At 39.8% G+C, this 144,179-nt stretch overlaps 1 protein-coding gene across 4 annotated transcripts; it reads right to left on the bottom strand.

Moving 5' to 3' along the window:
• Window positions 1-36,022: 36,022 nt before the first annotated feature.
• On the bottom strand, window positions 36,023-116,021 carry LOC105493817 (insulin like growth factor 1). 4 transcript variants are annotated; one of them, XM_011761740.3, is made up of 5 exons: window positions 115,691-116,021; window positions 111,012-111,168; window positions 56,801-56,982; window positions 55,225-55,276; window positions 36,023-39,811 (listed from the first exon to the last, which is right to left on the bottom strand). In XM_011761740.3, the coding sequence occupies exons 1-5, from the start codon at window positions 115,751-115,753 to the stop codon at window positions 39,786-39,788; spliced, it is 480 nt and encodes a 159-aa protein (XP_011760042.1). In that variant the 5' UTR covers window positions 115,754-116,021; the 3' UTR covers window positions 36,023-39,785. The 4 variants fall into 4 exon arrangements, with proteins under 4 accessions (XP_011760042.1, XP_011760041.2, XP_011760043.1 ...); XM_011761739.3 differs by lacking the exon at window positions 115,691-116,021 and adding an exon at window positions 113,874-114,118; XM_011761741.3 differs by lacking the exon at window positions 55,225-55,276 and having other exon boundaries at window positions 115,691-116,013.
• Between the last annotated feature and the right edge of the window lie 28,158 nt (window positions 116,022-144,179).

Raw genomic sequence — 144,179 nt, 5'->3', positions numbered from 1 at the left:
TCTTAGGACCCACAAGTACAAAAAGATGACACAATTAAGTTCCTCCCTGACCTCCAATCTCATCAACCCTGAACCTAGTGTAGTCATAGTGGCATCAGTATTCATTGCTGCTTTAGTCACAGGTTATGAAATAATCACTAGATATCACACATGTGTGACTCTGTAATGATGACTTGTGTTCCAGCCATGAGACCTGAGAGAGCCAGAGTATGTCCAGCCTGATCACGGCAACCCCAGGCTTGCAGTATTCGTGCTGAAGGCTGTTCTGAATCAGATAGTTGAGTTCAATAGTGTTTATGGGCAACATAGAGAGACTCCTGTGCCTTCTGCTGGACCCCTTGGAGAGCTAATGCTATCTCTGTTGAAGGGAGCTACATTTCCCAGGTTCCATTACCAACTGGTTTTCAAGTAGGTTTGGCTAATGAGAGACACTGCAGAGCAGATGAACCAGAGTATTTCTCTTCCTTTTTGCTTTAAATGAGGCTTCCAGCAGTGGCCACTTTTGTTTGTTTGTAAAATTTTAGCTCCTGTTGGTCAAGCCCATTCTTTGTGTTTCCAGCTCCTGTGGAGTGATCCCTGCCATGGTTTTAACTCTCACCAAATGGTTTTAGTTTCTGGTTCTGGTAATGCTGTATTCTCTCTTTGTCCTTCCAGCCCTAGAGGTGGTCACCACTTTTGGCTGTTTAGCAGTTTCATCACTTATGTAACCAATTCCCTGTATTAAATTCTTTCTGCTTAAAATGCCTCAGTTGGTGTCTTTTTCTGACTAGACTCTCACTGCTACATATTTCTCAGTCATTGCTACTTGACCTTCATTTTGGACTGAAGTCTCCCATGCGAGTTTTGCAGTCTCCCAAGTCACAAACTAGGAAATCAGGTAATGATTCCTTCAGTCCTTAGGTTTCTCTGAACATATCCTAGATTTCTTTCACTGACCTCTTTGGATTTTTGACCCTATGAGGGAGACAGGGTGTTTTTTATTTTTAAGTGACCTACCTTATATAAACACCAGTCAAGATTCTTGAGATTGTTCTCCCATCCAATGGTTAATTTCTTTTAGAGTAGAAAAACTGCTCTTAGTTCATCATTCATTTTCTCCCTTCCTTTGGTTTATGTTATAAACTCTGTGTTATCCCTCTAGACTTTACTGTTGGAGAAAAAAGCCTTTCAATAAGACAAATACACACACAAAGACAAAATAGGGATGGATGCAGAACTTCAAGGACCACATAGATCTATTGAAGTGATGAGTGGCAGCAACAGTATTACATCAGATTTCAAGGGACAGCAATGGCTGCAGGGCAATTAGCAATTCCCAGTAATGGAAGTATGGATCATCACACTCCCTTAGTAGTGGTAACAGTGGTGTCTTTATCAGCTAGGGTTTTGTAGCATGATTTTGAACATGATCTCTTAATGTATAGCATCGAAGCCTGATTTGATGACTTTCCTAGAGATTTTTGAGCTACTCAATTTAATTTTTTGGTAAATCATTACAAATTTGTTTCTGTAATTAAAAATAGTTACAAAATTGACATTCTGAACAATGTTTTCTGATTTACAAAACCATACATTCCAATGTGTCCAGATGTACTTTAATCTGATGTGCCCTTATAATGAGTCTACAATATTTGAGTTCCATGTAATATTTATCAAAAGGTTTCCCACAACTATTAGGCAATTAATATAACCTACCCTTTGAAGGGCTTCGTCCTCAGCTTTGTCAATGGTGCTCAGTGGACTTGTTAGTCAAGTGGCCATGGTGGCAGAAACTGATATCCTAGCTTAATTATGTGGGCTTCCCTTCACCAAGGCTTTCTTGACATCATCAATTTGCCAACTCTAGTGACCAACACTGACACTCCCATCTGATACCATTCCAAGGATACTGGTCAGTCACATAGTGGCTGGTAAACCACATTTGACTCCTCCTTTTGGGGAAGAAGAAGCACTATACCATAACTAAAATAAGCACTATTTGGATTTGGATTGACTTTCCTTTCCTCCCCCACCTTGCTTCTGCCAAAGCTATCATCTGCAGATAATCTAGATGCCTTGTTCACTATCGCAGTATCCCACCCAATGTTGCTTCTCACCAAGAAACTTTTTTGGGAGAGGAAGCCAACAGGCTGACACACATGGAAATTCATGTTCTTATAAACTCTGTGTCCTAGAAGCACAGTGGAATGACTGAGGTAAGACTCAATTATGATGCCAGCTTGAAATCAAAATCTTGAAAGGTTGGGGTACCATTTTGGAGTGGAGACATGTTTTCCTGTGTTTGATACATGATGAAGGCTCTTGATGAAAAGATAAATCCAGGGACCAAGGTAAGGAAATTGGAGTGTCATTTCTCATGATCACGTTAATATTATACCTATGACTCTGGACAATAAACGTATAGGATTTTAGTAGTTGGAGGAGAAATGCTTTAACCACAGGAAACAACAGATACAGCCATCTTCCTATTTCAGGCTCCTTTTACCACTTGGCAAGGAAAATATGGGTCATAGTATTGGCTGGGGTGACTGATCCTGTTAGCAAAGATTTCTGATACATATTATGATATACAGTGGGATCAGAGAGGAATATAAATGAATGCAGAGGAACCTCTTAGGATTCCCCTGTCTGGTAGTAAGTTAAGGGAAGACTATAGCAATTCTCTACAGGCAGGAACCACTGAAAACTCACATCCCTCGGAAGTCTAGTTTTGGGTCACTTCACAATAGAAACACTGGCCATCTGAAGAGAAAATAAAAGGAACATAGGATAAGTAGTGGAGGGTGGAAATAATACATTTTCACTATGGTCTTTTTTACCAGGGAAGCCATGCTTTGAGAGCAGACATGAAAAGAGCAGGACATATTTGCATTTAACCAGTTCTATTACTGAGCACATAAAATCATAAAGCAAACCTTCCAAAAATTTTCTTTTGCAACCAGAATAAAATCCAACTTATTTGAATTTATTCAGACTTCCAAAAGACTATGTAAATTGGCACTTGCCTACCCCTCTCACTCTATTTCATACCACTTATCCAATTGCCTGCCATCTTTAAGCCTATGGGTAAAGCTCATTTCAGTCTCAAGGATTTGTACTAGCTGTTCCCTCCACCTGGAATGTTTTCCCCGAACATATCCAGATGGTTTAATCTCTCACTTCATTTGGCTCTCTGCTGAAATGCCCCGTGTTAGTGAAACCTTCCCTTCCTACCCTATATAAAGAGCACTACCCCATGTTCTCTCTCTTCCCCTGTCCATGCGTTAGTTCCCATGATAGAACTGGTAACTGTATTACATATTAGACATGTATGTGTTTCTTATCTGTCCCTCTCCAGTGGGATATAATCTCCATGAAGAGAGAGGCTTTTTGTTGGTTGTTGAATCCTCAGAGCCTAGAACAGTGGAGGTGCTCAAGTATTTGTTGAATAAATGATTTGATTCGTTTATGACAGAGAAAAGATTTATTAACAGATTCTAGAAAGCCTTGGAAATCAGACTAAGATGTTTGGAACCCTAACATTTCTAATAACTTAGTAAGTAGTAAAATAGAAGCTATTTCAGAGAATTTTTGAAATTGCTCAGGGACCTTTGCTGTCTTCCAAGTTCTTTGGTCATTCAGAATTGTGCCAATGGCTTGCTCTGTTCTGGGGATGCTTTTATGTTGATCCCTATTCTTCAGTAAGTGCCCCCAACCCTCCCTGCTGGTTACTCTTGTTTCCTTTTCCAGCTAGCAATAGACCTCTCTCCCTGTCTCCCTTTTTTTGTTTAACATTTTCTTCTCTAAGTGATATATTTTGATTATTCAGCAGCTGCTTCATACAGATGGTGGGAAGGGGCCTTGTATATTTGCTGTAGCCCAGCATCCTGATGAATATGCCATTTGCTTCTGTGTATCAGCTTTTGAAGGCTATTCTAAAGCTTCTGCTTGGTACTTTCATTATCAGAATGTACAGGCTGCTGCTCAGATGGCTGGTTCTAGTGAAATAGATATAGTATGGAGTTAACTCTTTACTGTCCAGCAGGGCAGTTGATGTGGCCTTCTTTTTCCACTTGTTCTGTCCAAATCATTCTGCTTCAAATCATTGCTGCTTCAAGGTTTGTCTGGAAACTCCTGCTGTTTTTTCAGGCCTTACTGGTCTTCTCCTTGAACTCCTTTCACATGTATAGCTTATATCTCACATCTAAGCCCTTAATTATATACTGTTACACATTACTTCTTCAGGGCTTCAGACACTCTTCTGCCTCCGTGTAGTTATAAGTTCACACATTCCCATCATCACCACATTTCTTCATCAGTAATCATCAGTATTAGAGAGCTTGACATGCCCCACTCCATTCTATTTGAAAACCTCTGTCTATTATTTCATTTGTCTGAATTATCTTCCTCAATTAGATTGTAATTTCTTGTATCCTTGATTGTATCTCATGTTTCTATAGGGTTCTTCTAGATGTGGTTTGATGTCTAGAACAGTACTGGGCACATATGGATGCTTTTTTCTATAAGAATTAATTGATTTTTTTAATTGAGTCCTAATTGATTTTTTTTTAATACTGAAATATAGTTACCATGTGTGTTTTTACCTCCATTCCAAACTTTCAGGACAGCTGTACTAGTTCTAATCTGTTCTTGGATTGATCCTATGACTATGCAATGTGACCACAAGGAAAAACCAGTTTTGGTTCTGTAAGAATTAACTCCATTCCTAAGACAGCAAAGACCAGGCATACCTTCCCTGCCGCCGCTCAGGCCTCTTCCAACCTGACCCCCAACGTCCAAGAAAGCAGGAGTGCAGCTGAAGACAGGGTACAACCATGCGAGCAATCAGTTGATTGATGATTAATGAATCAATCAATCATGCCTACGTAATAAAACCCCGACAAAAACTCTGGACACTGAGCTGAGTTCCCCAAGATGGTAATACTCTGTATTGTTACACATCAATGTTGGAAAGATAATTTGTACTGAGGACAATAGAAGCTCCCCATTTGGAATCCTAAACTCTATTCTCTGTGTGTTTTCTTTTCGTTGGTCCTAATCCTTTTTCTGTAATAAATCATAGCTGTGAGTATAATAGTTTTCAGTGAGTTCTGTGAATCTTTCTAAATAATTATCAAACCTGAGGTGGTTTAGGGACTTCCCCAAATTCGCAGTTAGTGTCAAAACTTAGGGCAGTCTGGGAGATTGTTCCCAGTTTGGCTAACTCCAGGTAATGAAACACCTACAACACCCCCTTTCCTGAATATTAAAATATGACTGGAATGACAACTTTACCCTGTTGTAGCTTGAGAGAGACAGGGCTGGATTTTCTTTGTGTTCTAATTTATTTTCTCACCCACTGTGTTAGTGCTGGCTTCATTTCTCAGCTTCCAGACCCTCTCTGCGTAATATGCCTCACCGTGTACTCATCCCTGCCTCAGCTCCAGGCTTCATGGAGGTAGGATAGATAGGAAGACCTGCAATGCAGCTGGTGCAGCTCACTATTAAGGCTCTCTAAAAGTCAGAAGTGGCTTTCTGGGAACCAGGAATGACCCTTGGCCACTGTCCCATAAACTTACAACTTCCCTCACTTCCGATCACACCTGGGACTTAGCACCACCGGGGCAAATCATTAGGTGCCTGAGGATGCTGGGTTTCCTCTGAATTAAAAACCTTTTCTACCCCTTCCCAGTACTTCCTGATGTTGGCTTAGCCCCATGTATTAGTCCGTTCTCATGCTGCTAATAAAGACATACCCAGGACTGGGTAATTTATAAAGGAAAAATGTTTAATTGACTCACAGTTCAGCATGTCTGGGAAGGCCTTAGGAAATGTACAATCATAGTGGAAGGGGAAGCAAACACATCCTTCTTCACATGGTGGCAGCAAGAAGAAATGCCCTACAAAAAGGGGGAAAATCCTCTTATAAAATTATCAGACCTCATGAGAATTCACTGTCACGAGAACAGCTTGAGGGTAACTGCCCCTATGATTTAATTATCTCCCACTGGATCCCTCCCATGACACATGGGGATTATGGGAGCTCAATTCAAGATGAGGATATTCAAGATGAGGACACAACCAAACCCTATCATTCTACCCTGGCCCCTACCAAATCTCATGACTTCACATTTCAAAACACAATCATGCCCTTCTAACAGTCCCCCAAAGTCTTAACTCATTCCAGCATTAACTCAAAAGTCCAAGTCCAAAGTCTCATCTGAGGCAGGGCAAGTTCCTTCCACCTGTGAGCCCATAAAATCAAAAACAAGTTGGTTACTTCCCAGATACAGTGGGGGTACAGGCATTGGGTAAATACACACATTCCAAATGGGAGGAATTGGCCAGAACAAAGGGGCTACAGGCTGCATGCAAGTCTGAAATCCAATAGGGCAGTCATTAAATCTTAAAGTTCCAAAACCATCTCCTTTGACTCCATGTCTCACATCCAGGGCATGCTGTTGCACAGGTGGGTTCCTGTGTTTCATTTGTCTGAATTATCCTCTTCAATTAGATTGTAATTTCTCATGGCTTCCATTTTCTTTGTGTTCTAATTTATTTTCACATTATTTCTTTGTGTTCTAATTTACTTCACAGCCTTGGGCAGCTCTACCTCTGTGGCTTTGCAGGGTATAGCCCCCCTCCCTGCTGCCTTTACAGCTGGCCTTGAGTGTCTGTGGCTTTTCTAGGTGCATGGTGCAAGCTGTTGGTGGATCTACAATTCTGGGGTCTGGAGGATGGTGGCTGTCTTTTCACAGCTCCACTAGACAGTGCTCCAGTGGGGACTCTTTGCTGGGGCTCTGACCCCACATTTCCCTTCTGCCTGCCCTAGCAGAGGTTCTCCATGAGGGCTCTGCTCCTGCAGCAAACTTCTGCATGGACATGCAGGTATTTCCATATATCCTCTGAAATCTGGGCAGAGATTTCCAAACCTCAGTTCTTGACTTCTGTGCACCTGCAGGCTCAACACCACATGGAAGCTGCAAAGACTTGGAGCTTGCACTTTATAAAAACATGGCCTGAGCTGTACCTTGGTCCCTTTTGCCATGGCCGGAGCTGAAGCTGCTGGGACACAGGACACCATGTCCTGAGGCTGCACAGAGCAGGGGGGCCCCGGGCCTGGCCCATGAAACTATTTTTCCCTCTAGCTAGGCCTCCAGGCCTGTGATGAGAGGGGACTTTATAAAGGTCTTGGACATACCCTGGAGATATTTTCCCCATTATCTTGGTGATTAACATTCTGTACCTTGTTACTTAGGCAAATTTCTGCAGCAGGCTTGAATTTCTCCCCAGAAAATGGATTTTTCTTTTCTATCGCGTTGTCAGCCTGCAAATTTTCCCAACTTTTATACTGTGTTTTCTCTTGAATGTTTTGCCACTTAGAAATTTCTTCTCCTAGATACCCTAAGCCCTCTCTCTCAAGTTCAAAGTTCCACAGATCTCTAGGGCAGGGGCAAAATGCTGTCAGTCTCTTTGCTAAAGCACAACAAGAGTTACCTTTGCTCCAGTTCCCAAGAATTTTCTCATCTCCATCTGAGATCACCCTGGACTCTGTGGTCCATATCACTATCAGCATTTTGGTCAAAGCCATTCAACAAGCCTACAGGAAGTTCCAGACTTTCCCACATCTTCCTGTTTTCTTAGTCCTCCAAGTTTCTAGGAAGTTCCAAACTTTCCTACATTTTTCTGTCTTTTTCTGAGCCTTCCAAATAGTTTCAACCTTTGCTTGTTACCCAGTTCTAAAATCACTTCCACATTTTCGGGTATCTTTACAGCAGCACTCCACTCTCTGTGGTACCAATTTACTGTATTAGTTTGTTCTCATGCTGCTATTAAAGACATACCCAGAACTGGGTAATTTATAAAGGAAAGAGATTTAATTTACTCCCAATTCAGCATGGCTGGGGAGGCCTCAAGAAACTTATAATCATGGTGGAAGAGAAAGCAAACACATCCTTCTTCACATGGTGGTGGCAAGGAGAAGTTCCTAGCAAAAAGGGGAAAAAGCCCCTAATAAAACCATCAGATCTTGTGAGAACTCACTTACTATCACGAGAACAGCATGAGGGTAACTGCTCCCATGATTCAATTACCTCCTACCAGAGTCCCTCCCGTGACATGTGGGGATTATGGGAGCTAACATTCAAGATGATATTTAGGTGGGAACCATGGGATGATATGGTTTGGCTGTGTCCCCACCCAAATCTCATCTTGAATTGTATCTCCCATAAACTCCATGTGTTATGGGAGGTACCCAGTGGGAGGTAATTGAATCATGGGGGCAGGTCTTTCCCGTACTATTCTTGTAATAATGAATAAGTCTCATGAGATCTGATGGTTTTATAAAGGGGAGTTCCCCTCCACACACTCTCTCTTGCCTGCTGCCACGTAAAACGTGACTTAGCTCCTCATTCATCTTCAGTCATGATTTGAGGCCTCCCTAGCCATGTGGAAAGGTAAATCAATTAACTTTCTTTGATAAATTACCCCGTCTCGGGTATGTCTTTATTAGCAGCATAAGAGCAGACAAATACACACTATGTTTTACAAACTGGACTGATAATAAGAATCACCTGGGGCTCTTGTTAAATATTCAGATTCTCAGCATGTCTAATGGAGATTTTGATTGTAGGTCTGAGTTTTGGCTTAGGAGTCTGTTTTATTTAGATTTAAATATTGAGTGCCCCAGTTATTCTTAAAATCATCTACTACATCCCTGTGCCTTAAGCTTTGCTTCATGTCCATTTCAAACTTTAAATTACCATCTTACATATTTGCCCTGTCCTTGTTGGTGTTAGAAAACAAACCTGGATTTGTTCTGCATACCCTCTGCGTTGGAGGAGTCATGCCCTAGTCCTCATCTTGCGGCTGGCAGTCCTCTTACCCTGCCTCATAATGGCCAACCCTCCTTTCTGGCACTAGGCTCTTTCCTGTGCCCCATTCCAGTGTCTGTAGTCTTGACACATGTAGATGGACATCTGATACCGTGATCAACTCCACAAACAACTTCATTTAATTCAATAAACATTTACTGACTTGAGTTATGTCCCAGGCACTGTGCTAGGTGCTGGCGAGATGAAAAAAGGAAAATACTCACAGTTTAAAGGGTGTGACAGACACATAAAGAAACAGCCATAATATTGTGTGATAAATGCTTTAGCAGAAGCATGTACAAAGTGCTATGGAAACTCAGACGAGAGCGTGATTAATTTCTCCTGGGAAGGGTCAGGAAAAGTCACAGAGAAGAGTTTACATTTGGAAGGTAATCAAAAGTTCTCTCAGAGGTCAGAGAGAGGGGAGGGCATTCCAGGCAGAGAGCAAAGCCGAAACAAATCCAAGGAGAGTGAGAGTGTTTGATTTACTCGGGCAACTTGGACTGAGTCACCCAGTGGGCCAAGAGCAGTGTTTTTTCCAAGTGTGGTCCTCATGCCATCTTCATCTGTAATTCCTTGGGGAGCCTATCGGAAATACATATTTCAGGATCTTAACCTCATACTTACTGATTTGTAATCTTAACAATGTTTTTTCATAACTACCCCCTCAGTGATTCTTTAAACCAAAAATACAGCAGTTGTTCTCTACCTTGGTACATTATAATCATCAGGGAGCTTTAGAAAATACTGAGGCCTGATCTCATCCTCCAAGGTTCCCATTTAAGAGGTTTGGGATATAGCCTGGGCGTCTCCATTTTTAAAGCTCCACCAGTGATTTTAATGCATGGAACCACTGCACCCAAGTTTGAGGACCACAGAACGAGAGCATCAAATTCAAGAAGGCAAAGCGGGCACTTAGAGACCTGTTACAAATTATAATGGAGGTGTAAAAAGTTCACACACAGTTTTCTATGCCATGTTGGGGAGTTTGGTTTCGATTTTGTAGACGGTGAAGAGACAATGCGGGAGGTGGCTCCTACAAGCTCATATTTCTGTATACGTCTCAATGAATGGTGGTGTTAGAAAACATGACTGAATCTGGTTTGTACATCCATGGTGTTGAGGGAAGGGATGCTTACTACCGCTCCTTGAAGTAGGCTCAGCTGTGCCCTCAGAGTAACTGTTCCTCTTTCAGATAGAGGCTCTGAATACTCCTGTTGCTTTCTTAAGAGACACAGTGGGCACCTATCCTGTGCTCACTGTTAAAAAATCCTCAACTGTATCCCAGGTAAATTCTGAGCCGTGCAAAGCTTCATGGAAGGAAGACCTAAGGGAGATTGGTGGTGGGCATTATATATCCACATGGTCTCCATTAGGCCCAGAAGTTACAGGTATTGACTTCAACCTTGAAGTTCAGGAATAGAAGAAAATGTGTTGCATGGACTATGGTGCCTGCAGAGCACAGAGAAGTTTTGGGATGGACCGCAATGGCATAGAAGAAGGAGAGGTGAGAAGTAAGGGGGGAAAGTGTAGTTATAAGCCAATCACCACTCCACAGTGAGGTGTTGGGACTTTTATGGACCAACTTGATTAAAGTAGAACCAGATATGTTGTGAGTACAGTTGTGAAGGAAAAGGAAAGGAGGTCAGAAGTCTAATGCCGGAGCCAGCTGAAGGCCCTAACTAGCAGCTAGTCACACAGAACTCAATGAAGTCTCTCCCTCTCATTGTCTCCTCGATTTTCTCCCCTTTCCCTCTTCTATCTTCTCAGTCTTTTCCCCTCTTCTTTAACCCTCTGCATTCTCACGACCCATAGCGCTCCCAGAAACAATAGCAAAGCCTACCAGACTCCAACATTTCTTAATGGGCCCACAAGTTACAGCCTTTGTTGAAACTTAGAGCTAAGAAGAATGTTGGTGATTCTTTGGTACAACCTCTTCAATTTGCGAATGGACAAATGGAGGTCCAGAAAGGAGACATGATTGTCCAGAGAAAAAAAGGTCACATAGCTAGTTAGTGGTAGAATTCAAACAGATCCGTATCTTCTGACTTTCTCTATGAGCCTGCATCTGCTGTGCTATGCTCTGGTCACAATGGGGAATTCTCATGCTTTGCATGCTTTGTGGGGTAAATTGTATACTCTTCATGTTTGGTTCCTACAACTACTTTGTAAGAAGGCTATAGCAATTAGTTCATCATGTGTGCTATGTTCACTAAAGAAAGAATGTGCTTTGCTTAAGAATGCAAGTTTCACCAGAAAGGAAGTAGAAATTTATAAAATAGGAAAGTTCAGGTTTACATAATTTTAGGCCATATGAGTAGAATTTTTGTATAGTAGGTTCTAAATCACTGTTTTTCATTATCATGATGTGGAGTCCCAGAACCGTTACCCTAGGATAAGGAAAGACTTTGTCTGATGGTTGTGTGTTTGAGTGCAGGAAAAGACAGGATGTGGTTACATAACTTGTACAAAACACCAAGATGTTTGGTCTTGCTTCATTTTGAAGGCTTCTAAACTTGTTTGCTGGTGCCATCACGAGTAGGTGGAAGATGAGATCATTGCTTCTCTCATAAAACGGTGCAATGAGAATGTTACCTGTGACATTATGGAGTCTGGGAATCCAGTGTAGCATCTGACTTGGTGCCTAGCCCAATAGCAGGCACTCATGGGTTATTTTTTGAGTTGAGTTGAGATGAGGCCTGCAGGTCTGCAGCAAATTACTATTGATGTCATCTTGAACAAGTCGTTTTCTTTCTCCAAGCTCACTCTTCTCTCTTACAAAATAACAGACAAGAACAAGACAACTTCTGACATTCCTTCCCACTCAGAGATTGGCATCCCTTTTTAAAAAAAATCCCAGAAATTTGGACTTAGGAGACCCTTTGAAGGTCAATTAGCCCAACCCACAACTTGTTCAAAGCAGAGCCAGATTATTCAAAGAAGTAGAGATTTGGCAACTTCATGGCTTGTGTAATAGTGAAAAATCAGCCAAAAAGAATAATTGAGGTTAAAAAATCATTTGAGAGCCAGAATTACTCTCTTTGGTCAATATCCATCACATTAATGAGGAATAGTTAAATCTCTATTTTGCTTTGGTTTTCTCCTTTGCTCTCTACTGATATATAACATATATACATCAGCAAAATGCACAAGTCTTAAGTGTACAGTGTGAGGAATTTTTACATATGTATCCACCCATGTAACTATCTCACAAATTAAGATACAGAACATTTTGACAACTGGAGAAAATTTCCTCATGCCTTCACTACCCTCTGTCAAGGGATAGATCTAATTTCTATCACTGTAGGTTTGTTTTGCCTACTTTTGAACTTCATATAAATAGAACCACAGCGTATATAACCCATTGTGTCTGACTTTTCACTCAACCTTGTGTCTAAGATTTATCCATATTGTTGCATATGTCAGGAGTCCTTTTGTTGTTGCAATGTGTGAATTGTAAGACTACCACAACTTAAGAATTCATCAGTGCAGAGTATTAGCTACAGACAAGCAGAAAAAGTCAGAAGATTTGTGTCCTAATCTTATTATTAAGTAGTTACATGAACCTCTCTCTGGGCCCATTTTCCTCAACTGTGAATGAAGAGGTCAGGCTAAAGAATCACTGGCAATTTTTCTAACTCTAAAGGCCAAAGATTGTATATGAATTGGAGACCAAACAAGCGTCTGGAAGATATGAAAAAAATCACACATCTGACAAAGAACTCATACTAAGAATATGTAAGTGACTCCTACAAATCAATAAGCAAAAAAGAAAAGTCAATTAAAAATGGGAAACATGAGTGTGTGTGTGTGTGTGTGTGTGTGTGTGTGTGTGTGTGTATTTGCTGCTGTTGTTAGAGAAAAAATTGTTCAGTGGGAAACCTTAGGGTCATCATAATGACCATGTAACAAATATTTTCAAATATGCAGAAATGGGCCATCCACATGATGCAGGAACTGATTTTTGAAAAAGGATCCCTTTGTATTATTTTCTGTAAGGGAGGCAACATGTTTAATTTTAGTGAATACATGAAATGCATGTAAAAGGGCTTCACCAACTGTAAAGCTCTCTGCAAATGAAAAGCATTATTATTATTCCAGATACAATATAAGTGCAGCTGACATCAACCACCATTTATCCCAGTTGCAGGTGTAACAACCAACAAGGGTATTTTCCTTTGTTCCTTTGCCATGGCTGTGAGAGAGCATCTGAACCCAATACATAAATAACAGCTGTGATTTTAATTGAGACTTTTGAGTGGATAAGCAAGGTGTACACTGAACGCATAGCAACAGATAAGTTTTCATTTGGGCAGCCACATTATTATTTCCTCAGACTTTGAAAAGGGAAAGTTTTAACAGGCCTCTTGGAAGTGACCCTTGTTTTTCCCCCCACCTGTTCGCAGTTACTGTCACAGAATGCGTCATCACTCTCCCACGCGCACAGTGGGAAAACAACTTTGCCATCCAGAGCAAAGGGAGTTTTTATGCTGTGTTAGGGATACAAGAGTCTGCGTTCATTGTCCATTTCCCAATTAGGCTCCCTCCCTAGGGGCTGGAGCTTCCTGCCCAGAGAGCCTGCCTGAAATCCTTATCATTTCAGCAGAAATATGTCAGCACGAGAAGTCACTGCAAATCAGATTTTTACCAGAATGCTTGTGGTCTCTGCCTTACCCTGTTTTTCCCCAAGATTTTGCAACTCTGGTCTTGTCTTAGGAGGGTGAGAAATTATCCCATCAACGTAATCAACCCAGATTGGTCAACCAAAGGGAATTTGCTTGTTGAATCACATTTGCTGCTAGTACCTTCTTGGACAAGGGTACCTCCATGACTCTGTCCCTCGACTAGGGTGTCTAACTATTGGGTATTTTCTTTCTTGTATTGGGTATAGATGTGTTTCAGACTTTGTATTTGCCCCTTAAAGCTTCCCTTATGATAGATTTAGCAGCTCTGTAGTAATACACACCGAAAACTAATCTAAACACTATATAGTTGTAGAGTGGAAAGAGTTTCAAAGCCCAGCAAATCTGAATTGGAATCAAAATTTATCACTATACCTGGGTGATAAGCCTCAGTTGCCTTATCTGTAAAATGGTGATAAAAATACCTCCCTAGCTCTGAAGATCATTGTAACATCAAGAGAGGCAATGCATATACACCTTCCCAGAGAGGGTCTGGCCCATAGTAATTGCCTCATAAATAGTGAGTGAGATGATTGTTCCATAAACTGTACAGCTGGGGAAGATCCCCCAATGCAGGCACACGACTAGCCCAAGTTTAACAATAGCTTAATGGCAGATCTAGGAGAAAAATTAAGATCTAGAGCTTCTTTCCACTCTGGAGCAAAGGGGGCTATATCTAAGAATTGTTTCCTCAGGTTTGGGGAGGAGACAGCAAAGCAAAACACGTCAAGGTAAATTAGGATGCTTTGATGATTTCTTAAACTGAGTGGTCTTCATTGGCATGGAAGGATGGTTTTTGTTTTAGAAATATCATCTCTGCTTATGTTTACAGCATATGTTTCCTGTTCAGCCAGAGGCATCCATATTGCTTTGAGGAGAGTTAGGGCTGTTAGATTAGGACAGCAAAAAGAAACTAATAAAATAGATTCTTGCATCCCACAATAAAACATGGATTCGAATGGTAAAGCTTTGACTTGCAAGAGCCAGGTTCTTTATGAGAGAGGAAAAAGCTTGAGAATCCAAAGGGAAAGTCTTTAAGGAAGCAAGTTGTCTGTGACATAAAGTTAGGTTACAAAGAGAATAGGGGAAGAGCCAGGTCACCCCACCCCTTCTCTGGGCTAGTGGGTAGTTGATACTCACCTGATTGGAGGAGGGAGAAAAGTGATAGGCTGAGGGTTGGAATGAAGATGCTAGAGGGGACTATGGGGAGGAGACCCGGCAAGTGTAAGGGGACAGTGTACCTTGCAGACCATGCTTTGCCATTTAGGGGAGGGCCATGTTAGCTGTCTCTCTCAGCCTTTGCTGCTGAGAACCTTTTGTAAACATGTGCTTACATATCAACCCATAGATTTTCAGCAGAAGTGATACCCCATAATGTTCCCAGATTTTGCTAAGGTCCATATGAGTTATCTATTTGGATATCTCTTTTTCAGTGACCAAGGTCACTAATAAATACCATGAAACATAGGCAAGATTTCCAGAAGATGCTTGGAGATGTGGAGCATAGGCCCTCAGCATTTGTACTGGATGCAGTAACCATCCTCATGTCCTAGGTTTAATTTTAGGAGTTGATACAGCGTGTCAATTAAGAGTGTGGTCTCTGGCATCAGACCAACTACCTTAGATCCTGGTTCTCTCCTCTTATTAGCTGGGAAATTTTAAGGAAGTTTATGAAATGCGTAGAGCCTTAGCTTCCTTTTCTCCCAGATCACAGTATCATAATTTCTGCAACATAGTTTGCAGTGACTAAATAAATAAATACACAGGAAGGACTTAGTTAGAACAATGCCTGCTACATAGTATAGTTTAATGATAGCTAGTTGTAGTTGTTCTTACTGCCCGTGCCAGTAAAATTTGTGTGTGTGTGTGTGTGTGTGTGTGTGTGTGTGTGTGTATGGTACAGATCTAACAATCTCTGACAGCTATTTTCTTTTTTTGCAATAACCAAAAGAGAAGTTATTTATTCACTATCTCACCTTTCTGGGGTTGTTAATTTGATTTTCTATTCATTGATTTGTATATGCTTTCAAGAAATATTTATGGAGTCCCTTCTACGTGTCTATCAGGCACTGAGCCAACTGCTGGGGATAAAATGGCATGTAAGATAGGCATATCCCTGCCCTCAAGTAGTTTACAACTACAACTAGTCTATTCCAATAACTCTTTTCCCTTTATCTGATTTTGGGGCCTGGGCCAATCTCCTGAGCACATTTCCTAGTACTGGCAATTGGGGTCCTGCAGCAGGCCATAAAATGCATGGTATATGGGTTTAATAATGTCAGGGGAAATTTTCAGTTAATCCCTTGGACTGTGGGTACACCCAGGATTCAAAGGCCAGACCAAAACGGCACGAAGAGAAACAGAGAACTGGTAATTATCTGGTGAATTTGGGTCATGTGGAAAGCCAAACCAAATTACTTTCACGAAGGAAAAAATGATTTTTTTTCTCTTGAAGTGAATTCGTTTTGGTGAGATTTTGCTAGGGTCTTCCCTTCCTTGCTTTGCATTATTAAACCAGGTATTTCCTAGAAACCAGTACAGTGTGGGTAAGACATAAAGACAAGGACTTCGAGGGAAATGAAAACTGCTGATCCACAGGGTATCTGGGGAGCCCTGGTCTTATTCCCAATATATAACATATAAGGAACGTTGTACTAAGTTGGCAGTGCTACCATAAATCCAGTCAGCTCATAGGTGCTCTAATCTGACAGCTTCTGTTTATTTGTGAAACAGATGTTTTAAGTTAAACGTTTTCTTGTGTCTTTTTGTTCAAAATTATATCGTATTATAATTTTGTATTTCTAAGGCAAAAACAAATGAAGGGAACATTCATAAAAATGAACCTTAATTTTTAGGTTATGAGTAATTTATTGTACTTTTAATAGAGGATTTCAATGTATTCCCCATCCAGGAAATGGTAATGGAAATTGCCTACTTCAACATGTAATCTATAAAATCTAGTTAAATACTGTAATGAGAATTTGTCACTTTGTCACCTAGCTGACCTTTTACAACCCTGAAACTCAAAGTGAAGCGACACCTCCCTCAATTCAGATGAAATGCCTGCATATTTTACTGTGTTTTCACCAAGAAATCCCTTCAGCCAAAATTTCAGCTAGTCCAAGTCAATTTTTAAGCAAAGTGCATAACCAGAAATTGGCACAAACATTTGTGTATCATCCTTTCCATATTCAAAAGCTGTCTGAGACTCATTTGATTAAGCATAAAAATAACTCTGTGAATGTCATTAGAAAGGCTGCTGAACATTCCACGTCTGGTCCCTTGAATTTGTATTCTGGGGATGCATTATTAAGTCACTGCTAAGTTGTTTCTCTTGTAAGAACCTGATCATGCTCTCTAGAGTCTGAAAAAATTATTTTCATATTGAGTTTAGAAGCCTTAGTTTTTCTATTTCCATTCAACAGAAAGGAAACAGCTGGTAAGTTAGGGAAGGCCAGTGTATTTGGCTACTGTAATCTCCACTGCCTTCCCTGGTTAACAGAATATCTTTATTCCAACCAGGGCTCCCTCCCTGCCAAATCTCCTTATTAAACTGAGTTGTGATTAGAAAAGAATAAATGACATTTTATTTCATATGTGGCTCCTTTCAAACTTCCATACTCCTCTTTAAGTTTTCCTCTTGCAAAACTTGTCCTTGGCCTTCAGCATTTCTTCTCTCTGGCAGACCTTCAACATTGCAAAGTTCCTGACAAGTCCACACTGAATGAAGCACCTCCTCATTCGTTCCTGTGGGATCAACTGTTATCCATGCACTTATTCATTCCACAAACATTAATTCTTACACACAAAATGGCCATGTGTATTCCAGACTCAAGTGGTCATCTCTGAGGATCATGTATTGGTTCAAAAATGGAATGCTCTTTTTCTGTCTCAGATTTGTTTTTCTGTTAGGTGCAGGTGCTTTATTTCAAAGTCAAGGAAGTCCAAAATACAGGTTGCATATGGTGGAATGGGTTCCAAATGTGGACAGATGTTGACAGAAGAAGTGTCAGTTGGGGAACTTATTACAAATGGATATTTAGGGTCCCAGTTTCTAGTTCTGAGCCAGTTGGGTATGGCTCAGAGGTTTCTTATGTGCAGCTATATGTTGTCCCACTGATGTGTAGGGCTAGAGTGATAGCAGCGGATGTGGAGAAAGAGGATGGACTGAAAAATGACCTAGGAGGCAGAGTGTGCAGGGCTTGATGGCCACAGATAGTTGTAGGAGTGAGAACAGAGGAGTTGAAGATAACCTGTGTATACATATTTGTTCTTAGTTCATTTGTAAAAGAAAAAAAAGATACTACTTATTTCAGCGATGGAAAATTACCCAGGATTGTTTCAGCAAGGCAACACTAAAAATATTCCCCAAACAATTTTTTGGTCTCAAAAAATAAATACCAGATGGAGTGTACACTATTTGATTGACTGCAAGGAATTTCTTGAAGGTTGAAAGAAACTAAAACTTAATGTTGCATTTAGCAAAGACTTTGACTTTTCTCCTTTGTACTTTCAACCTGGGGCGAAAGTGACAGTCATATTGGTGTCACTATCTATTTGTAATTCAGAACTTCAAAAGGACCTTCTCTGTTGATGTATTTTTCTTTTTTCTACTAAAGTTGTCTTGCCTGCCACAATGAGCATTTTTTTTTCTTTGTCTGAGACAGGGTCCCACTCCATTGGCCAGGTGCAGTGGTGTCATAATGGCTTACTGCAGCCTTGATTTCTCAGGCTCAATAGATCCTCCTACCTCAACCTCCCAAGTAGCTTGAACCACAGGTATGTGCCACCACACCCGGCTAATTTTTTTTTAAGAGACAGGGTATCACCATGTTGCCTGGGCTGGTCTGAAACTCCTGGGCTCAAGCAATCTACCTGCCTCCACCTCCCAAAGTGCTGGGATTCCGGGCATGAGCCATCATGCCTGCTCCATAATGAACATTTTATACCTTTTACGCTCACTTCAAACTTCCACCCTCCAGCATGCTTCTTCACCATTGCCCTCACTTTCAGTGATGGCCTTGAATTCTACCTCACGGAGAAGGTAGACACTATTATATAGGCACACCCTACTTTTTCTGCTAAGTCTATAAACCTACTTGCAGCTGCACTTGTTTTTTTTTCTTCTTCTTCCCTAGCTGTTATCATCAAGGAAGTAGCATTTCTCCTGCAAGATTCTGGATTTTATGCCTTCTCTTCTTCTCAAAGACTTCATTCTTTGAGTTTTCTCTTTTCTCTCTTTTTTCCCCTTAGCCTCTAACTTTATACTGGATCTTTTTTTTTTTTTTTTAAATTTCCATAGGTTTTTTTGGGGAACAAGTGGTATTTGGTTACATGAGTAAGTTCTTTAGTGGTGATTTGTGAGATTTTGGGGCACTCATCACCTGAGCAGTATACACTGAACCCAATTTATAGTCTTTTATCCCTCACCCCCTTCCCACCCTTTCCCCCTGAGTCCCCAAAGTCCACTGTGTCATTCTTATGCCTTTGCATCCTCATAGCTTAGCTCCCACTTATGACTGAGAACATACAATGTTTGGTTTTCCATTCCTGAGTTATTTCACTTAGAATAATAGTCCAGGTTGCTGTGAATGCCATTATTTCTTTCCTTATTTATGACTAAGTAGCATTTTATCATTTACATAAACATACACACACACACACATATATATACACATGTGTGTGTATATGTATATATATACAGACACACATATATATATCACAGTTTCTTTATCTACTCGATTGATGGGCATTTGGGTAGATTCCACGTTTGCAATTGCGAATTGTGCTGCTATAAACATGCATGTGCAAGTATCTTTTTTGCACAATGACTTCTTTCCCTCTGGATAGTTACCCAGTAGTGGGATAGCTGGATCAAATGTTAAGTTCTACTTTTCATTCTTCAAATAATCTCCACAGTGTTTTCCATAGTGGTTGTACTAGTTTACATTCCCACAAGCAGCTAAGAAGTGCTCACTTTCACTACATCCATGACAACATTTATTATTTTTTGATCTTTTGATTATGGCCATTCTTGAAGGAGTAAGGTGGTAACATATTGTGGTTTTGATTTGCATTTCCCTGATCATTAGTGATGTTGAGCATGTTTTCATGTTTGTTGGCCATTTCTATATCTTCTTTAGAAGATGTATAGATTGTGATTTTCTCCCACTGTGTGGGTTGTCTGTTTACTCTGCTGACTGTTCCTTTTGCCATGTGAAAGCTCTTTAGTTTAATTAAGTCCAAGCTATTTATCTTTGTTTTTATTGCATTTGCTTTTGGGTTCTTGGTCATTAAATCCTTACCTAAGCCAATATCTACAGGGGGCTTTCTGATGTTATTTAGTTTCAGGTCTTACATTTAAGTCCTTGATCCATCTTGAGTTGATTTTTGTTTAAGGTGACAGATGAGGATCCAGTTTCATTCTTCTACATGTGACTTGCCAATTATCCCAGCACCATTTGTTGAATAGGATGTCTTTTCCCCACTTTATGTTTTTGTTTTCTTTGTCTAAGATCAGTTGGCTGTAAGTATTTGGGTTTATTTCTGGGTTCTCTGTTCTGTTTCATTGGTCTAGGTGCCTATTTTTATACCAGTACCATGCTGTTTTGGTGACTATGGCCTTATAGTATAGTTTGAAATCAAATAATGTGATGCCTCCATATTTGTTCTTTTTGCTTAGTCTTGCTTTGGCTATGTGGGCTCTTTTTGTTTCCATATGAATTTTAGGATAGTTTTTTCTAGTTCTGTGAAGAATGATGACGGTATTTTGATGGGAATTGCATTGAATTTATAGATTCCTCTTGGCAATATGGTCATTTTCACAATATTGATACTACTTATCCATGAACATGGGGTTTGTTCAATTTGTTTGTGTCTTCTATGATTTCTTTCAGCAGTGTTTTATAGTTTTCCTTGTAGAGATCTTCTACCTCCTTGGTTAGGTATATTCCTAAGTATTTTTTTTTATTTTTGCAGCTATTGTAAAAGGGGCTGAATTCTTGATTTGGTTCTCAGCTTGGTCACTGTTGGTGTATAGAAGAGCAACTGATTTGTGCATATTAATTTCACATCCAGAAGCTTTGCTGAATTCTTTTATCAGTTCTGGGAGTTTTCTGGTGGAGTCTTTAGGTTTTCTAGGTAAACAATCATATCGTCAGCAAACAGCAACAGTTTGACTTCCTCTTTACTGATTTGGATGCCCTTTATTTCTTTATCTTGTCTGATTGCTCTGGCTAGGACTTCCAGTACTATGTTGAAGAAGAGTGGTGAGAGCGGGCATCCTTGTCTTCTTCCAGTTCTTAGAGGGAATGCTTTCAACTTTTCCCTATTCAGTATTATGTTGGTTGTGGGTTTGTCATTTCACTTTGTCATTTCTGTTAGCATCTTTTCTAGCATCTTCCATTAAAAATAAATCTCTTAATTCTGCAGCCCTGTTTATCTGATTCTTTCTGGTCAACATTCTTTTTAAAAGTCTTCTACACATTTTTTTTTTTCTTCATTTCCACACCTCTCACTCATTCTTTACTTCAGCCTCAATGTGATGTTCATTCTAATTCACCAAAACTACTCAGGAAAAGCACAAATAACCTTACTGAATATTTTATTTCCCTTCAATGCAGTAGAGCACTAACGGGCTCCTTGCAACACTTTGTCATCCTGATATTAATTTGGGGAAATTCCCAGCCATTATTATTTCAAATATTTCTTTTGCTTTTTTCTCTTCTCCTTCTGGTGTTCCTATTATACATATGTTACACCATTTGTAGTTGTCCTACAGTCCCTGGATATTTTGTACTGTTTTTGTCCCCAGTATTTGTTCTCTTTGCTTTTCAGTTTTTTAAGTGTCTATTGCTATATCCTCATGCTCAGAGGTTCTTTCCTCAACTGTGTCCAGTCTACTGAGAAGCCCATCAGTCATTTTTATTTCTGTTATGGTGTTTTTGATGTCTAACATTTCTATTTCATTATTTCTTAGGATTTCCGTCTGTTTGCTTACATTGTCCATGTGTTCTTGGATGCTGTCTACTTTATCCACTAGAGCCCTTGGCATATTAATCACAGTTGTTTTAAATTCCTGGTCTGATAATTCCAATATGGCTGCCATATTTGGTTCTGATGCTTGCTCTGTCTTTTCAAATGGTGTTTTTGTCTTTTGGTATGGTTTATAATTTTTTGGTAGTTGGATGTGATGTATCAGGTAAGTACGCCCCTTGTAATGTGGGGTAAGCTGTGGGGAGCAGGCAAGCAATCTATAGTCATATGCTTAGGTCTCAGTCCTTTAGTGAGTCTATGCCTTTGAACTGTGAACTTCACAAGTATTCCTCAGTTTTTTCTTCCCTTTTAGGTGGAACAGCATGGCTAGAGTGGGATACAGTTGGGTATTTCCTTTCCCCCAGGTCAGTTAGTTTCTGATGATATCCTAGGAGGTTAGAATCTGATTAATTGGTTTCTTCTGGGGAAGATCTTGTTAAGAACAGAATTCCCTGGCCTATTTCAAAGTGGTTTCCTTTACCCTTCCCCTGCTGGAAGCATGAGGGGATTTTTCCCTTAGGCTTACTGTGGGAACTTGGTTGAGCTCCTGAGACCCCTAAAGTTTTTAATTATCTGACTTGTCAGCACTGAGTCCCCAGTAATTAGTCAATTACAGTTCAGGTGTTCCTCCACAGCACCAGTTCCCATGGCAGTTTCTGCTCATGAGCCTGTCCTGGGAAGGCATGATTCCCTGTATTTGCCTGTCTGTCGCCAGTCTTGTGGATAGCAATTTGCCTTGTGTCTTCCCTTCTCTTAGGGATCCGAAAAGAGTTGTTGATTGTTCATTCTGTTCAGCTTTTTACTTGTTTTGAGAATGGAGTTTTGACTTCTAAGCTCCTTACCTGCAAGACCGGAAACCGGAAGTTCCTGTTAAGAACAGACTGTAGAAAATGAAAGGATGGCGTATTATTTTTCTAGGGATGCCACAACATATTACCACAAACAGAGTGGCTTAAGCCAATAGAAATGTATTCTCTCACAATTCTGGAGGCCAGAAGTAAGACATCAAGGTGTCAGCAGGGCCACACTCCCTCTCTGAAAGCTCTAGAGGAGCATCCTTCCTTATCTCTTCCAGCTCTGGTGGCTTCTGGCATTCCTTGGCTTGTGGCCTTTCCCCATGTATCAATGTCTCTGTCCAAATCACCCTCTCCTTGCTCTTAGAAGGACACCATTTAATGGATTTAGGATCCACCCTAGATCAAGGATGATTGAGTCATGGGATTCTTAACTAACCACATCTGCAAAGACTCTATTTCCAAACAAGGTCACATTCATAAGTGTGTGTGTGTGGGTGGTAGGGCTCGAACATATCTTTTTGAGGGATACATTTCAACCCACTATAGCATTAAGTAACCAAATTAAATTTTAAGTGAGCAGTGGCAGGGCTTATGATGATAGTGCATATATGAAGATTGTAGGAAGTTGGATTTGGTGTATGTTTTTAAGAGAGAGATTATGAGATTTGTTGATGGATTTCATTTGCAGTGTGACAGAAAGAACAGCATCAAAAATGGCTTCAACTTTTGACCTGACATAGGGTGAATAGTATTTACTGATCTAGAAAGATGCAAGTTTTGGGGGGAGAGGACTATGAAGGACTTTCCCCAATTACTTTAATAATATAGCATAGAATTAAAGAGCAACACTTCTGGCGGCAAATTGACCTGGGCTCACAAATAATGTTATGCCTTGGGGTATGTTACTTGATCTCCCTGGGTCTTGGGATTCCCATTTGCAAAATGGGTATTAAAAAAATAATACCTCTCTCATAATATTATTGGAATGATTTCATGTGATTATACACATGAGCTATTAATAGTCAGGGGCAAACAGGCAGTACTTCCTCTGTAAATCTTATCTATTCATCTGATTTTGAAAGAAGCCTACAGAGGGCTGGGTGCGGTGGCTCACGCCTGTAATCCCAGAACTCTGGGAGGCTGAGGCAGACAGATCACGAGGTCAGGAGATCAAGACCATCTTGGATAACACGGTGAAACTCTCTACTAAAAATACAAAAAATTAGCCGGGCATGGTAGCGGGTGCCTGTAGTCCCAGCTACTTGGGAGACTGAGGCAGAAGAATAGCGTGAACCTGGGAGGTGGAGCTGGCAGTGAGCCGAGATCTCGCCACTGCACTCTAGCCTGGGTGACAAAGTGAGACTCTGTCTCAAAAACAAAAAATAGAAAGGAGTCTACAGAAATTTGGAAGGCCCCTTCAAATGTACCACTCTTTTATTCTGACATCACTTTGGTGCATTAGGAAGATTGATGTGGCAGCAGCATATACGTTAGACTGGAGTGGGAAGAGCAGGAGGCAGGGAGCCTACTAAGTTGTCCATTGAGAGATGTCAAGAGCAGTGGCATGAGAATAGTGGGGAGAGAGAAAACAGAGGACATTATTGAGGGAACTGCACAGGACCTGGCAAATGATGCACTGTGAGAAAAGATAAAGATGTCTGACTTTCTAACTCTGGAAAGTTGGAACACAGTAACTGATGAAAGTGGCAAAGTGGAAGTGTAGAGTAACCTTGGGATGAGAAAGGGGAAGGAGCATATTCAGTTTAGACTCACCAAATTGAAGTACTGACAGTGTAAGAAGTTAGGCACCAAGTAGAATCATGGCATGCGTAAGTGCTCCATATCTGAATGGTTGGTAGATCTAGGTCAGTACTGTCCAATAGACATATGAGAGCCACAAATGTAAGCCATGTGTCATTTAAATTTTCCTAGTAGCCACATTTAGAAAAGTAGAGTGAAACAAATGAAACTAATTTTAATAATATATTTTATTTAACCAAATATAGCCAAAATACTTTCATTCCAATATGTAATTGCCATAAAATATTGATTATGTTATATTCCTTTTTTCAGGCTAAGTTTTCAAAATCCCATATGTATTTTATACCCACAGCACATCCCAATTTGTACTAGCCATATCTCGAGTGCTCACTAGCTACTCTGTTGGACAGTATAATTCTAGGTGGAGGTGATTGTCAGGCAGTAGATTGTGATAGCTGCATTTCAAAAGAGAGACATCAATCTAAAATTACCTGCATGGAAGAGGAAGCCAGGTAATAGGATGAACTTTGTAAGAGAGAGAATACTAAAAGAGAAGGGGAACTAAGACAGAATGGGGGAACGATTCATTTTGCAAAGGTTTGGTTTTTCCCTTAGACTGCCCAGCCCCTGAAAAGTGGTGAATTGGTAATAGTGATTCAATGCATGTTTTTAACATATTCACCTCTTGGTTTTTTTCATTCTACTATTTGCAAGCATCTTGCTTATGCATTTATTTACTGTCCATCTCCTCATTACCATAATGTAAATCTGTTTTGCTCACAATTATATTTCCAGAATAACATCTCTCACACATTAGTGCGCAGTAAATGGCTGTGAGTTAGAAGTCAAATCTCTACCTTCAGAGAATTTACAATATGATGGGTAAGGAACCATTACATAGAGGAAAAATATACTAATGATAGATTCATAGAGAATTAGATTCCTAATGAATGATATTACTAATGTGGGGTCCAGGAGTTCAACAGAGAGAAAGAGTCATTGATTTTGAAGGAGCCTAGAAATACAGAATTGAAGCATGGTCTATGCCTTAAATGATGGCTAGCCTTTGAATATTTGGGAAGCAAGGGGAAGCTTTCCAAGTAGGGTAAATGACTTATGCAAAGGTGTGGTGCATGTGAATATTTTAGTTGCAATAGCTGCTAAGAAGAAGAAAGATATCAAATTGAAAATGGTGGCCACTGAAGTTTTTCATAAAGTATGCCAAGCAAAACTTTTAAAATGCTATATCAAGTGGATTGAGAGAGGAGTACTGGTGAGCAGCCATTGCAATTGCCCAGAAGGCAATAAGGGTTGGATTAACAAGGGTGATGCCTTTGGGGGTAGGCAGGAGGAGAGATATAAAAGATGTTTGAATAATGGCCACAGCATATTTTGATCTCTATTTTTAAAAAGAGGCTGTTATTTGGCATAAATGACCTTGAAGGATGACCTAATGAGCACTGGATTTTGAATGTGTTGCTGAGGAAAACTCCAAGGTTCTGAACTTGGTTGACTGAATTATGGTGCCATAGACAGAAAATTCCAAATAGCAAATTGCTTTTAGAGGTGGAGACTGAGAGAGGAAAATGGGTTGAAGTCAAAGTGTTGGAAGATATCCACGTGGAAATTTCCAGTAAGCCTTCAGATGACTAAGGGATTCAGAGAATGTAGGCGCTTTCCAAATCTTCTGTTCTTTTTGCCTATATAGAAAGTGTTTACTTTATGTGTTTCCTTGTGGCTCTGTTGATTACATTTTTATGTGTGGTTTGGAGCTCCTCTGGCTTCAGACCTGTATTTGTTTTTGGCATAGTTGGAGTAGAGTGCTAACGAGCTCAAGGTCATGGGTTTGATCCCCAAAAGGGCCAGTTAGTTTCATGGAGAGGAAAATTGCATTCCATGGTTCACAGACTTCACCCCTAATCCTGTCTGCTTGTCTCAAAACTATCTAGCATTGGTCCCAAGGGGGCCCAGTGAGAAAGTGTGAGCGGTTGTGTGTGCAAATCTATTTAAACTGCTGGGAGAATAACTCCAGATGGGTGGTTTATCTAGGTTGCTTCTTCAGGAAGCTTTGTCTGCTCTTCTTCCTCAACTCTTGGGACAGAGATCACCTTTTCAGAGACAACACCATGAACAAATGACCGTGAAACTGTCATTCTCATGTCTGCCCGCATCTGCATTCCTAAGTTCATTTACTTCTCAAGCAAAGGGCAGTGTGAGCATCCAGGAGCCTGTGGTTCTTTGGTACAAGTGTCTACTTGTAAGTATTGGAGTATTATCAGTTTGACTTTGAGAACTAGCTTACTAGTGTTGTACAAAAAAGCCCTAGAGAGCATGAATGTGTCCAAAAGACTCTCTAAGCAAACCTTTCCCCAACAGATTTTCCTTATCAGGCTGCTTTTGCTAGTTGCATACTTTTACTGGGAAATACAAGTCAACACAGAATTCTTGTGAAGTGGTCATACAAGGATACAGCATAGAATGCTCAGTGTTCTTAAGAAGAATGCCGGTATCCATAAAACAGCTCCTAAACAAACCCACAGAAGGCATCTTCCACACAAGTACAGAGTTACCAGCACCTGCTGGGATGCATCTAAAATCTGTTTTTGTGGATACTGCATTTTCGAAAATCAGTCTTAGAGGTTCTCAAATTGCTTTTTTTTAGTTGACAGATATACCCTGGGTCCTACAAGAGTGACCCTGAAGAGGAGTTGGAATAATGTTATGCACACACTGAAAGATTCAAAATAAATCTTCATGGCTTAAAAAGGACTTGAAAATTCTTTTCAAGTTCACTTCTCTTTCAGGGAATTGGAGACTGCTACACCAGGGGTATTTCTCTTATTTGGCATTATGGAACATTTTGAAGGCTGAGAAGTAAGAGACCAGACCATCAAATCCTATTTAATTGATTTCTAAGAACAATAGTGATGTCTTAAAAGAATATGCCATGGAGTAAATATGACTAAAAGTAAAAGACAGAATAAAATTATATGCTAATGAATCCAGCAAAACTGGTTGAAAAATTCTTAGTGTTTGGTTTCTGCACAGTGACAAGCAACATACTTATTTGCATTGTTCCTTCAAATTGATTACATTGAGGAGAAATTATTTTAATATTATAAAGGGACAGCCTGAAAATATCAAGTAAGTAGTTAAAAATTATTATATGAAAACGTTGTGCGTCTGCTGGCTGGGATGGGCTGGAGTGAAGAAAGATAAAGAATTATGACACAGTAAGAAAGTGCTAGACTTGAAATTTTTACATCTGCATTGTGGTGCAAGGATCCGTACTAGCCCTTTTTACCTGATTTTTCTGGTCAGAATCAAATTCGGGGAAATGTGGTCAGTGTCAGAAATGTTGAGGCCATGAGTTAAGAGTATATATAGAAAATGGTGTGACACACACCGGGGCCTGTCAGAGGGTGGGAGCCTGGGGGAGGGATAACATTAGGAGGAATACCTGATGTAGATGATGGGTTGATGGGTGCAGCAAACCACCATGGCACATGTATACCTATGTAACAAACCTGCACGTTCTGCACATGTACCCCAGAACTTAAAGTATAATTAAAAATAAAAAAAGAAAGGAAGAAAGAAAGAAAAAAATGGTGTGACAAAGCCAATGGAGAAAATTCTACTTTGGCTATCTTAGATCCTTAATTAATACTCTCATTCTTAATAACAGCAGAAGTAATGATAATAAAAGTAATAGTAAAAATGCCAGAAACCACACAAAACAAGAGTTGATAAGCAGACTAGTGCTGGACTATGCCAGTGGTTTCATCTAGCCACAGGAAAATTTAAAAGATGAAAAAAATTAATAATGAATTTTCTATAAAGCTTAATTTACACAATTAAAGAGTCTGCCCTTTTTTCTTAGATTATATTCATGCCATGTTTTTAAAAAATTAATTCATTTTTAGTGATAAATGGTGATGATAGATGATTTTTTTATGTCCTTATTTTAGGCAAATAAAGATTTTGCCACCTTAGATTTTCTCAATTTCTACTTTTATTTTTGGAAATTTCACTATTTTGAGAAATCTAGAAGTTTAGGAACTATTGTATGATAATGTTTAATTCTTAAATACTAATTTGAGGCAGATATTGCTGTTTTTATCAAAATAAGAGGAAACTAAACCCCACAGAAGTCATTTTAATTTGTCCAAAGCACATATTAGAGCATGACACAAGCCCACATCTGCCTGATTTCAGCACTTGTTTCTTACCACTATGTAATTCCTGTTTGTACTAGTTAGGGCCTAGTAAGGACAGCAGAAACCCTTCTAGGCTAGGCATTTTAAACAGAGAGGATTCTTTCTTTTTTTTTTTTTTTTAAAGACGTCTCGCTCTGTTGCCTAGTCTGGGCTGGAATGCAGTGGCATGATCACGGCTCATTGCAGCCTTGACCTCCTGGGATCAAGTGATCCTCCCACCTCAGCCTCTTGAGTTGCTGGGACTAGAGGAGCGCACCACTACACCCAGCTTTTTTTCTTTTATTTTTTATTTTTGGGAGAGATAAGGTCTTACTCTGTTACCCATGCTGGTCTCCAACACCTGGAATCAAGCGATCCTCCTGCTTTGAGCCCCCAAAGTGCTGGGATTACGGGTTTGAGCCACTGTGCATGACCAACAGAGAGGATTTAATACAGGTGATGGAAGAGATGAGTCGCTAAGTAAGAGAGGGGAGTCAACCCAGAAAAAATAACATCCTAAAATCACTACCATCCCTATGGCTAGAGATACTCGGGGGGCGGGGTGGTGTTTGGGAAAAACCATCTCCATGGATCTAGGTCCCCTAGGGGAACAGAATGCTGCTTGCACTGGGAGGAAGAGATTATGGAGCCAAGAGCTGCAAGTACTGCTGAAGATGCTGTTGGAGGCCAAGAGAAAAGGAGGATAATACCTGGCTTCTCCATTCTTCTTGTCTTTTGTCTTTTGCTAATGCCTCCTATTGCCCAAACTTACCCAGAAACCAGAACTCGCAGGTGCAGAGAAATGTAGCTCCTTGTGAAAATGAGCAAATCAAGGGAATGTTGGGAAATGAATATGAGAGCAAACAAGTAATCAGCCAGCACATTCTAGCACATATCTGTATTCAGTTTTTCCACTGTACCTTTTACTATAGCAGTGAGGTCTAGACATACCAGAGGATGCTTTTCAATATTAACTATCTAAGAGAATCTACTTGGTGATAGTTGAGAGATGAGGATGTCTCTATTTCCAATTCATCTTTAAAGCAGAAGAAATAAAAAAGAAATTTGGCTCTGGGGTAACCTTATTTTTGAGTATTTTAGATCCTATAAGGGTGGCTGAATTAGAAGCTCTGAACTAAATAGGATGGAGAAGCACAATCCTGGGTCATGTTTCTTTCTTATTGTTGTCTCCTTCCCTCTCTCCAGGAACGATCACCTCCCACCTCTGTTTCCGTTTTAGAAATTTGGGGTTGGGAAAGGCAGTTCCATATTCATGGGGTGGAGTGATAGGTTCAGTCATAGCACGTGTATAGGGATATTTCTATGATCCCTGTTATCACCTATATGTCCATTTGAAGGGAGAGACCCTACTCAGGGTCCTTTCTGAAGGAAGTTTGGACGTAAGCAGGAACCATTGAATAAAATAAGTGAGGTGGAGTTAGAAAATTATAGCACAGTTCCTCAATTTTTAAATCTCCTCTTAAAAGAGAAACCTCCCTACCAGGCCACATTTCCTACCTTACTTGTAGTTCAAGGTCAAATTTTACTTCTGATGTACTGCTTCAATTGTCTCAAATCCAATGTACATCTGCTTCTGTTTTTAGTGATTGCTTTATTCTTTTATAAGCCATCTCATTCCATCACAGGGTGAAGAAAAGAACATTTAGAAACCAGAGGTTGTATTAACTATAACCATTATCCTTTATGGGATCCCAGAGGTTTAATCTCTATCCATAAACAGGTGAGGAAGATACCAGCTTTCAGCTGAGCTTTATGCTTAGGATGCTTCACTGAGAAGGAGGCGAAGGCTCTGCCATCCATCTGTCATTATGACTCGGGGAGGCTCATACTGGATGGGTATAGCCCAGTAGTTTCAACTCTATCAGACCCAAAGCTCTCCTTTTTATAACATATATTTTATGATCTACCCTTTAATGTCCTAAAGTGAAATTCACAGGTAATATCAACATATGCAATTTTAACAAAAAACAAAATGATACCTGAACTGTAACATAAAGGAGAAATAAAAGGAAAAGAGTTTGTAATAAAATAACATGCATTACAAGATAGAATGCTTAGGACAACTCTCCTAGAAAACTCACTGAAGTGGTCGGATGTTTATGCTCGTGGAGAATCATGCGTGGGACAGCTGCATGTGCAGACTGATGCAGATGTGGAGTGGAAAGATTCAAACAGCACAATTAGCATCGCCACTGATGATGTGATTTTCTAAAACAGTGAAAAAGACTTGGTAAAGTTCTACCTTTTCTTAATTTGTATGGTAATTGCATCCCTGAAGAACTAGGTTTATGTTAAAATTGTGCAAAAACACTCTGAGTTTATAAATAAATTGGAGTTATAATCTGGACTTAGGTGATTATAAACAGGATTATCTCCTACTTGCAATGTCTGGAGACCTGGTCCATACTCAATAACTGTCAGAAATACTCTCCCCAGTCATTGCAACAGTGCCAAATGTCTCCCAAATTATCTAGAACCAGCACCACTCCGCCCATTGTGAATGCTTGTATGGGCTGTCTAAGGCCACTTTGGAGGGCAGGGATATGGGAATGTGCGTCTCACGGAACTCTAGGCTCTAAGTCCACAGTGTTTCTCCAGAAGCCCTGATTCAACCATAGCACTTGAGACTACACTAACTTTGATAAGCTGTCAAGAGAAAAATAGGTGGATTGTTGCCAGAGGTCTTGGTAAGATTCTTAATAATCAGCTTCCAGTTTCACTTAAGTGGGAATGGTTTATTCCTGGACTGTATAAGAGCCAACACATAACCTTCCTCATGGAGGTATCCCAATATTGGCTCTATATCCCTGGGTGTTACCTACATAGTGTGAAGCACTATCCAGAACTGACGCACACACGTAGAAGAATGGCAGTGGGGAATGACACATTATTAGATACATTGGTTACCATGCAGAAATGCTTCTTTATCCTGATAATGTCATACTCAATAATAGGTCATCACTCGAAGGTGCCATTAGTCATGTGTCTGTCTGTAGTGTGTAAAGCCAGTTTTGAACAAGAAAGTATCAGTGAGTATTCTGAGCTGTCCTCATGTCTGGATTGGGTGTAAGTGGTGGAGTAGTAAAAGCAAATGTCTTCAGACTCAGGTTTAATGTCCTCAGACCCAGATTCAAGCCTTCTTTGCTGGTCTGTGACCTTCAGTAAACTAAGTAATGTCTTTGAGCCTCCATTTCCTTATCAGGCAGTGTTTACAATAGTGCCTGATGCATAAGCTTGTTGGAAGGTTGAATGAGATAATATAGGTAAATCACTTGGCATAATGACTGACTCACAGTAAGTGCTTAGTAACTATTAACCACCGTTATTGTTAGAGTGGTGGTAATTATCTCCAATAAAGATCTTACAGAAGAAAAAGAGGTTCTTTAAAAAAAAAAAGAGGCTGTTATTTGATGTAGATGACCTGGAAGGAAGATAGAATTCCTCTTAGGGATGGAATTGGTTTTTCCTTTAGGAAAGAACACCACTTGTACATATTCAGTAATAAAAGGTGAGCCAGCCCTGCCCCCACCCCTACCACCGGCAAAGCTGTGATGGTAGAAGATTGTCCTGCATAAGAATACAATCTAATTTTCTTATAAGTTCTTTCCAAAGGAGGGGATAAAGGGTTTGATAGAAAGTGGTTCCTGGGAGAGTTTGCAGAAGAGTGGGAAAGATCTTGCTAAGATCACAGGAGGCACATGAGCAGCCAGAAATTCCTTGGATTCATAGTAACAGTGATGTTTGCCGTTGAAATGGAAGGCGTTTTCTGTCCTGTGCTTAACTCACCCCCTTTGAATTGTCTACAAAATCTGTAGTGAAAGGCTGTGGCTAAATCACCCTAGTGTGAACGAAAGGAGAGAGGGATTGTCTGGAGTGGAGCGGGGAGAGAAGTGATACAGAACACCATGACTACAGGAGGCAAAATGCTAAGAGCATGAAGAAGACATTTGGAGGAAGAAGGGGCCCACACAATGACAGTCCCAGAGAGATTCTTGGATATCTTGAGGGAGGAAAGGTGGGAATGAATGTGAGATGGGACACCAATGGCACGTGAGAAAATATTAGAGAAAACTTTACTATGATTTCCTTAAAACTAAGTACAAAACTTACGAGACTTTTTTTATGTTTAGGTAACTTTCCAAATAGTTAATGAATTTTTAAAAAATGAAATGAGATGCTTTTAAACAAGAGGGAGATTACCAATCTTTATACCTTGTACTTCTATATCTACTGTTGTGAGTTTGATATTCACAGTATCTATTCAGTAAAAAATTGGAATGATTTATTGAAATGAAAACTCAATGCTGAGAGATCACATTCTTATAAATCTCTTGGTATGGGAATGTATTAGATGCCATTTATATATTATGTGCCTTATTTGATATGTTTGAATCTTCTGGCAGGAGAATATTTTCCCAACCACTTTGTGTCAGGGATTATAAGTCACTGTTGGGTGACAGTGAGGGGATTTTATGTACAACTGCTTTATTGTTAATGCATATATTATACAATTCATACATCTCTTACATAGCTTTTGCAAGTCCTTTGAAACATATTTACTTTTAAATAGAATCTGTAAATTCTATAAGATATCTTCGTTTTTGTGTATGATTAGTTTTATTTTTCTGGGTATGTTTTCATGTTTAATTGTTGCAATGACCTTAATAAAAATGCTATATAACAGTAGAATTCTTAAGGAATGACACATTACACCAACATTATCCAAAAGAACTAATTAATCAAACATGACTAATTTTAATGTAATTACTAAAGAAAGATATACCATTTTATTATGACACTCTAGCCATACATTTTCAAAATATGCTTATTAAACAGTAAATGTAAGATAATGATTCAATTAGTTACATTTTTAGAAGTCATTAGGATTGATATTCCTCTGCCATAAGTGAATTGAGTAATAATTTCAAATACAATCAGAATTAATTTAATAAAAAATATGCTTTTCAACTAAGACAGATATAATGAATGGCCAGTCATTATTTTCTGGTTTCAAAGTAGCAGGGGAAATTAATTCAGTGTCTGTAAGTTTATTTATCACACTTGGCCTATAAGTGTGATAAAAATACATGAGGCAAAATACATGATGTAATCCCAATTCTCATAGTTCATTAACTCTTTTACCAAAAAGAGATCTGACATGGTATTTGGGGCCTTTATGTAAACTGAATATAAGCTGCATGATATTTGAAAGGTTTTGATATTTCGAAGAGACATTTTCATGATACACAGACACAGATAAAAGATGTAAGTAGACAGCTTGAGGTTTCAGAGTCCCTCCTGTGGTGTGTTTAGCAGCGGGTACAAGATAAATATCCAAACAAAATCAGATTAAGGGATTAACGGAAGTGACTTTGCTATGAGTTGGTGAGTGGGGTCAATGGGTGGCTTGAAAGGGATTTTAGAGCTCTGTTTTTATTTTTCCTACTTTACATCAGTGCATTTTGGGCAAAATAAAATGAGTAATGCTTACTTTTAGGCCTTAGTAATATTTAAAAAAAGGCAGATTCTAAGGATTGTGGAAGGTCATGTTTTTGAAAGTGACAGCTAATTCAGCTCAGGTAATTCAACTCAGAGTTTCTCAGGAGAAACTCTATCTCCATCTTAACTCATATTTCAGTTGGGCAGTAACATTTGGTTTTGTGTCCTCTCTTTTTTTTTTTTAATTTTAAAAAAGCTTGGATTTTTTTCCCCTTGAAAGACCCCTATCAAAGATAGTTGAAGAATGAGGAGAGAAGGACCATGTTTACGATCAATGTAATCATACGTTAAGAGGGAACACATGGGCAGGGCGTGGTGGCTCACGCCTGTAATCCCAGCACTTTGGGAGGCTGAGGTGGGCAAATCACAAGGTCAGGAGTTCAAGACCAACCTGGCCAACATGGTGAAACCCCGTCTCTACTAAAAATACAAAAAATTAGCTGGACATGGTGGTGGGTGCCTGTAATCCCAGCTACTCGAGAGGCTAAAGCAGGAGAATCGCTTGAACTCAGGAGACAGAGGTTGCAGTGACCCGAGATCGTGCCACTGCACTCCAGCCTGGGGGACAGTATGAGACTCCATCTCAAAAAAAAAAAAAAAAAAAAAAAAAAAAAGAGGGAACACGTGAAATATATGTTTTCAATGAGGTTCCTTTAATTCTAGAGTTTCAGCTTGGTCAGCCCTCTATAAAATTCTGAGGAAGATACTAAAATAATGACTGGGTTGGGATGGGGGCAGAATAAAGACAGCTTCAAAAATCCCCTGGGCCTCTGTCTTATCTGTGAGAGGTTTCTTTAAAAAACAAAAGCATTGTTCCAGATAGGGATTGATTATTTAAATTGATATCTTTATCCTGTACCATATGCACTTAAAGCTTCTGACAGTCTTCTTTCTTTCTTAAATAGAAATTACACAAAGAAAAGATATCTATGTATCACTTTCTAATACCTAACAGGAAGGTCTTATAAAATATTAAAATAGCAATAAGCAAATATGTACTACAGGATTAAACACTAGCATTGAAAACAAAACAAAATCCAAAACCAAGAATCAACAACATTTTCCTTTTGTTGCTGCCCCCCTACCAGATCTGGACTTTATGATCTTTGCAAGGGAGGGGCATAAAGTTTCACAATTCTTCTAATTTAAAATAAATGATGCCATTGCATAAATCAGATTTATCTATTGAAAATATTGGTGGAAAGCCCATGTGATCTGAATGGAAAGATTCTTTCTTATGAGGAGAGTCAAACAGGTTCTGCTCTAATAAATTAGCACAATCTTTTAAGATTAAAAATAGCAAAACATTTTAAATAGTCTGATTACAGCTTCAACAAGTCAAACATACATTTCTATCTAGCCTATAGTTTTAAAGAGTCTATGTGGGTTTAACTTATTATTCCTCATTCCAATATAAAAAAAGAAGAAAAGAACCAAGTCATTTTGAGTATTAAGAAATTCATAAAGACTGTATAAAGTAAAAAAAACAAAAACAAAAACAAGAAACAAAAAATTCTTCACAGATTGTTAGCCATCTCTTTCAACGATTTCTCATAAATTCTTTCTTTATCAGTAGATAACCCCCATCTCATAAGGAAATACTTTCCAACATTTCCCAAATGAGATCAGTGACTGCTTTTCATGAGAGCTACTGCTCTTTGAGATGTCTGGGTGAAGGGAGAATATCTTCTATAAACCAGTAAATGCCAAAAAATACCGAAGGGGGATTTGGCAGAAGCTATTTTTTTTTTTTTTTACAGGTAAATCTATGTATTTTTTTCTCTTTGTTCTTATTTTCTCCACTTGCTGAGTATCTGTTTTAGAGCAGAGAGCACAAAAATCAATAAGGAACTTACTTATCTTTTAAGTTCTTCTATTTGGCCGTAAGATCTTTTTTCCCACATTTATTCTCCATGCTCTTGATCAACTTCAGAAGATTGGATAATATATTGCTAATTTTGCTAAGTTTGAGAGCCAACAAAACAATGGAGCCTTCTAACTTTAAAAAATTTCCATCTCCTGCCCCTGCACCCCCAAATTCACAATTTGGTGAACAGTACACTACTTGTGAGTGATAAAAAGTTGAAAGGTGGTGGTGGCTAGATAGACCTAATGCTATTTTATTAAGCCATCTATCTATAGAATTGTTGTTTTTATACTTTAAAAAAATATGTCTATGCTTTCTTTTTTTTCTTTTTTTCTTTTTTTTTTTTTTAGTCAAGTACTTTCTTAAAGAAACAATAGCACCACATTGGCATAGCTGGCCAAACAATAAATGGGAAAGCAAAATGTGCTACATCTTTTATTCTAAGCCTTCTCCCAAGTGCATAAAATAGTAACAGAAACCCTGGAGCCATAGAGCATGAGATGGTTTCATCTACACAAAGATTGATGTTCCAAGGACAGGAAGGATTCTCAAGGGAAGACAGGCTTTTGTTTGTTTGTTTTTTAATAAAATTTCCAAGGAAGTGATTTCTTTTCAGTATCCCATTGGATCCTTAGGGTGAGCGTGTGTGTGTGTCTGTGTGTGTGTGTCTGTATCTGCGTCTGTGTCTGTGTATGTAGGGTGGGTGTTGAGAGATTTTCATATCCCTAGAAGAGTGGATTCTGATGCGGCGCTGCATTAACTTTTCAGGGGAACCACCTCATCTTAAAAAGTTCAAATAATACTTTGATACTATTTGGGGAAGAGAGAACAGAAATTTGACCTAAGTATCGAGGATGGTCAATTAAATTGGAAATAAGCCTATGAGTTGAAAGCTCATTCCTACCAATGTTTACCATTCTTTTACAAATATCTTGAAATGGCCTCATTCAAGAATTATAAAGCAATCTAATTCTGAAGCAAAGCTTGTAAAATGTTGGGTTGTGATATTTTGTTTGCTCCTTTCTATGAAATCCGAGTCATTCTGCTGGAGTATATAGTAATCGACTGACTTCCAGGGTTTGCATCAATTTGTCTTCTAGTGTTAATTCATTAAAAAATAAAATAGTGAATTGGTATAATGAGTTATTTTCAATTTATTTATGATCCAGTTGGGGAGGATTATGTGTTGGAAAAAGTTAAGAAAGATAATATGGCAATGCATCTTTCAGCTTTTCTCCTTGGGGGATTTTTGACTGTGGATAGAATTAAGTGAAGGAAATAAGTCATAGACAGTCTCAGAATTATCACATCTAACTATGACAGAAAACACGTAAGTCTGCAGAAGTCTGCCTATAAAGTTTTGTTGAGAGGGAATAATTTTAAAAGGTACACACTGGGGACAAGAAATAAAAAGAAGTGCCATCTTGGGAAGAGGAGTCCAGTATCTTATTCCATAGAACCTGTATGTCTGGAAAACAGGTAGAGGGTAAAAATGATGTATAGTTTCTTTTACATCTGTCCATAGTGATTGGAATATTGCTAAGCATGCTTGAGGTGCTCAATTCAAATAATGTTAGACTGAGAGTTAAAATACTTGTTGACTGAACAGGAGTGCTGGCTCCACTAAATGCGGCCTTCTTTTTGCAGATATTCAGAGATCCAGGGAGTCTTTTTCTTCCTGGCCTCTGATCCTTGAGGTGACCCAGTGGGAGAAAAACTGAAGATGTTCTTTTTGTTTTTCATATAGACTTTCCAAGAATGTAAAATATACAATTTGCATGAAATAATTAAGCCTGGGTACTTTTAACCAAAAAGTCCTAAGGTGAATAAAAAGATCTGAATGTTGGATAACTCATTGTTCTAATGAGAAAATCTTGATCTACATATGGGGATCATTTTCTAGGCTATGATGGACTAGTACACTAACCAGTGGACTTTCTTGATACCAATTTTCAGCTGAATGGATAAAACACATTCACAGAGAGCTAGGGGCTACCCTTCTAAACAGGCATGGGAAATTTCTTGTTTTGATGGAAGTTTTTGCCTTTCAATTGGCAACTCTAGTCAAGCAAGTTTTAACACAATTTTTAAAAAATGTATATACAGCTAAGAATAAGTAAAGTTTTTTAAAGAAGATAACTTTGTGACTTTTTATTAGATATTATTTTAATATTTCAAATTTGGGGTCATTTTCCTTATATTGCCTAGAAAAGAAGGAAGTATCATGTTTTTCAAAATGAATAGAATATTATTTATAGTATTAAACAAGGTTTTACTAGATATATAGTAACTGCATAGAAGAGTCAGTGAGTGCTAACAAATAGAGTAATTAACTCCCCTTTCACTGGTAGAAATCTCTTTGTTTTTCTCCTTTTTTCTTTTCCTTTCTCTCTTTTCACTTATCTTTGTATTCATAAAACCAAATGCAGAATTCAAAATCAAATTGAAAATCACATGCTTCTCACATATTTTAAAAAGTGTTTTAAAAGAGATTGAGCTGTTAGCTTTTAACAACTAGTTAGTTGGCCAGTTATTTGGATAGTTTCACTGACAAGAACTGAGATGTCAGGAGCATTCAATTCACCAATCTCTAGCTATGCTATGAATGGGTTATTTATAGAATTCCTTGCATCTCAGCAACTCAAGCACCCTGATGTTGCACCCTTACAGCAACCCAGGGTAAAAAAAATCTGAATCTTTATCTTTTTAAACCTTATACCACCCCTTTGAGGTAGGTAGATGACATATTGCCCCCATTTTGCAGATGAGGAAACTGAGGCACAGAGAGGTGAAGTGACTTGCCCAAGGTCACACAGTGGTGAGTCCATGACACAGCTGGCAGATGTTTGTTTCTTCAGTGAGAAAAAGAAACCAGGACTGCTAAAATTCCTAGCCTTCTGCTTTTTCCATTCCACAGTTTCCTCTCTGGACTTGCCAGTCCAATTTGCATCAGTGGACTTTTGTGTCTGAAGTTCCTCTTGGAAGGCATAATTATGGGGACTTTGCCTTCTTTCCCAAATGGATGGCGTTTTCAGTACCCTTCCCCTTGTGTCATCTTTGGCTCCAGGCTTCCCCTATTGTTTTGCTTTCACCTATTACCGTTTTGGCCAGACTCTTTCATATAACAAACTACAAAATAGCACCATTATACTAAAAAACAGAGTTTTACATACTGTTTGATATATCCTGTATAATTGATATGCTAAATTTACATAGTGCTCTATATGGAAAAAATAAAAAGAGGAAAGTTACTAATTAGGTTGCACATTAACTCATCATTTGAAGGAACTGTTTTGAGTTGAAGAAACTTTCTATGTTTAAAATATATGCCTGAAAATGATTGGCCTCAAAGTTGCAACTATTTGCATTATTCTTTTTTGTAAGCATGATGTGGAAAAATAAAGCTTTGTGTCTAAAATAAAATGCATCCAACTTATATTTGGTACAGATGCCACAGATGGAATCTTGTGGGTTAGAAATTGGTGTGCTTCTTGACGACTTGCTGCTGCTTTTGAGGAGGCCAAATTCGGCAAATATAAAGGTTATGAAGGGAGGTGGTGGGTATAGACTAACAAGATTATCAGACACTGTAAAACAAACAGCCCGTGTTGTGTAGAAAGAAGTGCAAATAAGGAAACAATTCATAAACCACTTAGACAAGGTTGCTGAATGAATGGCTCCAGCAGCCAAGATTCAGAGAGGAATTTAGTGCAACTGGATCTATACAACACCCATGCATTTGTGGCTCTTGAGAGGCAGGGACTAAGATATATATATATATATATATTTTCTTTTCTATAGAACATTATTGATAAAGGATCAACAGCAATCTACCAACTCCAGGACCATTTTTGCAAGGTGCAAATCACTCCTAAAGACAATGTTGGAATGTTTACTTGTGTATTTCATTGGGGGAAACGCCCATCTTTTAAATGTTATCAAACTTATTTTTTGGTAGGTGTTCCAAAGTTTAACAGGTAACTCGTGCAGAGCAAAGGATCCTGCGGTGGCATGTCACTCTTCACTCCTCAGGAGGGTCTTCCTACATTCTGTAGTTCTTGTTTCCTGCACTCCCTCTACTTGCGTTCTTCAAATGTACTTCCTATAAATAAGGAAGAAAAAGTGACATTAACTCGATGAAGTTTTATGTAACCATCTATTTCTAACACTGGGTTTCAACCTTCCGTATCATACGCCTTACCAGTTGAGCTAATAGAGAGCTTGAACCTTGGTTTTCCTGAGAAGGGCATATATAGGTGGACAGGCCCTTAGTACTTTTGCCAAATCTCACTCAGTGACCTTTATGTACCCCTGGTGGCGTGAATACCACAGGCAGCTTTATAATCACACAAAGATGAGATTTGATTCATCTGCTTCTATCACAGATTCATTGATTAAAAGGAGATCCTGAAAAATCCAGCCCTCTGGCCTCTAGATCCTTTCCTAGGAAGAAAAAAAATCAATCACATTCTGGGTTCATCCTCTGTTGTTTTATTGCAGTTTGTTCTGTTTTAATTTTTGTAAAAAAGAGATATTTATTTTTCATTGTTTTTCTTGTTTTCCTCTAGAGCAAGGCAGAGTTTTAGAAATCGAAGATTAGGAAATCTTATAATTTTAAGTCTGTAAAATCACAGACATACTGGGCTGAGCTCAACTCATAGCTCTTCTATTTTCTAGCTATGTAAACTTGTACGAGTGGCAATCTCTTGTGTTTCAGTTTCTTCATCCATAAACTAGGGTAACAATAATATCTACCTTATAGGATCAAAGATTAAATTATATATATATATATACACACATACATACATACACTCACAACAGACCTGGAACATGGTAAGCACTACATAAGTATTAGCTGCTGTTATTATTATTAACTCATTTTTCCTCTTCTTAGTATTGTCACCTTTATTGGAAAGTAACCGTGCCAAGACTAAAAGTCCTGGGTTCCTAATTTGGTGTTACCATTCACTGATCAACAAGCAATGATGTTATCTTAAGGATATTGAGGTTTTTTTTTCTTGAACAGGGTCTCTCTCTGTTGCCCAGGCTGGAGTGCTGTGGTGCCATCTCAGCTCACTGCAACCTCTGCCTTCCAGGCTTACACAATCCTCCTGCCTCAGCCTCCTGAGTAGCTGCGACCACAGGTACATGCCACCATGCCTTGATAATTTTTTTTTTTTTTTTTTTTGTAGACATGGGGTTTTGCTATATTGCCCAGGCTGGTCTTCAACTAGTGGACTCAGGTGATCCACCCGGCCTTGGTCTCCCAAAGTGCTGGCATTCCAGGCATGAGCCACTATACCCGGCCTGGATATTGAGTTTTGTTTAGAATAGAAGCCCTGTGAGAGCAGAGATGTGTCTGTCTGTTCACTGTTATAGTCCCAGTATCTAGAACAGTGTCCAGGTTATTGCAGGTACTCAATAAATATCTGTAAAATGAGTGAAATGAATGAATGTGTATGAGGGACCCCCTCGTGATGTGCAGAACTAAGTCATTATATTATAATACTTTTCCTGTAGTTATTATTTTATCCTTGAATGTATTTAAATTGCAAAGTATGTAGACAGGAGTTTTGAAATAAAATCAAAGAGGAACTGGCACTTATATGCATAAACCTGAGGTACATCTTTTTTTTTGGTTTTACCTCTAGGCAGAGAGCCCTCTACAGAAGGATGTAACGGATAATTATTGGTATAGAATGAGGTTCATAACCAGAAACAAAAGTTCTCTCCATGATACCGGGAATCTTCAAACTGTTCCTTCTGGCTAAGGTGATGAACACCCACACAGTCATGACATTGTGAGGAGCTAAAGCACATTTGAGATTACTCAGACCTGAGACCTGGAGAAGGTGAGAGGTTTTAATATGAAGGCTGGGGAAAAAGATCAACTGCCACCCCTCGGAAATAATGCCTATTGGCCAAGGTTCACAGGGATCTGGCAGTTTTTCTTACACATGTTTTCCAGTTCTACTTGGAACATTAGAGTTATCACCAAGTCCTTCATGAAAGGTAGTTAGCATTGTATTGATGGTCAACATCTTGTACTGACTGAGTAGAAGTAAGATGGCATTATTGTGTAAAAACATTCAAATAGCTCAGTGACCACTGCAAAAAGGAAAAAAAAGCTGGTAGAAAGAAACTGGGCATTTGCATAGAATAACTTGAAATGCCATCTGTTTTAAATCCTGGCACTTTCCCTCAAATATCACAAAAGACCACTTAAGGTATATTTGTTATGGTGCAAAGCATCTACTGCTAAGCTCCCGGTAAACTTGTGTTTTTCTTTTGTTTTTGTTTTTGTTTTTGTTTTGAGTTGGAGTCTCGCTCTGTTGCCCAGGCTGGAGTGCAATGGTGCGTTCTCAGTTCACTGCAACCTCTGCCCCCTGGGTTCAAGCGATTCTCCTGCCTCAGCCTCCCTAGTAGCTGGGATTACAGGTGCCTGCCACCATGCCCAGTTAATTTTTGTACTTTTTAGTAGAGATGGGGTTTTATCATATTGGCCATGTTGGTCTCAAACTCCTGACCTTGTGTTCCACCTGTTTTGGCCTCCCAAAGTGCTGGGATTACAGGTGTGAGCTAAACTTGTGTTTTTAATCTTACATTGGGTTCTGCTTTCCTTTTTTTTTCTTTTTTTTTTTGAGTTGGAGTCTCACTCTGTCACCCAGGCTGCAGTGCAGTGATGCGATCTAGGCTCACTGTAACCTCTGCCTCCCGGTTCAAGTGATTCTCATGCCTCAGCCTCCCAAGTAGCTGGGATTACAGGTGAGTGCCATCATGCCCAGCTAATTTTTTGTATTTTTAGTAGAGACAGGGTTTTGCCGTGTTGGCCAGGCTGGTCTTGAACTCCTGACCTCAGGTGATCTGCCTGCCTCAGCCTCCTGAAGTGCTGGGATTACAGGTGTAAGCCACCATGACTGGCCGTGTTCTGCTTTCTTATAGGAGTTCTCTAGAAAAATGAGAGAAGGACACATGGGGCCACAGAATAGCATCATTAACGTTCCCAAATTCCTTGAAACGTTTTTGTTCAATTCTCAATCAACACTGTTGATGGTCTGTAGCTCATCAAATCCCCAAAATAGATATTACTAAGGATGCCATCTCTCTGCCTAACTACTAACCAAATTAATTAACAGGCAGAGAAACACACTAATTTGAATTTTACCTTTTGTTTTTCTGTTTAAGAGACATACCAGCTCCAAATAAGAAGATCTTTAAGCATCTGCAATGCCCAAACTTAGAAAATATTCAGGAATGAAATGGGAACAAATTAAAAGAAAGCCTCATAAAGCATTTAATCTCCATTCTTCCTCTCAAGCCAAATTAATCCCAAATTTCTGCAAGAAAACATTAAGGCACCATCTATGCTTTACTCTTTAAATTAGTGGGGGGCTATAGCAAAAAGAATTGAGGTTAGATTGGCCAACCACATACATCTTACTTTTCGTATCCAATAGAGAGATTCTTTTTCTTTTCTCTCAAAGCACAAGGCATAAAGTGTAAAGTCTGAGCAGAGGGATCCCCTGGTCTGTTTCTTCTGGGTCTGTCTCAGCATCACAGCAAAGCCAGGGGCTGAGACTCACTTGAGTGAAGCAGATGCTGTGCCAAGTAGCATGGTTCCCATGCACACACGTGCACGGTGGAGGCCATTCAAACCAGCTGGGTTGTCGTCTGGTTTGCATTTGGCTCTCTTCCCAGGCTGTCACATGTGACTTCTTTGTTGCAGACAATGACAGTGACAAAACAAAAGCACTCAGGCACTTGGTCTCAGTTGCATCTGTTGCTTTGCTCATTGTCTTAACTTAATTATGCTGGCCACCCTTGACAATGGGCGGCAAGTGGAGGCATGTTAGAAGCAGCCGTCATCATCGGAGCTGGCACCCACCTTCGGTGCACTTCTTGAAGGGTTATGAAACTGTCCCACATTCAGTCAAGCAAAAACTTTTCACTTCAACAGCTTGTCCAAGACAAACAAACCAGCTGAAACTGTTTCTAGTATGCAAGTAGACAGATTTTTAAAAGGAAAACAGTAGTGAGTAAATACTGTTTCCTATTGACACCGACGAAGGTAAGACTATTAAGAAAACGTTGATCCTCCAGCTCACTGGGGTTGGTTAAAGATGTTTACCCTTCAGAAGGAAAGGTTAACCAACTCATTAGGAAATAAGTTTGTGGAGGGTTTAATTTGTGATATATATGATTACCCATTATGTACAGACACACATATTTAGGGCGCTAGAAAAGGCCCTGAAGAGGCCATTCACCTTCTCCCATTATCTCTTGGTTCTTATCCTAGCTCCAAGCTTTCCTTTGGAAACCTATCCACAGACTTTTCAGATAAGATCACTGTGCCAAGTGTGGTGGCTCACACCTGTAATCCCAGCACTTTGGGAGGCTGAGATGGGCAGATCACTTGAGGTCAGGAGTTCGAGACCAGCCTGGCCAACATGGTGAAACCCCGTCTCTCCTAAAAATACAAAAAATTAGCCTGGTGTGATGGCGTGTGCCTGTAGCTTCAGCTACTAGGGAGGCTGAGGCAGGAGAATTGCTTGAATCCGGGAGGCGGAGGTTGCAGTGAGCTGAGATTGTGACACTGCATTCCAGCCTTGGCGACAGAGTGAAACTCTGTCTCCAAAAAAAAAAGATCACTGAGGACTAATAACAGTGGCAATAATAATAATGTTGCTTAACATTTGCAGAGGCTTTACAGTTTACAATATAATATCACTGAATCCTGACAATCACCATGTGAGGTGATGTGGTGTTATTCCTGTCAGTCCCATGTACAAGCTGAGGCTCGCTAAGATTTAGTAATATGCTTGAGGTCACAGAGGAACAAACTGATAGACCAAGGGCTAAGATAATAACAGTTCCCATTACTTGAACATTTGTTATGTGCTGGGGATTGTGGTATGTACGTAAATTACATATATTTTCTTTTTTCCTATAGTTCTCTCAGGGATAAGTACTACTGTCTTGACTGTTTTATCTTTAAGGAATCTGAAACCTAGGGTAAACAACTTGCCTAATTTCTTATGATGGAGATGTAATAGTGGTTGGAATTTGGACCTATTCCTTCTGATTCTGGAGCTCACCAGTTAACCACTCTGCTAAACTGCCTCCCCAAGAGGTAAAAAATATCTAGTGCTTTCAAGTCCAGATCTCTTTCCAATAGCAATAGTTGATAATATCATGAGCTGCCCCTGCTCCCAGATGGGGGAAGATGCTGGTTTAGAGGGCAAGGCCATGCCATGGGACAGAAGACTCAACGAGGAGGGGGAGTATTACCACAAGCTGGGACCCATTTGTAATGGTATTTATAGAAGTCTAGGAGCACAGTATTCAATTAGCAAAAGCAAACTCCCTGGATATTATAACCCCTTTTTTCTTCCCCACCCCACCCGCCGCCCCCCACCTGCCCCCCAGCTATCTTTATGAGATTTTGCCTGACAGATAGAATCTAAACGGATAAAAATAGGCTCTTTAAACTTCAGGGAGGAAGCAGTGATGTTTTCAGTAGACTATGTTTCCATCTCCACCCACTCCAAACAAGTTAAGTATTGTATGACATGAAGTCTAGGAAAAGCCTGGCACTCTATAAAAAATACTGGGAAAATTCTGTCCAGCATGGAATATCAGCAGCTTATTGTACAGCATAAAGTACTAACTCAGCATTGACCTTCTTCCAAAAAGGGCTAAATGAGAAGAAAAGAGCAGTGGATGATTGGGAAGCGGGCTCAGATATCAGCCCTTTACCTGTTGAAAGGGACGTGCTATAGCAATTTTGCTGGCTTGGCCTGGGGACATGTGAAATGGTGGAGGATGATTTAGATGTCTCAGTATTAACTTTGATATCTCTGCTTCAGGGAATCACAGTTCAAATTCCAGGAGAGTTGGATCAGTCTTTCCTCTCTGGCAGCCAGGTAAAGCAAGGGTCATGCGATCTACTCAGCACTTTGGGATATGACTTTAAAACCAAAGAACAAGGTGCACATTTTGAGAAACCTGTACTCCTCATTTATGTGGCTGCTTCTTTAACAGAGTAAGGGACATGTACTTACTGGACACAGTTTTGGTCAGCCCAGCGTCACGTTTTTTTCTGGAAACCTCACCCCACTTTTTATGTGGTTGTGGAAATTCCCCCACCCCCTGCCACTACAACGCTCTTCTTTGGCTCTAGTGGATTGGACCGGGGCAGGCCCCTCCCAAGAGCCAGTGACCAAGCGTGGTGGGGACATCGAGGCAGACCTATTTCTGAGAGAAATTTGTTGGGCAACTTTATTGCCCAACTTTAGCTCAAAAACTCTGTGATGACTTTACTGAACTTTCCTTAGACCATAGACCCACCTAAAATGTTTCCAACCAATCTGCTCTCCCTCTCTTCTTCCCTTGGGCTCAGGCTTGCCTTGCAATCTGATGGCTTTGCCTATCCTCCCCTATTTCGGTTCACACATTAATTCCCCCTAATAAAACTCCTATTCATTTAACACCTTCTCATCTTCTGTTCCTTGGAGGACCTCGTCTTACGCATCTGGTTTGAATCCTAGCTCTCCCCCACAGTAGTTGTGTGACCTTTGATAATCACTACATTGTGCTGTCCTCAATTTCCTCTTCTGTAAAATGAAAGGGTGGGGTAAGAGCACCTACCTCAGAGTGGTGTTGTAACTGGATGTAATAACCCTCAGTCATTTACCTGGCATGGGGTAAAAGTTGGGTGCAGGAGGGTCTACTGTTTAGAAAAAACTTGAACCTAATTGTTAGCACCATCAGTCTGTTCTGGCTTGTGTGCTGTAAGAGCCCTCTCTGCATCTACGTTTGTTCAAGCATTGATGTTCTGTAGGGTAAATTTTGCATGTTTGTCTCTCCACTAAAACATCAGTTCCCTGAGAGCAGGTAGAATATTTCCTTCACTTCTATATCCTCCCCAGACCCAAGCAAAGTGCTTGAGCAAAGTGGCAAACCAGGAAATGCTCATTAAATGGATGCAAATTTCCTGCAGGAATGATGGAATGGAGTCAGGTCAACAGCAAATGTTGCATGGCTGCTTACTTTTCCTCCTGTGGTATTCTCTACAAGGACAAATGCATGGAACCCCCTTGCATCTCATACAAGTGACAGGTTGTATATGGTAAATATCAACTAAGAAATGCAGGAGAGAGTGCAGTGCTTGATTAACACACTGTGGTCTATCTCGGGTTTGTATTCTGCTCGACCACTTGTTAGCCCAAGACGTTGGTGAGACACTTAGCCATACTCAGCCTGAGATTTCCTATCTATACAATAGTGATAATTGTGGTACTCACTCTGCAAGCTTCATGTGAAGATTAAATGAGGTGATTCCCTATAATCCTTGCCACAGGGCAAGTACCTAATCAATATCAGCTATTATGATCTTTTAAATTTACTTTTTAATTGTTACTATTGTCAAAGCAGTTTCCATGCTAGAGTGCTGCCCTCTCTCCTGCTGAATGTGGGGAAACAGTAGCTACCTCCTTAGTTTCCAGAGCTCCCTTGAGTGCTGGGAGAGTGGACTTACGGCTCTGTTTTCTAGTGACTGGGGCATTCCTAGGAATCCTCAGGAGTCAAAGGACTTTATTCCAAGATTATCTTGACTTAGCAACTTTCTTACTCTTTAAAGACTACCACCTGACTCTATTTCAAATATTTCTGCCTGTGATTTAAAAAATCTCTATCAAAATGGTTTAAAAGCCTGGGGAACAAAGAAACCAAAATGCCAAGGGTAGTTTCCCTTGCTGACAAGCGGTGTTTATGTTGCCTTTAATAGTCATGAAGGATGTTGTAAAATACTTCAGGATCAGGGCTCCCCAGACTGTTGATTTCATGGGCAGCTTGTGTAGTTAGCTGTTTGTTTGTGTTACATTTTTAAATTTAAAAAATGTTTAAGCTTAGTATCTTTCGCAGAGGGAGTTGATTTTGGAATTGTTGAAAGGTTCAAATGTGGTATTTTAAAAAGTGAAACACCAGATTCTAGCGATTCTGCTGATATATGTTAAAGATTCAGCACATTTGTACCTAAAAACTGGATTTGGTTATTCTTTTTCTCTTAAGCCTCCGAAATGTCGTTGTTTCATCTGACATACAATTTAGGCTAGAGTTACTTAAACTGGTGTATGCAGTAACTCCTATTACAGTGTCCTTGGGAGATGTGAGGCCTAGGGTTTTTACTTTTTGGTGTCATTTCAAAGCAATAGTGATGAGTTCACAGGGTTAGGAGGAAAGGGTGTTGCCCTCTTTCACTCATTCCTTGTGTGTGTGACAAATCTGGGCAGAACATTCGAATGCTGTGTTCTGAATTTTCCTCCTCACTGACTTGAGAGAAATTCTGGAAGTTTGGAAGCCTCTCTTGAACTTTTAGGATGAACAAAATAACACTGTGACAAGTTAAATTGATTTGCATCTGTTTGAGGTTGACGGCAGCCTTCAGCATAGAAAAGTAAACATGCAGAGTGCCAGCCAGTGCTATTCCAAGGCAGAGAATACCTCAATAACATTTTATGCATGCATACAGTTTTAAAAAAATCAGAATTGTGGCATTGTGCCAAAAGCACCTCTACCTTCATTATTATTTATAGAGAGACAAATCAGAGCATTCAGTAGTGACCTAGGTAAAACAATACTGACAAAGTAACAGTAATTATACTATGCATTTATTGATTCATTCATATTTTTTATTCCTTCTAGTCTTCCAGTGCCTCATGAGCTAGTCAAGCATGGCACATACTTGCACCACGACATAAACATTGCATACCCTCAACTCTACAATTGTCAGCTGATTGAGAACCTTACTCAACCCTCAACTTGCCATGGTCTTGCCCCTAATCCTTTGGAACTTTTGTCTTGCTATAATTGTGAACTAAAGCTGTGAAAATAGCACATCATATTTTCACAGATGGCAGGGCTAGTTGGTCTTCAATTACTTAACCTCTTGGTGCTGGCAAGACAGAAAACCCCAAGTGAATGTTTATACATTGTACAGAGAATTTTGTAGAAACTTTTGCCATGGATCCCAGCTTGGAAGCTTGGACCGTTTGGCTGGTTTCGGTTTGATGTAAAATTTCTTGGTCTTTCGCTAGTAACTTTGGAGTTATTTTATGAGACAAGAGTTGCCATCACACTCAGCTTTTCATAGATCTTGCTCTTAACATTTTATCTTCATATGGACATTTTGACCATGTCAGTTAGAGAAGCCCAGGAGGACAAGGTAATCCATTGCCATCTTTTTTCCAGAGTGATCACAACAGATGCCTACTCAAATAAATGAATGTTCCTTTATCTGACCTGATGGGCATGAAGGCATATGACAGACTGAATAGAGGAAGTTAGAGACTAATGGTTCAGACATGGGAAAGTGGTGTTTAATGGGTTTTGTCAATAACCCCAGTCCCTAATAGAAGAAGGGGCAGGGGATGATAGAAGGAAGATTGGCTGGATGCATTGACCTTCGGTTGTAATGGGTCAATAATTAGACCTAGAAGTTTCTCAAGTTGCAGATTGGTTCTATGGGAAAGTTACTGCGATCTATAGATAGGGATCTACAGAATCCTTCTGTGTATATTAGATGGAAAGTGGTCGAAGTCCCTGGATCCTTGAAAGATACCATAAAAAGAAAACCAACTTCTTTCCACCCCCCCAATAATGCCCCTTTATTTCCTGAATAATTTTTAATTTAGGATGAGAAACAGGCTTTTGAGAAGACAAAGGAATCCTGCAGTTTTTACTGAATGATGATTAGTTTTTACATAGGAATTTACCTTCACTGAAAGAAAAGCCAGGAAACTGTTCTCACTTATAGTTTTGGAAAGTATTTCCCCCCGAGCTCCCTAATGGGTGCAACAATGCTAGAACACAAAGGTGCACACAGACACACACACGTGCGGGCACAGACACACACACACACGAAGAGGAGAATAGTCCCCTTCCCCTCAAAACTGTTTGCTATAGTTTATTACAGATTCTAAATTGCTGCCAAGGACATTTAGAATTAAAATCAGTTTGATGCACCTTTAGCATTCTTATTTCTAACCATCATACTACCACTTTTTAAAAAGTTAGCTTCTTGACCCTGGTTCTTAAAACTATAACCATACTAATTAATAAAATAAAGATGGGAATTTCCAAAATGTTTTCTAGCTCCTGTTACTTATCTAACAATAGGCAATGAGAGTTATAATTGAGTTCCTGGTATGGTAAGAACTTTTTTAGGGGCTCTCTGGAAAAATCAGACATGGACTCATAAACCTCTTGTCCCTTGTCTCTCATCATTTCCCTGCTGTTCTCAATCTCCATTTCTCTCTTCTGGAATTTAAACATAAGTTTATATTTTTAAATAATCTCTTTTGGTCACTGGATGAAAATGGGATGGCACTAAAGGCATTAAGGAGTCCCATTAAAGAAGGACCCTCAAATATGTGGGCATCAGGGAAAAGTTCTGATTCTAGTTAGGCCTTTGGGGATGATGGAAAAGCTGATTTTCACCTCGCAGGTCTGGAAGTTTAGTGGACCTGGAGAATTTTTGCTAACCTCAGCTACTCCCTCTTTAAAAATTGACCTGTCTTGCTTAGGCCAAAGGAATCAGTAACTGGGCTTTAAATACTGAGGTGAGCATACAAACTGGGTATTTCAAATCTCATAAAAAGGGATTTGGATTCTGCTTCATCTAAAACTATTAATCTTTTCATTGCTCCTGAAGGCTTCCCCTTTAACTAGAGACTATCAATGTTGCCCTTGGATTAAAAGTCAACTCTGTGTTATCTAGTGAATATTGCAAAAAAGCCCTACTCTTTTCCTATGGGCAAGTAAAAAGAATAGACCTCATCTTCCCCAGTGGATGTTAATGGACTTGAGACATTGCAGAATTTATTACCTAAGAAAACAATGTTTCTTTTTAGTGGGAGGGAGGTCTTCAAGGGATGGAGGTGAGAGAAGGGGAATTACTCTTTGGGAGCTCATTTATTTGCCTCCTTTTCCACCCTTACATTCAAACAGTGCACACATTAGAAGCTGTGTGAGGTTTTGTTTGTTTTCAAGAGATGTTTGAAGAAAGATAAAATGCTTGTGAAAGGCACTGGATTGGCAGCCCTAGAAACGAAAGTGCCCCGGAAGCTGTGTGAGCCTGGAAATATCCTGCATTTCTATTTATTTTGGCAATTTTACTTAAAACTACCAAGAACTGGAGTTCATTCTACAATTAAATTTTCCCAAGGCACCATGAAATGAAAACACATATTACATTTAATTTTAACTAGTTGAGAAAAATGATGGTTTTCCGAAAGTTCATTATATGACCCGGAAACAGAAGCAATGGCTCTCACTTGGGACAGCCAAGCTACCCATTTAAGTTGGAATTATTCATAGAACCAGGGGTTCTCTGGGTTGGAATGTTTCTTAGGTCATTGAGTTCTCTTATTCTCCTACCACATGCTTGAAACTCTACTACCACATCATGGAAAAGGGTTGGCAAGCTTGGGCTTGAAGGTTTTGGTGACACAAGACTGGCTTCTACTTCAGGAGACCAACTTCTTTTTCACATAGCTCCAATTTTCAGAGGTAAGTAAAATAATGTTAACTAAAACTTTAATAATGCTTACTATGGGCTAGATGCCTTTTTAAGCACTATAATATGTTTTTGAATATACACCTCCCACTCCTTGCACAGACACACACATGCACACTCTACACTCACACACATACACACACACACAATCTCAATAAACCCTCACAACTATATAAGGTAAATTCAGTTGTTACCCCTATTTAACAGATAAGGAAACTGAGGCACACATAAGTTACATGATTTGCCCAAAGCTACAACACAAGTAAGAGCCAAGATTTGAACCCAGGTAATCTGAATCTACATTTTGTACTCTTAATGACTATATTTTATTATTTTTTTTGAGACAGAGTCTTACTCTGTCACCCAAGCTGGCATGCAGTGGCAGGATCTTGGCTCACTGCAACCTCTGCCTCCCAGGTTCAAGCAATTCTCATGCCTCAGCCTCCTGAGTAGCTAGGATTACAGGCGCGTGCCACCACACCCAGTTAATTTTTTTGTATTTTTAGTAGAGATGGAGTTTTGCTATGTTGCCCAGGCTAGTCTTGAACTCCTGAGCTCAGGCAATCTGCCTGCCTTGGCCTCCCAAAGTGCTAGGATTACAGACATGAGCCACTGTACCAAGCCTTAAAGACTATATTTTAGCATCTCCAATGCTTATAACTCTTGTTCATGCCTAGTACAGAGGTTTGCACATTGTAGTTGCTCAATAAAAAAATATTTTTCACCAATTTTATTTCAGGATGATTATTCCATATACATTCCAATTAGTTTTACACACAATTATCAATTTGCCCTAGGAAACAGTTGAAGTTGAAACACTGGAATTTTAAATGATTATTAATATTCTGCCTACTTCAAAGAAACATTAAGAGGAGTAACAGGTATATAACATTCACTATGAAATTCTTAGCCAGTTGCCACCTGTAGCAGTAGGTCCTTAAACAATTTCAATTTGGCCAGAGAAGGAAATTTCAAACATGCAAGACTTGTATAAACATAGCTCCTATGCCTTTCCTTTTTTACTCTGTACTTGCCTCACTGTCTTATGCAGGAGAATAAGGAATCATTTCATCTCAGCAGTGCCACTTGTTTTCATGGTATGTCTTTCTACCACTATTCATCAGCCTATGTCACTCATTTGTCCCACCCATCCACCCATCAGTCCATCCATCCATCCATCCATCCAGGCAACATTACATGCCATGTATCACTAGACGCTTGGGTATTGACACTAGAAAGAAGGTAATGGAAAGATAATAATAGATTCTTTCTGTTTTCTTTGTTCATATTATTCAGTAATCACATGTAGGCATTCAAGATAATTGCTTTAGAGTTGATAAAACTCACTCCGAAAAGAACTGTCTTGTAGCACGTAGTTTGCTAGTTAAGCATTCTTTAACTAGAAAGTCTTTTCATTCTTCCTTCCCTCCTTTCCTTCCTTCCTTCCTTCCTTCCTTCCTTCCTTCCTTCCTTCCTTCCTTCCTTCCTTCCTTCCTTCCGTCCCTCCCACCCTCCCTCCCTCCTTCCTTCCTTCCCACCCTCCCTCCTTCCTTCCTTCCTTCCTTTTCCTCTCTCTCTTTGCCTTTGCTTTAGTTCTTCTTGAATAAAGTTTATGATTGGGTATAATTATAGTTTGTTCAAACCTTTCCACAGGACATGAATTCTTAGTTATTCAATGGAACTGTGGTCCCTTGAAGAGCCATCTGTGTTTATATGCTACTCTAAGGTGATGGTTATAGTAGGAATTGGCCTCTGCCTGCAGCTGGTCCCAAAGCATGGATGTCTTAGCTGGAGAACTTAACATCTCCTAAAGAAGGTGACTGGCCACTTGGGCTAAGGCACCAGCCTGGCTTCTCTCTGCTCTGATAAGCCAGGATCTACTTTGCAACCACAGCAGCAGTGGTTTGGCTCCCATGAGGGGCTTCGGCATGCTTTCAGTTCAACCTTTTCCTCCTGGATTAAGCCTTGAGCATGTCCATCATATTTAAGTAATCCTGGATTTTAGTGAACCACTAAAAAGGGTGATCCTGGAATAAAAAGCATGGCAGGGGCATGGAGGACCAGGCAGAAAGGAGGTTCCTTTATACCATGACATCTTCAAAATAGACTACCTGGATGAAATGCTTCACTTCTGGGTTAGTCATATTCTTACCCCAAAGTGTCATCATTTGTTTGCTTGAGAACTTCTGTCTTATACCCTTTCTCAGCTCTTCTAATTCGCAACTTGGAGGATGGCGAGACTTTTTGCTTTATTATCTATGAAGACCCCAATCCTACCGATTAAACCAAGGGATCTGAAGGAGAAGATCTCTAAAATCTGAATTCTGTGATTCTATTTAACTTGTCTTCACTCTCAGGGAAATCCAGCACTCTTGCTCTCATTCACTCCTTTTCTTCTGGTGGAAAAATATTAAATTAGTAATGACTTTACACAGCATTTCTGCCCTCTCTTTTCCTTCTGGAATTCTTTCTTAGTTGACCCACTTTGATTATGTGCTGTTGTCTGCTGGCCAGAAGAAGAGCAGCTTAGAACCCAAGCACATCGTTACCCACTTCAGGATCTCAGTGTCCTAGTCTTCAAGATAAGGTGATTGAACCAAATGATTTCTGAGGCCTCTTCCAGATCTAACATAGTATGTTCCCGGGGTTCTCATGGAGCAGAGACTCAGGATTTCAGATATAAAAATAGATCTGTGGTGGGGTGGTGGAGGGGAGTGTTTTCTAGGAGCTGTAATCAAAATGCAGTGGTTATCGTCAGACATCAGAAGTCTTCTGTCACTGGCCGAATTGTGTCCAAATTCATGTGTTGAAGTCCTAACTCCCAGTACGTCAAAATATGACTGTATTTGGAGACAGAATCTTTACAGAGATAATTAAGTTAAAATGAGGTCAGTGGGGTGGGCCCAAATCCAATCTGGCTGGTGTCCTTTCACACAGAGGACATTTAGACACAGAGATATGTATGGAGGGAAGATGAAGTAAAGACATAGGGGGAGAAGAAGGAGGCCACCTACAAACCAAGGGGAGGAGCCCATGACAGAGCCTTCTCTAAGGCTCTTGCAAGTGCTGAGACTTTGATTTTCAACTTTCAACTCCCAGAACAATGAAAAAATCCATTTCTGTGGTTTAAACTACCCAGCCTATGATACTTTGTTATGGCAGCCCTAGCAAACTTATACATCTTTTATATCTGATTCCAAAGTGCAAAAAAGATGAAGAAAAGTGCAGTGACCTCTTCTCAAAAGTTACCTCACAGGGTTTTAGGCAATACCAGATGCCCTTTGGCCTAAACCCTGGACTTGACTAAGAAATATAGCCTCCAATGACGTTGCGGGAAAAGGGAATCTGGGAACTTCTATGACACAATTCAGTCTTGCTGAGCATTTGGGGCTAATATTTAACTCTGAACATATATTGACATAGGCAATTCTTCCATAACAGATTCATACAAAATTTAAAAATGCATATAGAAGCCTTAATTTTTATTTGAATTCTTTTATTTAATTGTGTTTTAGAGGCAGAGAATAGTGTGTCTTTTTTGCCTCTTTTATAATCTTTATTCTTTTTTTCATTTTTGCCACTGTCTTTCTTTAGGCTTTCTAGGGCATTACATTTTTGTTTTCCATTTTCGCCATGTTTCTTAGCGACATTCTCTAAAAGGTTACTTCTATTTCCATCACATCATCATCTAGCTTCAGCAGGCCTACTTTTCTTCATTTCCTCTATTGCATTTTCTGCTTTTCATTCTTGCTGTCTGCTCCTCTCTCATCATCCTTGCCTCTGTCTGCTTAGTCCTCCTGTCCTCCATTTTCCTTTTTTGCCTCTGCATTCAGCATTTCTACTTCCAATCTCCCTCCTCTGCTCTTTCTTCTTTCCTCTGATCTGCAGACTTGCTTCTGTCCCCTCCTTCTGTTCCCCTCCTGGATGTGTCTTTGGCCCACCTTTCCTTCTCCTCTGAGACTTCGTGTTCTTGTTGGTAGATGGGGGCTGATACTGTAAACATCACAAAAATAATTGCATTGAGAACAAGTGGTTCCCATGGTGTCCCTGAAGACAGAGCCTTTGAATCAGTTCAGAATGCCCAGGCTCCATATGATGCAGGCGACAGCACTCGTGCTGGAGAGGGGTCTAGACCTCAGTCACAAGACCCACCATTCCAGAACTTTGGGACGCATCTCTTGACACCTACCCCCTCCCCATTTAGAAACCAAGAGGCGCTGGGTCACCTGGGAAGAGAAAGAATGAATCTGCCTTTGCCCCAGCAAGCACACTTTCCTGCCACATTCACCTAAAAGTCTTTTCTGAGATCCTTGCTTCCTGCCTGGCCAGTGGCTACTGTGTTCTGTGTGTGTTGGGTCTTGCCCAGTCCCCTTCCATCCTTCAGAGGGACTCCCTGGGGTCACATCTCCAATAAGCCACCATGGTCCTCTTCCAGCCTCAGCTGAGGTTTAAGACCAGGAAGCAGCGAAGGTGTCATTGTGAACTTCTTGATCTGTCATCTTGTGCTTTTGCACAGTATTGTTAGTTCTAGCTCCAAAGATTAAAACCACATGTTGGCATTTCTTTTTTCAGCAGAGTCCCCAAAAGACTGAAATGAGAGCTATTTCTTTCCTTACTCAACTTTCTTGCCTTCTCTTTTTCCTCCTTTACCTTCTCTTTAGTTCGTATTCTTTCTACTTAATGGCTAAAATTTTAATCTCTTATATTCATTTGTTCATTCATTCACTCATTCAAGAAAAATCGATCAAGTGACTAAATGTGCATTGGATGTTTTATGTACTTCTGATGGCATAGATGGTACCTCTGAGGTTTGTTTACAGTCTAGCTCTTAGGAAATGATGCCTGCAGATTTTGATCATTACAAACTTCTAGGCATTCTTATAGCCAAACAGAAATTTCTATTTTTAATGTTTCTTGTTTAATTATGTTTGCTACTAAATATGAATTTTGAATAGTTCCCATTAGCCTTTTATTTTCTTTGCAAGATTACAGAATCTCAGAACTTGAAAGGTTACAAGCTTTGTTATTAAGTACAATTATGACCGACATTAACGATGATCCAACAATTACTTCATGCAGGCATGTGTAAAGCATCTCAAAATATATGCACGAGCTACTTAATTTTGACAACCAACTGATGTGGTAGATATTATTATTATCCCAATGTTACTGATGAAACTGAGGCTTGGATATGTTACATTATTTGGCAAAAGCTCTCAGCTGGTGTATGGGAAAGCCAGGACTTCACTTTTGTCTGATACCAAAGCCCATGTTTGTTTAGCCACTGTTTTGTTACATCTTCCAATCATCACATCGTCCATAGCAGTGGAAGGGGAAATTTGCAATGCAGAGTGACCAAAGCGATGAGGACATGAGGACGTAATCCATCCCTTTGGTGCAAATGAGCTTTTTTGACTTGTAAGCCAGGAGACTATGGGGCAGGGTTTCTGCTTGGCCCACCCACATGCACAAGAGAGACCACTTGAGGATGGGTGGATCCCACCCAGGTGGGCTTACCTTCTGGGTCTTGGGCATGTCGGTGTGGCGCTGGGCACGGACAGAGCGGGCTGACTTGGCAGGCTTGAGGGGTGCGCAATACATCTCCAGCCTTCTCAGATCACAGCTCCGGAAGCAGCACTCATCCACGATGCCTGTCTGAGGTGCCCTCCGACTGCTGGAGCCATACCCTGTGGGCTTGTCTGTACAAATCAAACAGAGTGGCCTTATGTTAGGGTGGAATCTGTTTTCTTCAGTCTTCCACCCAGCTCCTGCCTCTCCCCACATCTAGTTAGCCTACGTACTCTGCAAAGTCTCAACCTCTTCTTGAAACTTCCCCAATGATTCCTGACCCCGCGGATCTTTCTGAATGCCAGTATGTCTCTTGGAGTCTGTACCACATTCATTAGCACTAACTCATTCACCACGCTATTTGTGGTAATTCTCCCCAAGTTTTGCAACCTGTAGGCAAGGATCTTGTCTATGCCCAATCCTACTCTTTTCTTATATATTGGCTCAGAGGATGATAGAAATATTAAAAGAAGACCGTGCATTGTTTTCTTAATCTTGTTGGCAACTCTGCATTGTTTTTATAAGCAGGACAGCTCACATGTTTGCCTTTTTGTTTAACTGCTTTGACTACATAGTCAGGTTGAACATCAAGGAGGTTTTAAGTTTGGAAAGGGCTCCTCATTTTACTAATGTGAAAACTGAGACACACAGGTGGCAAAGACTTGCTCAAGGTCATTCATGCAGTAAATCGTGGAGTCAAGATGCAAACTCAGATCTACTTGCTGCAAAGCCCAAGTGCCTCATTGAGGAGCCCAAGAGAACTCTTATATGACTCTGGAAAAGTCACTAAGCTCTCTGGGCCTCAGTTCGCCCATTTATATAATGGAGTTAGTAATATCTCCCTTGTAAGAATTATTTGAAGATTAAATGAAATCAAGTATGAATAATGCACAGCACAGCACCTGACATATAGTGTAGGTCCTAAATAAATCATAGCCAGCTTTCTATGAGCACCGTTTCCAGGGTCCTATGTGGTTTGTGGAGAAGCATTGTCACTATTGACCATATACAGAAGTCTTGGGACTTGAAACTAATTACAATACCAATCTAGTAGGGCTCCTGCTCTTATCACCCCAAGAGACCAGAACAATGAATTCTATTTCTTATCGAGTAACCACCAAACTGAAACAGTGAACAAAATGTCCATCTTTCATGTGATTCTGTTCTAGCTCAGGCAAGGGCAGAGGAAAAGAAACTTGCTTTTTCTTCTCTTCCCTTATCTCTGCTGGTCTTCTCCATGGATGCTCAGGCTTTATGGAAGACATTTTATAAATCACAGGCACAGAAGAATCCAATTAATTAATCTGACATGTATTCAATCTTAATTCCTGACAGAAGAAAACATTATGTTTTAAATCACAAGTCTATGTTTTTGTAATAATGACACCATTACTTGAGGATAGGGTTTTGAAAGTCAGAATCCTCATGTATTTTGCACTCCCTCATTGGGGGAGATCAGGCCCATGGTAATGGCCTGCTACCAAACCAGTTTGGCTGCCTCCCTGCTGGAAAGGCCAGCATTCATGGCATCCACTAAGAACCCAAATGCTTTCCTGATGCTTGGCACAGGACCCTGGTGGCTGCTTCCTCCCGTAAGGCAGGTTTATTGTCATTCTTAGGGCAGCCGGAGGTAGTAACTCAGTGAGGGTTCATTTGTGGTCTTTCTGGGCGGCGTCTGCTGTGCAGCTCTCGGAGCAGACCCTGTGGGGTCTCGATGGCTGTGGCATTTGGGAGGGATTGGGCCCTGGCAAGCCGCGCCTCAGTGGGTCCCCTGAGCAATGTAAACAATGTTTTTTTGTTTTTTTGTTTTTATAATCTTTTCCTGGAACTACAAATTAGAGGAAAGACACAAATGGGCTTACATGGTCCTTTGTAATCCGCAAAGGACTTCTACATACTTTTTGCTAAGTGGCTAGCCAGTAAAGCACAGCTGATACCCTTTGGCTTCTCTCTTGGGGGTGGGGAGGAAGGAAAAGGTGACTTGGCCTATTTTGTGATCATTGTATCTTTTGTCCATTACAGGTAATGATTGCCCTTTGTTGAAACTATAAATTTCTTAATGGGATGTAATTGGGATTCGTTTGTTGATTATGAAATAGTAACTTGGTATTTGGGGGTGGGCTGGTAGGAGGAGCTCCAGAAACTTTCAAGGTTAGCCAACTCAGAAACAACTGATTTCAAAATTCATGGTTAGCCTTTGAAGACAGACAAGGGCAGGCTTGGGATTCCAGGACCTATTTAGTATTTCCCTTTCAAACTCCTCTAACTTTCAAGCTCCTCCGAGGTCCCACATGTGTTGGAGCTCCTTGTCTGCTATAAGAGGAAGACACTAACCTTCATCTTGGGATGGCAGAGATCATTTCTATGATTGTATATTCGCTTCTTGGTGACTATAAACAACCATGAAACTCACCACATGTCTATTTCCTCTTGTAAAATAGAAAGTCATCATCATCACAGAAAAACAAAAACAAAAACAAACCAGGAAATACCAGGTATCTGGTTTATCACCTTGCTTAAATGATCTCAGAGTTTGACATGACTCAGTCAAACTCTGAGCTCATCTAACTCTGAGCTCATGCTTTTTAGTCTGTAGATCGATGGGTTTAGGTACAGAGAATTTTAGGACTTTTCTGCAGTGTTCCATAGAGAAAGTTGATCTTTTGTTCTACGTTTTTTTTTAAAAAAAATATTGTTGAAATAGTGGTATACAGACTTAGATTTTGCCATAAATATAATTACCAATTATCTCTAGTGGCCACAATCCTAGAGAGATGTTTTTCTTTGTCTCCTCATAATGTCTACAATGGACTTATTGTACGTCATTGGGAATATATGAATATAACAAGTGTTTACCTATTGCCTTTTGAAGTTTAATTCATCCTTTGAAGTGCCCTGTAAGCTTGATTTCTTCTGGCTCTACATCAAAATATTTAACAAACAAAAATCTCATTTCTCACCAATTGAAAGATCACAGTTGAAGGTCAAAGTTTTGTTCCATATCTTCAAATGCTACATATTGTTTCTTTTCCCAGAACCACAATAAAGATATTTGCTGCTATGGTCTACAACTAGAAGCCTGATACAATGTAATTTATTAGAAAGGTAATAAAACAATTTGCTTCAGTATTTGACATTTTCCTATTTGAGATAAATAGTTATTTTTAATGACTTCTAAATTATAACTATTGTCATTTTGACTAATTTTTAAATGAGATAGAACTAATTGTTCTATCTTTGCCTTGAGAAACTCTTCATTAGGTGCTGTATAATTCTGTTCCAGTGGGCAGAATCAGAGCTGGTAGGTGAATGAAAAACAAATATTGGCTTAATATAAGAAAAGCATTCCTAACAATTTGAATTTACAAGTGTTAGATGTGGGACAGATTTCAGTGAAAAGTAATGAACTCCCCATTGCAGGGAACAGTTCAGTAAAGGCTGTAATAAACGTCTGTCAGAGATCCTAGCAGAAGATTCCTATGTTGAACACAGTGGATGACTGCTATGGTCTTTTCTATTCCAGACATTCCATAACAAGTGAAGAGATGAAGGAGAAAACTGGCTTGGGCCCAATATTCAGTATGGTTGGAAACCACTTCAAGAAAGAGGTTCAAATATATTCTAATGTAGAAGGTGAAAAGTTGTTTTCTATCTATTTGAAGTTCCCCAAGATGCTCTAAACACTTTTTAATTGTCCTTACTCGATGCTACAAAAAAAAAAAAAAAAAAAAAAAAAAAAAGACAGGTGCGTATAGTCCCTTCTACACAGCAAGGTGTGGTCCAAGAGTTCTGTTGTACCGGCGTGATGAAGTGTTCATGCACTTACTCAACTGTTAGAATGAATAGGCATGTACAACGTGCCACATAATTTTTCTTGCTGACAAAGTCTTGACATTGAAAATTTATATATTTATATATTTATTTTGTCAGTTTGCTTCAAAGGTTTCATAGCATGTGGACCAAAGATTGCTTACCAGACAAGTTGGCCACCACCTAACCTAGACTTTGACTCCTCCATGAGTAGACATAATGTTTAGTTACAATGTACTGCTGTATCTTAAAAGTTGGCCAACAGACAGAATTCCAATGGTTAAACAGCTGGCTTCTATAATAACAGCACTTCCCTTTAAATAATGCATGGTCAGGGGAGTAATTCAATAATCTTCAGGGCAAACTTGCTAGTTACAAGGGTTTTGGGCAGAACTGTGGCATCATCAAAACCACACCAATTAGCTGAGTCTCACATTTTGTCATGGATGCAAGCAACTCGCTCCCCTCCATCTCTGAAGGGAAATGTGTAATGCTGAGATTTAACTGGGGTCATCACTTCTAGAACAAAGGACTCCGGTCGTTCATCACTGGTAAAAATGGTACTACCTCCTCTACTGATGCTGCCTAAGTTTGTGTTTCTTATAGATTTCTGGGAATGCAGTTGACACAATGTATTCAGCTTTAATTTCCTTTGAAAATTCCCATCTTGCTTGTTTTATTTTAACTATTTCAACTCTATCATTGGAAAGGGAAGACATTGATTTGAAGAGTCAGTATTTAAATAATAAAAAATGCAAACATTTTCGAGTTGGGATGCAACTAGTTCTTAAGATATACATTTGTTATTCTTTGATTTCTAAGGAATAAAACTATTCTTTAGAAATTTGCTAACAGGAAGAGTTTCCAAAGTTGATCACTTTTTTTTTTTTTTTTGAAAGGAGGAAAAAAGAGGTAAGACAATTAACTTGGATTTTAAGGGCTATTTCTAGAAAATGCTAAATTATGTGTCTGATAAAAAACACAAATGAAATTATTAGCTAATAAGAAATGAATCTGCATTTCACTTAGATTAACTAAGGATTGATTACACAACCAAATATTACAGTTCAGATCTGAAGAATCTGGAAACTTAGGTTTTTCACACCAGTTATTTATTTCAGAACTCCAGACACATTGCCAATTTAGAATAACTTGGAACGGTTAGTTTTTTAGGGAGAGATTTTCTCCCTGGGCTGCCTTATTTAATATAAATTCACTTGGTTTGCATTATTTTGCGTGGGATACCAGTAAGGAAATTGTATAAGATATGAATAATCTTAAAGTAGTCTTCACTTTAGCATTTTAATTACTATTTTCATTTGTGGAAAAGGGAGAATCACCTCCCAATATTTCCTACATCTCTGATGGCTTTATAAGGAAAACTTGAGTCCTTTCATAAATTTCTAATATAAGGAAAATTGTGATTATATTATTACCAAGACCCCAATGTAATACATTGAATGGTTGATAATTCCAGAATTCATAGGATTTGCATTTACTTTAAAAGCTTTTGACAGTCAATATTTTGCCTTTAAATTTTTTTCTATTGAAATCGCAACTTGAATTAAAGTAGTTATTGAGTTATACATTGTCATGTGCTTAGTAAAGATATGGAAAGAAGCTTTTAATACTGTCAACTGGCCACATCTTTTTACATTTAGAATAACATGAGTATGTACACACATATACTCAAACACATATTAGGGAATTACTGTGGTATCAAAGCTGCTGTAAAACACTTTGAAATTAGGATTTTTTTTAAAAAAAGATTTTCTAATATATCTATTGCCTGCCTTATACTTTGCTAGAAGACCCTGTACATTTCTGCTTTTCTGTGGAAGGATCTTTCCAAGTAAGACTGACCTTTGGCATCTGTAAAAGTGAACACTGAGAAAATGTTCTCTTTTCTATGAACTGCATGTCATAAACTTTTCTCGAAAACCTATCAAATTTAGGCATCGATTTCACTTTTGGCCTGTGTTAATTTTTAATTGCCAGTGTTTGCTGTCTCACTACCTCTCAATTGGACGAGGTCATCTTTTTCTAGGAATTATGGCTCTCTATGACCTGCCCCCACCCTCACTACTCAGCAACTTTTTCTCAGCTACTAAATCCCCATAACCCAAAAGACGAAAGTGTTCTGTTACCCAATGAAGTCAATGTCTTTGTTTCTCTGAGTCTAAAAGGAATGAAGCAGAGTTCTATGGGACTGCCCCTTTGTTGAGAGCCTCCTCTCTTTTGGAAACCCAAGTCAAGAGCAGGTGTGAAAAGAGTGCTATTCAGCTCACCTTGGTTTCCAAGGCCAGGAAGCTAAAGTACAAGTCCTGGGGGCAATAACAGCAAGAGATTCAAAGCAGAAACATTACTGTTTTAGGACTCTTTGGAGAAATGGGCAGACAGAGTGGGAAGCAACATGATGTATTACTTTAGCCTGATACAATGCCCTGGAGGATGAGCGTCTTGCCAGGACAGCACAATTTACTAGCTTAGGTCTGATTCCAGGGCTTGGAGGAGATAGATGTAGCCAACAAAATTATACTTTGGCAAGAGAAATGCTTTGCTGGACAGAAAAATGTTGTCCTAAGGGAATGGTTTGGTTTATCAACGTCTAAGGTGAAAGATAATCAAATGCCAAGAGGTCATTTTTATGTTTGAATTATTTCAGTGGGGCCTGTTATATAAGTTAGCTACCATTTTCTAGTTACATTGTTTGTATTATTTAGAACATATTACAGAATTTGAGTATGATCTGCCTCTGACATCTGTCATACCAATGACAGAAGCAATATGTGAAGTGGCTAAAAGCACAAGTTTTGGAACCAGACAGTCTGGATTCTACCACTTTTTTACTATTAAGCTTTGATTTGGCAAAGCACTCAGTCATCTAAGATTCGGGTACTCATATGTAAAATGGATATATAAGAGTACCTCCCAGGACCCGTGTGAAGATTAAGTAAGAATGTATGCAAAGTGTTTTGCACAGTGGCTGGTGTATGGTAAACTATATAAATGTTAACTATTATTATTATGGTGTTGAGTTGGTTAACATAGCTAGTTAGGCAGGTATCCTCTTTCTCCATTAATCTTAAAAATGCATCCTTTCCAAAGTTTGGCTGAAGCAGATGGCCTTTCTAGATATTGTTGTTCACTAAAGTAAATGAATAGCTGTTCTTTTGAAAGAATGTTCAAACTTTCTGTTGTATAGACTGGTCTGAATAGTTTTAATCTAGAATAGACACTATGAGAATGAATCTTTCAATCATGTCAAATAAGGCATATAGGCTTATCTTGACCCCTTGTTACCTTTGATTTGTCCCAAATAATCCACTGGTTAAAATCATTGACTTTTTGGTATTTATATCAATGCTTCTTATTTCAAAACAATGCTGCAAGGCCTGGGATGAATGTGGTGAAACACACGGTCAGAATGGTTTCCCAATCACTTTCATCCAGCATAGTATTTCTCTCATCTCTGTCTACTTCGTGCCTCATCTCATTCTGTTCTCTTCTTTGTCTATTTCCTTTCCTCTCCTGCTACTGACAGCCTTTGACATTCTTTTTATTCACTGATGTACTTTTGAGCAAGGCTTATGCCACTGTGGAGTTTATGGTAGGCTAGGTATTAGCATTTCATTTCCTCCCTGGAATGACTGAAAACCAGGGCTCCCTCTCCTGCCAGCCATGCTTTGGGAATAAACAGTTACCCGGTATACAATATCACCAGGCCCGCTTAATCACTACTCCATCTTGGACCCATGCCTGAATGAGATGAAAACAGACAGCCAGAGAAGGAATAAGAAGGGATGTTGAGGAATCGCATACATGGGCCTTAGCTATCTCATTTTTTTTTTTTTTTTTTTTAGAAAGACTGACAAAAACTGTAAGCTGAGACTGGCTCCAGCCTGGAGATTGTAGCTATGCCACCAGCATTATCTCCTGTACTTACACTCTTATTGTTATTTTACTCTTTCAGATGTGGGAAGAGAGGCCTTGTAACAAAACGTAAGGCATTTGTGAGTAGAGGGTAACGCCCTCTTTCTGGTGCCACAGAAAGATGAATCAGCCAAAGGGATATTAAAACACATTCTCTTTATTTTTAGTTTCTCTCTAAAGTCTTTCATTTCATTTTTTCTTTGCAACTTGGCACCTGCCCTCTGTTCTCAGGGGCCCTGATCCCCGTTAGTCTCCTCACTCAGGGATCTGTTTTTTGCTCAGGGCACTTCTGGACATTGTCCCAGGGGTGGGAGTGATATGGTCAGGATGGCAGGTGAAGGGGTGGTGGCTGCCAGGGAAGTCTGGCATGTCTGGAGGGAGAGTGTTGGGAGGTGGAGGCTCCTTAAAGAGAGGCATCCGGGCCTGCATCAGGGAGTAAACTGTTGGAAGACAGCCTCCACAGCAGCAGAAGCAGCCCTTGGCACTGTCGCAGAGAAGGGAGCAGCCAGAGTCAGCGACAGATTGAACACAGGAGAGAGGGAGGGAGGGAGGGCGAGTGGGAGGAGATGGTATGGTGTTACATGATATAAATAACTGCATGGTGCAGACTTGAGTGCCAGTTGGGTTGTGTGTGATGTCCCTTTCATGCTGGTGTATCAACAGTGTTGTTCTTGGATTGAGAGGTCCTGGGGAATGTTTCTATAGCACCTAGCACAGTGCCATATGCAGAGAGGGAATAAAAACAAGGCAATATGGTATATTGAAAACAACATTGGATTACAGCCCCAAATCCTCTGTGTGGATGCACAAGTCACCTAAATTCTCTGAGATTCAGTTTCTCATGTAAACAACCAAATGTACTAGATAATATCAAGCACCCCTTCTAAAAAGATGACCCTAAATATCCAGATGGTCATGCACTACCCAATTTGTAATCAATAATGTGTGTGTGTGTATATATATATAATATATATGGCATATTAATGTTTGTGTGTATATATATATGGCATATTAATGTTTCTCGATAATAATAGGGGAGTACAGTAGTGAAGAGAAGTTTGATGAGAAAACCAAGAGTTTCCTCTTCGTTCGATTTAATTTTGGATGTAAACAAGATTTATAAGCTGAATTTAAGGAAAGCAGATATTGGTGTTGAGTTTGATGAAGGAAAATGTCTAATTTGGAGTTAGGCTTGAGTAGGGGAAGGTGACAAGTCCATCTATGTGGATTGCAGAAGCCAGCTCAAGGTAGGGCACAAAGAGCCCTTAAGAGAGTCATTTGCTGGAGCTGTTGAAGCAGGTGATAGAATCAAACTATACTTTGAAAACCGGAGTCCTAAGGAAAGAGAGATGGCCCTCACTTCTGTGGGCATCCAGAAATGAGAATTAGTATGAGAAGAGTCTTTCTAACAATCCTTGGGCATGGCCTTTTACTTTTATTCTTCACAAAGCCGCATCTTCATAAGGTAAGCAAATGACTCTTTCTGCCCTAGGAGGACTGTTAATATTGTTGACCAGATTGCTTAATTTCCTAGTGTTCAACATAGACCAGTGTTTTATTTCACTAATTTCCTTGGTGTTTGTCAATGGTACATGAATTCTCTGTGTGATATTCACTTATTTTCAGGTGGACAGATGCATAGTTTCCTTGGAAAGGTGTAGCCATAACTACATGTTATCTTTGGTAATATGAATGGGCTTCCAGACAGGACATCATCTATGCCATTGGTATCCAACATCTGCCCAGAATATAAAATCAGAAGATAAAGATTAAATATAGTTTTTCAAATGCCATCCTCTTTTTTTTTGGTAAAATAAATTACTGCTAAGGTCAGTAAAATTTAAAAGTCTATACGAAGAGTGCTCAAGCATGTTGTGGTATTATTTTTTCAAAGTGCCAAGCAAGTATGCAGACTGAGGCTGAATGGTTCATTTAGGGCGTCAAGTATGCAGACTGAGGCTGAATGGTTCATTTAGGGTGTGATTATATTATTTCAGGAGATTTCAGATAAAATCTGGACTCATCAGACCATTATTTCTTTTCTTTCTGCAGGATTTTGCTTCTATTATTTCTCTCCCTTTTATTCTTAATATGTTATTGCTTAAACATGACTGTGAAACTTTAAGTGCCTTCCTTAAATTATTGTATTTTAGAATGCCATATATCTTAGGATATTGTAGCAAACTCAAGGCCAACTGAAGAAGTTCTTAGTAATATTCTGGCCTTCACTGAGCCTGTTTTTTAGCCATTACACTCCTCCCAGTCCCCTCCCCCCTGAAAACTATTTTTCTGAATTGAAGAAATGAACTATGCATAAGGAAAAAGAGAGAGGTGTGGTTAAGTTACAGTTTTTCTCCAAGCTAAATCATGTTCTCATCTTTATTTCATCTGGGACCAACATCATGCCCAGATTCCCAAACCTCCTTAAATGCTTTTTAACAAATATAATTATCCATCGAGAAAAATCTCTGATTTGTTTTACCGAATTCAGCAAAGAGAAATATTCTTAGCTTATGATATTGGCAGGAGAAATCATACTCTTTCTTATTTTTCTTTTTTCTTACATACTCAAACATGCTGTGAATGGCCACATCACTCTGCTTTGGGATCCACTCTGAGGCAATGGCCTTTTGGCCTTCTGGCCAACTGCTCACTTCTGTGAATTTCCTTTCTGAGAACTGGAGACTGTTGCCCCAGAAGTCATTTTCCAATTTATCACAGAACCTATCCATGGTTACAGAATTAGTTGGCCTCCTTGAGAATACGCAATGTGAGACCTAATGTGACACACAGCTGGGGAAGCTCCTTTGGTGCAGGGACACTGGGCCAGGATAACTGCTTGTGGGCCATTTTATTTCCCTGGACACTTGCCTTCTGTCTGCTGTCTTTGTCTCACATCTGGGTTTGAGAAAGCTGTGTGGAGGCATCACTTATGCCAATACTTAGGCATAAGTAACTCTGCCCCGCTCTAGCAGAAGTGAGGGCCTAAGTTCAGGATTTAAACATTCCTTTCTGATACATAGTCTTTCAACAGGGCAGACTCCATTCTCTCTTCTCAGCTTTCCTGTCAAGTACCTGCTACTTTGTAACCCCAATGGGAAGCCTCTTCCCCTTGGGGAAAAAGGAGAATATCAAAATCCACTGACCTCTTGCTGGGTATGGTCTTTTTAATCTCCACTATGTTAACTGAATGCCTATTTATATAAAAGCTACATTTAAAAACCTTTAGGCTGATAAATGAAATGACCCTCAAGGTGTTGTAGCAGCTTCCATATGATAAGGATAGGAGGAAAGAAGTGAAGCTTTTGACTCTGAGCAGTAGGAATTCTGATAAGAGAATGTAGACAGAGTTACACACATCCTTATAACTGAACTGTACGTTCAAGTCATTGAAGATGACTTAAGAAAAAGAATTTTAGTAAAAAGCGGACTGCTGGTTCAGGAATATTTTAATCTGCTTCTAAAGACTTGCTAATTTATTTTTCTTCTCGAACAACTTGTTCATCTTCTCCTCATCTCTCTTCCTTGCTCTGGTTCAGGAAGACACTCTGGTAAAAGTCACTTATGAAGTCCTAGCCTCCTCATGTCTTCTCATCAAGCCAGTGCTCCCACGGTCCACTGAGATCTGCCTTTGGCAGTCATTTCCCTCAGTTGGACTCCAAGCCATCATAAATTCTTCGCATTTTTCAGAACATCTGTGCCTTCTTTTGCCACATCTTTTTTCTTGGTACTCAACAGGTCACAAATCACCCTATACTTCTCTTTCCAGGCTGTTGATGTCTTAATACTCTCTTTTCAAACCAAATTCCTCTCTTGTGTCTGGCTACGGCTCTTGGCTCCCCAGCCTTCTCATCTCCCCAATCTGGGTTAGTCATCTGTGGCATCACCAAGGGGTCTCTTTCTCTTAGCCTTCTATCTGACCTGAACTTTTGCATTTCTCTAAATGTCAGAGTGACTACACATACCACATTACTAGGCTGGAAGCTTAGTTAAGTTCTCTAATGTGATTTAAACATAGGAGTGCAGAAAACACTTCCATGGAAGCATGAACGCCTGAGAAGACTCAAACTTAGAGGATACTAGTTAGCTACTGAGACAGAAGGCACTATAACAAGACCCAAAGATATAATCAAATGAAGTTGAAAACTATTCCATTAAACACAAGTTTCTCCTTGACATTTAGAAAAACCAGGGCCTTTGCAATGGTACATTACCAATAGCTTCCCTTTATAGAGTGCTTCCTACTAAGCTACTATAGTAAATATTACTTTTCTTGTCTTATTTACCCATGTGCAGTATCTACATGGAGTCAGCATTATTACTACATCCATTTTACATTTTAGAAAGCTGAGGCTTAGCAAGGTTAAAGTAACTTGACCCAAATCATACATCTAGTAAGTTGCAGAGCCAGGTCACCTTAATCGGGGCCACCTTGAAAGTGAGAGAATTCCCTGGTGATGAAGAAATCTGAAGTTGATACCTTTACTGGGATCCTTGTGGGCACATGATGCTAATATCAATGAAGAATATGGGTGAAGGCATCTAAGTGGACCCACTAACCCCAGGGTTTGAGCACATGCAGTGCACAGAGTTTTATCCTAGGTATTCTAGAGAATGCCAGAAGGAATGCCATGCATAGCTTTTTCCCTTGAGACAGAAGTCTGTGCACCTCTGCAGTTTAGGACATGGCTCTTGGATGCTCACATCTTACCCAGTACATTGTGACCCTTTCAGTTTCAGATGGGGCAGTCAGCCTTGTTTCATAGCCGGCCAATACCCTTGAATTGCATAAAGTTATAACAACTTTAGCAGACACTGAAATAGAGAAGTTTTTACCCATAATCTTGATATCCCAGCAAATCACTTTATCTTCATTTTTCAAAATTGTTTCTGTTTCTCATCCAGATACATACATACATACATTATTTTCGCATAGCTCCAGCCACAATCTAAATTTAATGCAGTATTTTATTTTTTCCCACTTAACATGACATTGTAAGCATTTCCCATATTGTTTTCATAATTATAATTTTAAAACTGCAGAATATTTGAGTAGATATGCCATCATTTGTTTCTTTAACCATTTTCCTATTACTAGGCATTTAGGCTATTTCTACTTTTATCATCATTTTAACTAATGCATCAATAAATGTCTTTGTACACATAACATTCTACTACTCATAGATCATTTATAAGAATAAATTCCCAGGAATGGAATTACTGAGTCAAAGGGTATTATCAGACAATCCTATTTTGATGAAAGCCCACAATTTTGCATAAGGACTAGAGGAATTTAATCAACAAAGCAGAGAATTATATCCAGATTTTCTCCCGGGATTAGAAAAGAGACAGCCAAGGTGGGGCACAGACAGGGATCTTACCTGTGTCCTGTGAGTTAGAATAAACGAACCAATTTCTGTTTTCAATTACTAGTGAAGTTTCCTTTGAAGGAAACACGGGGTGTAACCAAGACTTGAGTTTGGCATCCAGAGGTTTTCTAAGTAGAAGTGAAACCAAGGAAAATGAAATTGATGACAAGAGACTCTGGTTCTCTCAACTTTGAAAATCACCAAGTACCTATGAGGTTTCTTCTCTAGGGTAGGGAGATGGGTTCATCACACAGCTGCCAAGACAGCACCACACCTCAGTGTATGGGAGTGGGAGAGTTTGCATCCTAAATAACAAAGGCTCTGCTCCTGTGCTCCTTCTGAACCCAGGTCCTCTCTGGAGAACCTGGCTCCTCCCTAATCTGGTGTCTCTCCACCTTTGTTTGGGTCATGATATCCCTGACAATCTGCCTTCTCATTCAATCCAAAATTTGGCTGAACACTCCTGTCCTTCTTTCACCACATTATTATTCTCCTTTTTATAAACATTCGATCACATATGTTTCTTGAGCACCTACTGAAGTCTAGATGCTGTTCTCAGTACCAGGGATAAGAAGTTAACAACACAGACAAAAACAGGATAACAGGCCACTATCTCCTTATAATCAGGATAACTGTAACAAACTTAAAGGAAACTGCAACACAGGGATGCTGGACTCAACAGTTCAAGGATAATTGCTCAGAGAAATTGTTGAAGTCTCAGTCTATCAACACAAAATTTCTTCAGGCCCCCATGAGAATTCTTGTCTGATGACTTCATTCCCATTAACCTTCTAAATATGGAAAATGATTACTTTGTGTATCATAAACAAGGTCTTAACTGTATATTAGTCTCTTTTTTTTCTGTTTTGTGAAGACTGGCATATTCTTTCCAGTTTGATTTTGAGCATCTTGAGGGCAGAAAGTGTCATCTCATGCTTCTGTGTTTAGAAGCACAATACTGGGCACTTGGACACTTCACAAGTACTCACTGATTGGTAGATTGACAAGTTGGGTACACAAACGGTACATAGAGAGAAGCAACAGAAGAAATTCGTACTTTGGAAAGAAGAAACCTAACACCAGCCAGTCTCTGTGTCTCCATTTGCTTTCTTGTTAAAAGAGGATGATCATCGTATTTCCCTCTCCAAGGTTGTTGTGAGTTAAGGCACAACGAGAGCTTGAGACAGCTTGTGGCACTGAGCAAGCACTCCCAGCATGTCATCTCACATCACCCTCCTTAGCATCATTATGATGAACTGATTGTGACGTTGTGTGGTGAAGTGTTTAGAACACAGGCTCTGGAGGAGTTTGCCTGGGTTCAGGTGCTGGCTTAACCTTTTTTTTTTTATTTGAAAAACAAATTTTTTGATTTCACATGTTTCATCATTTGAGTTCAGAGAGCATTTCAAAAGTACAGTCATCTCTGTATTTGCAGATTCCATGTCCACAACCATGGATAGAAAATATTTGAAAGAAAATTAAAAATAACAATATAACAATTAAAAATAATACACATTTTAAAGATACAGTATAACAGGTGTTTACTAGCATTTACATTGTATTAGATGTTATAAGTGATCCAGAGATGATTTTAAAGCACACAAGAGGAAGTGCATAGGTTACATGCAAATATTAATATCACACCATCTTACAGAAGAGCCTTGAGCATACCATTTCTAACTACGTGATGTGAAGAAGCTCCTAAACTTCTCAGGTTGCATCCAAAAAGAGGCACATACTCACCTCACAAGGTGCTTGTGATGCATGCGTAAGTGAACACTTACCCAATGTTAGTTAATATTATTCAGCAAAGACTCAGTGAATGGCCGTTCTGTGCATGCACCTGGTGCTCAGAGTATAGAAGAGGACACAGGATACACAGTCTCCCCACCTCCCCCTGCATGCCTGCAGTCCATAATGTGTTTTGGCATCATCAATCCATATAGCTAACTCCAGAGAGTGCCTGGCAGTTCAAAAATCATTTTCACATACATTTTGTGCATCAGCCATTTCAACAACCTTATGGTGCCAATGGAATTATTCTCACTTTCATAGATGAAAAAACTGAGAGTTTAAGTGGCTTATGAATCTGGAAGTTCCTTTGATTTCAAATGGCAAGGCTTCTCCACCCACATACTTGTCCCCAAACCTCATGAATGGATGAAATTCAGGCCCATAAATCTGTGGGGGTTCCTGAAGCAGGTAGTCCCCAAGATAACTAACACATACTAGTGGTTTTCAAACTTGAGCCTGCATCTTTATCACCTGGAGGGCTCATTAAAACACGACCAACAGGCCCCACCTTTAGAGTTGCTGTTTCAACAGGTACTGGGGTGGTGCTCAAGCACTTGCATTTTCCACAGGTTCTCAGATGATGCCAATGCCTATGTGCAATATCAACTTCTAATATGTGTGTATAATATATGATTAAGTCCTGGAGCACTAGAGAGAAGGGAAGAGTCAATAAAGACTACAGTCCTGGGAAAGACCTCTTACACTTTCTTACACAGAAAGCCTTCATATCACTTGTGATAACTGCCTAATAAAGGTATCTATATGTCAGTCTGGTAGCAGAACCAGTCTTATTGCAAAACAGAAAGAAAAAATTTATAACCCTTCAAAGTAAGAAACTGAACTGGAACAAAAACACATGTTGACCTTTTTCCCTTCCCTGCATTTTTTATTTGCACAGTCTGTGTCCTTCTGAATTCCAGCTAGCACCTGAAGACAACAAGCCAGGTCTCAGGGAAGGAAATGAGAGCCTTAATAGATTCCCCAGCCAAATGGAAAGCTAGAAACACAAGCCCGTCTTCTGATATTGAAAGCTGCCTTTTCTAAATACCAAGTTCAATTTATTTTTAAGCTTTCAAAATTGTCAGATGGCCAGTCAAGCCAACCTGCTCAATTGTAAAATTCAGCTCAGAAGACAGACTTCCCAGGAACCCAAATCGACCTTTCCTATGCATTTGCCCTATAACCTCCTAGGGTAATGCAGAGAAGCCAAAAAGGTAGTGTGGGTTTGGGGCACCTTCAGTACCACATCGTCAAAATATCCTTCCATGGATCATTCAAACTTCGTGGCAAAGGAGGGTGAAAGGGAATACACCACTGATGATTGCCCATAGAACCATGGTAATTATACAAAGCAGAGGACATTTAATTTTGCAAAAATAAATATAATTTGTTATTTATCAGTTAGTTTACAGCTAATCAGAATTTCTCAAGCGAGTGATAGGATCAATCTCACTGAGGAAACAGGGTTAATTAATCCAACTGATTGCATACATAAGCGGCAGGAAGAAGGCATATGAAGCTCTGTTTCTTTTCTGAGCCCTTCTGATGAGACTGTGTATGCAGCTCTCATAGCTTTAAATCCAACAGTGCCTGAAGGCAGGAAATCCATATTGGGAGTGCTGGGAGGGAAGGCAGGGGCCACTGCTGGCTTCCCAATTAGAGCCTTTCTCCAGGTCCCTGTTTCCGTTTTCCTCTAAATAAGAAGTTGGGTTTTTAATGATTCTCTTTCTAGTCACTTCCTTCCTGCTGCCTTGCTAGGTCATTTCAGCACATGCCGTCTCAACGAATCTATTTCTGGAAAAGACAGAGGAAAAATGACCTCATTCACTCATTGAGAAGTCAACGGGGCATCCCCAGGGCTGGCTGGTACCTCTGTGTGGAGGGGTCTCCCTGGCCTTCCTAGCGGTTTCTCATGCAACAGCCACCTCGGGACTCTGCAGAGCAACCTGGCACAGGTGCACAAACACATATTAGCACCACTTCTGTGGTGAAGGCTGAAAGTAGCTTGAGAGGTGGTAGGATGCTTGGTCTTGTCCCAAGGAGCACACAAGCTAATCAAAAACACAGACCGAGATTGTCTCTTCACTCTGTTAATTTTTCCTTTGCTGTGCAGAAGCTTTTTAGTTTGATGTAATCCCATTTGTCTATTTTTGCTTTTGTTGCTTTTGGGGTCTTGTCCAAACTAATGTCAAAAGACAAATACTGTATGATCTCACTCGTATATGGAATCTAAATAAGTTAATCTCATAGAAGTAGAGAGTAGAATAGTGGTTACCAGAGACTGGGATGTGTTAGTTAGGTGGGGAGATAGAGAAACTGTTCAATGGGTACAAAGTTAGTTAGACAAGAGGAATAATTTCTGGTGTTCTATTGCACAATAGGGTGACTCTGGTTAACAATATCATAATGCATACTTCAAAATAGCTAAAAAAGAGGATATTGAATGTTCTTACCACAAAGAAATGATAAAGGTATGAGATGATCAGTATGCTAAATACCCTGTTAGACTTTTACACAATGTATGCATGTATCAGAACATCACGTGTACCCCATAATTATTTATAATTGTTATGTGTCAATTAAAAGCAAACATACAAACCAAAACACCATGGACCAAGATGTCAATATGACTAGAGCAGAAACCTATTTGAACCTTAGCAATGGACAGACAGGTCCTTAGAAATCCTCCAGTTCAGAGATGCATTTTGGTAAGAGGCATATCAACCCTCTGCATGATGTATAATTAGGTATGTTTGTGGATTTTCCTGGAAAGAAGTCACTCAGAAGATTCTCAAAAGACTCCATGATCTGAGAAAACTAAAGAAGCACAGGTCACATGTGACCAGGGTCACAAGAGAAGCTGAGGCAAAGTCAGGAAGGACTCCCTGCTTTCCTCTGCAGTCTTCTTTCTATCACGCTCTTCGGAGACATCGACGACTGGCCTGCACATTGGCTGCTGGTGATTTGGAATCACATCCCAAATGCCAGATCCAATGTCAAAGGACACCTACAGATCCAAGAGATCTCAGCTTAGCATTCACCGAAGAGTTTTCTTCAAGGAGTTCCATGCAAAAAGCTTAGGAAACGGCTGTAAACGTTATCTTATTTTGCAGAGTCTTAAAGTTCACCAGCCTATTCAAGATTGTGGGAGAACAGCCTATTCAGGTTCCACAGTGAAGAAATCTGTTTCATGGTACTAAAGTCCACTTTCTCCACACAATAGACCACCGGACTCTCATTTTCCAGGAATGTCCATTGACTTCCTGAGGAACAAAGGCGCCTGTATCCTGAAATTCCTTCTTTTATCTTTTCTTTTGATTAAAGAACATGAGAGAGTCCTTTGGGAATGTAAATAATTACTGAGTAACAAGGCATTATAAACCACGAACAGCCCAGAAAAAGTTACTGCTGGGTCTGTGAGAGGAAGACGTGAGGGAAGTAGGTTTGCTGTAGGGGATGGGTTCAGAATAACAGAACTCTGCTAAACTGAAAGGTCTTCAGGGCTTCCTTCTGAGGGGGATCTCCTCCATCCAGTCCATCTAAGGCAGTACCACCCGCAGGTTCATCATCCCATTATTTCTTTCAAAATGTTGATCAAATTTGACACGGTCTTGTTTATTTGTTGCTGGACTTGTAATTTGTCTCTGTCCTCCCCCATACCCATTGGAATGTGGGATCTATGAAGCCAATAGCCTTTTATTCCCTATTCACTGCTGTAGCCACAACGCTGGCAAGTTTTACACAGAGTAAGTGCTTAAGGAATATATTTGGTACACACGTAGGAACACGTTAGTGAACGGATACAGAAACTGTTCATCGCTGTGTGTCCAGTGTCTACCCTGTGTTCAAAAGATGTTTCATGAATAGATGAATGGAGAAGGGGTGGCCTGCATTGTTTTTCATGCTCAAACTATGCTTGTGAGTATTGGGAGAAATGAGTGCTATTCAGGCCCTTCTTGGATTGATATAAAATTGAGTTTCCTTCCTCAATGACGAGTAATAGACTAGAATGTTTTTCAGATGGCACTAAGTCAGGTAAAGAAACATTGGAAGGTAGGATTTGAATTTAAGGAGACCTTTAACAATTTAGAAGCAAGGAGTCATTAAAAACAGAAAGATGTTTAAAATAGACAAAAATGGGCTCCATCTGGCAGAGACAAGTACTATAACAAAATAGCTGTGGGCCCTGAGTGAGCAGGAAAGTACTACAACAAATTGTAATATGAGGCGGGTGTATGTAGAGAATTATGAAACGAAAGCCTAGAGAGTAATCTTTCCACAAAACTTGGCATTGCTGAGGTTTTAATTAGAGTGGGAACTCAGATTTCATTCTCCTATTTTAAGGCTCATTTGGAGAACCTGGAAAAGATCCAGCTAGGAGAGAAAAAAAAAAAAAAAAAAAAGATTAACTGGGTGGAAAATGAAGTTAAGATCTAACCCAAAAAAGAAAAGGCTAAGAAGTGACTTAATCACCAGCACCAGGTATAAGAAGAGTGATTATTACACAGAAGATTCTTCCTCATCTCTTCTGAGGACTAGACAAGGGTAAACAGACTCGGGCCACATTGGAAGCATTTCCACTTAAACATCGGGAAGAATTTCTTGATTATAAGGGGAAACATGCTGACCCCAGGCGCTGTGGGAAGCTGAGCAATTGCTACTCTGGAGATCTTTAAACGTAGGATGACAACCATCTGCCTTGGAAGGCTTAGCTAGAGGCAAGGGACCGGACCTAAGGACCTCTTGGCTTTCCTTCCATCTTTGATTCTTACGGCCGCTAAGCATCCCCATTCTACAGAAATCCTCCATTCCCGTCATAAGACAGACCCCATACTGTCCAAATCAGCATAGCTTCCCCTGGGAGGAGCTCGATTGTTCTCTTCTGAACGGGAAGGAAACCGATCGTGTTGCCTCAGCTGCTTCCCTTCTCCAGCCCCCACAGAGAGAGGACAGCTTTGGTCCTGATGGACCTCCGCAAATACTGGGATGGGCCTGCTTCTCCATTTGTGTGGGATTGGAAGATGTGAATTCAGTTGGAGACAGCCGCTTTCTCCAAGAATCATGGAGTGTCAGAGCTGCAACACATTTCAGAGCGAATCTACACCCATCTCCTTGCTACTCAAATCAGGAAACTGAGAACTTGGAAGACTAAATGATTCTCTCCAGGTAGTGCAGCTGGTTCTTTTTCCACGGGACTAAAATCCAGGCCTCTGGCTCCTTATTCTACACTATATCCTTGCTACCTGTGTTTCTGCTGCAGTTAGAAGAAACATTTTTAATGTAGATAGAATGTCTAAAATCCTATCTTTGGTAGCTGGACTGCAGGTGAAAAAATGAGCAAGGGAGAGCAGAAATTCTAACAATAGAATTTCTGGCAGCATTATTCAACTTGAGTGAACAAGGATAGGTCACTCAGACTCTCCAGCAGGTCAGTTTCCCTGTATTTAAGTGAGGCATTTGGGCCAGGAACATTTTAAGGCTTATACAAACTGCAACATGTTATGATTCTGTGATTTGAAATTTTAGCTACGAAAATAATAATGAATAGAAACTCAGCTCCTGGTCTACAGGAATGAGTTTTTTGGGAGATCATTTGTGAAGTAATTGGATGGTGGTCAGTCCTTTTGAGACTCGAAAATGGCAATTTTCTTTCTATTTTTAAAAGTAACTTACAAATTTAATATTGTGATGGGGAATATGCTTTAGCACCTGTACAAGGAAATCTCCAAGCCTCTTCTCCTATGCAGTCCCTTCACTGAGCTTCGGACAGGCACCCTAGTGACTCATGGGAATTATTTTCTGAAAGCTCTATTATACATCAGTATCTCTGAAACCAAAGTCAATGTCAACCAGAGTCAAATCAACAAAGTCAAATCCTCCTTTGGACTTGCTCATATCTGCACCATTATCTTCTTGCTTACCCAGACTCAAAATGTTACAGTCATCTTTGACTCCTTTCTGCTCCTTTAACCAGGCAGGCAATATATTGCATCATGTCTTTCACTATCATAGATCTCAGGTCCTCCCACTCATACTGCCTGCTGCTCTTGCAAAATTTCAGGCGCTCATGACTCTCCTGCTTCCAGCTTTTTCCTGCCCTTTAGATGAGCTGAAGCAAAGGGGCCGGGAAATAAAATAATGATTTCAGGAATGACAAGTGGGAGTGGGCCATATTTGGGAAACAGACTACAGAGTGAAATAACTTGAGAGAAGCATGATACCCCAAATCTTCAGAGCTCTTGGGCAGAGCATGGGCTGCCCATGGAATGTGAAAAGGGGTCACAAGTTATTTTATGTAGATATTGGAGAAAAGCACAACCCAAGGAGACTGGAAAACCTGAGTGCATCTGGTTTATACATATGCTATATCATTTACCTTTTACAACAATCCTATGAGATAAACACTGTTATCATCTTCACTTTACAGTTGAAAATAGTGAACCACAGAAAAGTTTCTTTATTTGTCTCAGGTCACCCACTTATTAAATGCCCAAACCAGGATCCACTCAAGACTTTCTGAGCACTAAATCATTCTATTACACTTCTTCCTCCTCCTCTTCTTCTTCTTCTTCTTCTTCTTCTTCTTCTTCTTCTTCTTCTTCTTCTTCTTCTTCTTCTTCTTCTTCTTCTTCTTCTTCTTCTTTCTTCCTCTTCCTCTTCCTCTTCTTCTTCTCCTTCTCCTTCTTTTTCTTCTTCCTTCTTTCTTCTTCCTTCTTTCTTCTTCCTTCTTCTTTCTTCTTTCTTCTTTTTTTTTGAGACAGGGTTTTGCTCTATTGCCCAGGCTGGAGTGCAGTGGTACAATTACAGCTCACTGCAGCTTCAACCTCTCAGGCCCAAGAGATCCTCCCACCTCAACCTCCTGAGTAGCTGGGACTACAGACATGCAATACCATGTCTGGTTAATTTTTAATTTTTGGTCGAGATAGGGTCTCACTATGCTGCCCAGGCTGGTCTCAAATTCCTCGGCTCAAGCAATTTTCCTGCCTTGACCTCTCAAAGTGCTGGAATTTCAGGAGTGAGCCACTGCACCTGGCAACACTGCTTCTTAACTTGAGTAGAAACTTCCTGCCTAGACAGAAGTCATTTGAAAAGCTTAGTGCATCTTAGAGTATCTTCTAAGAGAAAATTGGTGTGAAACCATGGGGAATAAAGCCCAGTACTTGACATGGGATTTCAATTCATTTACTTGATATGACATAGTGGGTGATGCAAAATAGGTACATTTTTCTTTACCGTTTTCCACAAGTGACTTTTCACTTCAGTTTGCTTGGCCTGATAAATAGAGTGAAGTGAAAATGCATGCTCTTTGCATTCTAAAAACCCCACTACCTCAACCCTATCATTTTAGGCTCCTTTTTATTAAGCTCTGCTGATTCTAATTGTCATCTCTTATGATACTGACAAGTTTATCAACTGCTTCTGTCTTGTTTGACACCATCCAACAATAACAGGAAAAAAAGGCAAGTGAGGATAAAGACATTCTTTTGAGCAGCCACTCATTTGCTCTAACACATCTGGCTAATGCATAGAGTATAAAATTGCTCAAGAAATATGGCCGCCAGGAACTTTGTTAATATTTTTGTGCCCAAGTTGATCTAAACTCTGAAGCTGAGCCAGTCTTATATGCAGACAGAATGATAATAATAAATGTTGACTAAGTATCTACCATATATGCCAGGCACTGTGCTAGGCACCATTGGTTATCTTATATCATCCTACAGGAACCTAGTAGGGAGGTGTTATTGCTGTTTTTGATAGCATGGGAAATGGTTCAGAGATCACACAGCTCATTAAGTGATGCTAACAGGACTGGCATCTGGATCTGGCTGACACTAGATCAGTCTTTCATTTTGTAGTGTCTTGATTTGGGGCACTCAAGTGATAGAACGTAAGAAGCTCAGGGATAACTTCTTTGGCAGAGATTCCTAGTAATTTCCCAATAGCTATTTTCCCTCTTTCTGCAATAACAGAAACCCTAATTTTCAGCTAACTGTATTTTCCAGCCTAACTTAGAGTTCTGTGTGGCCATGTGCTCAAGCCCTAGAAAATGAAATATGAGTGAAAGTGTCACATGAAAGCTTCTGGGATCCTTCATTAAAAGACAACCAAAATGCATCCTTTGCTTTTTTTATCTTCCTGTTGGCTAGAGCATGGGTATAATGTTGAACCTCCAGCAGCCGTCTTGGGTCCTGTAGATGAGGGCCACCATGCTGGGATGGTGAAATAGAAAGCTAGAAATTGCTGGGTCTTGAAGATTTTGTGGCACAGAGCTACTTTGCACAGCAGATGGTTCAGCAGCCCTGCCTGAACTATGTATCTTGGGACTACTACATGAAAGAAATAAACTTCCATATTGTTTAAGCCAATGTAATCTTGGAACTCTGTTTCTCAGAATATTTTCATGATAACCTCCTCTTAAATGAACAAAGAACAGATCACTGGCTGGTTACTAATGCCTCAAATGTCTCCATTATGGCTTCGTTCATTCAATTAAGATATATTTACACAGAGTTTCTGGAAAGGAAGGTAACAGATCACTTAGAGTACATAACTGAAGCAACAGTAGGCAAAAATCAGGCAACCTTTAGGTGCCTATAACTTTTGTTGTTTTTTTTTTTTTTGAGACAGATTCTTACTCTGTCACCTAGGCTGGAATGCAGTGGCACACGATCTTGGCTAACTACAACCTCTGCCTCGCAGATTCAAGTGATTCTCTGCCTCAACCTCCTGAATAGCTGGGATTACAGGTGCCTGCCACCATGTCTGGCTAATTTTTGTATTTTAGTAGAGATGGGGTTTCACCATGTTGGCCAGGTTGGTCTCGAACTCCTGACCTCAAGTGATCCACCTGCCTCAGCCTCCCAAAGTGCTGGGATTACAGGTGTGAGCCACCATACCTGGCTGAAGTGCTCATAATTCTGTGGCAGGCATTGGTGCTGCTATTGGGTGTGAGGAGTCAAGAGGGAGTGGGCAGAGTGAGGTCCTCTCTGCTCTTGACAATATGGAAAAAAGAAATCCAATTTCCTTTTTCTTTTCTACCTAACAGTTTTGTCCAGGGCAGTTCTTTTCTAGGAAATGTACCCCATATCTGTGATTACACAGAGCAAAAGTTCAGATTACATCAGTTTGGGATTAACGGTAATGATGACACCTTTGTACTGACAATACTAGACTGAAACAGGAGAGTTAGGATCAGGAAATGAAAACATTCTCCCCATACCACCTCAACTTCATGGGCAAAATGGGGGGCACCCTCCATGAGCAGTCAGTCATTGATGTATTTACCAATAAGTTTGTTCAACAAACTTATTTACTATCTACTATGTGCCAGGAATACTTTTTATGGATTAAATATTAAGAAAATGTTAAGGACATTTTAAATTTATGATTACAAAATCATCTCATCTAGATAGTCTTCTTGCAGAACTAAGCTGAAAGTCAATTTAAAAAAAACTACTATAAAGCAAGCAAAACAATTGGTTACCTACTACATTGAAGGCACTGCCCTAAGTGCTGTGTAATATGTGAAAATGAATAGGCAAGGCAAAGTTGCAACCTTCAAGGAATTTAGGACCCAGTAAGGAGATGCATTAACTCATAAATAACTATGATATAAAGCAGAATATACTTGAGTGCCTCACGAGGTACAAGATACAAGGACCATGCAGAGGACAAATTTTGCTGAGTCACTGAGGGGTGGCCTCCACTCAAGAGTAAAATAACCATCTCATAAATTGGTATGATACCCCAACATCATTTATTAAATAGGGAATCCTTTCCCTATTGCTTATTTTTGTCTGGTTTGTCAAAGATCACGTGGTTGTAGATGAGTAGCGTTATTTCTGAGGCCTCTGTTCTGTTCCATTGGTCGATATATCTGTTTGGGTACCAGTACCATGCTGTTTTTGGTTACTGTAGCCTTGTAGTATAGTTTGAAGTCAGGTAGCATGATGCTTCCAGCTTTGTTCCTTTTGCCTAGGATTTCCTTGGCTATATGGGCTCCTTTTTTGTTCCATATGAAATTTAAAGTAGTTTTTTTCTAATTCTGTGAAGAGAGTCAATGATAGCTTGATGGGAATAGCATTGAACCTATAAATTACTTTGGGCAGTATGGCCATTTTCATGATATTGATTCTTCCTATCCATGAGCATGGAATGTTTTTCCATTTGTTTGTGTCCTCTCTGATTTCCTTGAGCAGTGGTTTGTAGTTCTCCTTGAAGATGTCCTTCACATCCCTTGTAAGTTGGATTCCTAGGTATTTTATTCTTTTTGCAGCAACTGTGAGTGGGAGTTCACTCATGATGTGGCTGTTTGTCTATTATTGGTGCATATGAATGCTTGTGATTTTTGCACATTGATTTTGTATTCTGAGACTTTGCTGAAGTTGCTTATCAGCTTAAGGAGATTTGGGGCTGAGATGATGGGGTTTTCTAAATATACAATCATGTCATCTGCAAACAGAGACAATTTGACTTCCTTTCTTCCTATTTGAAAATTATTTCTTTCTCTTGCCTGATTGTCCTGGCCAGAACTTCTAATGCTATGTTGAATAGGAGTGGTGAGAGAGGGCATCCTTGTCTTGTGCCGGTTTTCAAAGGGAATGCTTACAGCTTTTGCCCATTCAGTATGATATTGGTTGTGGTTTTGTCATGAACAGTTCTTATTATTTTGAGATATGTTCCATCAATCACTAGTTTATTGAGAGTTTTTAGCATGAAGGGGTGTTGAATTTTATCAAAGGCCTTTTCTGTATCTCTTGAGATAATCATGTGGTTTTTGTCATTGGTTCTGTTTATGTGATGGATTATGTTTATTGGTTTGCATATGTTGAACCAGCCTTGCATCCTAGGGATGAAGCCGACTTGATCGTCATGGATAAGCTTTTTGATGTGCTGCTGGATTCAGTTTGTGAAAAGGGGTCACGAGTTATTTTATGTAGATATTGGAGAAAAGCGTGACCCAAGGAGACTGGAAAACCTGAGTGCATCTGGTGTATATATATGCTATATCATTTACCTTTTACAACAATCCTATGAGATGGACATTGTTATCATCTTCACTTTACAGTTGAAAATATTGAGCCACAGAAAAGTTTATTTATTTGTCTCAGGTCATTCACTTATTAAATGCCCAAACCAGGATCCAAAATGTTTATAGTATTCTCTGATGGTAGTTTGTATTTCTGTGGGATCACTGGTGATATCCCTTTTATTATTTTTTATTGTGTCATTTGATTCTTCTCTCTTTTTTTCTTTGTTGGTCTGGCTAGCGGTCTATCTATTTTGTTGATCTTTTCAAAAAACCAGCTCCTGGATTCATGAATTTTTTGAAGGGTTTTTCATGTCTCTATCTCTTTCAGTTTTGCTCTGATCTTAGTTATTTCTTGTCTTCTGCTAGCTTTCAAATTTGTTTGCTGTTGCTTCTCTAGTTTTTTTAATTGTGATGTTAGGGTGTCGATTTTAGATCTTTCCCACTTTCTCCTGTGGGCATTTAGTGCTATACATTTCCCTCTAAACACTGCTTTAGCTGTGTCCCAGAGATTCTGGTACATTTTTTCTTTTTACTTATTGGTTTCTAAGAACTTATTTATTTCTGCCTTAATTTTGTTATTTACCCAGTGTTCATTCAGGAGCAGGTTTTCAGTTTCCATATAGTTGTGCAGTTTTGAGTGAGTTTCTTGATCCTGAGTTCTGATTTTATTGCACTGTGGTCTGAGAGACTGTTTGTTATGATTTTCATTCTTTTGCATCTGCCAAAGAGTGTTTTACTTCCAATTATGTGGTCAATTTTAGAATAAGTGTGATATGGTGCTGAGAAGAATGTATATTCTGTTGATTTGGGGTGGAGAGTTCTGTAGATGTCTATTAAGTCCGCTTGGTCCAGAGCTGAGTTCAAGTCCTGAATATCCTTGCTAATTTTCTGTCTCATTGATCTGTCAAATACTGACAGTGGGGAGTTAAAGTCTCCCAGTATTATTGTGTGGGAGTCTAAGTATCTTTGTAGGTCTCTAAAAAGTTGCTTTATGAATCTGGGTGCTCCTGCATTGGATGCATATATATTTAGAATAGTTAGCTCTTCTTGTTGCATTTATCCCTTTACCATTAAGTAATGCCCTTCTTTGTCTTTTTTGATCTTTCTTGGTTTAAAGTCTGTTTTATCAGCGACTAGGATTGCAACCTGCACTTGTTTTTTTTTTTTATTTGCTTGGTAAATATTCCTTCATCCCTTTATTTTGAGCCTATGTGTGTCTTTTCACATGAGATGGGTGTCCTGAATACAGCACACTGATGGGTGTTGACTCTGTCCAATTTGCCAGTCTGTGCCTTTAATTAGGGCATTTAGCCCGTTTCCATATGCAGAAAACTGAAACTGGACCCCTTCCTTACCTTGTAGAAAAATTAACTCAAGATGGATTAAAAACTTAAATGTAAGACCTAAAACCATAAAAACCCTAGAAGAAAACCTAGGCAATACCATTCAGGACATAGGCATGGACAAAGACTTCCTGACTAAAACACCAATAGCGACAGCAAGAAAAGCCAAAATTGACAAATGGGATCTAATTAAACTAAAGAGCTTCTGCACAGCAAAAGAAACTATCATCAGAGTGAACAGGCAACCTGCAGAATGGGAGAAAATTTTTGCAATCTATCCATCTGACAAAGGGTAATATCCAAAATCTATAAGGAACTTAAACAAATTTATAAAAAAAGAAAAAGAAAAAGAAAAAGAATAAACAACCTCATCAAAAAGTGGGCAAAGGATATGAACAGCCACTTCTCAAAAGAATACATTTATACAGCCATCAAATATATGAAAAAAAAGCTCATCATCACTGGTCATTAGAGAAATGCAAATCAAAACCACAATGAGATACCATCTCATGCCAGTTAGAATGGCAATCATTAAAAAGTCAGGAAACAAAAGATGCTGGAGAGCATTCGAGAAATAGAAATGCTTTTACACTGTTGGTGGAAGTGTAAATTAGTTCAATCATTGTGGAAGACAGTGTGGCGATTTCCCAAGGATCTAGAACCAGAAATACCATTTGACCCAGCAATCCCATTTTTGGGTATATACCCAAAGAATTATAAATCATTCTACTATAAAGACACATGCACGTGTATGTTTATTGCAGCACTATTTACAATAGCAAAGACTTGGAACCAACCCAAATGCCCATCAATGATAGACTGGAAGAAGAAAATGTGGCACACATATACCATGGAATACTGTACAGCCATAAAAAAGGATGAATTCATCTCCCTTGAAGGGACATGGATGAAGCTGAAAGCCATCGTTCTCAGCAAACTAACATAGGAACAGAAAACCAAACACCACATTTTCTCACTAATAAGTGTGAGTTGAACAACGAGAACACATAGACACAGTAGGGGAACACCACACAGTGGGGCCAGTTGGGAGGTGGGGGTAAGGGGGTGATAGCATTAAGAGAAATACCTAATGTAGGTGACGAGTTTATGGGTGCAGTAAACCACCATGGAACGTGTATAGCTATGTAAGAAACCTGCACATTCCTCACATGTATCCCAGAACTTAAAGTATAATAATAATTTTAAAATTGGTATGATACCCCATTGCTGCAGTTTTCTGTTTGCAGAACAGGAAGACAGTAAAGTTATTTTTCCCCCCCATCCCCACCCCCAACTAGAGGAATGTCAGCACAGGCCTCTCTCAGGATGTCAGAGAAGGGACATCCTGAGAGAGGCCTGTGCTGACATTCCTCTAGGGGTGAATCCTAACCCCTTCTCTGAGGAGGGATTTTATGAATTCGAGGTCTTTTACAGCCGTGTAATTCGATGGTTCTTCTACCTCTATTCTTGACACAAACTCTTGCTCTCTGGATTACCTGGGCTTTCTAAGCCTTGTCATATTATATTCACTTGGCAGAAGTGAAGCACAAATGTGCGTAGGTAGAGAGGCCTCCAAGGAACACCAGGCTCACAGATTCTCCTTTTGTCTCATCCGGTAGCATAGAGAGAGGGTGAATTCCCAAGAAGAAGTGTTCAGACATGTCAAACGTGAGGTTATGAGATGAAGTCTTCAAAAGTATTTTATTAAAGTCATGGACTCTTCCGAATGGAGAAAATCCATCCTGAGTATATCTGTTTTAGAGGAATGACTTTTCATATAGTAGATTCTCTACAGGGTAAGTGCTTTCTTCCCAGGGTTTTTATATTATTCCCCTGTCATTCTTTTTCTTTTTCCTCACTAAATTTCATGCTGTCCTTGCCCAGTTCACTTATTTGCTGCTCAAAGCTAAAAATCTCCCTACTTTTATGCGACTCTCCTAGAAATTGCTCTATGACAAAGAGTAAGAGAGTACCATAAAGAGCTAAATGAACTATTTTGGATGTGACAGGAATTGTGTTTGCCTTTTGGCGCTGCTTTCCAACTTTCTTTGTGAAGCCTCTCTTGCTCCGATGGCCCCAGCAGCTCTCTGGCACAAATGGAAACACAGCCATCGTACACTGCTCCACTTGGAGACAAATGGATGCCCAATTGTTCTGGGACTAAATTCTGCTTGATAAAATGCTGTGTTTCCAGATTTTTCAATCTCTTCTTCACCCTCTATCTGAAGGCTAAGACCATCGTCATCTAATTTGAAGGTGGTTATTACTCTTCTGCGTTGGCAAATACAGATACAGGGCATATTTGCCTTTCTTTCAAACTCATTTGGAAGACTTAAATAAGTTCTCTTACTGCATTTAATTTCATTTTCTCAATATCTACATGCTGTTTGTTGATGCAATAATATACTTCTGTCTGTGCCTCTAGTTTTGAATCATTCTTTCCAATTTGAATAAGATTCCAATAATACTTTGGATGGGTTTTCAGAAGAAGGATCTTGGGTCATTTCTCCTAAACCTCTGTTAATTGAAGACAGGATTTGGGATTTAGGAATACAAAGTCACAGAGGTTCAGCCTTGAAAGAGGCTTTAGAAGATCTTTATAGTAGATTAGTTATAGTTGCTTAGTCTGTTAACCTGTTATAGTAGGTTAGTCTGATGGTGTCAGTGGATAACAAGGAGAAAGATTTTGGAAAACCAGAAAGGCTACTGGGAAGAAAATAAGCAGGTGTCAAAACATACTCTCTAAAGTTATATCAAGTGAATCACAGTTTCGTATGCAGAATTTCAAGAATGGTTCCGCACACCTAGTGTAGCTTTTCTATTCTCAGGACTCTTCTACATAGACCAGATGATTCCTGGGTAGGAATTAAGTTCATCAATGAAGTTTTTATCAAACCTGTAACTCCCTGACGCATTTGATCTTCATGGATCAGAGAGTATAGCTCTCCTTTCTGTAGATCATTTCAGTATATGTCAAACAAATAATGTGAGAATTACTGAGTGTTTTTTATTACTCTCTATTTCATTTGTTTACACAGAGTATGTAACGAACTTCCAGGAAGCCAGAACTTCTAGAAGCTCAAGACTAAGGTGCTGAGATGTAGGCCTGTGGACAGTGAGGCTTTCTTGCTACAATAATCTAATACCAGTTTTTGTAACAATGGGCATGTAACAATGCATGCTGTAGATGATGGAAAGAAGAGAAAGTGAAAAGAAGATGGGAGATTGATGAGAAAGATATTCCAACCATTGGGAAGGAAAGAAAGCTTGGGGAATATATTGTATAGCTCACCGCTCACATGATTCCAGTGTACAGGGATCTCTCCTTTCCTTGCTCTTCTTTGGCACTGGCCGTGTTCACCTTTCTGGCTAACCTCTAAACATCTGAGGCAGGAACCCTGTCAGTTTGGTTCAGTGTTGACAGTGTGGCTATGCCCCCACCCAAATCTCATCTTGAAGTGTAATTACCATGTGTGGAGGGAGGGACCTGGTGGGAAGTTATTGAAGCATGGGGGTAGTTTCCCCCATGCTGTTCTCATGATAGTGAGTGAGTTCTCATGCGATCTGATGATTTTAGAAGGAACTCTTCCCTCTTCGCACTCTCTCTCCTGCCACCATGTAAGATATGTCTGCTGCTTCTTCTGCCATGATAAGTTTCCTGAGACCTCTGCTGCCATGTGGAACTGTGAGTCAATTAAACCTCTTTTCTTTATAAATTACACAGTCTTGGGCAGTTCTTTATAGCAGTGTGAAAGTGGACTAGTACAAATGTCATATCCTCATCATCTGTTATAGAGCCTGTCATATAATAGATGCTCAGTAAATATTTGTGCACTAATCAATCATATTTTAGCACTGAACTTTGCAGATCTATAACACTCAATCTGTGTTAGGGCAGTCTTGCCAATTACAAAATTGTAGGCCATTCAGCATGCTTATTTGACATCCTTCCAGAAGGCATGGTGCTCCTCTTACTGTGGTTATTGACCCTCTGAGTTTGAAGATAACTAATGAAGACATTGAAAGCGTACTTTTTAAAAAGATAGGACGTTCTCTTCTTATTGGCTAACTGCACCTATGGGAAAAAGAAGTCTTCTGAGCCAGAAAGAGTTGGGTCAAAGAGGAACGCTTGGGCTGGAATCTGCCAGAGAAACTTGGCCCTTCAAGACATGTAAGCAGCAAAGCAATTTAAGGACATGGGCCCTAAAAAGAAAACAGTACCTGCTTTGCTGAGCAGCCTTCTCTGGAAATTGCTGGGTTAGCAACACGTTGCACCCTGTGAAAACTTGTGACTTCAATGTGAGGAAAAAACGTTTTAATTAAATTGGGTGTTTTTGAATCTTCCTCAGGGAGTTAGAGTTTGGGGGTAGAAAAGCTGAGAACTTTATTACAATGAAAGGAGTCTTCTCAGAAATCCTGGAACCCTACAGTTCTTAGTGAGATACATCATTCATGTGTGGCTGCACTTTTGCCTTTAGAAGCACTGCTGCCATTAGCATTCTTTCACAGTCAAGCAAGGCTAAAGCTGGAATACCGTGTTAGGTGTGTGGCCTAGAAGGGGCTACATTGTGCTTTTACAAAGTGTTTTTTATAGGATGTAGGTTTTCAGGAGTGGGAGAGTTCCCCATAGGGCTTGGCATTTCTTAGATTTGTTTGCTTGTTTTGCTTTGTTTCGAATTTGGAAAGATGATCTTAACGAGGTACAGTAGGATTAGGGAACTTTTCTTCAGGTCTCAGTGGCCTCTGGTATTCAATTATATTCAGGCAATGTTAATTGAGCACTTTCTACATGCAAATCACTGTCCCAAGTTCTGAGGACATGCAGAGGAATATGATGCCAACTCTGGTCTGAAGAAGTTCACAGATGAACACATTCTTAACCCTAATATAAGGTTGGGAAAATTACTGTATGTACAAATAAAGAGAGGCCTGTAACAGGGAAAGATAAGTTTCTCTTGAGATGAAGTTGGAAAAGGCATTGCTAAGAAAGAGATGAGCTTGGCCTTACAAGTTACTCAGCATTTCCATGGCTAGGGATGTGGGGATGGAAGAAGAAGCAAAGAATAAATATATGCTATGGAGAGCATGCTGTCAAGGTTGTCAGGTACCATGCATGCTTGGGTAGGCTGCGTGGATTTGTTGCACTTAGAATCTATGTGCCTTTAAGCACATTCTGTACTTCTCTGTGTCTCAGTGGCCTCAATTGTAAAGTGAGGATAATGATAGTGCCTATTTCATGGAGTTGTTTGGTGATTCAGTGAGTTAATACATGTAAGTGCTTAAAACAGTGTCATGCATATAAGAACTTGAAAAGTGCTCGCTATTATAATTCTTCAGTATAGATGTTCAAACCTATCTTTTTGGGCTTATCTTGCACTGCTCTTTACTAGCATAATACCCAAACAACTGGCTGGCTGTCTCATGCACCTGCAAACATACTCCTTACTTTGCTGACTATGTGCTCTTCTATTGAGTTAGTTTCTGTGTCCAGAATTTCTCCATCTATCAAAATCCTCCCTGTTGAAGGCCTACCTTAAACACATGATGTGACTTCCAGAGAAACATGAGTACCCTCATTGCACTTCACAGGCATTGTGGCAAGGTTTTGGAAGCTCTCCCCTTCTGAAACTTGCCATTAACCATGGCTACTACCAACCCTGCAGAGTGACGCATAAGGTCTAAGGAATGACAGGGTTTTTTCTTCGTACCCCCTAGAAGGAAGTACATGCCCCATGGGGAAGGGAAGATTCATCTTTCTGCTATTCCTGGATTTCCCTGAAAGATAACAGCAATACAGAGGAACAAGATAAACATTAACATTTGATGGCCACCTGCATGTGCCAATGTTTGTCTTAACTGAGTCTGAAGGCCATTGCCACCTTTGTGAATAAGCCAGGGCATGACACTCTCTATGAAGCTCCCAAAAATATTTAGGCCAGCCTATTTAAGAATGGAAAAGGGACTTGTTTCCTCAATTTTGAAAATTGTTCATAGATTGAGCCAGTAGAGTTATCCAATGTGGATGGAAGGTTCCCCATGAAGGGGTCAATTGAGTCAGAGGCAAATGTTTGGTGTAGAGCCAGGCTGTTGGATAGATCCCCAAATATTTGGGAATACACGGATGAGAGGGAAGAAGAAGGCTTTCCTATTTGCTTTTTACCTATCAGTCTGAGGACAAATTGGTGATTTCAGGCTCATGCCTCTGTATCACAGTGTGTTAGCGTCCACCATTAATGTGGTGCTTGGCAGAGAGGTTCAGGGCTGAACACACAAGGGCCAGAGCTGCTTTTCCACATCAGCTCTCTCAAGCCTGGAGAATCTTGGCTGGGAGTGTGGGGGAAGGGAAGGGGAGGAAGGGAGGACATGGCCCCAGCCACCCACTGTGCCATTCCTGGGTTTTGATTAAAGAGGAAAATATTGGCTCTGACATTCTCGATTTGCAAGATCCAAATGTATTTTGACTTTTTAGAAGAACTAAGGGTTCAGGTTTCACAAGAATGATCTTGCCTAGAACTTCTGACTCAAACCTAAAGCTGTTTGGCTTCTCAGTAGTTGAATGCACAGCAAGCGCAGTTAGCAAAGTGACATTGCTATGGCTGCAAGTTGCACAACAGCATAATGTCAGCCTTCTGATGAGTGCTGGGCTGTTGAGCAATGCCACTTGGAAGAGAGAGGTCACACACAGAAACGTGTCCAACAGTTCTAAGAATGTTATATCTTTATAAATATTCAATATATTTCTTTATGTGTTACGACCCAGACTTTCCAAACCTCTGATTCATGTTTTTCCAGAAATCTCAGGTCAGGCAGTACATTTTCAATTGACACGTTCATTTGGAAATATCTCACAGTGAAACCAGAATAGGGCATTTCAAATCAAGGAGGAGTTCCACACAGAGGTCTCCACTCATTGCATCTACCCTCTCTTCCAGTCTCTACCTGCACCCCTTTCCTTAATGCTTAGTTTGTAGTAGCTGAAATCAAAAGCCTCCATGAGGCAAGGTGGGCAGACTCAGGCAAAATTCCCCATCCTGTCATCCTAGCAGGGAAGACACAAGCATTCCAGTATGTCCAGTAGAGGACTGGGGCACCCTGCAATCTCTCCTCCCAGGATGAACCTAGCAGTCAGCTTGGATGGGATGTTGTCATTTCTCTCTCTGGCCCTGGGAAGAGAGGAGTCATGAACACAATCAAGGACAAGAAGTTGGCTAACCATATGTAGAGTTGGGATCCCATTGGATATTGCTTCCTGGAGAATGAAAAAATATGGCTCCATATTGGGCAGGTGCTCAGCAGCAATGGCTTATGGCCCTTCCTCTACTGATCTTTTCCTTTATCTCTTTGGTCATTATGCTCGGTGTTAATATGGGTTGCTAAGGATCCATATGTGCATGGTAATTTGGTAAAACATTTCCCTCATAGAAAGCAGAACTTTTGGAGCAGGGCATAGTGGCCATCTTAGGAGCATCTGAGGAGAAAGTTTTGCCCCCTTTTAAATTCTTAAAACAGACATTCAACTTATTCAATTTTTTCCATTTAAAAAAGGTGTGTGTGTGTGTGTGTGTGTGTGTGTGTGTGTAGGAGCTAATGAAGTATGAACAAATGCACTTCAAAGACTAAACTGGACTGTAAATTCAAATGAGAAGACAGTCTTCATTTAGGAAAAAATCAGAGAAAATACCTCAGGGAGGAAAAGGTATCAAATCTAACTGTTAGCATGTAATAATATTTTGTCAGGAGTTTTTCCCTCATTTCTGCTCAACTACAGAGTTTCAGCTAGCATTAATCTTCTAATCAAAAGGGAACAAATCTATTTATAATTGACATAAATGATAGTCCTATTTATAGTTCTCTTTGGCGTTCCATGTTTCTCTGTGGGAGATTTTCCCTGAAACAAAAGCCTACTTTTTGAAGCAACTGTGTTCCAGGGACAGCCTTGATCATTTCTGCTGCCCGAGAGATGAATTTAATTAACCTCTTATCCCTACTCATGGGATGGCGGAATGTGAAAAGTACTGACCAATATTACAGCAATTCCTACATTTGCCCTTGTAATTCCAGTCCACAGAAATCATACATGACCCAAAAAGGAATGACAGTCCCCACGTTCCAAAGGAAGGGGCATGAATGCATCTTGGCTAACCCACTTTCAACTTCAGGATGTACTGTAGCCTAGCCCTCCCTCAATTCTAACAACACTTAACTCAAATTACCTCTGGAAACTGGTAGCGGGTTCTGATTTTCTAAGAATTTTGTGGCAATTCCACAGGTATTATCTCACCTGGTACTAAAAAACTGTTTTTGGTAGGCAGGTGGGGCTGACTGTATCCATTTTACAAGGGAGAGAATTGCCTGACGGAACCCAGCTGACCTGTGAATTCAAGGCTTTTCAGTGTGTCCAGGTCTCCTCAGCTCATATTCAGAACTCTTTTTGATATCCAATATTGTGCTGATAACAAAATAAATATTATTCAAATATACCCAGACATTCACTTAAATTCTCAAACTCTGCCAAAATTCACTCAAATTCTGCTTAATTTATTAACAAAACTCTGTTTTGAGGAATCCTCATGCTAAAAGAAAAGCAACCAACAGTGCCCATGTTATCTGCATCAAATCCTATCTGGACCGGGGGATACAGAGGATAAGATGGGAGGGGAACCTCATGACTCCAGGTAGAATTTTGACGCATCATTGAACTTGAGTTGGAAAGCCTGGCCTGGCAGCTCTACAAAAGGAGGGATTTTTTCCTGAGCTTTTCATCAACTCAAAGTCAAAGCAGCTTGTTCGCCCAGTATTTCTGGCTTCTCTCAGGCTATAGAACACAACCATACCTCTACCTAGCCAAGGACCCAGGCAGACAGTACATGAAGGTGCAAATTCCACCTACTTTTAAATATTAGTAGACAATTTCACAAGACTGTATACAGAGAGAGAAGGATGAAAATTTTTTGTATTCTTTTGGAAATTCAGTAAACATGTTTTGAGATCTGCCATATCCAGGAAGAATATGAGAAAAAATGTTATTTTTATATATTGTTACTTACTTTAATTGTATCGGTTTATGATGATTATTCTGACATACGGGTAAGAATTGTTTTCTTAACCAGAGTGAAGGTAACCTTAAGGCAGATTTGTATGTTACTTTTTGGGAGCATGATGGACGTTCATGAACATTAGTTTTTTGCTCTGGCTTTTTCGTTTCAGCTTCCCCTTGGTTTCTAGCACAATTCTAGGTACACAGTTATCCATAAAACATTACTGAATTTAATGACATTGAAAATAATGACTTTCTTCTTTTTGGTCAATATTTTGCAACTGGCATTCCAGTCAAAATTCACTAAGTTGGATCCATTTCTGGCACCTGAGATTTGATTCTATAATCTTGTAACTTGTTGACAATCCTTCTGCAGGGCAAACAGGAATGCGAGCCCCTTTCTAGTTACTCAGAAACTTTAGAAATTGATACTTTTGAGTGTAGCACATGGAGCTCTTTTTGTTGCACTTTTTCTAGTGTATCTGTGCTCTACCTGGCATTGACTCAATTCATTATCTCAGCCCAGCCCCCAGGAATAGACTGACTTCTGCCATTCTAACACAAGTTGCGCATACTAAAGGATTTGCTGATGCTCTTCCTGAGGCATGCAATAGTGTTTTAAGCTGGAGATCACAGCCAGCTTCCAACAAAAAGGATCATGTTCTGTTTACCTAAATTCCCTCAGTAGTTTCCTTTAGATATAGCACTTCTCACTCCATACTTGAAAATACCGAAAAGTCCATGGAGGCCTTCCGACTCAGCCATGTCTACATTTCAAATGAGTTACTGCCTTCTTAAGGGCATACATAAGTAATCTAGGCCCATAAGGCCAAAGAAAAATGAATAACAATTAATTTCATGCAGACATGGATAGTGCAGTGTATGAGGGAATAAGTGGGATCTTACAGAGATTAATAAAACATAGCCCTCACCTTTGTGGAGCTTATAGTTAAGCAGATGGTAGGAACACTGACCAAAAAAACACAAAGTGCTGTAAAAGTAATATTATTGCTTCTCTCTCAGAGGAAAGAGGGTTGACATCTGATGGAAGATTTTACAGAGGAGCTGACATTTGAGAGAAGAAGAGAGGAAAGCCCAGGAAAATAAAATAGGCGGTAATAAGTCACATAGGTTGGATGTTGGAATATGTAGGGGGGCATTTGTAAACTCAGTGAGTCAATCAAGTCAATGTCTCAATGACTATGGCAAGTCGTGCAGGCAAGTGAAGTGGACCAGAGCAAGGCAATTGAGAGTAGTGGGGGTTTTTGGTAAAGCAGAAAGCATGTGCCAATATGAAGTCATTTAGTAAATACTGGCAGATGATCAAATTTTAGTAAAAACACTGTATTCACCACGCAAAAACACTTATGTGGACTAGATACAACTTACAGACTGCCAGTTTGTGAACTGTGCTGTAGGGATACATTAAGAAAGTCAGATAGAGATCTTACATAAAATGCCTTACTGTCAAATTGGGGAGTTTGGACTCACTCAATTTACATAGCCATGAATGGTCCCTGGATGTTGTTTAGAAAAGGGATAAAGTGATAAGAATTGCTTTAGAAAGGTTAATCTCATGGGTGGGATGGTTGGCCTCAAGCAGTCTTGCACACAGCATGATCATGGAGGAGGTTGTTGCAATAGTTTTGGTGGGCGATGAGGAGGATCTAAACAGTGATGGGACTGGAAGGATCTTCCAGTAAATCAGTAACAGCTGTTCTGCATCTTGGTGCAAAACAAAACTTGTTTTGTCTGAAGAGTTGAGTTGATGGTCTCCACTGTGCTCAACACTAGGGGTGATTGTGCAACCCATCCATTGAATTGGCTGGGAACCTGCCCTTTCCTGCTTTACAAGGTCACCGGCCAAAAACTCCACTTGCTCTTGAGGAAATATCCCTTTGATGATGTCTAAATTTTTGAATGTTCAGTTTTTAAAATCTGCCTCCTTCCTTCACCAGAATGACTTGATTGTCCTTTAAATTCTAGCTGAGCTGCACCCTTGCTATGTTTGGGGAGGGCTATAGAGTTCTATAAAGGTAAGGTTTGTGTCTTATTTATACAAACCAGCAGCAGTTAGCCTGGTAATTATGTGATAGCACAAAGGGAATAGATATGTCTTGAATGTAATAAAAGAGACAGGTGTATAGTTAATATCCAACGAGATCTTGCATATCTGGAGCAGGAGTGGCATAGATCAGTGTATGCTGAGTCAGATAGGTATATAATGAATAAATTAATCCTGCAGGGGCACACACTTCACATAAAAGGGTAACCAAAAACTGCCACTCAAGAATGCAGGCTCAGCCATGCTGGATTGCACCATTTTTTTTTTATAAGACAAGTTGTTAATCTTTGTTTTTTAAATAATCTCTTGATTTTTATATTTCCAAAATTAAAACAAATACATATTGGGTGGACCAAACAAAACATGTCTGTGGACTAGATGCAGATGGGGTAGGAGTGGAAACATTTTGTGACCTGGCTCTAGAATATCAATTCCATGTGTATAGAGCTGTACTTTACTCATTTCTTTCATCATTAGCTTTGGCTAACCAGAAGACACTCAATAGATGGTGTGTATTGGGATACCATAGGGGACAAATACTCCCATCTGACTCAAGCCTGCGGCTGTATGACTGAAATTTCATGGGTCCTCCCACAAAGAAACCTCTTTGAAGATGGTGTCATTGTCCCTTGGGTATTGCTAAATACAGAGCAGGTGCCCAGCTGATGATTCTGCAATTAAATTGGGCAGAACTGTTATTTTACTTCCATACATTACTAAAGCACCCAGCAAAAGGAATGAGAGAATGCTAACAAAGAAACAAACAATAATCTCCATATCCAGTCAGATTTCTTAAGGGATTTTTTTTAGAGATTTTCATGAACAACAGTAAATATTCATTCTGGAAAAGGTATCAGAGATTATCTTGTCAACACCAATTCAATGGGTGGAGTGCCAATGAGTCAGGGATGTCACTGTATTAAAATAATGTGCATTAAATTCAAACAAATCAAATATATAATCTTGGTCTAAGTCCAATACCGTCTTATCCTTGTCAAGAATACAGTCAAGAAGTGGCATGTTCTTAAAGTTCAAGTAAAATGTGTGTGAAAAAAATGTGAAAACTGTATTAGTGACTTTTTTTCCCTGCCAAACTGGAAAGAGAGATCATAATTATCACATTTCAAAGGTGGAATGTCTTGGTTCATTTACATATCATTGTTTCAATGGCAACAAATTTTGAGACCCAGATGACTAATCATCAAATCTACCAAGTTATTTAGTGGTAGAGTTCTGAGTAAATCCAAGATTTTCTAACTCTCCAATCCAAAGCCCTCCCTTTCTTTTTATTGTAATTTCAAGAAATACAGGTTAAAAATTGGTCCTCTCTCACTTTACCAGCTCTGCTGTGGGACAATGTCCTTTTGAAGAAGCACACCCTTCAGATATCAAGGCCTTCATGAAAAACCTTCATTAAGCCTGGGGAATTTGAGTTTCAGAATGACCCTCATGAAGGCCGGAAGCCAGCTGTATCTCTTTGAAAAGCAGCTTTAAAGTTTACCCTTCACCTTCTGATAGGTGACCAAAATAGACTTTTCTTACCTTAAAACCATTTCTCTAAAATCCCAATGCAATGGGAACCCTAATAGAACTAATTAACTCAGACCCATAAGAAATAATATTAGAATCTGGCTGAGTATAACAAAGGATGATATTTGATATGAGTCAAACACACATTCGTCCACGTAATGCAATTAGATTTTTTACTCTTTTTGAAGCACTCTTGCCTGGCTGTTCTTGAAAAATGTAACTATTGAAAAAGAAACTGGCAAGATCTTAAGGACTGGGGCTCAGTTCCTGGCCCCAGTGATGGGCTTGGAAATTGCAGCTACAGCAATTAGAAGTTCCAATTTCCAGTTCACGGAAGGTCAGGCCATGGGGTTATCCTTGGAGCAGTCCTATAATTCCTCCAAGGAAAGGTTCCACCAACTTGAGGGAATCTGGACTGAATACAAGTGAATCAGCACATATATTGTTAATGGCCACAAGCAGGTTTGACCTCAACATCATTTTTGAAATCTGCAGTGAGAGTTGAGCTCTGATCTTTTTGTATTCTCTCTTATCAAATGTGAGCCACGAATTAGCACGTACCTCTTATTTCCTGCCATTCTCTAGATGGGGCTTCTCAAACCTTAACATGCATCCAAATCCTGTGGGTATCGGGTGAAAATGCAGATTTTGATTTAATCGTTTTGGGGTCAGGGGCCCTGACTCTGCATTTCTAAAAAGCCCTCAGGTTTCTTTGAGTAGTAAGACTTTATGTCTATGTCTATTTTCACACACCAAGCTTTTGTTTTTTCTATGCAACATTGATACATTCCCCTTAAACAATTTGTTAATCAAACCAATTAGCCCATTGTAAACAAGAGATACAAGAGATTTTTTCTTGCCACAAAACACTTTCCCTAGCCAGTAATCAAATCTGGTTTCTTTTAAGAGATAGATGTTTCTGTTCTTTATTATTACTATTGTTTTTGATATGTGTGTTGGGGAGGGAGATCAAAATCATTTATATTCACTGAAACCAATCATCCACCGAAGGACTTTAAAACACTAAGTGGCCAATGTCTACTTCAGAACCAGCCAGAAGTAAGCCTTTCTGTGTCTTTAGCTTACACATCATGATGCTTTTGTGCAATGTTACTGAACCCCCATCTGACTTATCTGGTAAGGGAGATTTTCATAATTGCATGCAAAGCACTGATAATCTACAGAAATGCCAGCCAGATTTGTGGCACTAATACCTTTCACAAGTCTTATGATTCATACGACTCAGGGGCCACAGACTGTCTAACTTAAGGGAAGCCTGAAATGATACTTATTGTATGTGTGTCATTGATCTTCTCAAAATTCATCCTCAAATATATGTTCCATACTAGGAGGTAAGAATCAGCAGAAAAGAAGGAATCTTTGGAGAGCCAAAAACATCTCTACACCAAATTGAGAGAGTGGAATTATAAGGTGAATGCAATTAACTGGCAGTCACATCTATGTTGAAAACATAGTCATCCCTTTAATAGGGAACATTTGCTGTGCTTGACAAACTCACAGTGAAATGGTTGGATCCATAGGAAGGAACATGCTGAAAATGGTTTCAATATGATCCTGTTTTTTCACTCAATAGCCATTGATTGAGGGTGTCCAGCCAAAAACAATGAGAAAATGAGCCAACAATAGTCTTACCCTTTGACCATATTAGATAAAGTTGCAGCTGAAATTTGTTATATGTTTCAGGAATAACAAAGCATCCATATGGAACATATATTTGGCAGTGTGGCAGCTGATGAAACCAGGAAAATTATACAAATTATCAATTGCTCGCTCCCAAATTACCCCAAAAAGAAATTAGATCCATTTTCAGTAGCTTTGCCTTCAAATTTCTTCATTCCATGAGTCACCACTACCTTCTGCCAAACTAAATATGTCTATGAACGGCTGGAAACTTTAATGGAAAGAAACATAAAACTCAAACTACATAGGAAAATTTAAGCTTCTTCATGGAAGACCTTCATGGAAGACTAGCAAGTCAGGAATGTGTGAAGACAGACAACACATGGATAATACCTTTTGTTTGGGGTTGCTTCTGAATCAGCGAGCAATACAACGTGCTGGCTTGACTTCAAATTAAAATCAGTTCCTTCCTTTGTTTCTTTTGTAAGCCTCCAATCTCTCAAACTACTAGGGTTTATTAAGGTACACAGTCCTACAGTCAGGTTGATCAGATTTGGGATAAAGAGACTTCATGATGTTATCCAATGGATGGTAGAAATTAGTAAATGAAGATTTCATGAATGGTTAAGAGCTTAATTTTCTAGAAACTATTCTGAGGTGTTATACCAGAAGCATATGACATAGCAGTTCACTTTGAGTTTATGGACTGTGGTTATGAGCACTACCCTCAGATGAGTTTACTAAGTTTAAGTTTAAAGGGTCCAGCTGTGCAAAGAGCTCTGGACCAAGCGTGAGGTGACTGAACTGTAGCCCTGGCTTTCCGACCAGTAGCTCCGGCTTTTCCAACCAACTTTTGTGACCTCATGCACATGATGTTTTTTCTGGACCTCGGTCCCCTCATCTGGGAAGTGAGAGCACTGGACCAGATTGCTCTATATGGTTCTTTCTAACTCTTTAATTTTTCAATTCTGCGTTGGCAAATAGAAACCATTTGTAGTGTTCTCTAAGGGCTGGTGCTCCAGCTGTGATTCATACATTAGCCAGGGATGTACCAATTGTTGCATACCTTCCCTTGCCCACCACTGCTCCTATTAAATAACTCAGATAGAAGTAGAGAGAAACTGAGTGGAGGTTCCGTTCTCACTTTCATAAGTAGACCTTATTGGTGAGGGTCTAGTAGCCTTTGAAAATTACCTGTTGACTAGAATTAGCTTATTCTTGAGCTAGGCATTTTCAGTGGAGCAGCAGTGAAGAGGTCCTAAGAGGCGACATCTACAGTAGACTTGTTGACTTTTTTCTCCTATATCTTCAATCTCAGATGCAAAATGATGGCAGTAGCAAATTGTAAGTCATGGTATATATTCAAGGGACTGGAAGAAGGAAATAGCTTTTGGAATGACATTTTCAATATCAAATCAAGAAATTGTATTTAGTGCTCCATATTAGATGCTGTGAAAAACAGGGCGGGAGGGAAGCCCTTAAAACTTAGTCTGTGTTCTTCTGAAAATGCTCAAGATAAAATAGAATGAAAATTTACAGTAGCAGCAGTAGCATTTGATTGTGTTGTTCAAAAGTGTTATAAGTGCATCAAATGCTGTGTCTCTGGGAGCCATGGGATGTGAGGCCCCTGGGATAGAAGAACCACAGAGTCACTGATCCATATGGTGATAAAACTCACAATTTTGATTTCATGAAAGCCACTCTCAAACCAAAAAAAATTAATTCCCCTAAGTCAGGCTGTGATAAGAAAAGAGTTTGGATGTACAACTTGAGAGTGCAAAGATACTTTTTCTGATTAGTGAGTACATTTCCTCTGCTGAATGCTGCTTTTTGAGACTAAGCAGAAATCACCAATAGCTGACTTGAGAGAACAGAAATCTTTTGCCTATATGTGATATCTCTCAGTGACTACCCAATCACCTCGTGGAGAACAAAGTCTTTAAGCAAGCTCAGTGTGGTAAAATGATAGGCCCCATCTCTTTGCTGCTTCTCCCAATGAGAGGAAATAAATGGTGATACTGAGTGAGCATTCTGAGGATCCATTAATTAACTCTTGGGTGGTCTCAATGTAAAGTGATATGTGAACAGGAGGCAGCAACATGCTTTTCTTTTTAATTAATGAGGTTGAGAAGATATATTGCCAAATTAACTTTTCCAGATTATAATTGTTGCCTAAGGTTTTACAGAAGTCAAGCCATTGATCTAATTTGTGAGCCATGATTAGGGATACAAGGCAAAAAGCATCCAATTCAGTTCATCAATCGTGACATATTTGGATGGCCCTTCGTTTCCAAAGCCCTACTACAGCTGAGCCTCAGAACAACTCAGAGGAGTATTTTTATTCCCATTTTATGATAAGCTATGTAAGGCTCAGGGATGTTAAGTGACTTCTCCAAGGTCACAGAACTGTTCAGTAGGGGAGCTGGGTCAGGCCCAAATATGGAACTTCTGACTGTTTCTGAGCAATTGAATAACTGTGATAGGACTCAGATAGGAAAGGTATAAGAAAGAAGGAGAAAAATTGTGGTCATTACCTTTGAACCAGGCTTTTTCACTTGTGAGGAATTGAGAGTTTATTAATTATGTGCCTGACAAGGGGACAGCCACGTATGTTAAGGTCAAAGACAAGCGGCTGGGTGCAGTGGCTCATGACTGTAATCCCAGCACTTTGGGAGTCCAAGGCGGGAGGAAAACCTGAGGTCAGGAGTTCTAGACCAGCCAGGCCAACATGGTGAAACTCCGTCTGTACTAAAAATACAAACATTAGCCGGGTGTGGTGGCACATGCCTGTCATCCCAGCTACCTGGGAGGCTGAGGTGGGAGAATTGCTTGAACCTGGGAGGTGGAGGTTGCAGTGAGCCGAGATCATGCCACCGTACTCCAGCCTGGGCAACAGAGCAAGACTGTCTCAAAAACAAAAACAAAAAAAGATAACCAACTTCTTTTTAATTTACTCCAGGTGGTCTCAATCAAACTTCTAAGCACAGGGTTCTGCTCTGAACCATTTCTGCCTGCCCTTCCTTTTCTTACTAAAATACATGAATTCCATGGCTACAAGGCAAAAAAGAAAAGGCCTGCAAAAGGTTTTAAATAGGCTATAGGAAGAACTTTTATTTTTCAGAGAAAAGCTTTCAAAACCACAATGACTCTTCTCATGGCTTGCTCCAGGCAATGGACCACAGGCTCTGGATTAAAGAGTGACTGAGAATTGATGTGTTACTTTCACTTATGGTCTTCCAATCTCTCTAGTTGCCTCTCTTCTGGAGATTTGTCTAGTCTAGGAATCTTGACTGGGGGGTGATTTTGCCCCCCAGGGTACATTTGGCAATGTCTGCAAATATTCTTGATGGTTGTGACTGGGAGGAAGGGACTGCTGGCACCTAGTGGGTAGAGGCCAAGTACGTTGCTAGATATTGTATAATGCATGGGGCAGCTCCCTCTCCCAGCAAAAAACAGTCTGGCCTAAAACGCCAATAGTGCTGAGGCTGAAAAAGTCTGTTGCCAATGGTGCTTGGGGAAAGTTGAGTGAGGAGTATGAGAATAAGGTAAGATTTTAAAACAGTCTGGGCACGGTGGCTCATGACTGTAAACCCAGCATTTTCGGAGGCCGAGGCGGGCAGATCACTTGAGCCCAGGAATTTGAGACCAGCATGGGCAACATGGTAAAACCCCATCTCTACGAAAAATACAAAAGTTAACCGGATGTGGTGGCATATGCCTATTGTCCCAGCTACTGGGGAGGCTGAGATGGTGGGAGGATCACTTGAGCCTGGGAGGTTGAGGCTGCAGTGAGCTTTGTTTATACCACTGCACTCCAGCCTGAGCAACAGACCGAGACCCTGTCTCAAAAACACAAAAACAAAAATGAAAAAAACCCACATCACTTAGTCTCACAAAGAAGTTGGGGATAGGGTCAGCAAGGAGGGAAAAAGAAAAATCTATAGTGTCCTTAAATCCATTTAATCCAGAATTCTAACTCTTGGTGGTCCTTTCCCCAGTTTTATAGGTAATCTGGAGTGGGCTGCGTGTGGGTTGGCTCAGTGCACACTTTCTAAATCGCTTGCCTCTGATGAAAGACCCATTTCATCAGGGTAAATGGCACAGAGGTAGTACGATCTTCCCAGCAATACTCTCTGGATTGCTCCTATGTCTGACAAATTTTCAAAGTTTAAAAAGGTCCCTCAAACAGCCTTTTAGTACCCCATAAAGATGAGAGATGAAAGAAGAAAACCAGAAGAGATTCATAGAGTATTTGCTTGGGAGTCTGCAAAAAAATCAGGTGTAAATTTCTTTTGGCTTGGGACAGTCAGAGAAATCTCCAGAAAGAAAAACTGATCCAACAACTCGTCAGACTGTTTCAGATTTTCCGGGAGCGCAGCTTTGCTAAGTCATTCCAAAGCAGTTCTACCAAAGTTGACATTGGAGAGAGTGACCAAAGAGTCAGAATAGTATAATATACAATAATAGTCAAATTATGACCTTAAGTGGACTTGGAATGCCTGAAGTACATGTGAATGCTTTTCACACCATATAGGAGACAGGCAGGGAATTACTTTAGTTTGTACAAATTTCCACAGCAAGGGAATAAAAGGGTTAATCTAAGTCTCAGGTGAATTTATTGAAAGGAAGGAACCAACAAGATCTATGCTCATTTGGATGAATTTGATTGGAGACTTCTTTTGGTCATTTTAATTTGCCAGGTAACTCTGACACAGACATGGCTAATTGCTGCTAAATGGAGGAATACTGCAGTGGGAGCAGAAAACAGAATGACAGTATCTTCTCCCTTCGTCACTAATTAGCTGTGTGACCTTGCACGTGTCACTTCTCTCTGGACTTCAGTCAGCCTTTGGCTAATTCTTCTTATTATTTTCATTTACATGAATATATGGGGTAAAATTGCAGTTTTGATACATGACTAGATTGCATAATATTGACAAGATTATTTTTCTAAAGGACTTCTAAGTTTGTAGCAATCTTCAATTTTATTTTCTTTGAACAATCAAGTAGTCTTAAGAGGGAGAGATTATAGAGATGTATACTTAATCAATAATCAGGTTCTTGGGTATTTCCTCCCCTCTTTTTGACCCCTCTTTTTTTGGCATGGAAATCTTTATTCCTGCAGAATGCCTGAGCATTTAATGCAAAAGATTTTAATTTAAAAGAGGTTGTGTGGTCTCTGCTGGTTGCACAGTTTCTCTTTGTGTCTGTGCTGCTGATGATCAAATATTGCAAAGCCATTAATTACCTTAGGACAAATGCAGACGACCATGTGCAAAGGTTCTGGCCAGTTGCAGAAAGCAATATGCCAGATATAAAGTTAAGTGAAGGGTTTTTCTTGGTATTTAAGGTTCAGTGAAAAAGTAAGAGGGGCAGCTATGCCAAGAATGAAAAGCCAGAGCTTGCCAAGTGCTTCTTTAAGTGGCTTTAGCCAATGTGAGACTAAACAATGCATTAAATAGGCATACAACTTACTGCAGTTAGGGAATTGCATGTCAAATAACACCTCTTTGCTATGTTTTAAACATGATCTCACGTATAGATAAAGACAAACAAAATGCTGTGTTGTCATCTCCTTAGTCTAACAGCTAATAAGGCCCGGGGGTTTGAACTTTCCAGGCAACCTAAAGTAATTCTTTGGGATGTCTCAGGGAGAGGTGTAGGATGGAACTCTGCCAGGGTGGCAGCTCAATGCAAAAATGATTTTTTGCCACCATGGGTTGTCAAAGACGTCTGGCTGCACAAAGGAGCGAAGCCCTTGCAGGCTTTTATTGAGAACAATGAGACATCTCCTTGGGAGAGACCTTGTGGCCATTTTCACTGTGTCTGAATCTTTGGTGTGGGCTGTAAAACCAGCAGAGAGGCTGCTGGAGAGATGAAGTCAGCTCTAATGGAGACCTTGGGCAATGATGGCATGACACAAGATGTCTGGTCAAGGTACTGGAGGCCCATTGAAGTAGCAGAATGCCAAAATTCTCTCCTGCATCCAAAATGTCTCCCCTACCAGCCACTGAAGATAGGATACATTTCAATGCCAATGGTCTTCAAACAACTGGTTGAATAATACCAGCAAAGGTGGTGGTCTTGCATCCCAACCACTGGCTGCTCCCACATCTCCTTTTATAGTCAAGTTGGGGAAGTTTCTTCCTGTCTGGATTATGGTGTCTGTGACCACCTCCTACCACTCTAAAAGCACCCCAAGAAAAAGTTTAGTCCAATTAAACAGCAGTTTTTTAGTAGGTCTTTGAGAAAAACCAATGGAAGAAATGGTTGCAAGTAATGAAGCACTTGAGGTTTGCAGGAAGAGGAAGAAGATTTGTAGTTGGCCAGAAGAGAAGCTCCCCAGATCCTACTGCATATCCTGGTGTACGCAGGTGAGGTGCAGTGTTCTGTCTGACTTCAGCCTGTGAAAGGTCTTGTACAGCAGCAACCTCTAATCAAAGAAGACTTTTCTTGTGCATCCTGAGCAAGTTTTCTTATCATTTCTTCAATTTTTCCAGAAGCTAAAATATAGGGTCATTAAATAGATATCTCTCTCATGCCTCTTTTCAAGGAAGTGTTCAATATCAATTTAGTCATCCTGGGATTCTTGCTCCTTATCTCCCATAAGACTACCGGGATTTTGGAAGTATCTCCCTATGCTACACACTCCTTGGAGGCAAAAGAACTTAGCTTTGTTTCTGGAACCATTCAGTGGGGTAAGTTACAAAATGTTCATGTCTCACATTTCTCATTTGTCCCATGAAGCAATAAACTTTGCCCACCAAGACTGGGGTAAAGACAAAGTGAGAGAGCTGACACAACTGGATTTTGAAAAAGTAAATATACTAGATAAACATAACATTCTTCATGTTATTATTACTAATACTACTACATAATTCTTACTACTCATAATAGATTTTTAATCAGCTGCCTCCAAGGAGAGGAAATGAATGTGTAATTAATTGGGCAGTTCATATACTTCAGCATTGGCAACAGATTCTGCAATTGATCTCAGAAGAGAATAATTAAGTGTAATAGCTCACATATGTGGTGCTTACTATGTGCCAGGCAATATTCTAAGTTAACATATTCTAATATAATTATAACTAATTTAATCCTAACACCAACTCTATAAGGCAGGCTCCATTTTACAGATGAGAAAATTGAGGAACAAACAGGTTAAGTAACTTGCTCAAGATCACTCACCAAGTAAGTTGCAGAGCTGGGGTTCAAACCTGAAGTGTTTGGCAATAGAGGCCATGCTCTTGGTCTTGAACCCTTTGCTTTCCTGTTTATAACTCTCCCTCAGGAGGGAGATGGTCTCGAAGGGCATTAGCATGTCAGAAACAAATGCAAATTATTTTCTAATTTTGCATCATTTTCTTAGTGGTCCTATGGTTGCAGAGACTGGTCCTTTACTATTTAAAGATAGTAGCAAGCATTTGGGGTCAATATAAAAACACATTGCTTTTCTTTAATAATATCTGTGGCCTATTAGCTTAGTGGTACTAATGAGGCCAGGGTCATAAGGTCAAACCCCACATGTACCAATTAGTTTCAAAGAGAAAAGCTTTCCCACAGCTAGTGACTGTACCCCTAACTTTGACCAGCTGTCACACAGACGCATAGCAGGCCTTCTAAGGGGTACCAATAAAAGGAATGAAAATGGTGCAACTCAAATCCAGCCCCACTCAAAACAATGCTAATGGTGGGTGAGTGTGATGCCAGATTCCCCGATTATATACTCTCTTCTTTAATTGAAAAGGTAATAGGCTGGGAAGAGGCTTTTGGTGAAGGTTTAGAAACCTGTAGATTCTTATTTGTCCCCTCTAATTTAATAAAGGGCATCTAAAAATGAACGTACTAACTCGACCTCACAGTCAGGAGAGTGAGAGAATGTAAAGATGAGAACTGTCAATGGGTCTATCCTAACAAAGAAAAATGACAGTCTGTTTTCATGAGGCGTGTGCTTCTTTGGCTCCTTGGTCCAAAAGACCTGCATGTATTTGGTCATATCTAAGCTTCTATTCCATCCCCGAGGGGTTGAAATCCAGCTTAAAGCAAAATAAAACGAAGAATCTGGCTCCTTTTACTTTAAGTGAGTGGAATCTCCTATCTCTGGGGACCAACAGAAACTATGTAAATAAGATAAAAGAGACTAAACGTTATTTAGTCACTACTTAAATCCAAGGTTCTTCTTTCTTGAATAGCACCAGAGCTTTGTTAATTACAACCTAGACTATGAGTCTGTTAAAGTTAGAAGAGGTCATTTATTTTAATAAAATTCCCTTGTTTTATGGACAAGGACATTTAGACCCAGGAAGTTTAAATGCCTGCCAAACTCCTACAGCTAATGAATGACAGGTCTGGGAGTAGTTTTCTGGACCGTATATATCAAAGGAAAGAAGCTTGACTTAATAATAATAACCTAGATCTAAGAAGGTTGTTGCAATCAATAACAATGAAAGTTCGTTGTAAAGTTTCACTTAAAGCCCTTACAAAACAGTCTGTTTTAACACATGAAAAATGCCATTCGTTTATTCAGACCTGTTCTTAATAACTATACATTGGAAGTATGTTTTACAAAACCTATAAATCCTGAAGAGCTGAAAGAATATCCAACTTTCTTTTCTAATTGATTTACTTCTCCATTTCCCCAGACCGCCAAGGTAAAGCATATACAGTTTATTTAAGGGACTGTTTATAGACTCTTAAAACTAAAAAAGACCCCAGAAACTCTCTTTCAGTTGCTCTTAATTGAAACCATCCAAGATGGTTGGTTGTCTGTCAATTTTTTAAGAATCTCCAAGGAGAGAAATTCCACAGGCCCATAGCAGCATGTTAAAATGGTTAATCACCATGGCTGTCAAAAATTATATCTATGGTAAGCTTCACTTCTCCTATTTCATTTGAAGCTCTTTTTTTTCTTGGTGTTTTTCATGCAAAATGAGGTTGTAATGAGCCACCCTTTATAAGGGCTCCATCAATCTAGTAAGAAAATCGCTAGCTCCTTCCCAATGTGCTTTCATCTCCATTATGCCACCATTTTTCTCACAGGGCTACAAGAACACAAGGCTGGCTGATAGGCTCTCCTATCTTCCCTGTGATGCATAGGAAAGAATGAGTAATTAGCTCTTCATTGGGTCTTTCATTTCATAAAATGTCTAGGGAAGCTGCATTAATTATACATGAACTGTTCCATTTATGATGGGATAATGTTCACAAACAGATAATCTAGAAGGTTGCTTTCACTGTGCTGTAGTGGAACTTGGGCTTGAAGGGAAATATGAGCTCATTCATATCATTGGGTCAATCTACACACAATAAGCATTACAAAATATTTTATTCAGAACAGTTCTAATAGAGTTAAAAACCTCTCCTTGTTAAATATTGCAGATTGACAAAAATGATAGCTATGGAGGCAATTTTCTTTTAGATGTTTGAATTTCAAACTAAAATCAGAAACTGCTTTCTACAACTAAAAGAATTGTACTTCCAAAATGGATTTGAAGCAGTTTAAAATAAAAGGCACGGCCACAATCAAACTTTGAAAATAAGTGTAAAGAGAATAATAAGAGTCAACTGACAGTGTATAGAGGTGGGGAAGAATGCTTCCCTCTAAAAAGTATTTCAAAGACTATGCTTACAGCTGACTTCTCCACACACAGTAAATCTCAGGGGATGAAAAGGAAACTGAATGAAATTTGTTGACAACAGTTAATGCCTGTAGGAATAATTGGCTCAGACACAAAACAGACATCAATGTAGCTTGGGGATGACCAAAATGCAGCAGCCTCTAAGTCATTGTTAGTATATATGTTTTCAGTTCAAAAAAATAAAAGCAGTTTTATTAAATAACTGGATAACCATGAGGTGAGAAGTATTGTCCACAGTATTTGACAACCTTAATTCTTGATGGTTCTTAAGACTAAGATCCCAAACAAGTAATTCCATTCTATTCAATTGGATTCAACTGGATTCAATTCAATTCAATCCTGTCAGTTCAACAATCAAATATGGGCAGCTACTATAGCATCCAGGCAATGAGCTAGACACTTGGATTCAAAGGTAAATAAATATGTCCTTTGGCATCAAGGAACCCATTGACAGGGTATTATTCTTGGCAGGGTAGACCCTTGTAAGGTGAGACCACAAATGGGACAAAATATTCAGGAAAAACATAAAGGATATAATCTATTCTCCATGGTTATTTTTCTATTACAACAATAATACTTAGTTGCGTTTTTCTTTTACCACTCAACTCAACTGTAAGCCCCTTGAAGTCAAGGTCAATCTCTCATTCATTTCTAGGCATCTCATTCATATCTCATCCAATGCTTACACATAACAGATGCTCCATCAATGTTTTGAATTAAATTAAAATAATCTAAATGGATTAACTTCTTTTGGGCAAATAAGATTGTCCAGTTGATTAGAAAGAATACTTTTAACAAGTATTCTCATTAACAAGAATACTTTTGTGCATGAGGGTATGTTGGACACTTTTGTGCATGAGGGTATGTTGAATTAACATAAGTCATGGAATTCTAGAAGGCAAAACTCATGACACACATACTTTCAATGACAATACTGATAATATATGATTTATAAAACCACTTTCTAGCTAAAGCCATACAGTAAACATCAAGATTTGCTATATATAACATTTCCTTTTCAAGTTATTCAGACACAATTTTTAAAAATTTGCTGAAATTTGATTGTTGTAGTAACAGAACAAGAGAACCTGGAAATTGGTTTCCATTTTAGTTGTCCAATGTTCTTAAGTATCTGTGCAAAAACATGTAAGTATCATACCGTTACTTAGGAACAATCATTTTTTCCATTCTCATTTTTCATCATTTAATGCAAACATCATAGGCATAGAAGGATCCAATTTTCATGCACTGTGCATGGAAATTCTGGAGCATGTCATGTTGAACAGCACAATTCAACCTGGCACGTAACAGAGGACACTTCTAGGCTTGGCAATTACCTAGTGAACTGGATCAAAGGAAATTGCACAAATGGATTATCAAGGGGAATAAAAGTCCTCTTGGGCATAATAAGTGAGAAACACGTTTTCATTTTTTAAAAAAATGAAGATCAGTAGCTGCAAATTATAGAATAATTATGACCCACTGTTGGATCATGTGATGTCCCACAGTTATCTTCCACAGGGTATTTTAAAGGTAAAACAAGTCTGCTATTGGAAAACCACTCACCCAATGCACTCATTCATCTGCTCTGCAACAGAGAACTGGATAGAATTGCTTTATTGCCAGAAAAATAAATGAGTTCATTCAATTAAAGCACTGGCTGGAAGCAAATAGTGGGAATTTGCCTATTCAAATAGTAGAAGCTACTTCTGATTCTCTGTCACTAGTGATTTAAAAACTGTTTGTTGCCAAATCCACTGCAAGTACTGATCACCAATCCCCTCACAAGCCTCTTCCTTCCCATCTCCCTTACTGATCTCCAGACCGGTATACACAGGCCACCCTCTACCCTGCCAGTCATACACATACATACCCCACCTGCCTAGAGAGAAGCTGACATTTGGGAAGGATGAGAGAGACTTCAAGTGTGTGAGTCATTAGAGGAGCTATTCAAAGCATAGTGGGTAACTGAGGTAAGCTGTCTACACTGGAGTGATATGAACCTTTAAGAATGACTCATGCTCAGTTTCCTGGAACTCTCTAAAACTCCAAAGAATTATAAGGAATGAGCATCTGGCTTTAAATATTTTGCAGTCCTATACAGTGAGATAGATGCATGGGAGCTAGATTCTTTAAGTGATCAGTTCCCATAGGAATCATTGACTTTTGCTTGTGTATATTATTTACACACCTTGACTTGGCTGTCTACTTTTCATTGGCTGTTGACTTTCTAATCACCTAAGAGCTACTTAAGAGATAAGTGACCCTGTACTTGTCAGAGACCCTTTTCCAGATGGTGACATCATTGAAGGGTCCCAGAGAAGAACTATGCCAAAAGAGAGCAACAACAAAAAATCAAGGTCAATTGGCATAGAGGGCAAATTCGTATGGCATTTCAGTTTGCATTTAGAGACAGTCTCTGTATTTGCAAACAGTCCTGCCTTTAAGTGGAGTTCACCTTCTGTCTGTTCACGGTGATTTCATGGTGAATGGAGACATCTAGGATGCGCCCTTTAATATTTTTTCCCAGATCCACATGACTGGAGAGTCCTTACTAGTTTACACCAGATCACATGGCACTTAAAGCAGCCCTGCATGTGTTCCATATGTTTATATGTGCAACCATAGGTTTTGAAAACAAAAACATCAATACCTCAGGGCTATTTTTTCCCATCCTTTCATTGAAAGGAATGAAATAGTGAGGGTAGATCATAATAGTTGAAAGAAGGCTTAGCAGGAAGTAGTTAAAGACGAATTGTAAAGGAGGAAAATTCCATCCTAGATCTGCAAAACCTGCCAAAGCCCCGCCGAAACACTATGCTTACTTTAAGGTGAGGAATCTCAGAGGCCTAGGATGGTTGCCAGACACGGGCAGTCATTCAGTTATTCACACACTCCCTGCGGTTGTAAATCCACAGAGCTGTACACGTTAGACTTGAGCAGCACAGTGAGAGGGAGAGCTACTTACTGAAATAAAAGCCCCTGTCTCCACACACGAACTGAAGAGCATCCACCAGCTCAGCCCCGCAGAGCGTCTCCGGTCCAGCCGTGGCGGAGCTGGTGAAGGTGAGCAGGCACAGTGCCAGGTAGAAGAGATGCGAGGAGGACATGGTGTGCATCTTCACCTGCCCAAGAAACAGAGGGAGGGTCAGGTTTCTTCCTTGGTCCTTGCAAGGGGAGTGGGGTTGGACAGAAGGGCATTGACTCCCACGATTCCACGACTGTCATTAATCAGGACTGCCCAGCACAGAAGTCAATAGAGTACATGAGAACCCAGTGGGAGTTGTGGATGGAGCATGTCTCGGCATCCAACAACCTGTGTTTATTCCCCTGGCTACTGTGGATCCTTGGAGGAGTCCTCTCTGAACCCTTTCATTATGGGTTCCTATTTCAATGAATTGAGATAAACTATCTAGAAACATTTACTACGGAAATGAAAGATGCTATTATTACAGTGGGATCCCATATCACTCTGAGACTCTGGTAGGACTTTTGAATTATCAAAGATTGTGCTCAGTACAGATTCGAGGCCAAATAAGTTTTGTTAATTTAAATTTCTCAATATTGGCCATCCACAGATGGTACATGCATTCATTATGGAGCAGAATATATTTTTTTTTTTTTGGAGCAGAATATTTTTAACCAAAACATTATTCCCTATTTTTGACTAAAAATAATTTGCTATGGCAAAAAAATGGCTTTTGACAATACTATATATCATCATAGGGGTTTTTTTTTTTCTCTTATTATGAGAGACAGACAGAGAGAGAGAGAGAGAGAGAGAGAGAGACACTGATTCCTTACCTGGGGAGTATCAGCAGTTGACACAACCACAAATAGAAGAAAATAACAGAAACAGAAAAAAACATGAGAATCAAAGAATGAAATTGGCTCTAGTAGAAGCCACTCCTGCATAACTAAAGCCCCTGGCCTCAAGTCCAATATCAAATCAACACATGTTGAGAATCCCTTCTGTGTGTTTTTATTTTATTTTTAGTCACAGGAATTCTTGGCTTCATCTCTTGGAGGGACTTATGTGTCACTGTAACTATTTTATAGCAAAATATACCCAGGGACCCCTGGTTGGCATGACTTAGTCAATGATAGCCAAACAGCAGCCTTGCCAAAAGCAGCAGTCCTGTGGCTCAAGTCTCCCATCCTCACTCTAAGTAGTAGAAACCATGCTGAGGCAATCATTAAGTTTTTCCATATTGTTACTTGTGGCACAAAGATGTGGCTTTTTCCAAGAAGCCTCCCAAGGTGAGTTGTTTCACTTCTCTCAGATGCATCTACTTTCAACATCACAGGAAGAGTCACTGACAGGGTGTTAGGTGAGGGGCCCTATTAAAAGGGTTGTGGAGTCACTCTGGAAGCTATAATTATAAAAAGAGGCTTTTTTGAACCTCACAGTAGTGGCAGGTCCATTCAACCCCATCAGTTTTGAAGAAACAGTCATTAATTTTCTGACCACCCTCCTTGCCCTCCATGGACTCTCAATTTAATGGCTCTATATCAGTGGCAAAATTTCCCCCATCATTCTAATGAAGATTTCCATTTGTGTAGTCAGACCTTCACCTCAGCAATTGAAGAAAAAAAAAAAAAAAAAAAAAAAACCCAAACCCCTGTCTCTTGTTAACAAAATGTAAATATTTAGTTAATGGTTGTAAAGCAGTTGAAGATGAAAAGCGCCCTCTATTTGCAAATGATCATAAATAATGGACATAAAATAGAAGAGGAGGTAAAAGCTCAACTGAATATTTACTGCATTTTTCTCAACAGGATCTCTACATGGAAATCTTCCATCCCCCTACATAGCCCAAAACACTGGGACTGGAAGAAGCAAGTTATCATCCAATTCTCATTTTTTTTTTCTTTTTTTTAGTTGTAAAATTAGTGGGGTTTTCCTGTTCAGTATTTCCATTAGAAACCTCAACAAATTCAACCCAACTGGACCTCATGGCATTTTTCAAAAGAACAAACCTGTGATTGACCTTGCAGAGCATATCCCCGCACTGCGGGAATGGGCCAGTTCTAGAAAGTATGTTATTCTACCAAATCCTATTTCTCCACCCCTCCCTTCTTTGTTGAGTTTATAGCAATGCTGAAGTCTAAGCACCTGCAATGGTAGATGCCTTCAAGTTCTTCAGCTTTCGTGAAATCCAGGGAATAAAATTACTCAAGTTATAGCCTTAGTGAATTTCAAACTTCATTAGATGTCAAAACCATATTTTTAATAGTGAGCTCTAGTATAACACATTTAAGTGCAGCAATACATATAAATCTCTAGAACTTAAGAATTTAATATTTTTTAAACAGATTTTTCTTTTCCTTTTTTTTTTTTTTTTTTTGCTGAGTTATATTGTCAGATAAATCTCAGTACTTATAGTTCTAGGACAAGATAGAACCTCTAGTGCATTTTCTTTTAGTTTAGGGAACAGTCCAGTACACCCACAGAGAACCAGATAATTTATCACATTATGTTCCCACAAGGGAAAACAATACCGAACTTGCTTAGGAGTTAAAAGTGTGAAACAAGTGGTCCCATATGTTCATTATTTTCTTGGCCTTTTATTTTGCCAAACACAAAAGAAATGAATAGAGAGAAAGGAAAGATATGATAGAAAAAAAGGGGAGAATCAGAAAGACATGAGAAAAAAAGAAAAAAAATCAGAAAACACTTTCTCAAAAATCATTCACAAACCCAAATTTTAAAAGTTCTTTCTTTTTTAGAAATTTTAAATAAATGGAATATTAATTGATTCCAGATGTCTGGGCTACAATGAAAATGCCCTGTAAAATTTGAGGGCAACAGTCATAAGAAAATACTCACTGTAGGTGTAATCATTTTTGTTTGTTCCAGGTCTTTTACAGCAGGTCAGGGTGGGTATTATGAGGCCGATGTGAACAGAAAACTGAGGTCTTAAAAACATGTGCTGCTTTGTGGGTGGGGTTTGTGAAAGCATCTAGTTACATTTGGACACCCAGGCAGGTATGCTATGAGCCTGGGTAAACTGCCTTTTGTCCATTGAAACAATGAACAAATTGCACAGCTGGGATTTAAGTCAATCTTTTTTCCCCAACCAAGCCACCTATTTCCATTGTATGCCTATTGTAGCCGCCCAGATAGTGACCCAAGCTCCAGTCCACTCCCTTACTCCCTTCCCCCGACTCACTCACTTGGAAATACCTTGAGACTCAGAGTACAATCAGTTTGTGAGTTCTGCCTCTGGGCAGGACACCTTTACTCACTGAATTACATGTGAAAGACCACGCAGCTCCCTCAAACCACTTCCTGCTTCAAGTACAGAAAAAAGTAACAACTTATTAAGAGCTCCACTTCTGAAGTGTTCAGCATACACAGCATGAAAAGTGCATTTGGAAACAATTTTCTTAACTTGTAATTAACGCAGAGATAACGTTCCACAGCCTCTTTTATGATCCCCTAAGTAGGGAGACAAAAACTCCAGCTGCTAGATCACATAGTATGTATGCACAGTGACGTCATTTCTTTGAAAGCAAGGTGGCCTGCCTGTGTTGGCATCTCAGGAACAGCAGAATCAGGTGCCTGACAAGGGTGTATCTTTAACTCCCAGAGCCACTTACTTGACTAGGGAAAGTCCTAGCGGTGAAGTGTTTGAAAAAGCAGCAACTGAATGCTGCACTAAGTGGCAGAGACGCCTTACGAATTGAGCCCTCAGGCAATTGAATCGGTGGAGCCAGTGACAGCAGCTTCAAAGCGCTTGCAAATTGAAAAAAAACCCACAAGTCTTGAAGGACATAATTTTGCTGAGAATGGAAACTAGAACTACGGCCAGCAATCGGAAACGAGAAGTCGGTGCACCGACAGCAGCAGCCAGATTTACCTAAAGGGACTTCACGACACCGAATATAAAATCAGAGTTTTACAACACAAAACCCCAAGTCCAAACTCTGCCCATGAAAGTCCTCTTCTAAACAGAAAAGTTGGGCGAGCAGCTCTTAGAAAGTTTCTGCTTTCCATATACAGTATGTATTTGTTTAAATTATGCAAATATGCAAGGTCAGCAAGAGTTGTCAAGGAGTTCTTTTTTGGAAGAACAAATTACACTTTACTCTAACTTTAACTCTCTCTCCGGGCATAAGTGCAGAGTTCCGGGACCTTAGCTCCAAAGATCATATTTAAAAGCTTTAATATCATCTAAAATATAACTCTTCATATATAGCATGTCTTGTAAATAAAGTCCTGATGAGTTACACACACACAGACACACACACACACATGCACAAGAACATGGTCTTAAAAATAAAACATCTGCACCTGCAAAAGAAGAAAAAAATCCCCAAGTTCATATCCACGCTCTATAGCCCTTAGCCATAGACAGGATTTAAAGGAATCTTCTATAATGACACCACGGAAGCCTTGCAGAAGTGGGGGATTTAGCATAGTACCTTGCAATAGTTTCTACTCAGACAGATATCTGTGCAAATGCATCCATCTCCCCGAGCTATTTTTCAGATTCCACAGAATTGCATGTTCAGCAATTTATAAATAACTCCCAGTTCCGAAACAATGAAAATTTTAAAGTGAATAACAGTTCTAGGCAGAAGCAAACAGTACACAATTTAAATAAAATTCCCCAATGACTTCAAAGAGTAAGAAATATTTACCTTCAAGAAATCACAAAAGCAGCACTTAAATAATTGGGTTGGAAGACTGCTGATTTTTCCCATTGCTTCTGAAGTACAAAGTCTGAAAATGAATTGGTTAGCAGGAATAATGAAGCAAAAAGAAATCCAGAGAGATGGGAGATGTTGAGAGCAATGTCACATTTCAATTTTGAGGACTTTATTCCATTGCGCAGGCTCTATCTGCTCTGAATTTAGCAGTGACAGTGAGATTTAGCAAACAGAAGAGGGATTTAGAGAAAATCCTCACATTTATCTACAAAACACAGACACTGTAGACAGGAAACAGCTGGGGGAACATTTGCCTTCTCTCTCTCTCCCTCTTCTGGCAAAGTTATCGAGTAAGGACTTTTTTGGGCATGGTGACAAATAACATCATACCTTTGCATTTTAAAACTAGAGCACAGAAGCATTTTTTTCCCTTAAAAGAATGTGTGTTAGTGACAGGGTTAGCAGACTTTAAAATACTTATGCTGCCATAGAAAATAAGGATCTGTTTTCTGATTAACTTTCTGCTGGGCAGGAAGACACACACGTCTGCTCATACACCTTACCAGTATTAAAGGAATGTATACATGGGGGATGGGAGAGCAGTTTTACATTCTAGAGCAAATGCAAAATTTAAAACAAAAAAGAAAGAAAGAACGATAAGACCCTCTCCAGCAAACTCTAAATTTTAACCCCGAAGTGACTGGGGTAAAGCAGATTGGAAGACAGCACTCGGGTGACCCCTTGTCCTAGTTGCCAAGTGAGCGGAGTGATCTCATTTCCTAGAACCTATGGAGAGGCAGGCAGCATCCGATTGGTCCCTTTAGGACACTGTCTCATACTTTCTCTCCTGCGATGAGGCAAAGACTATGCCGAGCTGTAGAAACCAACTGAAATAGAACATTTTTCTTTATTCTTTAACTAGGCTGCCTGTCACTGTCCCCTCCCTACCCCAGCACTCTGGGAGAAGGGGACCTGGGGGCCAAACAATTTTCCTGTTGTTTGAATTTTCCACATAACTCAAACCTGTGTGTGCGTGCGTGTGTGTGTGTGTGACAGAGGGAGTCTGTGTGCCAGAATGTGTTTTCTTTCTCTGATTTTTGTGTATTCTAAATAACACCAGCTGGCTAGCAATACCCTCTCAAGGGTTATGATGTCATTCAAATCCCTCAACTGGGTGACTGGCCGGCAACATGGTCCAAGCCAGCTGTTTTGCTATTTATAATGTACACTTGCCTTTGCCATTGAGAATTCAGTTCTGATCTTTTGTTGATACAGCGTGTACCTATTTCCCTTTGGTTTTGTGAAGCAGTAGATAAGAAAGTGGATTATAAAATAAGGTTGCAAAAGCCCAGAACAGACATACCTCTTTCCCTAGAGAGCTTTCCAGGCCTGGTTTCCCAGGAGTGGTAGAAATAACCTAGACCTTGAATTTTTTCTTTTCTTTTTTTTTTTTTTTCCCCACATGACTCTCAGGGGACTGACACATCAACTGAAAACAGAGTTCTGCTTGAAATCCTACTCTGGCTCTTTATGTTATCCTGGGGCCAGAAATTTGTTTGTAGAAATGGATGCCCTAACAAAAATCAAAGAAACCTGTTTTGTTTGGAAGGGGGTTGGGTTTGTTTGGGTCTTCTGTGTGGTTAATACCTCGTAGCAATGTTTACCTTTCAGAAATCAAAGTTAGAAATCTGGAATTATGTTGTGTCAATGGTGCACTATGTTCAGCAACATTTTGTGAGCTCTACCATGTGCCCAACTACACACATCCCTAGGAAAACACAGAGGAAGAAGATATGGTCAAGTCCCTTCAGGGGCTTGCAGCTGAATGTCAGAGACAAAGAGGAAAACTTCACAGTCATGTGATGGGCATGTGCTCTTTTTAAAAACATGAACAGTACACAATGAGAGGGAGTGACACATTCTCTGGGAAGACAGGGGAGTAAAATATTTTGGAAAATCCAAAATGAGGGAGGCAAACTGTGTCATGAGAGGCTTTGGGGTACCATGTTGGGAAATTTCAGTGGATGGGATTTGACCCAAAGAGTATACTAAGAGGTATCATCAAGAGGTGGCCCGGTAGGTGGCCCTGGATTATTCTTAATGCGGGGATTACCCACATGTGCAGCTGTGTGAGTAATCCCTGCATTTAAGAATAATCTGTGGCTTCCTTTAATAAGCTCTCCTTGTGCACTTGATTTTCAACAAATCTTTTTCTTTTCTGCAGTTTTTGTGGATCATACCCTTTCTGAAAAATATCTATCCTCTTATGGACTTTGATGATGTAGATTGTATGGAACAAAAGAGCTGATCTCACCTGTCTTCCAGATGAGAAAGAACCTCTTTAACCAAGTTTGGAGAGTCAGACACTGGCTGGAGTCTTGGTGCTAAGTTCCTTGTTCCAACATTGGGCACCATTACAGGTGAAGGCCAGGACTTTGTTTAACCCCTTCCCACTGCAGTTTTAGCATACTTTAATTGTTCCAAGATGTCCTAGAAGCTAACTATATGTCTTCAAGTCTGTCACCCACTTTGATGTGCTCTCTTGACATGCTCAGTGCACAGATAACCTTATCCACAAGCATTTCATATGAAAGGCTGTTTTGGGGACAGATGCTGTACTCCAGCGATATTGACACACTGACTCACAGTCTCTCGGTTTTATAACCCCAATTACCCTTAAAGGATAATTAGGTTTTAATTTATGTCCCAGTTTTTATGTCACAATCAAAGAAAACTGAAATTTCAGTGAGTCGTAATTGTCATCAGCTGTGCTTTGGAAACATTCCGATGAGAGCTATCAGTTTCCAATGGGGGAAGCAATTTCCTGAAGTGATTAATGTATATTTCAATTGGGAGAATGGTCTATATTTTTGGACAGGGTGAGCCAGCAATGGAGCAGGGCAATAATTCCTAGAGAAAAGGTCATTTTCTTTGCTAATTCCAGGAGTCAATACAAAAATGAAAGAGCAATAAACGTGCCACCAGATTACTTTTTAATGGTCAAGTGTTGTACCTGCTTAGGAGTAAAAGAAATGAATGCACCTATTACTACAAATTCAAGGTAGTAGTAAATCTAAAGTCCAAGAAGAGTTCAGGTTATGCAGTCCCATTGGAGAGAAACATCTAGGGTCATTATAAAATCATGGAATGATTATGTAGTCTCCTGCCTGCAAAAATCTGACAGTGAGATATGGCCACCAAAATAGCTAACTGCAAGGATGTGCTCATCATAAGAATATCCACTCCTGGAAATTCAAAGATTCACAGTTTCACCTTTTGCATGTGTAATGCCTGTGGGATATAAATAACTCTCCCCTAAAGCCTTCTTCTTGAGTAGCATATTTGCATAAAGCTACAGCCTCAGAAGCCTTCTGACACCTTTCGAGCACACACAGAAAAAAATGTTCATTTCCTTAAAGGGCAAGCTGGCTAAGGTTCACAGAAAGCATGGGTGGGGTGGGCAAGGAGGCCCTGTCTTCTCCCTAACTTTTTTTTTCCTTCTCAAGCCATGTTCCCAGTCTCCTGTGTTAACTGGAGAGGCGTTAGTCCAAAAGGTAATTTCATATCCATGTACAATAGGGCATGTTTACAATTTATTTCATTAATGTCTTTGCTGATTCCCAAGGAAAGCTCAGAATGGACATTTGGAGGTAAGGGAATTTTGGAATCAAATAAAGGGTGAGGCGTAAGGTTCTAGGGCAACCACCAGGCAAAGAACTTGGGGGAAACTATTGGATGTTTCTCTTGGATCATGGTTTGTGAGGATGGTTGGTCATGGGTTGCTCAAACTAATGTTTGAGGTCAAGAACTTGTCAATTCAGAATATAAAACTCAGAGGAAAAGACAGAGTCTCAAAAACTCAACATGCTGCCGAGCAAGTGGCCTAATGTCAGCTCCAAAACATCTGCTTAGAAAGATTCCTGTGATTCCCCAGGAAGATTTGCTCAAAGGAGCTGCTCTAACTCCTTGAAGAAGCGTTTCGCCCACGACTAGGGAAAACAGATATAGGGAGGAGAAATCCTCTCACTAAAGAAATCAGTGCTTTCTTTTCAACATCAAACTTGGATCTTATTTCTTCTAAAATGTCAAAAGGACAAATGCTGGAAACAGAAACGAAACTGTTGTGGTTGTGTGAGCAAAGTTCTTCTTCGTTATGGCACAGGAGAAGTCACGGCATGGGGTAAGGGTGGGTTGGTGGAGTGAGAGAACTTGAGGACTCGTCACACTTGCCCCACGTTCCGTAGAAGGTGGGGAAAAGAGACACCGATGCCAAACTGCAGGGGCAGGACCCACGTAAACGCTTTCTTGGGGAACAAAAAAAATGTGCGCGCCCTCTAGTGGACTTCTGAGAAACTGCCACTGCACTCTTGACCGTGGCTGTGCGTTTTGGCAGGAGTGGGGGGTTTTTTGAAAGTTCTGGATTTAAATACATTTTAAGCTGCACTTATCTTTAGTTTTATTAAGTCTTTTGAAATAAGTAAGATAGATATTCAATTCACTGTAGTTTAAAAAGGGGAAGATTGATAATGGGGGAAAGAAAGATCATAAACTTCATCAGGGCATGGATGGATTCCTCATGGCCATATTCCCAGCTCCTAATTCCGGGTGCATGAGCTCGAAACATTTTGTTGAATGAATGAAAGTCTAGAAAACAAATGATGATAAAGGTAAAATGTGAAAATTGCATAAACCCCTTGAGGGTAAAATAACCAACCTCCTCATTTTATAAGAAAAATAAGACCAGGAAGAGGGGCTGTTGGAGGATAGAAAAATGACTTGTCAAGCAAGACAGATTTAGGTGCTCACAAAATAGAATTCAAACCCAGTCTTCTTGTCTATTCTGCAGTATTTCTATCATATTAGTTTTCAAAATGTGGGTTATAACACTCCTGATCAAAGACGTGGCGTTAACGAATCACTTAAGTATAGAGGTGGTTCCATTTACAATTCTCTTTCTGATCCTGAATTTCCAAAGAAGAAAGTCTCAGTTTGGCACTAGTTTGTCTTCAGTGCTTCCCTAGCACTCATTAGTCTCTCTTTATTTTATTATTTTTTAAATTTAAGTTTTAATTTTTGTGGGTTTGTGGTAGGTATATATATTTATGGGACACATGAGATATTTTGATACCGGCATGAAATGTGAAATAAACACATCATGGAGAATTGGGTATCCACCCCCTCAAGCATTTATCCTTTGTGTTACAAAAACCTCTCTTTTTAACGACCAAAAAGTGACTCTCCAGTCCAAAGTCTTTCCGGCAGAAGTTTCTATCCAGAATTTAATACTGTTTTGTTTTCATGGAATTTGCTTTTAAGCAAACCTTCTGTTTAAAGCAAATGATGCTATATTTAAAGTAGATATTTTAAAGTTTAGTTTTAAAACATATGTATATAAGTCTTAAGAACATCAAGTTAAGAAAAACATATATATTTAAAGTAAGTAAATAATTTGACAGGTGGCCGATGGTTATGACACACAATTGTAGGTGGTGTTTGAAAGCCTGGTGTTTGGAAATCATTACAATAACATGCCATTGTGTTAGAAAAACAAACACATAGTCACAACATAAAGGCAGGGAACAAAGACCCTCTACATAAAAAGATGCCAACATATAAATGCATTAATTACATTTCTAGATAATTTTGATCTCCATTAAGCTCACTCATTTTTCACTTCAGTCTTTCACAGAGACTGGAAATGTTGAAGAGGGGTTGTCAGCCAGAAAAGCATCTGAGTTAGGCCTTGAAGCATGAATTCACCTCCAAGATGGAAAAACAATGATAAAGGCTATTCCAGGCAGAGGGAACAGCATGAGTAAACTTATGTAGGGATGAGAAAGTTCACAGCGATGAGGGGATGTGGGAGATGAGACTGTGGCTGTGAGCTCAGAGTCCTGCCCTATGGAACCCTTTTACCTCCCACTCCCCATCAATAGCCTCCTTCACACAGTTGGAAGACTGGAAAACAGTCTTAATTTTCTCATGTTCCCTTGTACACAAAGATTTGTGTGTAACTAAGTCTGTGATTAGCCCTGGGACTGGCAGAGTGCCTCAAGGTAAATAGCAGACGTGGGTTACATCAAAGCCTAGGCCCACGAGAGGCACGCCTGGGTAAGAACTGAGGTACATATTGATCATCTATTCACCTTTCCAGATATTCCATTTGTAAAGCTTAGTTGCAGTGTTTATATTTGGGAGGTAGATTTTAATAGAAAAATGAAATGATTACACTTGATAAAGATTTTCCACTGTAAGAGTTGAGGCAAGATCTTGTTTCTGGGGAGCAGTGAACTCTCTAGGAATGCAGGTTCATCAGAGCATCACACACTTCATGTGGGCTGATTAAGGAAGTTTTATTATGCTCCATGAAAGCAGAGCATGCGGCCCCAGTCTCAATCTTTTACCTCCAGATGGCTAACTGTGGAACTTCTCAGGGTGCTTCCTGTTGGGGTCCCCTGCATAAACAGAAGTTAGGACATTCAATTGCAGAGGGGACGCTGCATCCAGAAGAGCCCTCGTAATGCTCTATCTGGGAAGCACATACCCTTCAAAATAGTATTTTGTCCTGGCTGGGCACAGTGGCTCAAGCCTGTAATCCCAGCACTTTGGGAGGCCGAGGCGGGTGGATCACCTGAGGTCAGGAGTTCGAGACCAGCCTGACCAATATGGAGAAACCCCGACTCTACTAAAATAATTAGTGGGGCATGGTGGCTGGTGCCTGTAATCCCAGCTACTCAGCAGGCTGAGGCAGGAGAATCTCTTGAACCCAGGAGGCAGAGGTTGTGGTAAGCCAAGATCGTGCCATTGCACTCCAGCCTGGGCAACAAGAGCAAAACTCTGTCTAAAAAAAAAAAAAAAAAAAAAAGTATCTCGTCCTTTGCCCAGCACAAACCCTTTAACATGGGTTAAACACCTTGCAGACACTCAGATATTCCTAGGACACCCTTTGCTCCTTTTCACAATACCTTGGTGAAGGCCTCAGCTTCTTTTGGAGCTCCAGATAAAATGTTAAACCCAGTTGTATTAGTCACGGTTCTCCAGAGAAACAAAATCAACAGGATGTATACAAGTATATATAGAGAGGTTTATTTTAGGGAATTGGCTCACATGATTGTGGCAGCTTGGAAAGTCAAAGTCTGCAGGGTAGACCAGCAGACTGGAGAACCAGGGAGGGGAGCAAAGGCAGTCTGCTGGCAGAATTTCTTCTTCTGAGGGAGAGGTCAGTCTCTTTTTACTAAGGCCTTCAACTGATTAGATGAGACCACTCGCATTATGGAGGTAATCTCCTTTACTCAAAGTCTACTGACTTAAATGTTAATCTCACCTTAAAAAGCCACAGAGACATCTACAGTGATGCTTGACAAAGTATTTGGGTACTGTGGCCTAGCTAAGTGGACACATAAAATTAATCATCATATCAGTGCCTCTCAAAAGGTGCACTCACTGGTCCTCCCTCACTAAAACTGAATAGTAATAATAATATTTTCCAAGTGGCAAAAAAGAGAACCCAAGTTAATAAATTATATTTTCCAATTCTAAGTTTTCTTCTCATTCATTTTTCTTACACCTGTGAATCCTGCACTTACTGTTTCTTGATCATTGCCAAAAAGAAGTTGTGGCCACTTGCCTTGGCTGTGTCATTAATATTTTATGAAGATGACGCTCATTGGCAACAAGAAAATAAAGTGGTTTTTTTTTTGTCTTATTCTAGAACACACATGCACACCACTCAAACACATGAAAACAAATACAAAAATAGGCACCTGTGCTTAGTTTCTCTAGATAATGAAAGTACACTCATTCCCTGATAAGAAAGTTAGCTGTTTAGACCAATGGAGAGAAGTTTCAGGCCTAAGGTGATATTTGAGTTGGGATAATTTCCTGCCCTTTAGCAACATTGGGAGAGAGCTTTTACATGTTTATGCCTCTAGAGACTGACTCTGTGCCTGACCCTATGTGGGGCTATGAACCTTTGTGTAGTATGAGGCAAGTGATTTTTAGCACCTCTAATACTTTTCTGCATTTTTTTTACATTAAGCCAGCATTTTACAGTCAGGAAAAGTCTCCCAAAACAATTATTGGAAACATGATTGATAGGTGCTATTTGTACCATCTGTTCTTAGTGTTGACTGAAAATGTAGCATATACATGTGTGTTTATGTGGATGTGTATTTTTTTTATTATACCTTAAGTTCTGGAATACATGTATGGAACATGCAGGTTTGTTATATAGGTATACATGTGCCATGGTGGTTTGCTACATCCATCAACCTGTCATCTACATTAAGTATTTCTCCTAATGCTATCCCTCCCCTAGCCCCCCACCCCCAGACAGGCTCTGGTGTGTGATGTTGCCATCCCTGTGCCCGCATGTTCTCGTTGTTCAACTCCCACATATGAGTGAGAACATGCGATGTTTAGTTTTCTGTTCCTGTGTTAGTTTGCTGAGAATGATGTCCCTGCAAAGAACATGAACTTATTCTTTTTTATGGTTGCATAGTATTCTATGGTATATATGTGCCACATTTTCTTTATCCAGTCTATCATTGATGGGCATTTAGGTTGGTTCCAAATCTTTGCTATTGTGAATAGTGCTGCAATAAACATACGTGTGCAAGTGTCTTTATAGTAGAATGTTTTACATTCCTCTGGGTATGTACCCAATAATGGGATTACTGGGTCAAATGGTATTTTTGGTTCTAGATCCTTGAAGAATTGTCACACTGCTGTCCACAATGGTTGAACTAATTTACTCTCCCATCAACAATGTAAAAGCATTTCTATTTCTCCAAACCCTCTTCAGCATCTGTTGTTTCCTGACTTTTTAATGATTGCCATTCTAACGGGCGGTGGTTTTGATTTGCATTTCTCTAATGACCAGTGATGAAGAGCTTTTTTTCATACATTTTTTGGCCACATAAACGTCTTCTTTTGAAAAGTGTCTACTCATATCTTTTGCCCACTTTTTGATGGGATTGTTTGTTTTTTTCTTGTAAATTTGTTTAAGTTCCTTGTAGATTCTGGATATTACCCTTTGTCAGATGGATACACTGCAAAAATCTTCTCCCATTCTGTAGTTTGCCTGTTCATTCTGATGATAGTTTCTTTTGCTGTGCAGAAGCTCTTTAGTTTAATTAGATCCTATTTGTCAATCTTGGCTTTTGTTGCAATTGCTTTTGGTGTTTTAGTCATGGAGTGTTTGCCCATGTCTATGTCCTGAATGGTATTGCCTAGGTTTTCTTCTAGGATCTTTATGGTTTTAAGTCTTCCATTTAAGTTTTCCCAACATCATTTATTAAATAGGGAATCCTTTCCCCATTGCTTGTTTTTGTCAGGTTTGTCAAAGATCAGATGGTTGTGGATGTGTGGCACTATTTCTGAGGTCTCTATTCTGTTCCATTGGACTATTTATCTGTTTTGGTACCAGTACCATGCTGTTTTGGTTACTGTAGCCTTTTAGCATAGTTTGAAGTCAGGTAGCATGACGCCTCCAGCTTTGTTCCTTCTGCTTAGGATTGTCTTGGCTATACAGGCTTTTTTTTTTTTTTTTTTTTGGTTCCATATGAAATTTAAGATAGTGTTGTTGTTGTTGTTGTTTTTCTAATTCTGTGAAGAAAGTTAATGGTACCTTGATGGGAATAGAATTGAATCTATAATTACTTTGGGCAGTATGGCCATTTTCATGATATTGATTCTTCCTATCCATGAGCATGGAATGTTTTTCCATTTGTTTGTGTCCTCTCTGATTTCCTTGAGCAGTGGTTTGTAGTTCTCCTTGAAGAGGTCCTTCACATCCCTTGTAAGTTGGATTCCTAGGTATTTTATTCTCTTTGTAGCAATTGTGAATGGGAGTTCACTCATGATTTGGCTCTCTGTTTGTCTGTTATTGGTGTATAGGAATACTTGTATCCTGAGATACAAGTATTTTGTATCCTGAGACTTTGCTGAAGTTGCTTATCAGTTTAAGGAGATTTTGGGCTGAGATGATGGGTTTTTCTAAATATGCAATCATGTCATCTACAAACAGAGAAAATTTGACTTCCTCTTTTCCCATTTGAATAACCTTTGCTTCTTTCTCTTGCCTGATTGCCCTGGCCAGAATGTCCAATACTATGTTGGATAGGAGTGGTGAGAGAGGGCATCTTTGCCTTGTGCTGGTTTTCAGAGGGAATGCTTCCAGCTTTTGCCCATTATGTATGATATTGGCTGTGGGCTTGTCATAATTAGCACTTATTATTTTGAGACACATTCCATCAATACCTAGTTTATGGAGAGTTTTTAGCATGAAGCACTGTTGAATTTTATTGAAGGCCTTTTCTGCATCTATTGAGATAATCATGTGGTTTTTGTCTTTGGTTCTGTTTATATGATGGATTACATTTATTGGTTTGCATATGCTGAACCAGCCTTGCATCCCAGGGATGAAGCCGACTTGATCATCATGGATAAGCTTTTTGATGTGTTGCTGGATTCAGTTTGCTATTGTTTTATCGAGGAGTTTTGCATTGATGTTCATCAGGGATATTGGTCTGAAATTTTCTTTTTTTGTTGTGTCTCTGCCAGGTTTTGGTATCAGGATGATGCTGGCTTCATAAAATGAATTAGGGAGGATTCCCTCTTTTTCTCGTTTGGAATACTTTCAGAAGGAATGGTACCAGCTCCTCTTTGTACCTCTGGAAGAATTTGGCTGTGAATCTGTCTGGTCCTGGGATTTTTTTTTGGCTGGTAGGCTATTAATTACTGCCTCAATTTCAGTACTAGTTACTGGTTTATTCAAGGATTTGACTTCTTCCTGGTTTAGTTTTGGGAGGGTGTATGTGTCCAGCAATTTATCCATTTCTTCTAGATTTTCTAGTTTGTTTGCATAGAGATTTTTATAGTATTCTCTGAAGGTAGTTTGTATTTCTGTGGGATCAGTGGTGATATCCCCTTTACTATTTTTTATTGTGTCTATTCGATGCTTCTCTCTTTTCTTCCTTATTAGTCTGGCTAACAGTCTATCTATTTTGTTAATCTTTTCAAAGAACCAGCTCCTGGATTCATTGATTTTTTGATGGGTTTTTTATGTCTCTATGTCTTCCAGTTCTGCTCTGATCTTAGTTATTTCGTGTCTTCTGCTAGCTTTTGAATTTGTTTGCTCTTGCTTCTCTAGTTCTTTTAATTGTGGTGTTAGGGTATTAATTTTTGATCTTTCCCACTCTTTCCTGTGGACATTTAGTGCTATACATTTCCCTCGAAACACTGCTTTAGTTGTGTCCCAGAGATTCTGGTACGTTGTGTCTTTGCTCTCATTGGTTTCAGGGAACTTATTTATTTCTGCCTTCATTTCATTATTTACCCAGTATTCATTCAGGAGCAGGTTGTTCAGTTTTTATGTAGTTTTGAAGTTTTGAGTGAGTTTCTTGATCCTGGGTTCTAATTTGATTGCACTGTGGTCTGAGAGACTGTTTGTTACAATTTCCATTCTTTTGCATTTGCTGAGGAGTGTTTTACTTCCAATTATGTGGTCAATTTTAGAATAAGTGTGATGCGGTGCTGAGAAGAATGTATATTCTGTTTATTTGGGGTGGAGAGTTCTGTAGATGTCTATTAGGTCCACTTGGTCCAGAGCTGAGTTCAAGTCCTGAATATCCTTGTTAATTTTCTGTCTCATTGATCTGTCTGATATTGACAGTGGGGAATTAAAGTCTCCCACTATTATTGTGTGGGAGTCTAAGTCTCTTTTTAGGTCTCTAAGAACTCGCTTTATGAATCTGAGTGCTCCTGTATTGGGTGCATGTGTATTTAGGATAGTTAGTTCTTCTTGTTGCATTGATCCCTTTACCATTATGTAATATCCTTTGTCTTCTTTGAACTTTGTTGTTTTCAAGTCTGTCTTATCAGAGACTAGGATTGCAACCTCTTCTCTTTTTTTATTTCCATTTGCTTGGTAAATCTTCCTCCATCCCTTTATTTTGAACCTGTGTGTGTTTGCATGTAAGATCGGTCTCCTGAATACAGCACACTAATGGGTCTTGACTCTTTATCCAATTTGCCAGTCTGTGCCTTTTAATTGGAGCATTTAGCCCATTTACATTTAAGGTTAATATTGTTATGTGTGAATTTGAACCTGTCATTATGATACTAGCTGCTTATTTTGCCCATTAGCTGATGCAGTTTCTTCATAGTGTTGATGATCTTTAAAGTACCAGTTTTTCCTTTACACATGTTGTGCTTCCTTCAGGAGTTCTTGTAAGGCAGGCCTGGTGGTGACAAAATCCCTCAGCATTTGCTTGTCTATAAAGGATTTTATTTCTCCTTCACTTATGAAGCTTAGTTTGGCTGAATATGAAATTCTGGGTTGAAAATTCTTTTTTTTTTTTTAAGAATGTTGAATATTGGCCCTCACTCTCTTCTGGCTTGTAGGTTTTCTGCAGACAGATCTGCTCTTAGTCTGATGGGCTCCCCTTTGTGGGTAACCCAACCTTTCTCTCTGTCTGCCCTTAACATTTTTTCCTTCATTTCAACCTTGGTGAATCTGACGATTATGTGTCTTGGGGTTGCTCTTCTCAAGAAGTATCTTTGTGGTGTTCTCTGTATTTCCTAAATTTGAATGTTTGCCTGTCTTGCTAGGTTGGGGAAGTTCTTCTGGATAATATCCTGAAGGGTGTTTTCCAACTTGCTTCCATTCTCCCCATCACTTTCAAGTACACCATTCAAATGGAGGTTTGGTCTTTTCACATAGTCCCATATTTCTTGGAGGTTTTGTTCATTCCTTTTTATTCTTTTTTCTGTAATCTTGTCTTCACGCTTTATTTCATAAAGTTGGTCTTCAATCTCTGATATCCTTTCTTCCGCTTGATCGATTTGGCTATTGATACTTGTGTATGCTTCACAACGTTCTCAAGCTGTTTCTTTCAGCTCCATCAGGTCATTTATGTTACTCTCTTAAGTGGTTATTGTAGTTATCAATTCCTCTAACCTTTTATCAAGGTTCTTAGCTTCCTTGTATTGGGTTAGAACATGCTCCTTTAGCTTGGAGGTGTTTGTTATTACCCACCTTCTGAAGCCTACCCTGCCAATTCGTCAAACTCATTCTATGTCCAGTTTTGTTCCCTTGTTGGTGAGAGGTTGTGATCCTTTGGGGGAGAAGAGGCATTCTGGTTTTTGGAATTTTCAGCCTTTTTGCACTGGTTTTTCCTCATCTTTGTAGATTTATCTACCTTTGGTCTTTGATGTTGGTGACCTACAGATGGAGTTTTTTGTTGATATTGATGCTGTTGCTTTCTATTTGTTAGTTTTCCTTCTAACAGTCAGACCCCTCTTCTGCAGGTCTGCTGGAGTTTGCAGGGGGTTCACTCCAGATCCTGTTTGCCTGGGTATCACCAGCAGAGCCTGCAGAATAGCAAAGATTGCTGTCTACCTTTCTCTGGAAGCTTTGTTCCAGAGGGGCACCTGCCGGATGCCAGCCAGAGCTCTCCTGTATGAGGTGTCTGTCAACCCCTGCTGGGAGGTGTCTCCCTGTCAGGAGGCATGGAAGTCAGGGACCCACTTGAGGAGGCAGTCTGTCCCTTAGCAGGGCTCAAATGCTGTGCTGGGAGATCCACTGTTCTCTTCAGAGCTGGTAGGCAGAAATGTTTAAGTCTGCTGAAGCTGTGCCCACAGCTACCCCTTCCCCCAGGTGCTCTGTCTCAGGAAGGTGGGAGTTTTATCTGTAAGTCCCTGACTGGGGCTTCTGCCTTTCTTTCAGAGATGCCCTGCCCAGAGAGTTGGGTGTGTATTTAGTTACTCAGTTTTGCGCTTTACTCTTGAAAGCTTTTGAGCCTCTGTAAGTATTACCTTGGTCTTGGCTTGCTTATTTGACACCTGTATTCACTTGCTCATCAAACCTCACCCTCATTCTTCCACTTTCTTTTATAATGCTTCTCAGGTCCATCTTCTTCCTTTCCAGTTGCCTGGCATTGTTCCATAATGGATTGATGAAATTCTGATTATTGCATGAGCTTCTAACTAGTCTTCCCTCATGGCAATCTAGCCATTGTCTTGTTGCTGAAATCGTCTTCCACACATACCACATTCAGCAACATGCAATGACTCCTCAGAGTCCTTTGATCACATCTAAGTCCTCCTCCTGCCATTCAAAACACTCTCTTCCTCAGCAGCCTCATCTCTTGCTAATGTTCAGAATGGCTTCTTCATAACTAACCTGTTATTGTACACCAGTATGCCCCAACTCCCAGCTTGGTGCTTGGTTTTTAATAGGTGCTGAATAAATATTTATATATTAAGAATGATATTAATATATGCTACCATTACTGAGTTTGTATTATGTTTAATACTTTATTTCATATTAATTTTCATAATCTCATTTAACTATCACTCTATTTCCATTTTTAGTTCAAAGTGGCTGGGGGCAGTTCTTGGAACATACTAGATACCCAAAAATGTTTGTTGGATGAATGAAGAGAAAATTGGGCTAGAAGTTAAATGATTTGGCTGATGTCATATGGCTACTAAATTACAGATTCCAGATTCAAAATCAGGCTGTTCTAATACACAACACTATGTGCTCTGCCAGCCCAACATTACAAATTCATGCAGACTTTTCACTATACTATGTTACCTATAACAAAACAAAACAAGCAGCCAGAGAAGCATAAATAGACAATTAGTCTCCATAAGCAAGAGTTGGAAGAGCCCAAGCCAGAATCTCAGGCAAAGTCTGATCCTGTCAGGAAGCCACTTATACTCTTCCAGTTATAGTAAGAGCAAAGAGCAAAGGATAGGTTTTCTGGGGTATGTCTTACTGGAGCCTTAGATGTGGGAAACTGAAGTAAAGCAAATCATAATGCCAAACTTTTATCTAGTGTGTCACACTCTGATTTGGATAGGCTTTGTTCTGATGAGATGTAAAAGCCTTAACATTCCCACTTAATAGCCTGGAATGCTCTGTTTACAGTCCTAGAGTCTTGGGTAAACTCAGTCTGTACTTCCTAAGGTTAAAGAAGCATCTACATGTTGTCCTAGGATAAATAACATAGCAAATTCCTTTCCACCTTCCCCAGAATCAGTGCAGTTTGGGAGTTTTCAGAAAGCTATTACTTTCCCTGTTTGGCAGTTCTCAAATGGGCTCATGGTAGATTAGAGACAGTTTCTGAAGTCATGCTGACTTTCTTGAAATTCAAGATAGTATGGTTTGACCAGGTTGTATGCTTACTGACTAGCATTTTGGCTTTTTGCTCCCAGTTCTTTGTGGGTTTTTTCCCTCTTTTCTTTTCCCTCTTTTCCTGGCTAATGAATACTAGCTGAACTAGTTCCCTTTAATCAACTACTCTGGCTTCACATCCCTGACTCTTCACAAGGAAAATGGTGACTTCAGATTTGGATCTTGCAGGGGTTAGAGCACGGCCAACCCACTGGCAGGCTCTTTACCAGCTTGGGTTCCCATCGAGGTAGCAATCCCACATCCTGGACTGGTGAGCTTCTCTGCAAGGTGCCAAAGTTGTTAAATTCACTCCACTGCTTTGGAAAGCAGAAGACATCCAGAGGCAATTGTAGCATTTGCAAAGTTTGGAGAGAAGTTAGGGCTTCTCAGTGAGGGGATCTATTTTTCCCAAGAGGACCGCTATTTTTCCCAAGATGTTTTCCCAACATCTGGCCTTTTCCAATCCCCTCACTTTTGTGGATTTTGCAGATAAAGCAAATGTTTCCAAACCAGTGACTATTCAGCAAGTGGTGCCCCCAAGGACAGGCTCAGTGGGGCAAGGAACTCCTGTGATCCAAATTCAAACAACTCTTAGGACCCAAACACAAAACACACAAAACATAAAACCCAAAGCTGCTGGGAGTTGAAGGGAATCTTTCCAGTGGGAGGGAAGAACTGATAATCTATGCTAAGTGAAATCAGGAATAACTGGACAATAGCAGTTGTTACCATTCAACACCAGTGGTGGCAAATTTGCATTTTTGCTGTTTGTAAATACCAGTTCCACAGGATCTGCATTGAGCCCTTTTGAAAAAGTTCAGTGGCACTCATGTCCCAAGCATGCTAAACCCAGTGTTGTTTTTATCCTATAATACAAGAGGGAATTTCTTTGTGAAGGGATTTTTCTTTGTGAACCATTACTGAAATGCATGACTGCAAGATGCAACTCTTTAGTGGGGACAATCCAATTACTCGCATGGAAGCCAGGTCACCCCAGATTGGAGAAAACTTCATTCTCTTGGAACTACTAAATTATGTTATGTTGCCTGGAAAATATGTTGATACCGTTCATTGTCAAACAAGTTGGTTAAGTCCAGAAAACAGGCAGGAAATACCAGGCTGCGTTCACATAGGTGCCCTGAACTACAGCATCTCTTTGAATGAGACTATTATTTACTTTCTTAAATAAATGTCATGGGGTAAAATCATGCCTTATGCAAACCAGCTGAAATGTGTGATGTAACTATGTTAGCACGTTTTTATAGCCCTGAAAGAACGCAATGGGGTGGGGTCTATCAGTAATCATCTAAAGACGCTGAGTATACATTCCAGATGTTCATTATGTCCCAACCATTTGCTGGGAGTAAAGTGGGGGCTTTCTTCTTGTCCAGGAAGTCTGATTTTAGTAATTGAAACAGAGACTCACTTGAAATATCGTATGTTTGGAATTATAATACTAAATCTCATAGTTCCAGTTAAGTAAGTGTATATGTGCAAAATAAAACAAACATATAAAAAGCAATGGGGAGAGAGAGAGAGAGTAAAGGAAAAAAGAAAGAGCAAGAAAAGGCAATACTATAGGACCTTTGCACCTAAGCTCTTTCTTTCCCATTTCAACCTCACAACACCTTATTCATTTCTACTGTCAAGCTGAGCCTTTACCGATAAGGTCCAGGGACATAGGAAATAAATGCACATGCATATCAGATTGACTGGATCACTGAATAATAGACCTGTGCAAAATCAGATTGTTCAATGGCCTGCACTATTGGAAAAAGACACTCACTCGTTGTGCTGCTTAAATTGCAAAATCTCCTCCAAAAGGAATTAGTTTTGAGCTGTCTTTAATGAGTTCCCTTAAAAACTATTTAGACTTTTAGACTGTAGAAATCTGCTTCAAACGCTCTTTATCCTGGAGGGTAATGTGTTGAATTGCACTAACTTTTTTTGTTGGAGATATTATGAAATCAATACAACAACCCAAGCCCTTTACAATTCAACCTGGCTGACCTTTGCAAATGAATATACATACATGCCTTCCATTACATAATTTCACCCATCCTCTGATCAAACTGGATTACTTTCTATACTCTAGACATGCTTCATTCCATGTGTACGCTCAGCTCCTGCTAAAGAATCCTCATCCCCACCTCAATCCCTATGTTTTGGGCTGAAAAGTTGAGCACATTTACCACCTGTCCTTCATTAATCCTCCTGCCGTCTCTTCTGTGCCCCCAACCCCTGCACCAGCTAGAAGCGATGATTCACCTCTGTGAACTCCCATATCACTTGAGTCATGACTTCTTCTTTCTATGCATGTATGTAAATATGTAGACACGTATCCATATATTTATTGATTCCTTCATTCATAAAATACTTATTGAGCATAATAGCCAACATGCCATGAAATAGAACATGTTGATGAGTGAGTAAAGCCACACCCCATCTCTCCTCTTATGGCAGTTTACCATCTACTGCAGGGAGACCATTATTCATTAAATAATTATATTAATTAAAGTATACTTACAAGCTGAGCTGTGAATCGTACAAGAAATACATGTTCCTTCTTTCTGTTTGTTGTTTTAAAGAGTGTAACAAAGGTACTTGATCCAAGTACCTTGAAAGGAAGGAAAGGGAAGGAAGCAAGGGAATCTTCCTTAAGGAATAGATATAGAGGCAAAGGGTTAAGTTATCTCAGTTTCTTAAGGGAAGACTTTACTCAGTACTTGTCTGTGCTAGAGCTTCAAGCAGAGCTGGAGGGACTAAAAAAAAAATTTTTTTTTAATGAAACAGCATTTATAAATACAGGTCAGAAGAAGTGAGAAGCAGAGGCTCAAAATACCTTCCTCCCCATCTACTTAAGGAAAACTGTCTCTCTTAAAAATACAAACAATCCCTGGAAAGGTTACATTCACTGGGAGCTTAATAGGAATTGCTTTGGGGTTTTACATAAGACTAACAAAGTTTATGCTTTTCATCAACACTATATTGCCTTCCAACATCTCCCACCTCCTCACTGAAAACTGCTTCCAAGACTAGTCTCAAAAAGGAGGTTACAGTCAGAACTGGTTACTCACTTCCTTCTTAAAGACCACATGGTCATCCTACATGCTTTTAATCCTTCTTGACATCCCATCATGGGGACTCTCTAGACTGCTCTGTCCATCTCTCAATATGACTTAATTTTCTATACCCCTCCCCCAAATCTTTCTATTGTGCCCCTGGAACTCATAGCAGGTCGTCAGCAAAATTCCCCATTTCCTCATCTTCTTTTGCTTCCTCTTTTTTCTTTAACTGAAACCCATGTGCCTCTGGAGGAAAGTGATTCTGCCTAGTCCTCTCTGTGGAGACTGTTTCTTTTTCTCTTGTATTTCATGCACACCAGGGTCTGGAGATGATGGATAGATGTCCTCTTCAATCCCTACGACTATTTTCAGATGATTTCTCTCCCTCTTTCCCAAACTGCTCCATCTCCAGCTCCTCTGGAGCACAAGTTATCAGAATATACCTCCTGCTCTCCCACCTTGTTGCCACTATCCATTGTCGTTATTGTCAGTCCCCTTCATTCATTAAAGATTTGTTGTCTGGATCACTGCCTTCTTTCCACCATTGACTTTGTTAGCATTCTTAAGTACTTTGGCATCTATGTAGACAGTCTCTTTGACAATCTGGCTCCTCAGCCTTTTTGCCTCCTTGCATTGAGTCACCTGTTCTTCCACCGTACCTCATATATCAACCCTAATTCTCATACCCTAAACTTTGGGTAACTTGCATTACCTCCAAGGTCTCCATTGTAAGTATTCCACTCCCTGTATTCCATTTTCTATTTTTCCAGCTCACCTCTTCTAGTACTCCATCTCTAACCATTCCTTGCCACTATTGGGATCTCAAATCCTTTGATTCTTCTATATTTCCTTATTCCTTATCCCATTATGCCCTCAATTTCCCCTTTACTCAACCCATCATTCTGTGACCCATTCCGTGATCCATCACTTTACTCCATCCCCTGTGTGTACGTACCTCATCCATGTCTTTTCCCATCACATTTGTAAAGGAAAAACCACAGTTCTGAATCTCCATCAACTCCATGCCTACACCTGTACAGCTGAATATGGTTGGAGAAAATGCATAACCAAGCTGAATGGCCTCACTTTAGATTTTTGACCACAAACATCAAATCAGCCCTCAGCACTGTCTGGAAATGCAAGACCTTTTCAGAAACAATGTGAAGAACCTTGGCGGAAAGGACAAGACTAGGAGCAAGAGGACTGGGTAGACTTCATATGAGAGATTCAGATTAAGAGATGATGGGTCTATGGATTAGATAAGTGGTCACAGGAATGTTGGTCATACTTGTTATCAAAAGACAAACGATAACAAGTGTTGACAAGGCAGCGAAGAAAAGGGAACCCTTGTACACTGTTGATGAGAATGTAAATTAGTACCAGCCACTATGGAAAACTGTAAGGAGGTTGCTCAAAAAACTAAACATAGAATTACCATATGACCCAGCAATTCTACTTAAAATATTTGAAATCAGTTTGTTGAAGATGCACTCCCATGTTCACTGCAGCACTATGAAATGAATGTGTCTACAACAGATGAATGGATAAAAATGTGGTATATATACCACAGAATATTAATAGCCTTTAAAAAGAAGGAAATTCTGCCATTTGTGACAATATAGATGGCACTGGAGAACATTATGCTAAGTGAAATAAGCCAGGCACAGAAAGACAAATACCACATATTCTCACTTACATGTGGAATTTATAACAAACGCATAGAAGCAGAGAGTAGAATGGTGGTTACAGAGGTTGGGGGAAGGGTAAATGTAAATGAAGAGATAATGGTCAGAGGGTACAAAATCTCAGCTTGAAAAGAGGAATACATTTTTGTAGTTCTATTACCCAGTGTGGTGAATATAGTTCATAATAGGGTATTGTATACTTTGCAATTGCTAAGAGTAAATTTCAAATGTTCTCACCACAAAAAATGTTAAGTATCTGAGGCAATGGATATGTTAACTAGCTTGACTGAACTATTCCACACTGTATTCTTAAATCATAACATCATTTTGTACCCCACAAATTTATACAATTATAAATTATTGATTTACAATAAAAATTTTTAAAAAAGAAAAGTTAGAATATTAGTTTATAGAAACCAAGTGGAGAAAGTGTTTTAAAAAGAATAAGGAGAGGTTAGCAATATTAAACTCAAACTCAAAGTATGAATCAGAGTCACCTAGAGGACTTGCTAAAACATAGGTTACCGGGTCACATCTCAGAGTTTCTAATTCAGCAGATCTTGGGTGGGGCCCAAGAATTTAGGCTCTAATATGTTCCCAGGTGACATTTGTTTTATGATGGCAAACCACTGCTGTAAAGATTTTGAGTGAGTTGAGATTTGAAAAGAGTTAATTGGTTTTGAAAATGAGGAAAAGAAAAACATATCTATGTTGTGTTGGGTGGAAAAAGATGCAGGGAGTTAGGAACAACTGGGAGGAGAAGATATGAAGAAAGTGAGGATGGACAACTCTTTCAAGGCATTCAATTATCAAAGAAATGAGGCCAGGTGTGGTGGCTCACACCTGTAATCCCAGCACTTTGGGAGGCCTAGGCGGGCAAACTGCTTGAGTTCAAGACCAACCTGGGCAACATGGTGAAACCCCATCTCCACAAAAATTATGCCTGTGGTCCCTGTTACTCAGGAGGCTGAGGCAGGAGGATGGCTTGAGCTCAGGAGGTAGAGGCTGCAGTGAGCTGAGATTGAGCCACTGCACTCTAATCTGGTGACAGAGCAGGATTCTGTCTCAATCAATCAATCAATCAATCAAATAAGAAAGAGGAGTCAGATAGGGGCCTTACAGGGAAACCCTTTTCATTTAAAGTTAAAAGAGATTTGGGCATGTTTATCTGATGACGCCAAAGAGCTGTAGTGAAGCCCTGAGAAACAGAAGGGAACGGGAGGGACAGGAGGCAAATGCTATCTTAATGAGCTGGAGGGGACCAGAGAAAATAGGCGAGATTCACAGATGGAGGGGCAGGTAATTGAGAGTCATGGATGGCAGCAGATGTGGAGAGGTTTGTGAATGGAGGAGCCCATCCTTTTTTTGTTTTTGTTTTTGTTATTTTGAGATGGAGTCTCCCTCTGTTGCCCAGGATGGAGTGCAGTGATGCGATCTCGGCTCACTGCAACCCCCGCATACCAGGTTCAAGTGATTCTCCTGCCTCACCATCTTTGAATTGCCCAGTTTTTCCCTTAAGATAGAAAACAAGCTCCTCTGCTTAAAGCAAAGGAGAAAGTAGCAGAGCAGGAGGTTTAAAGAGAGGAGAAAGCCTGAAGTAGCTCCTGAGGAGAAAGGGAGAGAGTTGACTATGGACAAACACATGCTGTATTCAGAGCAGCAAGGGCTCAGCTGTGGTTGGACTCCATGATTGCAGAACAGACAGACTTCTCCCAACACTTGGCAGCTGTGGTTTAGAGGCAGAGAAGGCTGCCTGGAATTTACCCAGGGTAGGGGTGACTTTCTCTCTTGCTCTTTTGAGAACAATAATACCTCCATTAATGAGCGCTCTGGGAATAAAGCTCTTTACTATGAAAACAGGCAGTCTGAAAAACAAAAACATGTCCATAAATCATGAAAGCAGAACATTTGTAACCTTGTGACAAAATTGCTCAGCATGCAGTTTCTTTTTGTCCTGGATCAGACCCTAGTCTAGATCAACATGTAAAATCTTTGAAGATTGTCTTCTGTCCCAGGTCCCCTTGACCTGCTTCAGGGGTCTGACATCTCCCATTCTCTTCAACCCCACCCTTTAGCAAACCTGGGAAGGATTTGATAATCAATCTTGTCACTGCTGATTACAGACTCTTGGAATTCCTCACTCATGTGTTGCTTTAGTTGAGAATATGTATTTCAAATGTATTTTCTCCAGCTGTGGAATGATATTGGACTTTCCTTCTTTAAAAAACATTTAGTAACAGCAGGAGTACAGGAAAAGGAGATAGTATATCTGATTTCCAGTGCCCTGTATTGTATGCAACAGCCAGAAAGGTGTCTGATACAGAATATGCTTAGCAGGCATCTAGTGAATGGATGAACAAATAAGTAAATGAATGAATAAATAATGATGATGAGTTGGGGTAGAGATAAAACTGATGCAGAAAGAGAAAACACACACTGTTGGTGGAAGTACCAATTATTACAACCTTTGTTGGAGGGCACTTCTTAGTTGGGTTTCCTTAGAAGTCAACCAAGACAGAAATTTGGAAGGTAAGTACTTGCTTTAGTCCATTTTGTGCTGAGTCTGGGTAATTTATAAAGAACATACATTTATTTCTTGCAGTTCCAAAATCAAGGTGCTGACATCTGGTGAGGCCCTATTGCTGTGCCCTCATAGAGTGGAAGGTGAAGGGCAAAAGAAAGTGCACCTACTCCTGCAGGCACTTTTTATGTGTGTATGGATTGTAGTTAATAAAACAAAATGCAAACTTCTTCCCCTGCTTCTATTCCCCACCTCTAATCTCAAGGGAATTGAATCTTAAAGAATTCCAACAGTTATCTTGGGGCTCTTAGAAGCCCTGATGTTGGGATTATTTCATTCCTAGCAGATCGCAAAAGTGACTCCTCGAGGCTTCTTTCCCTGTTGCATTTTTTACAGGTCTCTGCTTTTCTGCAACCAAAAGACATGATGGCTGATCAGTGTCTTTTTAAGAGAAACACAAAAAACAAATTACATTCTGCCTCAGGCTGTACTAGATGTCCTTGATAATTGGTTGCCAGTTGAAATGTTCTCATCCTTGAAGAAAGTCCCCTAAGTGGTTATGACACTTTTTCAGGCAGGGAAGGCACTCCTTGGGGGTACCTTGAGGGTACTCAAAGCTTTTCAACATTTGGCTGAGAAGTGGTGTGTCACAGAAGTGTCTGATTAACGTAGATCTTCATTTTGAGGAACTGCTGCTTTTTCTGGTATGCTGGGGGACAGAGGAACTAATTTGCCCTCATGAAACTCCTGAACTGCTGCTGTTTCTTCTGCTTTCACAGCCTCTCCATGGAGGAGAGGATTAATCAGCTAATTGCTCCATGTAATCAGTATAGGAAGCCACATTTAGAATAGAATGCCCAGCTTAGATGGTTTAATTTTGGGCAGGGAGTAGGGGGAGAGGTGCAGAATCCCCATTTCTCTTTGTCGGCATTACTGAATAATAATAATGACAAAGATAATAATTTCTCATCTGAATGATCACAACAGCAACCCTGAATGCTCTTCCCATCTCTAGTCTTGCCACTTTTAAAACCATCTTCCAAGATGTGATTACAGTGATCTTTCTAGAATGTGCACTTAACTCTGATGATCCAATTCCTGAAGACTTTCAGTGGAACTCTATTTTCTTACAAAGCAAAATACATACCATTAACCAGGGTACTCAAAGCCTTTCATAGTCCAATCCTTGTCAAATTATCTAGCCACATCACTTTCGACTTTCCATATTTTTGTGCTTTCTGCAGTGTTTACTGATCTTTACATGAAGCTTATGTTCTCCCGTATTTGCAAGGTCAGAGATGCTGGCCCTTTGGGTTTCCATGGCCCCGTTAGAGTCTTTCCCTTTCATAGTACTTACTACTATGTATTGTAACTTTATGTTTTATTGCCCATATCCTTTATTAGATGACAAACTTTTCTAGATAAATATAATCTCTTGTCTTTATAGTCACAACATGCAGTAGTCATTCAATAAAAGTTGTTTACTTAGTTTAACTTCCCTCTACTCTTTTCCCATCAAATGCCTTTGCTTGAATACCTCAGTTCACCCACCTTTGTAAACACCTCATTCCACTCTTACTATTTTAGGTGTAATTAAGAATAGCATTGCAGATTGGGATCCCCAAGCAGAAGACACTGCAATGAAGATTCACATGCTGAAATTTTGGGGGAGGTTTCTCAGGATCAGCACCTGTGGAGGAAGTGAAAGAAGCAGATTGGGAAAAGAGAGAAGTTGGGCTGTTGTATGGAGGCAACAAAGCCTTAGCTGACCCCATGGAAAGCTCTAAAGCTGGGGTAGTCCTTGAGGGTTGCCCAAGTTGGGGCAGAGAGGCTGAGTTTTTATATCCCTACATCAACCAAATGTTGGGTGCAGACTGGCCCTGGAAAGGGCTTTGACCTTGGCAAGGTTATAAGTTCTCTCTTCACCCAAGAGCAATTGGCGTAGAGGCCTCAGAACTCAAGTGTTGATGGGCAACACTTGCAGCATTTGAGGTAGTAATCAGGAATTTCAGTCCCGAATAGGGATCTGGACAGTGCAACCTTCTGTATCAACTATAAATATGAACTCTGGAGTCAGAATGCCTGTGTGTAAATGTGAGCTCTACCATTTGCAAAGTGTTTCAGTTATCTATTGCTATGTTACAAGCCACCCTGAAACTTAATGGCTTAAGAAACAAGTCATTTATTTAGATCACAGATCTGCAATTTGGGTAGGGTTCAGTGGGGATAGCTTATTTTTCTGCACACGGGGTTAGCTGGGATGGCTCATCAAATGTTCAAAGAACCACCTCCAAGATGACTCACTCACATGGCTGTCAATTTCAACCTGGACAACATGGCTTGAGTTTCCTTATGGCACGGTGGCTGGATTCCAAGGATGTATTCTCAAGACAGCTAGGCAGAAGCTGTATCACCTTTTATGGTCTGGCCTCAGAAATCACAGAGCATCACATTTTGATAGAGGGGTGTTGCTATGGTTCCAGTATTCCCCCCACCCCAACCAAACTCATGTTGAAATTTAATTGCCATTGTGACAGTATTAAAAGGTGGGAACTTTAATAGTAGTGATTAGGCCATGAGGGCTCTGCTCTCACGAATGGATTAATGCTGTTTTCTTGGGAGTGGGTTTGTTATTGTAGGAGTGGGTTCCTTATAAGTTTCTGTTCATTATAAATTAGCCAGTCTCAAGTATTTGATTATAGCAGCACAAAATGGACTAAGACAGGGTTCAATACTACTTTGTAAGAAGAGCATGTGAGATTGAATTTACTGTTACAACTATGTTTGAAAAATACAATCTTCCACAATTTGCCCTCTGGCCACTATAATTCATGCCAATTTTTATGCAAAATATACTCATACCCTTCTCCCAAGACCCCCAAGTCTCATCCTATTATAACATTAGGTACAGCCACTTGAGTGTCATTCCGAAGACCTATGACTAAAGAGTCAAGTTGTCTGTTCCTCTCATACCCAACATATAATGGGGAACTTCATACAATAATCCCCATAGATATTTCCATTCAAAGAGGGAGAAAATAAGAAACACACAACTGTTATCACACTACAACAGTTTTGAAATACAGCCAGATGCTTGCTGCTAGTTCTTTGATTAAGCCTCATTCTACTACCCGGGAATGGTTCTACAAAGCTCTTGGTTCTGCCCCCTGACTTTTGGCTCCATACTCTAAATTATCCTTTATCTTCCTGTAGCCATATTTGCAGCTGAATGATTTTCTCAGTCTACATCTTAGTACAAAGCACTCTTTTAATTGTATGCAGTTTCCATCCCTTTTAGTCTGAATTGACAGTGCTTTTACCAGAACATTTCTCTCTCTCTCTCTTTTTTTTTTTTTTTTTTTGAGATGGAGTTTTGCTCGTGTCACCCAGGCTGGAGTGCAGTGGCACAATCTTGGGCTCACTTCAACCTCCACCTCCTGGGTTCAAGCAATTCTCCTGCCTCAGCCTCCCATGTAGCTGGGATTACAGGTGCCTGCCAACACGCCGGCTAATTTTTGTATTTTTAGTAGAGACAGGGTTTTGCCATGTTGGCCAGGCTGGTCTCGAACTCCTGACCTCAGATGATCCGTCCTCCTCAGCCTCCCAAAGTGCTAGGATTATAGGCGTGCACCACCATGCTCAGCTCAGAACAATTCTCTTAAAAACTCTTTGGATTTTCTATGAATCATTTTGACATGTACCCACTAGACAAAAGTCATCCACAGAACGATTTGAGGCAGGTATTTCTTTCCATTGGACCTCTGTGAGTGTCCTAAGGAACATCACCCTTATGATTCTTGGAAGCCTTATTGTTTAATGGAGAAGATCTGTGAGAGATGACACTCATACCCTCAGAAGTTATTTTATCTGAATACATCTCTGAGGTACCACCTTAAATATTTCTTAGGTCTTAACAAGGGATTTAGAGCCACACCCTGTATTCAATCCTCTGCCTTGAAGCCATTTATAGATATGAAAATCTTGGAGAGGCTGGGGATGAGACACAGTTTTATTTCCAAACCCTGAAAATTCTGGCTCTTTTGTATGTAATGGTTTGTCCTTTAGCTCATCTCTCTCCTCTCACATTTTATCATAGGCAGCTAGAAGAAGCAAGGTGACTCTCCCAATATTCTTCTTGAAAGTCCCCTTGGTTAAATCATCAAATCTACTAGGCACATTTTATTTTGACCATGCTACCCCAGGTGACTGAATTACAAAATTTTCTGCCACTACATAATATAACATGGGGATCATTTTCTGTAGCTTTGGATAACATTTTATTCACTTTACTTTTGGATATAGTAGCTCCTTGAAGCTTTTTAGGCTTTTACTAAAATTCTCTTCAAGATCTTTTAGGATTCTGCCTACTGTACCAAAGCCAATGCCACATGTTTTACATTTTTTTAAAAAGTGGCAACATCCAATTCCCATACAAAAAAAATTAATTTATCTCTTACTCCATAACAGACTATCCCAAAACTTATGGCTTAAGGTAAAACCAATGATTTATTTGGTTCATGAATCTTCAACCTGGGCAAGGGTCGGCAGGGATGTTTCATCTCTACTCCACTCAGTTGGGGTGGCTTATCTGGTGGCTGGAAGATTCACTTGCAAAATGGCTTATTCACAGAACTGGCAATTTGGGGTTGATTACCAGTTCCTCTCCATGTGAACTTCTTCATAGGGTGATATGGTTTGACTGTGTCCCCACCAAAATCTCATCTTGAATTGTAGTTCCCATAATTCCCACACGTTTTGGGAGGGACACAGTGGGAGATAATTGAATCATGGGGTGGTTTCCCCCACACTGTTCTCATGGTAGTGAGTAAGTCTCACAAGATCTGATGGTTTTATAAGAGGAAACCCCTTTCACTTGGCTCTCATTGTCTCTTGCCTGCCTCCATATAAAATGTGCCTTTTGCCTTCTGCCATGATTGTGAGGCCTCCCCAGCCATGTGAAACTGTGAATCCATTAAACCTCTTTTTCTTTATAAATTAACCAGTCTCAGGCATGTCTTTATCAGCAGCCTGAAAACAGACTAATATATAGGGTGAGCTAGGTTTTCTCACAGCATGATGTCTAGGTTACAAAGATGAGAGTTCTAAGAGAACCAGGTATAAGCTGTATCACCTTTTATGACCTAGGTTCAAAAGTCATGTAGTACCACCTGTGCCATAGACATAAGTTTGCCCAGAGTCAAAAGGAGGAGACATAGACTCCAGCTCTTGGTGAGAAGAATGTCAAAGTCTTATTGTAAGAAGAGAATGGCCATATTTGAAACATATAAGCTAAATCGGGCATATTATTTAACCTTTGTGTACCTCAGTGTATTCTAAAAGTGTAGTATCTTGGAGAAGACACACTACTGCAGTTGTTTTGATTAGCACAGAGTGGAGAGAGCCTACCTTCTCCTTTTATCCTTTACATCAGAGTTCTGGTAGACTACAGCCCAGGGGCAAATATGGTCCATTGCTTGTTTGTGTCAATAAAGTTTTATAAGAACACAGTCACATTCATTAATTTACATGTTGTTTATGGCTTCTTTCACATTATAACAGCAGAGTTGAGTAGTTGTGACAGAGACCATACGGCCTGAAAAGACTAAAATATTTACTATCTGTTCCTCTACAGAAAAAGTTTGCCAATTCCTGCTTTATATCCTTGTCAATCATAGAAAGTTAGAACTGGGAGGGGCCTTATAGATGACCTCTTTGAGTATACTCTATTCCATACTATGGATGACGATGCTCAGGCCCAAAGAGGAATAAGTGACTAGTTAGAAGTAATGACTTTTAGGCCAAGGCAGGAGGATTACCTGAGGTCAGGAGTTTGAGACCAGCCAACATGGTGAAATCCCGTCTTTACTAAAAATACAAAAATTGGTTGGATGTGGCGGCAGGTGCCTGTAGTCCCAGCTACTCAGGAGGCTGAAGCAGGAAAATCACTTGAACCTGGGAGGTGGAAGTTGCAGTGAGTCTAGATTGCACCATTGCACTCTAGCCTGGGAAACAAGAGCGAAACTCC

The sequence above is a fragment of the Macaca nemestrina genome, chromosome 10 (genome assembly GCF_043159975.1).
Source record: "Macaca nemestrina isolate mMacNem1 chromosome 10, mMacNem.hap1, whole genome shotgun sequence".
Classification (NCBI taxonomy): domain Eukaryota; kingdom Metazoa; phylum Chordata; class Mammalia; order Primates; family Cercopithecidae; genus Macaca; species Macaca nemestrina.
Note: the sequence above shows the minus strand (reverse complement) of the source record. Positions and strands in the feature narration are given on the sequence as shown.

Coding starts and splice junctions, on each gene's coding strand:
- LOC105493817 (XM_011761740.3), bottom strand. CDS start 115,753: ATGGGAAAAATCAGCAGTCTTCCAACCCAATTATTTAAGTGCTGCTTT. Junction 111,169..115,690: donor GCTTTTGTGATTTCTTGAAG/GTAAATATTTCT, acceptor TTTCTTGGGCAG/GTGAAGATGCACACCATGTC. Junction 39,812..55,224: donor GTCTCAGAGGAGAAGGAAAG/GTGGGCCAAAGA, acceptor CCTTATTTATAG/GAAGTACATTTGAAGAACGC.